Consider the following 124,702-nt stretch of genomic DNA (forward strand, 5'->3'; position numbering starts at 1 on the left):
TATATTTAGAAATAAAAGCAAAATAAAGTAAATATTTATTTTTGAAAAGAAAAAGCTCAACCTTAAAAGATAAAACACACAAACATGATAAATAATCTCCATGAAAGAAATTTATACGCATACGTGGTGTCGAGAAAGATTTAGGAAAACCTTAAAATTTTTAGGAACTCTTCAAATACGACAAAAGAATCTTCCATCTAAATCAGGAAAAAAATGGGAAAAGAAAAAAAATCAACAAAAAAACTGTATAGAAACCGATTTGCAGATGATATGTGATGGATTCAATAAAGAAATAAAAGGATTTGAAGAGAGAAACTTATCGATTAAGAAAAGAGAGAATTAACAACATTCTATTTTAATAAATTTATATTTCAAAAATATAATTTTAATAATTTTAAAATCATTTGCTGACGTGGCATATAAGACAAAATAGTATCATGTCAGTATTTAAATACATTTGGATTGTCATGTTAACAGTTAATGTTAATCGTTAGTCAACTAACAGCCACGTTAGCATTTCCGTTAAAAATAGACCAATTTGACAAAAAAAAGGTTAGGTGTGAAAGTGATAAAAAAATGTTAAGGACCAAAGTGACCAAACAACGAAACGTTAGAGGATATTTTTGATATTATGCCAAAAAAAAGGGTAAGGTCAAAAGAACTTAGTGAGTTCCAGCAAGGAAAACTCAACACTTAAACAAGAATAAATTTTCATTGCAAGTTCATAAACACAAACTAAAACATTGAACTCTACACGCCGAGACATACGGACAAACACTCTTATCTCATTGACAAACACTTAACCTTGGCATATAACCTTAATAGGCGTATACACACATCTGGCGCATGCCATCTTTCATAACTTTGGCGTACACTTAATCCTTTCCAACTAAGAGAACTATAACTTTAACAGAACTGATGCTTTATCATCAGACACAGCCCTTTCTCATACTTACCTTTTGTATCACAAACCTGTCCTCAGGTGAATTCATACATGCTTTCAAAACTTTTTAGGATGGATTCACTCTATCTTAATCATAACCATTTAACTGATACGCTAAATTTTAAACTCATCAACAAGAATCATAACATACTTCTTAATAATTACCTTTTTTTTTTCTATCACCCGATATACAAATCACATAACACATAGAGTATCATATTGGCTTATTTCTTTCGAAACATAACATAACATATAACACATACAGAGTCATACTAACTTACTCTTTTCATGACCTTCCTTGGGTTGAACCTTAGATTTCACATATCAGAACAAAACCTTTCATATAATATAATTTCGAACAGCTACGTGTTCTTGTGAGTTTAGGGCTCTTTGCCATGGTTAACAACTAGCATGTCCTACTGTAACACCCCTTACTCGTATTTGACGCAGGAATAGGGCATGAGGCATTACTAGAACATATACACTTGTAAACGTATTTAACCGAGTTATAAAATTTCATCTAAATTAAAACTTTCAAATTTTTTTAAAATGCTTTTATAATTCTTCACAATATATCCTTAAAATATTATATTCATAATAAATAGGACCTACAAGATCCGATACATACCCATGCAATTCAATGCTTCATTTCCATTTCATTCAGTTTACAATTTCTCATGCTCACAATTCAAATCATATCACTAGCAATTTCCATTTAATTACCATGTATTTCAATTAAAACACAATAATTAATAATAATTAGATTTGAATTACAGTAATACAAACTTACTAGGATAAATTGCAGAAATACCATGATATAGGGGCATTTTGGAAATTTTCCATTTCCCTCGACTTTCCACGCGATCTTGATCTAAATTAATAATTTCATTCAATTTATTAATTTAGACAATAAAACTATTCAATTCTTGAAATTTCGTCATTTTTTCCATTTTTACAAAATTACCCTAAAAATTTTACTTTTATTCAATTTAGTCCTTGAACCTAAAACATGTAAATTAGCTATTTTTAAAATAAAATAAGATTATCAAAATATTCACATATATTTTTCCTCCTCCTCCACTCCATTCCACATCCTTAATGTACTTAACACTCTTAGAAATAACATTTTCTAAAGTTGTCTATCTGAGTCAGTACACTAAATTATGCTTATCTGGAGCTACAGAACTCCAAATTATGCACCGTTAATTTTCCCTGAAACTAGACTCATATATATTTTTACCATAAAATTTTCAGAATTTTTAGTTTATCCAATTGGTACAGTTTATTCTTTAAAGATTCCCCTGTTTCACTGTCTGCCGTTTCTGACCTCTCTTCACTAAAAATCAAATATCTCTTAGTACAAAATTCTGATGGTAGTGTCGTTTATTTCTCTTGAACCTAGAATAATTAAGGAATTTAATCATATAAATTACAAATTAAAATTATTTTTGTACAATTTATTATGATTTATCAAATTTAGAACGGGGGATTCCAAAATTAATCCGACCCTGCCTCACTAAAATTCAAATATCTCAAAATATATAACTCTTTTACTTGCTCTGTTTCTTTTATGTAAAAATAAACTCATTAAAATTTCATTTCATATATTATTTACTCTCTAATTCAATTTCCACAATTTATTGTGATTTTTCAAAGTTAACCTACTACAGGTGTCCAAAACTGTTTTAGTGCAAGATGTTGATAATCAAATTTATAACACCTTCCTTTCCTTTCTCTACAATATTTTCTATCAATTCCTATTGTTTCCCTTCACTAACATATCAAGAACATAGAACCTTATATAATAAATCCCTACATTAACATCAATTCCCTACTTTTTCAATAATATCAAACTCAAAAATATATTGAAATCTTAATGTTCTTACCTTGCTCTATTGATTTCAATCTTTAACTTGATTTTCTCTCTCCTCCAGCCTTTATTTATTGAATCTAACTTGATATTCTAGCTCCCAATTGTCTCCTTATCAATTTTCTCTCTTGGTGGCTGTGGAAATTCTTTTGATTTCTAGATGAAAATGATGAATTTTTGGTGGAAGGACCAAATTGTAAAGAAAGCAAAACTTTCTTTCTTTCTCTCTTTTTCTCACATTGGTGCATGGAAAATGGTGGGTTGCATGCTTCTTCATATTCCTTTTCTTATATATATACTAAATAAAATAATAATAAAATATCATTTAAAAATCAAATTAAAATACTAATAAACTAATATTTATTTAATTAATATAAAATATCTCCAACATCATCATTATCTTCTGGATTTCTCTCTCTTCTAATTGACCATTTTGCCCTTCATGATCTTTTAAAATTCTATCCTTGAGTCATCACTTAATTTGGTAAAATTGTGATTTAGTCCCTCAAAATTCTTCACCTTTTTCAATTTGCTCCTAGTCCATCCAATTTCCTTAGTTTCTAAATCATTCCACATTTAAAATATTTATACCACTAGTCCTTTAACTTTTTCATATTTACACTTTAACTCCTCAATTTTTAGTATTTACTGTTGGGTAACAAAACTTTTCTCACTTTTGCGATTTAATCCTTTCTTGAACTAATATGTTATAATATACTTCCCAATGTTGACATAACTCCAAAATTTCCCATTTTTATCGCTTTATTTCCTTATTTTATTATATTAAAGATAATATTTTACTGTAAAAATTTTTGGGTATTACACCTACCATAGGCAGCACTCATAACGTTAGGCTGGTTAGCAACTCACATGCCTTACCAAAATTTGACACTCATGCCAACTGATTAGCAACTAACATACCCTACCAGTGACCCATCATATATCCTCTTCCGATTAGCAACTAACATGTCCTACCAGTGGTTACACATATTTGTCATTCTGGCTTACATTTAACATGCCCTACCAGTGGCTCAACATATCTGGATACCGAGTTCATATCCCCAAGGAACTCATATATGTTTCATGTCATGATCATGCACACACACATACACAGACACAGATAATTACATATAATAGATTTCCAGAATTCCAAGTTCATTTCCTCACCTGGACTCTATCTATTACAACCATACTTTAATGTTACACACAAAATAGAACACTACATAGAAAAGAATCACATGCCCCGGATACTCACAGATGATCTCAATGAAACTAGCTATTCTATCTATACTACTGCATACACACCTCTTTCTTTCTAATTGATCACTTGTTGCTTCTTCTCAAACGAAATCCTCTTAATAGGATTTTAGAGTATAACAGAGCAAAAGAAAAAAGAATGATAAAACCCCCCACATCAAATATTTTCAATGATATTTATATCTCATGGTTTTCTCACTCAAGGTTAACACGTGGATAATATTCAAAGCCAACGCAATTCCTATCATGGCCAACATAATCATTACAAGTTATTATACATCAAAATAATCATAAAAATTTGGTATATTTCTAACTGGATCCCAGTTAAAGCTTAACTAGAACTGAACAGAAATCACACGTACACCAATAGATAATATTTAGATCCACAATCCTAAAATCATTTACTAGTGTACATAAACAGAAAGTCTTGACACACAGACTTGCCGAAAGAAATTATGATTGGCGGGTTCCTTACCACAACCACACCAGAACATAGAAACTATAACTTAGACTTCGCCTAAAAGCAAATCATACAGTTTGCCACTTCTGGCACACAACTTATACAAATAGCACACTAGAGAATACAACATAAACCATTCTTACCTTGACTTAAATGTTAACTTAACTTTAAGCCCATACAAATTGTCAACAAGACTACATCGGGTGGGGTATTACAATTTTGACCATACTCTGTTAAGAGAGGAATTGAGGGGGTCAAAAAATGACATCAACAAAATCTGACCAGTCTGTTACCAAGAGGTTCAAGAGGGGTAATGATGAGCCTGTTGTTAGCCTTAGTTATCTCTGTTCTCCGACTCATCGAGAGATGAAGAACCTGCTGTTTTGTCGCAGTTTAGTCAACAAGTATCATAAGTAAAAATTTAATATCTCGGAAGGGTTGCATAGTGTTAGCGAAGTATTCAACCTTGACTCTACTGGTGGGAGGCCAAGATTTTTCCTTTCGTTTTTTTCTTCTAGAAGCGGGTTTTATGCTCCCTCTTTAGGATTTCATTCAGGATGTCTTGTATGACTTTAATGTGGAACCGAGGTAGTTGACAGGCCTTTCTTGGTGGCTACTCATTGGATTTATCATCATGTTTCATAAAAGGGGCATATATCCTTCAAATAGAATGTCTTAATATATGTACTTTTTACGAGAGTTGAAAGAAAATAGGCTTCTCGTGTTATTCGACTTTGCTCCTCAAACATATTTTTCTCAGACAAAAAACATGTTTCATGGTGAGGTGGTGACCATAAACGTTGATTACAACAAATATATATTTGTAGAGCTGAAGTTCAGTAGCAGATTTAACTTTCCTACTAAGTGGACATGGCCTTCTATTGGAAAATGTTATTACTTTCCATGTTTATATGGTATTCTTGGAGGTTTTCGCCAATTTAAAATGATAAACCAAAAGAGGATTCTGGTGGTCCCTCTCGAAATTACTTTGAGAGGCGTATTTAAATACTGTCTTGGGACGAGAGGTGATAGCGAGTACATGACTCTAGATATGTTCATGCAACTCTCAGCATTGCGATAAGCTGCTCATTTTGAGTGTTCCTTCAATCAATGATACATTGATGCTCTTGCTATTCTTTGAAGCGGTGCTCTTTTTGGGAAAATTACTCTTCCAGATGTTGTAATTTCTCTTGAGGCTCTAAGTCATGAAGCTAAGGACCTAATGCTTGCTTATGAGAACCTTTGGTCTAATGGGATCGGAGTCATGGTTAGTGGAGAGGGTGCGGTTGTGAGACATGTTATACCTGATTGCAAGCAGTAGGCTAATTATCAAAAGGCCTAGGAGGAGTCGCATCAGACTGTTATTGGGGCGTTGTGGCCATTGGAGAAGTCAAGATAACTGGGAATGCAATTCTTTTTGGTGCATTTAAGATGGAAGGGTTTGAGGTTAGAGGGTCTTTTAGGGCCTTCACTAACTGTTCCAAGGTGGGGAAAAGGATGTTTGTATACTGTAGATGAGCTCTAGTAGGAATAAAGGCAAAAGGAGAGGCCTATATAGAGTTCAAGCTAGTAAAAATACCAGAGATAGGTGGGACGAAGGTGTTGAATGGAGTGAAAGAGTTGATTTGGGCAGCTGGGTTATTAGTATGGTTGGTTTTATCAATTGGGTACCACTTTGGGATTAAGAAGCCATGTTATCCATGCTCATTGCACCAGATGTTGATATAGTGCTCAATAAGAGAAGATAATACATGCACAAATAGGGTGAAATTTATTAAGAACAATTTAACCAAGTTGCCAATTTTTAGGCTGAAAATATTAGTCAAATAGCAACAAATTTTTTTATGGGATCCAAACAGTTATGGGTTGAGATGTCTGAATAACATTTGAAGATTTATCTCTTAACTTCGAAATACACTTTGAATCACTCGATTTAGAGTTTGAGAGCTCAAGTTATGACCATTTTAGTGAAGACTATGCGAGTAGAATTTTTAGACAGGATTATTACGAGAAATTACGAGTTTCGAGCTTTAATTTGAGTTTAAATTATATTGGTTTTGATATTTAAGCCTAATTTTTATTATATATTGGCCCAATATTGTATATATTATGTTTTATTATTTTATTGTTTATTTATTCTGAATTTTAGTATATTTTTAAGTATTTAAAGTTGTTTAGGAGTTTTATATTTCTCAGTCAATAAGAAAGTTTAGTTCCCTAGAACTACTTCTTATTTAGATTAATTAGAGTTTCATATTATACTCAAGAGTATTGTTTTGATGTAATCAGCTAGCCTATATAAAAACCTCTTCATTATTCATTATAGAGAGGCCTTAATTAATAAATTTCAACTCTTTGAGTTATTTCTCTTTGTGAGATTTCTATTTTGTTTATTTTAGAATTAGGTTTTCTTCTTGGTTTTCTCCTTGAAGTCGTGGGAGAACTTTTCACCTTCCAAATTACTAGGGTTTGGCCTTAGAGGGTTGGTTAGAGCCATTTGTGGAGCATGTTAAAGATTATTTTTCAAAGGTTTTCATAGGACATAGACTTTTCATCACCATCAGTTGTTTTTATTGAAGTTTTGTTCTTCAAGAGGGACAATATTTTCATCATCCATCCTATTTTCGTCAAGGATTATTTCTTGGAGAGTTGATTAGAGCTATTAATTGAATTTGTTTGGGTTTCTGTCTCAAAGGGTTCAATTGGACACTTATCAGAAGAGTATAGAGGGGAAGAGAATGGTTGCTGAGGAAGTCGGTTCACCTAGTTGGGGCAGAGAGCCGAAGGTTATAGAGAATGACAATGAAGAGAGTTTGGAGGTTGAGGGCTGAAAGAATGTTGAGAGAGCCTTGAAGGGTTCCCCTCTTCATTGTTCCTAGAGGTATTTATAGGTAAGGATCTCATGCAAGATGGTGTTAACATGTTGGACCTGTAACCTAGCCATCATTATGGAGCTCGTGGGAGGGATGCCTTCGACTGGATGAGGATGTCTGTGACAGGACAGATCCTGTCATTCATTCTGACTCTAAAGGGATAAAGCAGTTGAGTCCACTTGATATTTGGTAACCAAACGACTTCATGTTCCCATTGAAGATTAAACCATCCATTGTCCAGATAGTCAACCCAAGAGGGTGAGCTTACAGGTGGTAGGCTTGTTGTTCAACCTTTATTGTTCAAGCATCTTCTAAGTTTATCATGTGCCTTGTCACAGATGGGGTATAACAAATTTATATCTTATAAAAGCTAAATATATAATACTATAATATAAATATTAAAGAAACATATAAGATTACTAAATATTGAAAAAGAACTAACATTATCATTAAAAAAATACAAATATTAAAAACTAGGGGTTTAAGTTAACTGCTAATATGGGTAAGTTTTGACAAAATTTGAGACTTGTATTTTAGAATTTATAAATACAAATACAATACAGTCACATATATATATTCGAATAACTACAAAGTTGAATCAAACCAATACTAAGCACAAAAGGACTAAGAACGTATCTATATTAAAACTCACACAACCCACACATAATTATCGCACATAATGAGACTCAAACTTGAGTACTCAAAAATCTATGGCTTCAATCTTTACCAACAATACTAAAAAAGCCTTATTGGCTAACTGAGTTGGACTTAAATAATTATATTTGATATTACTATCATACATGAATCAACCACATTGGATTTAAAGTTGTTAATTATAGTTCCAATTAATTTTCAATTGTGGAGATTGAAAAAGAACACAAAAATCTGCAGCTTTGGACATCAGCACCTACCTCCCAACATATCCAAAGAACTCTTTTCTTTTTCTTTGTTTCCTTCAAAAATACATTCACATTAGTTTTTTTTTTTTTTTTCATTTTAAAGGATGACAAGATGTTATAGCCACAAAAGTAGACCTTTTCAAGTTTTGTTTCTGAAATTGAGAGGACCCTTGGGGAAACAGATGGTCCAGTTGCTGCATGCCTATGTTTTATTGGAATTATTGATGGTGCTTAGTGTTACTGTACCTGCTGCTGCTGCTTCCCATATTTCAGACTCTTGTATTGAAAAAAAAAAGTTACCGAGCCTATTGAAATTATTACCATCTCAGTCAAATAAAATTCGAGTATGTTGTATCCATATTAAATCCGAAATTTAGTTTTTGCATTTGCTACAGAGATGAAGGGTAACCGAGATGAAGGGTAACCATATAAACTGCAGAATTTATTTTTCTCCAGACATGTTGGTACGGCTGCTGCTAGTGATTTTAACCCATCAGTAATTTATGATAACTAATTATGTACTTTTCACCCTACTTCTAACGTAGTATAAGTACTTAAAAATTGACTGGGGGATTTACCTCATCCCCTTTTCCTCTCTTTAAGAATTCCCAAATATATAAGTGGACACTCCTGTAACTAATTTGGTGATCAAGACTATTCACTCGTAATATTCATCCACATTCGAGCATTCGAAAAATAAATAATATAAATATGAATTCATTTAACATCATTAATACATCAAATTGGATGGGAGCAAACAAATATGGATATGAAGTAGTAGTTATGAGTTAGATGGTTGATGCAGATGGATCATAAATCTGTCCCTTTAGGAAAAGTGGATAACATGTGCTAGCTTTCAAGAACAGAAATCAAAGCCTTACCTGATTTACCTGCACAGGGACAGTTCTATGTGATCGGGACCAGTACTGATTGCCAAACCAAAACAAAATTGTTAATTAATATTACAAGTACACACACACAAATATATACATATATTTGATGATAATTTTCTTATTTTATGATTATCTTTTTAACTAAAACCTACCCAATTTCTAGCTGGTTTACCCCTTTGAGTGCCTGTTGCATGCTATCATTATAAATTCTAACTATATATGTTTTTTTCGACAAATGCTTAAAACTACTTATAACTCCTCCCCAACTCATAAATAGGAGGATAATGCACTTCAATGCACTCGAACCCACGTCTTCCTGTATTGGTAACAATGTCTATCCCAATATAATATTAGTTTAGAATCTAAGTTTCAGGGCCAAATTAAAGAAAGTTGTCAAGCTAAGAAAAGTTGTCAAGTTCAAATACCAAGGTGCTATTTGATAAACAAAAAAATTAAGTACTGAAAGTGTTGAAAAATTAAGTACCCAATTATACATTAAGTGATAATCTACTCATCATTTTTCATGCTTTTTATTATGGATATCAAACGTGTTTAAAAAAATTAAACTATTGAAAATATTAATATTCAATTGACTTAATTATTTCAATAAGTTATCAAACAAGTTCTAAATGTTGCTTTATCCCTTAATTATATGGTTCGATTAAGTCGGGTCATGGTTCTTTTTTTTTTCTTTTTTTGTATTCTTTTACCTAATAGAATTGGTTTAAATTGATTTACAAATTCGATATACTATTTAAAAATATATTTTGGATCAATTTCACTAGATATCCTAAAATTGCTATTCAAATTCTAAATTAATCGTAAGCTTCAAAACGTACTAATTAAGTCTTTTGAATATTAGTATCGTATTAATCAAATCCTTCCATAAACCTAGCCATTAATTTAGGTTGTTAAATGTCAACTCAAATATGATCTGGAGCATATTTAAAATACATAAATTAAATTATAAACATGCATGTACCAACTATATGAACAACTTGGATCTAACACTTAAAGTGAAAGAAAGAAAGAAAGGATCCCCCTAAATTTTAATAAAATTAATTATTTCTTCTTTTTTACACGTCAAATTTAGGGTGTCCATGCGATTGATACATATGCATTTACAATCTAATTCACTTATTTTAAACATGATCTACTTCATATTCGAACTAGCATTTAAAGCTGAAATTGAAGACTAAACTGATGAAATAACGTATTGATACTTTAATAACTTAATTAGAACATTTTAAAATTCTGAAACCAATTTAAAATCTACACGATAATTTGAATATGTTGGGTAAAATTAACCCAAATACTCCTATATATCTTAAAAGTAATTGAATTTTGATAACTTTTTTTATTGGATGTGTTAGAGTTTATGTGACCCAAATCCTGTAATTTGTTGAAGAAATAAATATGGTGGTAAAATAAGAGGATCTGTGGTGGGTTTTCAACCTTTAAATAGATGTAGTCAAAACTCCTCTGGTATCATTCAATTTTCAACATTAGTGAAATTCTCCTCCTGTGGCCGTGGTTTTTTTTCTCCCGAAATGGTTTCCACACGTAAAATCTGAGTGTTTTATTTTTTTCTTTTCTTATTGCTTTGCGATTTTTCTATTATCATTATCGACATTTATTATAACGGAATAAATAATATATTAAGTAAGAATTACAAAATATGTTATGTTTGAATCCAAAACAAGTATATATAAATCCTTTCTATTAAGAGAGATGCATACACATGTGGTTCACGTTGTACTTTAATGTTTGTCTCGTTCTATCTTTGATTAGAACATTTATTATCTGCATAAATTTCCATCTGCTGCAATACCAAGTCTTTTATAACACCACTTAACAACTCTAACGATTAGTCCAAGTAAAAAATGTCCCACCACTCCATTACCAATTCATATACAAATACATATATAGTATATGATACCCATCTCTTTCTCAATGATTGTATCATCTTTACATTAATTCGTAACAATTATAAGTCATTATATCCATCCAACGTATTAGGTCTCTCATAAATCATCTTTAAACACTCTTTAAAGCCCTACATCAATATAGTGTTAATCGTATACAATCTAATTAGGTTTTTAAACTATCAGTGTTTGATACAAGACTGTGAAAAAAGATAGTATTCAAGTTATTCGACTTGATAAAGAAAGAATACTAGAAACCAAATAAAACAAAAACAACTAAAATAAAGAATTCAAGAACCAAGAATAAATATTCAAAACAATAAAGAAAGAAAGAAACGATGGATTGAAAAATGAAAGATGGATCGAATAAACCGATGGATATGATGAATAGATGGATAAGTGTCTAATTAAATTCAACAAATTCAATTAATGGTTGTAATCAACCCTCCAAGAAATAATCTTCACAAATTGAAGAATGAAAAATGAATTCTCATGACTCTTTGAAGAAAATCGAGAAGAAAATTATTTTTAAAAATCACAATAAAGCAATCTTGCACAAAAGAAATTAACCCCCAAAGTTAAAATTTTCCTTAATGAAAAACAATATATTATCTTTTTAATGAAAAATGATGAGGCATTTATATAAACAAGGTAATTGCATCCAAATAAAACTCTCAAGTACAATAAAACTCTAATTAATCTAAATAAGAAGTAATTTTAAACTAAACTTTCTTGTTGACTACGAAACATAAAACTCCTAAACAACTTAAAATACTTTAAAAAATCATAAAATTTGGAGTAAATAAATAATAAAATAATAAATCTAATAAATACGCCCATATATAATAAAAATTAAGTCTACAAATCGAAACCAATATGATTTAAACTCGATTTAAAGCCCGAAACTCATAATTTTCAATAATAATCCCGTCTAAAAACTCTGCTCGTGCAGCCTTTACTAAAACGGTTATAACTTAAGCTCCCGAACTCGAAATCAAGTGATTCAAAGTGTGTTTCGAAGATAAGTGATAGCTCTTCAAATGCTATGCAGACATATTAGCATAGAAATGCTTGGATCCCATCCAAAAATTTATTACAAGTTGATTGATCTTTCAAACTTGAAAATTGACAGCTTAGTTGAATTGACTTTAATAAGTTTCACCCTATCCGTGTATGTATCAGTATCCTATCAATCATGTCCTTTTATCAGTTTGATCATTAGTTTTGGTGTTGAAATATCAGCTCAAAATTAGCGTAGAACATAATTAAAATGCATAGATCAAATTATAAACATATATGCCTAATATATAGACAACAATGATATAACATGTTAAGAAAAAACAACCCTCACACTTTATGTTTTTTGAACAAGTCAAATTCAAGATGTTCATATGGTATATAAACGAGCGTTTATAATTTGATAGATATGTTATAAATATGCTCCATGTCTTTAACGTTTAGGTTAATGAAAGAACTTGGTTGATACAATATTAATGCTCTAAAAACTCAATTATATTATTTTAAAGTTTATAAACTAATTTAAAATCTATATAATAATTTAGGGATGTTTGATGCAATTAGCCCTTTTTAATTTACTAATTCCAAACATAAAAATTGTTTTTTTATACAATGTTAACTACTACCCTAAATTGGAGGGAAAATGCTTAAGCACAGTTGAACTCACGTCCTTATTGTTGCAATAACAATAGTGTCAATTGAGTTAAAGCTAAATTGGCTGAACTCAAAAATTGTAAAGATTCAATTACTAATTTAATTTAGGTTAAAATATGCCATTAAGTCCTTTAACTGTTTGTAATTTTGAAATTTAGTACCTATACTTTTATTAGTACAAATTTAGTCATTCTACTTTTGATATTTTAAAGTCCAAGTCCAATTGTTAACTATACTAAAATGATTTTGGATCATTTTATAATCCTACTTCAACTATTATTCACTAAGTCAAATTTACCATATATGTTCAAATTATTTCATATAAATGAACAATTTTCCGAGAATTTCAATATGCTTCTAGCATTCTAAATCCTTCAAGGATTTTAATATAAACTTTACTATATAGTAATTTATAGAAGGTTGTAACAATAATCATTAGACGCAAGCTAAATCTTTTATGAATTGTCAAAATAATATATCTAAAGGTTATTATTGTATCCACCACAAAAAAATATTATATCTTTTCATAATCAATGCCAGGGCTTAGCGAAAAACTTCATATTTTTATTCCGCTTTTGCAAAACTACTTTATTTGTACCCTTATTGACTTTATACCTTTAGGTATTTGGACTACTAGTCCAAAAACTCCACGAATTTAATTGAACTTGTGTTGCGTCTTTCTATTTTGATCAATTTATTCCATATCTATATTTCTCAATAGATTTATTCAATATCCTCCTTTTATTTCAATATTTCAATAATAATATTGCATGCAAAATATTTGAATAATATTTGTTTATTTCAATACCAAATAAGATAAATATTTTTCATCTGTAATGATAGAATTCATTACTACATTCTCATATCTTTCCTCAAAGAATATTCACAGAAACAAAATATTTGGGCATACGCCACATATGTAGCCAATAATATTTCATATCACGTTGATAACATAAGTTATATTTAACCATTTGAAGAGTTATCTTGAGAATTCTCATTATTATCTTATTTATTACTATGTTCCTAGGTTCATGATTATATCTTTTATTTTCTTTATGTTTGCATGCAACAAATCTGGTAGGAAAGACTTCTAAACGCCTCCATTGATTTTTTATTTCATAATCACTATCGCAAAACATGCGAGGATTTCAAATCAAAATCTATTTATTCATGTTATCATGATTAGTCTCTAATTATAATAAACACGATATAATAAATAAATCATAGTAAATATATCTGAGATTTTTTAACATCATTGTTATCACCCTGGCTATTATCACGAGCACTATTATAAGTAGTAAAACAACTTTGTTTTCATAATAACATTTATAATCTAATAGTAAAAAAATATCATTTAATAAACAAAATCAAAATTTTGTGTATGGTGCTTGAAAGTTATCCAATACACATTGTACCAAATTTTAGTGCTATATATATGTTATAAAATCTACAATCTTTCAATATTAGCAAGTTAATAAGACTCAATAGATCCTATCAAATTTCCCTTTAATCAACTATGGTAGGTTAAGAACACTTTCCACCTTAATTTTAATCAAATTACAATAATATTTAATAACAAGATTTTAATAATCAAATATTTAAACATCTAAATATTATGCATACTATAATTTAATAAAAAAAATCTTAGTTTAAAAGAAGCCTTAAAGTAATAATATTTTTCATAAAATAATTTTACCAAAAATCAATCAACAAAAGAGAAAAAAAAATACCGCGTAAGAATTATATATATTGCATAAAAAAATTAGAGATTTATGTGCTCCTGAGTGGTTAAATGATTTAATGATTACTCATAGTGCGCAGGCCTCAATTGAAATAGTAGCATCTCTAGGAGGTAATTGACAACAATAAATTTTGGGATATTTTTGTGACTTATGGAAAAAAACAATTAAAAAAGAATCATGCTGATAACTTGTTATAAAATAAAGAGAGATGGAGAGAATAAAGGATAAAGAAAATATGGGAAGCAATAGAGAATGTATTTTATTGATCAATGAGAATATTTACAAAGCTTCTCCAAAATCTCTAATTATAAGCATATGAAGTATAAAATGAAGTAGAGATATACTTCTAATGACTATTAGAATTTAAATTTCATCAAAACTTATCTTGATCTTAATGAATATCTACTTAATAAGATATTCATAAGAATTAAGAATTTTTAAAAATTGTTAACGTCGTTAAAATTTTCTATTAAATCCATGTTCATTATAATGTCATTTTTTTGTTACATGGATACTAAGTAATTTTTTAAATTTCAAAATGTCACGCCAGCAAATTTAATAGAAGAATTATAACAATGTTAACAAACAAATCTAAATTTTTAAATCCGATAAGTAGGAGGATTAAATTCTTGAAATTAAAAGTAGTGAATATTAAATTTTATATATACGAAAGAAAAACTTTAAATATATTGTAACATTTAATTTTTTATTCTATAATTTAACTAATAATTAATTAATTAACCTAAAGCAAAGCATGAATGAAAGCATATTAGCATTTTTTAATTATAATTAATTTTAAAATATTAATATACTGCCAATTTCAAAGATTTTATAAGATTGCAAATCAAAGCTACGGATTTGATTTTTTTTTTTTGTACGTGTACGTAAAAGCGTAATGTTGTAACGGCGTCGTTTGGGTTCCCGGTCACGGTGACAGGAATAGCGGAGTTAGGACCACGTATATCATACACAGTAACAAAAAATGCGAATTCTTTTTAAAAAGATCAAATCTCCACCGTTGGAAAAATCAACGGCTTAGAATTCACCATATTCTCACATGATCGTCTTTTTTAACACTCTCTCCTCCGTTTAAACCTCAGAAATAGCAAGACCGAAAAAAAAAGCACAAGCAAAAATTGAGAAAAAATGGGTGATTGTATGAGGAACTGTAAACGAAGTGCAGAAGCAGCTGAAATGGAAGCTTCAAGCACGAGCTTCTCATTATCAAAGAGAAGAAAAACTGTTGGTTCTCGAGAATTGCAAGAATTAGAGTTAACTTCACCGGACATTGAGCTCGGAACCACTCGCATCCTTTCGAATTCGCTGAACAAGCCTATTTACTTAGCTACTTCCTCGGGTTCTTGTGGAGTGCTTTCCGGAGATATGTGTTCCGGTCTCTTCTCCGGCAATTCATCGGCTTCTCGTTGTTCGAGCAACGAGTCGTGTGATATTCTCAAAGATAGCTTGAGATTCGTAGATCTAGAGGTAAATTTCGAACTTAATATTTCGTTTTTTTTTTTTTTGTTTCCGCGTTTGGTTACATAGAAAAGAAAACGATTGCCGTTTCGAATGAAGCTTACAATCGGTTGTTTTTAATATATATTTTAAGGCATGTTAATTAATTACGTTGATCATAGTTCATGAATTTGCCTTTGCAGGCGAAGAGTTTTGAAACTGAAATCTCAACGTGCACCAACGTCAACAAATTCAGGTTAATTTTCACTAATTCCTTCATTAATTACTACTATCGTTTTTATTCGTTGAAAATTAAGAGAGAAAAAAACGAATTGTTTCCTTTTAACTCTCCTTTTTTTTTTATAATCTCGCCTTCACATTTTCTATTTTTCAGTAGAGAAACACCTCCCTTAAGCGAGCATTGTGGAGACTCGGACGAAATGCAATCGCCTGAGAAAAAACCTCCGCCGTCAACGACGAAACCGCCGAAGATTCCGTCACAAGCTGAGATCGACGAATTCTTCTCCGTCGCGGAAAAGTACGAGCAAAAACGATTTGCAGAGAAGTAAGCGTCTTCCTTAATTCCCCTTCTCCATTTTTAGGTGCGTAGGATAAGGAGTGTCACCAAAACGGTGCATCCTAACATTCGTAGAATCAAGAATCTCAATCTCTAACTAACAATTAACAAACATTTTTTTTTTTTGCAGGTACAATTATGATATCGTCAAGGATGTGCCTCTCGACGGTCGATACCAGTGGCTTCGCCTAAAGCCTTGAAGACAAAGAAAAAGAAATGTTAGACTTACACAAGGCAACACGGAAACCACATTTGACAAAAGAAACGACATGGGGATGACGTTGACGTGGCGATCTCTGGTTTGTTTGTTATTCACTAAATTGTACAGTTTTCCCTTTATTTCGCCATTTTCTAATTTAAGGATGTGACATTCCAAAGAGCTTATTCTGAGAATCTTTTTGGAAGTTCAGACCAATTTGGAAAATAAAATTCACTAATTTCTCTCTCCATGACTATCTTATTTTTCTTTATTTTAATACATTTAAGTCGAGTCAGATCAGATCGTTAATCTAGTCGGTGCCGGGAGAATTTTCTGTTTTCAACTTGGGAGTGGATTTTTGTTTAGAAATGCAGAGCATTGATGAATATTTTGGTTATATATTTGAAAGGTGTTTTTTGTTTGAGCATTCCCTGGCTGTTTTTGATTTGTTCTCTCTATTTCTTTTTCAGCTTTCCCCTTCCCGCAGGTTCTTTTTTTGTTATATTATTATTATTTTTATACAAATATTTATATTAAATATAAATTAAAATTTTATTTAATTTTTTGTAGTAACAAAAACAAATTATCAAATCAAATCCAGGACATGATTCCTCCACACTACCGTGCCTGCCTTGCCGGGACCATTAAGAATTACTTTTTTATGTAGTGTTGAATATTTTTTTTAGATTCGAGATTTATAGATGAAAAAAATTAGATTTAAATTTTGTGGGTTTTTTTTTTTTTTATGTAATCAGTTGTACACAAAAATGAGTAAAACTGATGTGAATGATTGAAAAATTGTTGATGGAAAAAATCACAGAGAAAGCATGATAACTTTCCATATAACTTTATAATACGTTAAAATCTTGAACCTCTTTTGTTTTGAAAGGAAGTGATACTTTTCGCTGCTCATTGGGTGTTAATTCATGACACCAAATGGGTGCAAAAAAATACAATAAAGTAGAAAAAAGTGATTATTCTCTTCATGGGGATAAAAGGATATAAACCGAAGCCTCTCGTGATTGCATCTTTCCTCCACAAATATTCCCTTTTGGCGTATGGCAAAGGTTAATTAATTGCTGGATTAGTTCATAAATATTAATATTTATAAACATTCGAATTTTAATTTATATCAATAAAATTAAATATTTAATTTAGCTCAAACAATTTTTTAATCTATTTTTACTGGTTTAATCGCTTTTGCATTGATTCAACTTTTTTCGATTTCTAGGTCATTGGTTGGATTATCGATTTTTTATTTAACTAATTGGTTCGATTCGATTTAATTTTGACAACCATATCTTAAATTATAATTTATTTTCTGAATCACTTTTCAATCTTTGAATTCATTTTAATTAATTCTTCAAAGTATTAATATCATATCAATATTGTCAAATCTAACTATTAGCTTGGAAGTTAAATGTTCACTCAAATCTTGCTTCGAAATAATTAAAAACACGTGTAATTACAACAACATCAAAGTTAAATTAATAACTACACGTATTTATAATTTCATCCACATATTACAAAATTTGTTCCGTCAAATTTAAAGCTAATTAGAATATATATATGTATCTGTTTTTTTATACAATGTCTAGAACTACTCATAACCTTTAAATAGAAAGATAATGCACTTTAGCACACTCGAACACATGTCCTCCTACAATGACAATAATACTAATAATAATGAAGCTCAATCGGCAATAATCTAATATAATTAACTCTAAATTCATGTGTGTATACATAATATATATTAAAAAGTACAGCTACTGATAACCGTTAAAAAGTGTAGCATAGAAAATATTCGACATGGGGGATGAAATAAGAGATGAGTGAGCAATGAAAGAAAGAAAAAAAAAAAAAAAAAAAAAAAAGAAGCAGCCACCCAGGGGAGCAGGTGATTAAAGGGAAAAAAAAAAGGGGGAGTGGCAGAGAAAAAGGTACTGCCAGAAACTAAAGAAACAGGTACAATGCACACACACATTTGGAGCTTATCTCTCTAATGGGGTTGTCTTCTACATACAGTCGTGTCTAAATACTAGCCTACCCTTTTTTACTATTTTGAATGAAAGGATGAAGATTGAAAAAGATGGTAAAATTTCGTATTATCATGTGTAATATCATGTTAATTTTGTTATTTTCGTATATTATCAAAAAAGAATTAGTTAATAATTGCGTCAAAACTGAAATTATTTGAAAAGCATAAGGATTAAGAATGATAAATCTAACTCTATTATTTAATTAAATGGATTTAATTGTTAAAACTCGAAAAGTGTAAAAAGGACTAAAATTGATTGATTCAAAAAATATAGGGACTAAGAAAAGAAATTAAAGAAAAAAGATATTGGGAAAAGAGAGAAATGCACGTGCAATTGTGGAGTAAAGGAGGTTTTGGCTTTGGATCTGATGCGCCTTAATTTTGGTTGCAGTGGGAGTGATAATGGTAGTGGTCTGGGGATACAAAGAATGTTGCTTATTAATGAAAAAGGGAATTTGTTTCGATTTTCATGTCTTCTTTTCTTTTTATCCACTAATTTATATTTTTTCTTAATTACATCAATTTTCAAAAATAATAATAATAATAAAACTCATATAACATGGGAATTCTGATTTTTTAACATGTGGGTTTCAATGTTAATTTTTTTATTAGGGTTTAGAGTTACTTTAATATTAAATCTCAAAATTCCAGATGAAATTTGATTTAATCGATAATTTGATATATAAATTTTAATTTAGAATCATATATATAAAATTTTAATTATAATTCGAATGTATATATTAATTTTTATTTTTATTTAATTGTATATATTTTTAAAAAAAATACATCAATTTATTTATACATCATATAAGCATAACTACAATATGTAAACGTAAAAATAGTTTCTATATTGATGATTGTGTTGGTGATTTGTGGAAATTGAATCAAATAAAAATTTCATATATAAAATTTAATAAAATCAAAGTTTATGTATAACATTGCACTTTGATCAATATATATGTATAGTTTTGAGATTTATCCTTTAAAAATTTTATATCTTAACGTGAAGTTTTCAGTTAAAATCTTTTAAAGGGAGAAACATCGCCCCTTTCGAATCTTATTTGGTTCAACTCTAAATTTAGTTAGGGCTTAATGTGACTATATAACACCGAAGATTATTTGTATAAAAAAAAAGCATGGTTTTCTTAGCTTTTAATTTGCTAAACCAATATTATTCTACTAATAGAAATCAAAATATGTTATTTGTTGTTTCATAATAAATTTTGGAAGGGATTGTATGAAACTGTGATTCTACGTCATCCTTATCTCTTTCCAATAAGAGAATGACAAATAAGATTTTTCCTCTTGATTTTCAACTTTTTTCTCCTGAAAAAATTCAAATCCAACTAAAAATGCTAAAAATCAAGAAGAAAAACCTAATTTGTCATTCTCTTATTGAAAATAGATAAAAATGACATGAAGTCACAGCTTTATACAATACAATAGAGGCATGATATAAACATAATCTTAGTTTGCTTTAAGTTTCATCATCTCTTGGGTTCAGGCTTCAATGCAAAATATGTTCAATTTTGGATTAATTTATTTTTTCATTGGTCAATTTTGAAAATGGGGATGGTCCCATTTTATAATTACTTTTTTTGGGTTCAACATTGCAATATGAAAATACACAAAAATACAATGAGCCCTTGGCCTGCAAATTAATGCAGCAGGCCATGAGAGGTCAACAAGGCAAGAATGAAAATTTATGTTTAAAAAAACACACTAAATATTAGCATCAAACAAATAATATAATTTGATTAAAAAATCACCTTATTTCCCTTGTGCTTTTCTCACTAGCATGCAAATCTCATAAATCCATATCATCTCAACAATTTCAATTATATATATATATGTTAAATATTAAATATATCAAAATATTAGACACAACAATAATATATATATCATATCATATATATTTATATTATGCATGTCCATTTTACAGTCTATTTTTTAGATTTGTGACTATCCTTCTCAACAATATTGTCTCCAAATTTCGATCATATCATACTATATTGATTCTATTTAAGGGGAAGAAATCCACTTTCATCTGTGTAAAATTAATGCACTTTCATAGTTCTTTGTGTGATTAATGTATGTAGGCATAAAGATTTTTTTTGCCCTTCAATTTTACAAAAAAAAAAGTCATTTTAGCCCTCTATTTAATTTTTCATTTCTTTTAGTCCCTGAACTTGCATTATTTGTCAAAACACTCCAAAATGGATGAAAAAATTAACGTTTGTTAACTTTATTGATGTGGCATACGTAGTGGCGAAACTAGAGGGGCTGGCAAGGGCTCCGCCCCCCTAAAATGAAAAAAAATTCATATGGCCCCTTTAAAATTTTTAAAATTTTAAATTAATAAAGGTAAAATTCCACTTTGCCCCGCTAAATATATAAAAATTTGATTTAATCTTTTAAAAATTATAAATATATAATCTATTAAAATGGTGAAATTGCATTTTTTATATTGTAAAAATTACAATTTAATTTCGCCCCCAAAAAAAAATTTTCTGGTTTTGCCCCTGAGCATACGTGTGGATTGCCATATGTATGCCACATTAGTAATTAACTAATTTTTTAAATAAAAATATTTTTAAAAAAATTATATTTTTAATTTTTAAACAATTTTAATTTTAAATTTTTTATACTTTTTGAAAATTTTAAATTTTAAAAAATTAATTAATTGCTGACGTGGCATCCACATGACAATCTACGTGTATACCACATCAATAAAGTTTACAAACATCAACTTTTTCATCCATTTTAGGGTAATTTGACAAATAATGCAAGTTCAATAGCTAAGAGAGGCAAAAAAAAATTAATGGATGGCTAAAATAATTTTTTTTGTAAAGTTGGAGGGCTAAATAAGTCATTATGTCTTAATATTTTAACAATTCAATTGTTGAATTTATTAATGAAATTATACATTAATGTAAACTTTTGAATCAGTTTGATATTTGTATCATGTTATCTAAAATATTGTCTATATCAATATATATATTTAACAATTAAATTTTTTTTATATAAAAATATTTAAAATTTATTAATTTTACTCTAAACTAGACATGCATAATTTACATGAACGGAACAAGAAATATGAAGGATAAATTGTTAAAATATTAATGATACAAAAGTTATAGAAGTGAGTAAAACTTTGTTATTTTTCCACTCCCAGATTTAGATATAATTAAATTATATATATTACATTAATTTTTTATTTATTTTCATATATAAGGTTAAAAAATGTCTTTTACTCTTAAAAAACCTACTGCTATCAGTAAAATCAAATTGATAGATAAAATTAAAGTTGAAGTACAAAAATCAACAATTTAAAAGTAAAAGTATTACCATAGAATATATTATAAAGTAAATGGACCAAATATATCATTAACCTTATATTTTTTATAAAAAAATTTAATATCAAATAATAATGTTTTTATTAAAAATACTAAAATAAGTATATGAGAAATATATATTTTACATTTATGCATGGGTTTCAAGGTCCTTTCACATTTTGTACCAAAGTTTTTTTGATCTCATTGGATTAGGGAAATAATTAAAGATTGATTAAAACTACTTGGACAAAACCCAACCTAACTAATAATTCTATGTCGATGTTCCATCGATCGATTTGAATGGTGGATAGTAAAGGGATAATTTTAATCATTATAGCCGCTATTAACAAATTTAATATCGCTAATAAAGTGTTACTCTTTAAATGGTTTTTGGTACATCCATCTTCCATACATTAAACACAAACAATTCAATCTTTTTTCTATTTTAAACATTACGAGAATAATCACCGCATTTTACATGAGTTTGTCCTCATTTGGGCCTCATTCCATCACCACATTTGGGCCTTATTCCCCCACGTACGTAAACCACGACAATGGTCCCTTTGGACTGTATACCTTACCCAACTGCACAGCATTAATTAGGGATGTTAATTGGGCAGGGCGGGTGCGGGTTGCTCCCTCCGCACCCATCTCTGTGAAGAATTTTCATCCTCATCCTCGTTTCGCAACCCATTGCGGGTACAAAACTCAAAACTATATTCGCCCCACGACCCGCAACACTAAAATCATCCTCGCCTCACCACCCACGTGGGTCCTCAGACCCACCTAATTCTCACTATTCCCGTCCCGCGACCCACTTCATATAATATATTTATAAGCATTAGTTAAATAAATATAAACCATTTTTTTATGAAAAAGTATGAAATACCTATTCTCCGGACTCCCACAACATATGTGACATTATTTCAACTATCACCATTTTAAAATAAAGTCGTTGCGACTCTTTAATTGCTAAATAAAATATAACTTCAACACGAGTTTAAAATTTAAGAAAATAAAGTATTTACATAATATCCAAGTACAAATAATGTCTCAAATACATGATAAATGTCTTCAGATGCAACACAAGTACAAAAATTAAATACTATTAAATTAATAAAATATAATTAAGATAACTATTAAATTAAATTTTTATAAATTTTTATTTTTTAAATATGCTTATATTATGCGGGGCAGGCGGGGATGAGGCGGGTATAAGGTCATATCCATGCCTGCCCCACCACCCACGACGAGTCTAATTTTTGTCTCCATCCCCGTCCCACTATCCACAAAACCTATACCCATCCCTGCCCAATTGGGTGTGAAGTGGGGCAGGACCCGCGAAACCCGCCCCATGGACATCCCTAGCAGTAATATTAATATTTTGGCCAGGTTGTCAGCATCATCATTATTCTCTCTAGAGATATGCTGTAGACTTCAATGCCCTGCATTTGTAAAAAAAGATGAACTCTCTTGACCAAAGCGGAATTGGAGTCACTAGAGGAACTATCCCGAATGGCCTTAATTGCCTCGGGACTATCAATTTGAATTATCATACTGTCATAATCCCGATCCAGTAAAAATGTAAAATCATCAAAGAGGCCTCATAATTCAGCATCAAGTAGGAAAAAACTCCTCAAATATAGACTATTAGTGAAGCAAGCAATTATATAATATTTATTTTTAAAATATGAAGTTCCAGACGAAGCATTAAAAAAAGGAATAGGATGGATGTGATGGAGGCAAAGAGATGAAAAAGGAAACAGTGCTGAAATCTTGTTAATTCCATTCCAAGCACCAACAACAAAGAATTTTGGATCAAATTTACTTGCATCAATAATATGAAGCAAACAAGGTGTCCTTTAGAATCCATTTGTCTCCATTTTTTCATACAAAATCTAAAATTTGTACTTATTTTGATTGTCTAACCACAAGACTTTGTTGTTGTTGTTTTTTTTTTATCTCCATTTCCTCCACAAATTTAGTATCCTTAACTTTCTAAACTAATGGAGCAGCCAATTGCCTTCTTTTTACAAAGGTTCAAATATGTTATGGGTATCTGTATTCTTCCTAAATTTGAAATTTAGTTTCTGTACTTTTATTTTTAAAAATTTAGTCATTCTATTTTTTAGATTTCAAAAATTTAAGTCCAATTGTTAACATTGTTAATTTTTTTTTTGTTAAATTTATTTGTGTGACATTTTGAAATTAAAAGAAAAACTCACTTGCCAAAAATGTAAATAAAAAAAATGGAATTGTAATAAACTTGATTTAACAAAATACTCTGAACACTTGAATTTTGAATTTTGAAAAGTAAAAGAATTGAATCTATAAAAAATAATAGTATAAGGATTAAATTTTAAATCTTTAAAAAGTACGAGATTTATGACATATTTTAACTTTTTACAAACCAGTTTAAAAAAATTGATTTTTACTTTTATTTTTGGTTTCTTTAGGAAAAATATTTACCAAGATTTTAGATTAAGTGTAGTAAAGGAAATGATAAATCAAACCCTAATCCTAGAAAGATAAAAAATTTATCGACAATAAAATAGAGATCAAACATATTTAGGTCATATAAGAAATCAAAGGTTAAGCTTACATATAAATTACTAATTTGTGAAAATTAAGAAGTTAGTCCGATGTTCGTAAACAAATAAAGTTAAGATGATGGGTTTTACTAATTTATTGTACGTGAATTGTTGAACTATTGATTTTTATTAATTTCTTACGTATAAATTACTAAATTGTTGATTTTCAATCAAGTTTTTATGGGTAAGGTCCAATAATATTACCAATTAGACTACTTTTTTATTCATAAAATACAAAGATAGAATTCTAGAGACTAACATTTTAATTTTTGTAAGGATAAAGCTCATAATCAGATGAAGCATTGTCTTATTACTTCTGCTCAAAAAGAAAAGAAGATAAAGCCTATGAACCCTATGGATCCTTTGTATATATTAATAAAGGAGTACAGCCTCTGTTAGGGTTTTCTATTAATTGCTTTAAAAATGCTTTATGAATTATATTAAATAAATTCTTATTTCTAATTCATTAAAAACCTCTAGATTTGTATTTACGTAAAGGTGTAAATGAAATATCGGTGTTTATAAAGTTACTTGAATTTTATTAAAAAAACACTCAAATTCTATTCAACAATTATCAAGTTGAGTTTGAGCTATCAATTAAATCAAATTCAAGTTATCAGTTGAGCTGAATTTGAATACTGTGATACTTTACTCTAATGACTTGCAAATTTAATCAAATTCGATTAGTTCAATTAAATTTCAAACCGGGTTCGAGTTTAAAAATTATTTCTTGATCAACTTTAGATAAATATTGAACCTTAAATTTCGAGTTCAACCATTGCTAGTTTACATCATACCTAGACTACTGATTGTTTAGCCTCACGAGTGAATTTAGGGGGATTGGCAGGCCCCAACCCCCTTAAAATGGAATTAACCCTTTAAAATTTTTAAAATTTTAAATTAGTAAACGTAAAATTGTACTTTGACCCCTTAAAATAATAAAATTTTAATTTAATCCTTTAAAAATTACATTTTTACTATCATCAAAATCACAATTTAATTTCGACCCCTAAATAAATTTTCTGAGTTCGCCCTTGGCCTACCATTCATTTTTATCCCCCTTGTTAGCTTCCAACTATTATCTGCTTTTTTTACTGGATCTTACACGTTGTTGCCATCTGTTACAGATTCAAGGGTTATGTTCTTGCGAGATATTGTTCTTTGTATAAGCAGTATCTAGAAACAAGTAAGAGAGAGCTAAATTTATTTGGTTGAAACTGTTTGTTAGAGGATGCCATTTGCCAATTTGATGATCAGTTGGGTCGAAGTGAAAGTTTGAGACTTTGGCTTCATGGTACTCTCTTGATCAACAATCTTCGAGTATCCAAAAACACAATAATCCAAATATGTAAATGAAAGTTGTTAATCTATTAACTTAATTTTTAACGAGTAATATGTAAAAATAATAAGTTGAAATGATATTATACATATGATAATATGTTTGTCACATTAGATTTTAGATATAACATAACTTAATGAATTCAACAATATTTATTTAGTGACGAGCAAAATTTTAAAATTTTTAAAAAAATACTATAACTAAATTAAAATATAGGGACTAAATCTATAACAAATGCACAGTATAAAGACTAATAGCAAGATTTAACTAAAAATTATCAAAATCATGTAAACATAAGAGAAAAAAATAGATAATACAATCACTTTCGCCCCGCTCCACCATCATCTCTAGAGGTGAGTAAAATCCGACTCGATTCGAAAAACTCGATAAAAAATTTAAATTTTGAATTAAATAGTTCGAGTTATTTGAGTTAATCAAGTTATTCGGATCAACTTGAATAAAAAATTAAGTTTTTCGGTTTAACTCGAATATAAATTACATAGTTCGAGTTATCCGAAAATCCAAATAAGAAAAGACAAAACTACGTCGTTTTAATAAATGTTTACTTTTTTAAAAGTTAAAATTCAAAATAATTAAGTTAAAAGGCAAAACTACATCGTTTTGATAAACGTTTACCCATTAAGTGAAAAAGCAAAATCATTATATTGTTCATGTAGTTAAATAATCTTGTACTTGATCTACTAATTAAATAATCGGTTCATCTAAACGCAACATTAAGTATAAATAATAGGATTTATTAACTCAACTCGATTTGACTCGAAATTTTTTGACTCGATTCGATTCGATTCGATTCGATTCGAAAAAATTCAAATTGAGTTTAGTAGCTAAAATAGGATTTGTCAACTCGACTAACTCGAAAATTTTTGGCTCGATTCGACTCAACTCGATCGAATACTCACCTCTAATCATCTCTATTTGTCATCAATAATATTTTTTGGATCATCCAAAGAGCAGCAATTCAAGGAGGATTCGGTAGGGGAATTTGAATAAAAATATTATATATTTCTATGTCTATACTATTATTTAAGTTTTTAATTGAATTGGTGTCATGAGTTAATCAGGCACCAACTTAGTTAGGAAAATTATGAAAGGTTCTTTCGTAATTAAAATAAGTTATATTATTCGAGAGTACTTTAATTTTTTTTTAAATCCAAGTCAATAAAAAATTTGCAAGTGATGAGATTTGGACCCGTGCTGTTAACATCAATAAAACATTAACTTTACCAATGAACTTAAGCTTTATTTTAATATAATAATTACATTTAAATTGTATTATGTATATTTTATTTCCTCAATCAATTGTATATGTTGATAATATTATTGATCGAATTGACGTTATAAGTCAACTCAATACTCACTCAAGATTGATAACAACATAATAATAAATAATTGTAGTTCATTTAGTATTCTTAATATGATGTATTTACATGTTTAAATTTCATTTTATTCACACTTTAACTAATTAATTTTAATTTTAATATTTTACATATTTAATATGTTATTATTAATTAATTTCAAATTATATATTTTATTATGTATTGTATATTATTTTTAAAGTAACATTTATGTTTTTGCGTGTGATAAAATTTTTAATGCCCGCAAAATGATTTGCATGGTGTTGCAAAGTGAGGAGGTTTTTGGCTAATGATTTATACAATTAAGGGTAGAGAGATTAATTTATATTTTGTTTCTCTATAAACACAACATTTGCTCATCATGTGGTGAGGAGCCCAAAAGCAGTATGGGTGCCATGAGAGATTACAGTGATTGGAGTAGTATCATTACAGTTGAACCTATACCACATTGCTTTGTATCTAATTCGTTGATTGATGTGAAGGATATAACCTTGATGACATCCCTGGGTGTGCTGCACATTTGGAAGAGTGAGAATAATTTCAATAGTGGTCATCGTGGTGCTCAGGAAATTATGAATTTCAGCTTGTCTCGGGCTAGGTGCTACACTGTAGGAGAAGTAAGCGGTAATGGTGGTCCAACTTTCAGTAAAGAAGAATGCTGGGAACCACCATCCGTTGGGTGGATCGGTGAAGGATGTCAGAAGAAGTGCAAGGATGATGGCAAGTGGATTTTGGGTTACGCTAATATATATCATTTACATCAAATCATACATTACCGAAAATTCATTAAAGAAACAAAAAGGTTGTAGCGACGTAAAAATTTTATTTTAGCTTAGTTTGGTCGCTAATTGTGGCGATTTATTGAAAAAAAGTTTGAAATTTGACGTTTGATTTTTGAAATAAACAGGGAGTCGCCACCGATCCTTTTTCCTAGGTGTGATCGGACACCTATTAGATCTCTTATTAAAACAAATAAAAGGCTAAGTTTAGGTCTACGTTAAAATTCAGAGAAAATTTAGGGTTCGGGAGTCGGTTACGCGCGAGGAAGGTATTAGCACCCTCGCGACGCCCAAAATTGGTATCTTATTAAACACATGTTGTCTTGATTTTCAAAAATACGAATTCAATTTGACATTTAAGTGTGATCCAATTGAAGGAAATGAGAAGTTGCAAGTTTTTTTGTTTTTTAGAAGGACGTCCCGTTTTTAACACGAGCCGATTAATTTCACCCAACATAGCGATAAAATCGATGACTTAATGTTAAAATTGGTACATTGCCTTATTCTTAAAATTAAAATGTAAAAAGTTTTTAAAATGATAGTAAAAAAAATCCAAGAATATTATTGTCAAAAAATGCGAACAATGATGGGAATAATAAAATATATAAAATATAAAATATTAAAATATCAAAATATTAGAATAATAATAATTAATATTGACAAATAAAAAATAAAATAGAAATAAAAAAGATGTACATAATATATATATTAGAAATAATAATGATGTTAAAAAAAATACTATTAATAATACTACATCAATATGTACATATATAAAAAATAAATACATGATAATATTAAAAATATGTACATAATATAGTGTTAAAAATACATACATAATATAGTTAAGATATATACATAAGATAACATGTAGAAAAAATATATATATATATAAATAATATAATATTAAAGATATATAAATAAAATAGTATAAAATATATATATACGTAATATAAAATTTAAAATATACCTAATATATTAAAAGAATATATATAATATAATATTAAGAAATATAATAATAACAAAAAAAGAGAGGGAGAGGGTGGGTGATTTTCGGCCACAAGGCCGGCCATCGTCCGGTCGCCGGACCGGCGCCGGCGCCACCGTACACGGCAGCCGGACCTCAAAAAAACTTTTTCGGTAAAAATGGGTAAGCTTCCTCCTTTTATTTTTTACTTTCGTATAAAAGAAACAAAATAAGATTGAAAGGAAAACAATAAGTAAACAAAGAACTTAAAATGAGAATAGACAAAGAAACCTCTTTTGCTTTGATTTTTGATTAATCTCCAAAAAAACTAGCTTCTCCAAAAACTAGCCTTCACAATAACTCTTCTCCTTGATTACTTTAAAAAGAAACCTCTCCAAAAATCCTTTACAATAACTTTCTCTCCCAAAAACTCTCCAAAAAAATGTTCCCCCCCTTTTATACAAAATATGAGAAGGCTTATATAGCCATTTACAAAATATTTTTTTATTGTTTATATCTTCATTTGTAGGTACAAGTGGTGGTGGAGCAAGTGTGGTTAGTGGAGTAGGTAATGGAGCAAGTGTGGCTAGTGGAGTTGGTGGTGGAAAAAGCTAAGATTTAGTTGAGAAAAGTTTAAGTTGTGGGCTAGGGTTTTTTTTTATTTTGATTTGGGCTTAGGGTTTGGGCCATTGGGGTTTTGATGTAAATTGGGCTTTGGGTAGTTAATATTTTAGGTTTTTGGTTTAATTTTAGTGGGTTAGGTAAGACTAAATTGGGTTTTGATGTAAATGGGCTAAAATTGACCTACAACAAAGGTTTTAAGACTAAATATGTTTTTGAACAATGAATTTTTGCAAATTTTAACAACATATGCTTAACTCGACTCGACTCTCAAAAAGTGTCCCCAGTGGAGTCGCCAGCTGTAGCGACGTAAAAATTTTATTTTAGCTTAGCTTGGTCGCTAATTGTGGCGATTTATTGAAAAAAAGTTTGAAATTTGACGTTTGATTTTTGAAATAAACAGGGAGTCGCCACCGATCCTTTTTCCTAGGTGTGATCGGACACCTGTTAGATCTCTTCTTAAAACAAATAAAAGGCTAAGTTTAGGTCTACGTTAAAATTCAGAGAAAATTTAGGGTTCGGGAGTCGGTTACGCGCAAGGAAGGTATTAGCACCCTCGCGACGCCCAAAATTGGTATCTTATTAAACACATGTTGTCTTGATTTTCAAAAATACGAATTCAATTTGACATTTAAGTGTGATCCGATTGAAGGAAATGAAAAGTTGCAAGTTTTTTTGTTTTTTAGAAGGACGTCCCGTTTTTAACACGAGCCGATTAATTTCACCCAAAATAGCGATAAAATCGATGACTTAATGTTAAAATTGGTACATTGCCTTATTCTTAAAATTAAAATGTAAAAAGTTTTTAAAATGATAGTAAAAAAAATTCAAGAATATTATTGTCAAAAAATGCGAACAATGATGAGAATAATAAAATATATAAAATATAAAATATTAAAATATCAAAATATTAGAATAATAATAATTAATATTGACAAATAAAAAATAAAATAGAAATAAAAAAGATGTACATAATATATATTAGAAATAATAATGATGTTAAAAAAAATACTATTAATAATACTACATCAATATGTACATATATAAAAAATAAATACATGATAATATTAAAAATATGTACATAATATAGTGTTAAAAATACATACATAATATAGTTAAGATATATACATAAGATAACATGTAGAAAAAAAATATATATATATAAATAATATAATATTAAAGATATATAAATAAAATAGTATAAAATATATATATACGTAATATAAAATTTAAAATATACCTAATATATTAAAAGAATATATATAATATAATATTAAGAAATATAATAATAACAAAAAAAGAGAGGGAGAGGGTGGGTGATTTTCGGCCACAAGGCCGGCCATCGTCCGGTCGTCGGACCGCCGCCGGCACCACCGTACACTGCAGCCGGACCTCAAAAAAACTTTTTCGGTAAAAATGGGTAAGCTTCCTCCTTTTATTTTTTACTTTCGTATAAAAGAAACAAAATAAGATTGAAAGGAAAACAATAAGTAAACAAAGAACTTAAAATGAGAATAGACAAAGAAACCTCTTTTGCTTTGATTTTTGATTAATCTCCAAAAAAACTAGCTTCTCCAAAAACTAGCCTTCACAATAACTCTTCTCCTTGATTACTTTAAAAAGAAACCTCTCCAAAAATCCTTTACAATAACTTTCTCTCCCAAAAACTCTCCAAAAAAATCTTCCCCCCCTTTTATACAAAATATGAGAAGGCTTATATAGCCATTTACAAAATATTTTTTATTGTTTATATCTTCATTTGTAGGTACAAGTGGTGGTGGAGCAAGTGTGGTTAGTGGAGTAGGTAATGGAGCAAGTGTGGCTAGTGGATTTGGTGGTGGAAAAGGTGTGGCTAGTGGAGTTGGTGGTGGAAAAGGTGTGGCTAGTGGAGTTGGTGGTGGAAAAAGCTAAGATTTAGTTGAGAAAAATTTAAGTTGTGGGCTAGGGTTTTTTTTATTTTGATTTGGGCTTAGGGTTTGGGCCATTGGGGTTTTGATGTAAATTGGGCTTTGGGTAGTTAATATTTTGGGTTTTGAGTTTAATTTTGGTGGGTTAGGTAAGGCTAAATTGGGTTTTGATGTAAATGGGCTAAAATTGGCCTACAACAGCTGTCCCTCTTTGCTCATTATCATGTAACGAGAATAGAGTAAAGATACAAAGAAAGGCCAATTTTGCCCGGTCTTGCTAAGTATGGACTTCTTTGGTGCTCTTCTCATCCAGATAGTCTCTTTCCAGTCCATCGCATCTTGTAGCTTTGGTTCAATCCACTGCAAATTCGGAGATATGCCTTGTAGCTTCAATCTGTTCCAATGTAACTTCAAGGATATGAGATTTGTGGCTTCGACCCGCTTCACTGTACTTCAGAAAGATAAGATCTACAACTTCAATCTGTTCTTCTGTCGCTTTAGTGGGATAAGGTTTGTGGTGTTTTCTTCTCTGACTTCAGAAAGGTAAGATCTAATATCTTCAATCAGCTCCAACGAAAATTTTGAAGAAACAAAAATCTGGTGTCTTCAATCAGCTCCAATCTTTATTCTTTACTCGGCATGTGATCCTGAGCTCAACTCATTTCTCGCAATATGAATTGGCTTTTTTTGAAAATAGACATTAAAACAGAAATAGCTCAGCACGTGAGCTAAGGCTCAACTCACCTCTCGCCATATGAGTTGGTTTTTTTGAAACTTAATTTGAAAAACAGATTTTGAAAATACCTCGACATGTGAACCCAAGGCTCAACTCACATCTCGCGATATGAGTTGATTTTTGAAAAATATAAATTGGAAAAACTGAAATTGAAAAGCAGAAATTAAAAACAGAATTTGAAAAGACCTCAGCGTGTGGCCCGAGACTCAACTCACCTCTCGCAATATGAGTTGATTTTTTGAAAAACAGAAATTGAAAAACAGAAATGGAAAACACCTCAGCGTCTTGAGGTTCAACTCACCTCTCGCAATATGAGTTTTTTTTTTTTTTGAAAAACAGAAATTAAAAGGCTCAACTCACCTCTCGCAATATGAGTTGAAAATACCTCGACCTGTGAACCCAAGGCTCAACTCACATCTCGCAATATGAGTTGATTTTTGAAAAATATAAATTGAAAAAATAGAAATTGAAAAGCAGAAATTAAAAACAGAATTTGAAAAGACCTCAGTGTGTGGCCCGAGACTCAACTCACCTCTCGCAATATAAGTTGATTTTTGAAAAGCAGAAATTGAAAATGCCTCAGCGTGTGACCCGAGGCTCAACTCACCTCTCGCAATATGAGTTGATTCTTTTGAAAAGCAGAAATTGAAAACGCCTCAGCGTGTGACCCGAGGCTCAACTCACCTCTCGCAATATGAGTTGATTCTTTTGAAAAGTAGAAATTGAAAAGAAGAAATTGAAAATACCTCAGTGTGTCCCGAGGCTCAACTCACCTCTCGCAATGTGAGTTGATTTTTTTGATAAAAATAGAATTTGAAAATACCTCAGCGTGTCCCGAGGCTCAACTCACCTCTCGCAATATGAGTTGATGTTTTTGAAAAACAGAAATTGAAGAACAAAAATGGAAAACACCTCAGCGTCTTGAGGTTCAACTCACCTCTCGCAATATGAGCTGATTTTTTTGAAAGACAGAAATTGAAAATACCTCAATGTGTCTTGAGGCTCAACTTATCTCTCGCAATATGAGTTGATTTTTGACAAACAAAAATTGAAATTACCTCAGCGTCTTGAGGTTCAACTCACCTCTTGCAATATGAGCTGATTTTTTTTAAAAGACAGAAATTGAAATTACCTCAGCGTGTCCTGAGGCTCAACTCACCTCTCGCAATATGAGTTGAATTTTTTTGAAAAATATAAATTTAAAAGCAAAAATTGAAATTACCTCAACGTGCCTTGAGGCTCAACTTACCTCTCGTAGTATGAGTTGATTTTTTGAAAGACAAAAATTGAAAATACCTCAGCATGTCTTGAGGCTCAACTCATTTCTCGCAATATGAGTTGATTTTTTTGACAACAGAAATTGAAATTACCTCAGCGTGTCCTGAGGCTCAACTCACCTCTCGCAATATGAGTTGAATTTTTTTGAAAAATATAAATTGAAAATATCTCAACGTGTCTTGAGTCTCAACTCATTTCTCGCAATATGAGTTGAATTTTGAAAACAGAAATTGAAATTACCTCAGCGTGTCCCGAGGCTCAATTCATTTCTCGCAATATGAGTTGATTTTTTTGAAAACAGAAATTGAAATTACCTCAGCGTGTCTTGAGGCTCAACTCATTTCTCGTAATATGAGTTGATTTTTTTTAACAACAGAAATTGAAATTACCTCAGCGTGTCCTGAGGCTCAACTCACCTCTCGCAGTATGAGTTGATTTTTTGAAAGACAAAAATTGAAAATACCTCAGCATGTCTTGAGGCTCAACTCATTTCTCGCAATATGAGTTTAATTTTTTGACAACAGAAATTGAAATTACCTCAGCGTGTCCTGAGGCTCAACTCACCTCTTGCAATATGAGTTGAATTTTTGACAATAGAAATTGAAATTACCTCAGCTTGTCCTGAGGCTCAACTCACCTCTCGCAATATGAGTTGAAATTAAAACACAAAAATTGAAAATACCTCAGCGTGACCTGAGGTTCGACTCACCTCTAGCAATATGAGTTGATTTTGAAAAACAAAAATAAAAATGCTTAACTCACCTCTCGCAATATGAGTCAATTTAAAACTAAAAATACCTCAGCGTGCCCCGAGGCTCAACTCACTTCTCGCAATATGAGTTGATTTTGAAAAAAAAAATTAAAAATACCTCAACGTGTCTTGAGGCTCAACTCATCTCTCGCAATATTAGTTGATTTTCCTTGGAAAGCATGAATATTAAACATCAAAATACCAAAACCAGTCCTTTGGTAGAACTCGGGTATCTTTTCCTTTGATTCAGTGCGACTCTCATTCAAGATTTCTTGCTTTACTGGATTACCTGTATATGTCATGCATGATGTCATCATGATATGCACATGTTTGTCTTAAATGCCTTTATGCCTACATGATTATGCAGTGCTCCTTAAGCATATTGGTCGTATGTCATTTTCGCCATGATTGTTGAGGATCTGCGTTCATTGCTTTGATTCTCGACCTTCTCTTCAGGCCTCATACCTGTCTTCAAGCTTTACGAGTAATCGACGTTTCTCAGATATCACCCTTTTGCCCTTGGTTAAACTTTGTTCTTGCTTTGATGATCTTGCACTTATCGAATTCTTATCTGGGTAATGCTTGACATTTCTTTTGTTTAGAGTATGTCATTTCACTATTTATCATTAAATAAACACATAATGAGATGCATGAAAATGGTCAGGTAGGGATAAAAAGGATATCTCATATTCCTTTATTTCAAATGTGGCAAACAAAGAAAGTTAACCAATGAGAGTAAAAATGTCAAAAAGAAAGAAAAGGTCGTATTCAACGGATACAAATGCTCTAGATATTCAACACATGAACTCTTCCACGTTCCTCAATCAATAATCTTTTCGAGCATGGCTTCTTGCGTAGAAAATTTCGAGCTTTCAGAAGTGCTTCAAATACTGTAGTCTCACTACTTGACCTATCGTTTGACCGCCAGGTTTGTTTCATTAGGACGCCCTCTCGGGTTTTCATCCTAATCTTTTTGTACTAATCAAGACGCCCTTTTTCGGGTTTTCGCCCTGATCCCCTTTTTTTTTTAAGATGCCCTTTTCGGGTTTTCATCTTAAGCATAATATTTCTTCACCGCATCTGAATTCACCGGATTCGGTAACTCCTTCCCATCCATCTCGGTAAGGATTAAAGCTCCTCCTGAGAATGCCTTTTTTACAACGTATGGTCCTTCCCAATTTGGTGCCCATTTTCCTCGCAGGTCTTTTTGTATTGGGTGAATCTTTCTCAGAACGAGTTCTCCTTCATGGAACTCTCTTGGTCGTACCTTCTTGTCATGGGCTGCGATCATTCTCTTTTGGTACATTTTCCCATGACAAATTGCCCTTAGACGTTTTTCTTCAATGAGGTTCAACTGATCATATCGAGCTCGAACCCATTCTGCTTCTTCTAACTTTGATTCCATCAATACTCGCAGAGAGGGGATCTCAACCTCGATAGGTAGCACAGCTTCCATTCCATAGACTAGAGAGAAAGGAGTTACTCCCGTAGATGTTCGCACAGATGTGCGATATGCAAAAAAAGCAAATGGAAATTTCTCGTGCCAATCTTTATATGTCTCAGTCATTTTCCCAATGATCCTCTTAATGTTCTTGTTAGCTGCTTCAACAGCCCCATTCATCTTTGTACGATAGGGCGAGGAATTATGATGCTTTATTTGGAACTGCTTGCACACTTCTTTCATCATCTTATTGTTCAGATTCGTGGCATTATCTGAGATGATTCTTTCAGGCAAACCATATCGGCAAATGATTTCCTTTTTCAAAAACTTGCACACTGCAGTTTTCGTCACATTGGCAAACGAAGCGGCTTCAATCCATTTTGTGAAGTAATCGATAACCACAAAAATGAATCGATGTCCATTTGAAGCTTTTGGAGAAATTGGCCCTATGACATCCATGCCCCACATAGAAAAAGGCCACGGAGAAGTCATGACATGAAGGGGTGAAGGGGCTACATGAATTTTATCGCCGTAGATTTGACATTTGTGGCATTTTCTGGCAAAATTGATACAGTCACTTTCAATTGTCAGCCAATAATAACCGAGTCTCATGATCTTTCTGGCCATATTGAAACCATTGGCATGTATTCCGCAAATTCCCTCATGGACCTCTTCAAGTATTTTTCTGGCTTCAACATCATCCACACATCTCAAAAGCATCTGATCCTTTCCTCTTTTATACAGGATATCCCCATCAAGAACAAATCCCGCTGCCATTCTTCTAATTGTTCTTTTATCGTTCTCATTCGCTTGTTCGGGATACCTTTGATTCTTGGTATATTCTAAGATATCATGGAACCAAGGCCATCCGTCTACTTCTTTCTCAATGCTACAACAGTGTGCAGGGACCTCGTATATGCTCATTTTGAGGGGCATTATTTCTGCTTCTCTACTTGCTTTGAACATTGAAGCCAAAGTGGCTAGGGCATCAGCCAGTTGGTTCTCTTCTCGTGGGAAGTAATGAAAAGTTATTTCTTTGAATTCCTTGATCAATCCAGCCACTAAATCGCTGTACTTAATCAATTTTGAGTCCCTCACTTCCCATTCTCCACGGATTTGGTAAATCACTAGGGCTGAGTCCCCGTACACCTCCAAGATCTCGATGTTTCGTTCGATAGCTGCACGAAGCCCCATGATACAGGCCTCATATTCTGCGATATTATTGGTACAGAAGAAGTTCAGTCTTGCAGTGAACGAATAATGATTCCCGTCTGGTGATACCAGGATTGCTCCAATTCCATGCCCTAAAGCATTTGACGCACCATCAAAGCACATCTTCCATGACTTCTCTTTTGATGACTCGGATTCTATTTTTGTGATGCACATTAAGTTTTCGTCTGGGAAATCGAATCTTAAAGGCTCATATTCCTCTGTCGTTCGAGTTGCTAAGAAGTCAGCTATTGCGCTCCCTTTTATTGACTTCTGACTTACATAGGCAATGTCATATTCCGAAAAGAGGAGCTGCCATCGTGCCATTCTTCCTGATAGTGCCGGCGATTCCATCATGTATTTTATTGGGTCCAGCTTTGAAATTAGCCATGTCGTGTGATACAACATATATTGTCTGAGTCTCTGAGCTACCCAAACCAGAGCGCAACAATATTTCTCAACGGACGAATATTTTGCCTCATATTCAGTGAACTTTTTGCTGAGGTAGTAGATCGCCTTTTCTTTTCTCCCTGACTCATCATGTTGCCCCAGTACGCAACCCATTGAGTTTTCAAACACGGTCAGGTACAAAATTAAAGGTTTTCCAGGGGTCGGTGGTACTAGCACAGGAGGATTAGACAGATACCGTTTTATCTTATCGAAGGCCACTTGGCACTCCTCGTTCCATTCTCCCAGGTTATGTTTTCGAAGGAGTCGAAAAATTGGGTCGCATTGGTTGGTAAGTTGAGCAATGAATCGAGCAATGTAATTCAACCTCCCTAAAAATCCCTTGACTTCCTTTTGTGTGCGCGGGGGAGGTAATTCTTGGATGGCTTTTATTTTATCTAGATCAACTTCGATACCTCTTTCACTGACAATGAAGCCTAGCAATTTTCCCGAGGTAGCCCCGAATGTACATTTGGCTGGATTAAGCTTTAGCTGAAACTTTCTCAGCCTTTCGAACAACTTCTTGAGGTTCATTACATGTTCTTATTCTTCTCGAGATTTAGCAATCATATCATCGACGTAGACCTCTATTTCCTTATGCATCATGTCATGGAATAATGTCACCATAGCCCTCTGATATGTTGCCCCAGCATTCTTTAACCCGAATGGCATCACCTTGTAGCAGAACGTTCCCCACATTGTTATGAAGGTAGTTTTCTCCATATCCTCAGGGGCCATCTTGATCTGATTATACCCCGAGAATCCATCCATGAAAGAAAACAATGAATGTTTTGCTGTGTTGTCCACCAACGTGTCAATATGTGGCAAGGGAAAATTATCTTTTGGGCTTGCTCGATTCAGGTCACGGTAATCCACGCACATTCGTACTTTTCCATCTTTCTTTGGTACCAGGACTATGTTAGCCACCCATTCTGGATATTTAGAGGCTTGTAGGAAGCCAACGTCAAATTGCTTCTTGACTTCCTCTTTTATTTTCAACAGCATTTCGGGCCTCATCCGTCTTAATTTTTACTGGATGGGCTTGCATTCTGGCTTTAATGGGAGCTTATGGACCACTAAATCTTCATCTAGCCCTGGCATGTCCTGGTATGACCACGCGAAAACATCTTTGTATTCGCGGAGTAAAGTGATCAAACTATGCCTGGTACTTTCTGAAATAGAAGTCCCAATCTTCACTTCTTGTTTCCTCTCTTCAGTGCCCAAATTTATTGTTTCCACAGATTCTTCATGAGGCAGAACCTGTTTATCCTCTTGTTCCACCATTCTTAACAATTCAGGAGACGAGACATAATCTTCAGCATTTTCTTCGGCTTCAAATTCTCCTAAGCAAACAGCCTTCTCAAAATCAATTTCAAGATTCGTAACGGGCTTATTCATGTCGTCAATATCTGAGCACCTGAAAGTTGAATGGAAAAGGAAGCTATCGGGGGACATCCAAGTATTGGAAACAACAAACAAAATGTTATGTCATGGCAATAAGGCAAATGTAAGGATAGGCTATGAAATGAAAAAATGATTATGAAATTAGTGATAATGCGAAAAATCGTGACAAAATGCATCTTCATTGATATTCACTTAAATGATAAAGAGCGAATGCAAGCTCCTACAAAAGAATTCCATTATATCTAAGGACACAATAGAAGGTTGATGTTTAGCATTACTCTGAAGGCTTATAAACTACAAGAAACTCCTCAGCAATCCAATTGTTCAACATGAAACCAGGAGGGCAAGGGCGTATCCTCGAGACATTTTTACTTGCACCAGCTTCTTTGTCAATGACATTTATACTGACATTCTGAAAATCCCTTTTAATTAATCCCAGCATGTTTCATGGATCATCTTGTCCAGGGTACATCATTCCCGCAGATGTAAATGTTTTTGACAAAGGAGGGTACTCTATTGGTTCCCAAACTGGTTCTCAGCCCAAAGTTCTTGCAATTCTTCTCTCTTGATCCTTCTTCCACTGTCTTCTTCTTTGGCGCATGTAAGGCTGGAACCCCAAACCGTATCGGGCCTTATGGTGCACTGGCTTTAAAGCCCTCACTATTCCTTGCAGATGTCTCCCTAAACCTCTTCTTGCACGAGCTCCCCTTCCTACGGTCAACTTGACACCCATTCTGGTATTTCTCGACAGTTTTGGCATCGGAATTCTATTTCCCTCAGCGATGAAAGTGGCATTGATGAATTCAAGGGATCGAAAGGAACATTCCACTGCGTCCTTGCTTACTTCCAAGTATGGCGCATCAGCAGAGATAGATGCGACGATGTCTTCTTCGCCCTCGACTGTGACCAAACAGCCATCCATGATGAATTTCACCTTTTGATGGAGGGATGATGGGACTGCTCCAGCAGAATGAATCCAAGATCTTCCCAAAAGGCAGTTATAAGAGGGTGTAATGTCCATGACTTGGAATTCGACCTCATAGATGTAGGGGCCCACTTCCAAAGGGATTTCGATCTTTCCCATGACTTCGCACTTCGTCCCGTCGAATGCCCTTACCATGGAATGACAGGGCTTTAAGTAGGACAAATCCATTGGTATTCTGGAAAGCGTAGCCAATGGCATAACATTTAACGCTGACCCATTATCGATGAGTACGTTTGGTATTATGTAGTCCTTGCAGCGGGTCGTGATATACAGCGCTTTCACCGAACCTCTACCATTTAGCGGTATCTCATCATCACTAAAAGAGATAAAGTTGTCCGCATTCAGATTGTTTACCCACCTATCAAGCTTTTCGACAGATATGTTGTTGGCCACGTAAGCTTGATTTAACACCTTCAATAAAACGTTCCGGTGTGACTCTGAATTTAACAGTAGAGATAGAACTGAGATTCGTGCTGGCTGCTTGCTCAATTGTTCCACCACACTATTTCGCTGTGCTTAATAAATTTCAAGAATTCTTGAGCTTCTTCCTCATTCACAGGCTTTTTAGTTTCTTGCACGGATGGAATTTCTTGCTCGACTTCGACCTCGTGCATCACTGCTTTCCCTTTTTGCTTCGAGTCGCTACTTTTCTTTACCGGTTCAACTTCTTTAGAATAGCATCATCCACTTCGAGTAAAATGACCTACCTCCCCAACATCTTCAATTATGGCTTTGGACTTTTCAACTTCCGGTGTAACGATATTAACATCATATCTCCACGGTACTGTTTTGTTGTCCTTATACGGGAAAAGAGATGGTACTTCAATTACCATCTGTGGTTTCAATGGCTCTCTCATCGCGTCGTAATAAATTACCAACGGTCGATCAGCACTATAAGGGGGCCCTGATGATTGGCTATCAGAGACGCATACTTCTCTTTCGTTGGCATCTTCACTCTTGTTAAGGACCTTGATCTCCTTATTATCCATCCGGTCTTAAAGTAACCTTTTAAAGTCCTCACATGACTGAATGTCATGTCCAACAATCCCATGAAAATTGCAAAAACTTTGACCTTCTTCTCCAAAAATTCTATCAGAGTGACAGAGCAATCCTTTCTTAACCAATACCTCCTAAATTTTCTGCAGAGGCGTCCTTATTTCTGATACACATCTTCTGACCTTCCATTAATCCTCTTTTCCCACTGTGCTCACATTCCCTTTGGTATGGTTAGGGAACGGGTTCCCCGTGGCATTACTAGCACTATCGAATCGTAGGATACCCGCGTCAATGAGTCCTTGAACTCTCCTTTTGAAAGCGAGACAGTTCTCAGTAGAGTGCCCTTGGTTCCCTGCGTGGTATGCACAACTAGCGTTTGGATCGTACCACTTTGGGTATGGAGGTTTAAGGGGTGCCATGTAATGGGGAGAAATTAGCTATTTTTCTAAAAGTTTTGGGTACAATTCCCCATACGACACAGGGATGGGGTAAATTGCGGTCTCTCGGGATTATGCCTTGATGGTCTTGGTTCGTTTCTGGGTTGGCTTTGGGATGGTACCGTGTTTTGTGGGAAAGTGGTGACGGGTTTTTGGTTGTTCGTGGCGTATACGGGGCAGGACGGATGTGGTGCTTGGTAGTAAGGGGTTTAAGGGGGATAATAGAAATTCGAGGTGGATAATTTTGAGGTCGGGGTTGGTTCGGATATGGATTAGAGGCATAATGGCTTCCCATTCCCACCATGTGGGCTTCTGGTTCTTTCTTCTTCATAGGTGCTGCCATTTTTGAACCTTCTGAGCCTTCCATTCTACCGCTCTTGACGGTATTCTCTATGAGCTCACCAGATATTACAATATCCGCAAACTCTTTCGTGGCACTTCCCACTAATTTGTCATAAAATGGCGCCTTTAAGGTGTTGATAAAGAGAACGGTTATCTCTGTTTTTGTTAGTGGGGGTTCCACTTGGGCCGATACGTCTCTCCATCTCTGCGTATATTGTCTGAAGGTTTCTGATGGCTTTTTCTCCATCATTTGCAAGGTCATCCGGTCTGGCACCATATCCGACACATGCTTGTACTGCTCGCAAAATGCTGACGCCAAGTCCTTCCAGGATCGAATCTTTTCTCTACTGAGTTAGTTGTACCACCGAAGAGCTGACCCTGTTAGACTATCTTGAAAGCAATGTATGAGTAGCTTATCCTCGTTCACATAACCGGTCATTTTTCGACAGAACATAATGAGATGTGCTTTTGGGCACCTTATCCCATCATACTTTTCAAAATCAGGCGCCTTAAATTTCGGATGCAAGATTAGATCAGGTACCAAACTGAGTTCTTTGGCACCTAGTGCGGAGAAGACTTCAGTGCCTTCTATTGCTTTGAGTCTTTCCTCTAGACTTCTATATTTTGCATCATGATTATTCAATTTCAACCTGGCTACCTCTGCTGGGTCGTCCAGATCTGGAACTAGTGGATCAGCAGGGCTTGCCCCTGGGTTCGACGCGAACATTCTTTGCCCCAAATTAGCGGGTGGAGCAGGTGCCATAGGTCGTTGTTCCAAGCCTATGGGTTCCCCTTGAGTATACCCTCGTTGTGTGGTGTGGGCATGCAGTGGAGTGAATCCCGGGGGATAGAGTGGATCCTGAACGTGGTGAATTCTTGACTGAGGTTCCATAGCATCGGGGTTCTGCATGGGTCCTTTTCCTTTGACCAAAGTTGTCATCATCTCCATCATTTTAGCCATCTGATCTCTTTGCTCGAGTGATTCCTCTCGAGATCTCACCATTAGGTCTCTCGTCTCTTGTTGCGATTTGGCCAGTTGCTCTTGTAATTCCTTTTGAGCCCTTTCCATCTTTTCAATTCTCTCATTGAATTCAGCTTCCATTACTCTAGCTTGTCGGCGCGTTTTATACGGATGACGTGGTTCCAGTCTTGTGGTATTACAACTGCGAATTATATATTTTATCTTCAGCGACCGAGTATGGGATATGCAATGTATGAATGAATGCATGAATGAATACATGAATGTCAAATGAATGTCAGTCATGAATGAATATGCAAAAATTTGGTGTTAATTTCAAGATAGGCCATATTTAGGCATTTCCTTAATCAAAGGAGTATAACACAACGTTTCAGTCACTCGTATAATTGACTCCTCTATTAGAAACCCGTTTTTGGCAACCAATCTCTAATCAACACCTTCCTAACAAGATGCTTTCGATGCATGATGAAAAATAGAAATACAGACCAACGACCTTGGTTAGCGCAACACATATAAACAGAGAAAAACTGTGGAAAATCTAACAAATTAAGCTACTTGGTCTAGTGGACTCGATTCCCTTGCTTAGAAAGCACAAATGTAAAAGAAATAGAAGGTAAGATGTGCTTTCCCGTGTACTTATTTCGGTGACTACTAAAGGAGCGGAGGTTCGACATGGCTCTAGTTGGATGGCTCGTATGGTTCACTATATGCGGTTTTGGTTCTAGATGGGTACTCGAATCGTCTGTACTATCATCTACTAAGATTAGTACAGAGCCTCGGTCATGGCCCATCATAGGCTTATGAGATCAATTCGAGGGATTACATTTACTTATGCCTATACGGAGGGACGAGTTAACTCACGAAAGCATAAGTCATATGTAACCCGAAAGTATTCACTAGCCTATGCGGAGGAACGAGTTAACTCACGAAGGCGTAGCGTTTACTTTCACTTAACAGGGACAGAGCCCGGGTATAGAGCTCATGTTATGCAACAAAAATGCATGTGCACGGTGTGTGGGGAGAAACTTGCAAACCTTTTCTCTTTATTTAAAACTAAAAACTAGAATCGTAAAAACTTAGAGCTAAAAAACGGATGATAAACAAGTTAGGAAAATATTTACAACACGATACAAATGATTCTTCGAAATTTAAAATTTTAAGGATCACGACTAAATATGTTTTTGAACAATGAATTTTTGCAAATTTTAACAACATATGCTTAACTCGACTCGACTCTCAAAAAGTGTCCCCAGTGGAGTCGCCAGCTGTAGCGACGTAAAAATTTTATTTTAGCTTAGCTTGGTCGCTAATTGTGGCGATTTATTGAAAAAAAGTTTGAAATTTGACGTTTGATTTTTGAAATAAACAGGGAGTCGCCACCGATCCTTTTTCCTAGGTGTGATCGGACACCTGTTAGATCTCTTATTAAAACAAATAAAAGGCTAAGTTTAGGTCTACGTTAAAATTCAGAGAAAATTTAGGGTTCGGGAGTCGGTTACGCGCGAGGAAGGTATTAGCACCCTCGCGACGCCCAAAATTGGTATCTTATTAAACACATGTTGTCTTGATTTTCAAAAATACGAATTCAATTTGACATTTAAGTGTGATCCGATTGAAGGAAATGAGAAGTTGCAAGTTTTTTTGTTTTTTAGAAGGACGTCCCGTTTTTAACACGAGCCGATTAATTTCACCCAAAATAGCGATAAAATCGATGACTTAATGTTAAAATTGGTACATTGCCTTATTCTTAAAATTAAAATGTAAAAAGTTTTTAAAATGATAGTAAAAAAAATTCAAGAATATTATTGTCAAAAAATGCGAACAATGATGAGAATAATAAAATATATAAAATATAAAATATTAAAATATCAAAATATTAGAATAATAATAATTAATATTGACAAATAAAAAATAAAATAGAAATAAAAAAGATGTACATAATATATATTAGAAATAATAATGATGTTAAAAAAAATACTATTAATAATACTACATCAATATGTACATATATAAAAATAAATACATGATAATATTAAAAATATGTACATAATATAGTGTTAAAAATACATACATAATATAGTTAAGATATATACATAAGATAACATGTAGAAAAAATATATATATATATAAATAATATAATATTAAAGATATATAAATAAAATAGTATAAAATATATATATACGTAATATAAAATTTAAAATATACCTAATATATTAAAAGAATATATATAATATAATATTAAGAAATATAATAATAACAAAAAAAGAGAGGGAGAGGGTGGGTGATTTTCGGCCACAAGGCCGGCCATCGTCCGGTCGTCGGACCGCCGCCGGCACCACCGTACACTGCAGCCGGACCTCAAAAAAACTTTTTCGGTAAAAATGGGTAAGCTTCCTCCTTTTATTTTTTACTTTCGTATAAAAGAAACAAAATAAGATTGAAAGGAAAACAATAAGTAAACAAAGAACTTAAAATGAGAATAGACAAAGAAACCTCTTTTGCTTTGATTTTTGATTAATCTCCAAAAAAACTAGCTTCTCCAAAAACTAGCCTTCACAATAACTCTTCTCCTTGATTACTTTAAAAAGAAACCTCTCCAAAAATCCTTTACAATAACTTTCTCTCCCAAAAACTCTCCAAAAAAATCTTCCCCCCCTTTTATACAAAATATGAGAAGGCTTATATAGCCATTTACAAAATATTTTTTTATTGTTTATATCTTCATTTGTAGGTACAAGTGGTGGTGGAGCAAGTGTGGTTAGTGGAGTAGGTAATGGAGCAAGTGTGGCTAGTGGAGTTGGTGGTGGAAAAAGCTAAGATTTAGTTGAGAAAAGTTTAAGTTGTGGGCTAGGGTTTTTTTTTATTTTGATTTGGGCTTAGGGTTTGGGCCATTGGGGTTTTGATGTAAATTGGGCTTTGGGTAGTTAATATTTTAGGTTTTGGGTTTAATTTTAGTGGGTTAGGTAAGACTAAATTGGGTTTTGATGTAAATGGGCTAAAATTGACCTACAACAAAGGTTTTAGTAAAAATGTAAGTTTAAAAAATAGATTTGGATGGAAAAATAAGTTTCATTTTTTAAACAAGCTGAGCTTCGAGTAAGATTTATTGGCTCGACTTGAATTTGTAAATTGGGCTTTGGGTAGTTAATATTTTAGGTTTTGGGTTTAATTTTGGTGGGTTAGGTAAGACTAAATTGGGTTTTGATGTAAATGGGCTAAAATTGGCCTACAACAAAGGTTTTAGTAAAAATGTAAGTTTAAAAAATAGATTTGGATGGAAAAATAAGTTTCATTTTTTAAACAAGCTGAGCTTCGAGTAAGATTTATTGGCTCGACTTGAATTTGTATAATATCTTTCACTACTGTTTACTACAGTTTTGATGTTGTTTTACTGTCATTTTACTATTGTATTGTTACTATTTTGTTGTTTTACTATTATATTGCTACTATTTTATTGTTACTATTTTGTTGTTTTACTATTATATAACTATTGTTTTATTATTAACTTTGCTCCTATTTTAGAGATATTTGTTTCTTAAGTTGCAACTATCTTAATGTTATTTAAATGTAAAAACTTTTTTAATGTATTTTCAATTTATTAGTAAACATTTATTTTAATATTTTTAGTATATTTGATGTATTGTATTTTTTAATTTTTATATAAAAAATAATATAGAAAAAAATTAATACAAACTGGTCGGGTCAGGCCAAGCCAAGCCCGAGCTTAGTATTTCTTTTATTTGGATCAGACTTGAATAAAATTTTAATTTCATTTTAGGGCCAAACTAAACCCGAACTTAACATTTTTTGTTTAGATCAGATTTAGATAAAATTTTAAATTTATTGTTTGGATCGAATCGAGACGAAACCTAAAAAATAAAATTAAAAGTTTACATAAACCAGCAGTAGTTAGTGAGATTTTGGTTAAGCCACATAGCGACTCCCCCACTGCTTTGTTTTTCGTAATTGATTAAAATCCGTACGAAAATGGGGACAATTTCTGACTTCCAAAATCGCTGTAATATAATTTGAAATTCAAAACTCTTAGACGTAAACGGCTATAATTGTATAGGGACTAAAATCGCGGTAATATAAATGGTAATTGATTTTTGTGCTTATTCATATAATTTTGGAATAATAATAAATGATAAATTTTAAAATAATCGATTAATTGAAATATAAAATAATTTTGTCCTATGTGAAAATACATAATAAATAATAAATTTAATAAAAGTATAAGGACTAAATTCTAAATTTTTGAAAAGTAAAAAAACTTATGACATAATTTAGCCTAAAAAAAATTTTAAATTTATATTTCATGTATCAAAATATTAACAATGAGTTACAATAAATTATTTTTTTTATGTTGTATTATAACTTAATATTTTAATATCATTTAAATGTATATTATTTACAAAAGTCTGTCGATAAGTGGTGTGCCCAAGTTCTTTCGTCTGCCGATAAGTGGCACACCCAAGTCCTATCGTTTGCCCATAAGTGGCACGTTTTGAAGGGTTTTTCTTCTCTTCAATTATTTAGGGTTGTTTTAAGAAAAAAGCGATTTGTCTTATAATGCCGCCAATGGAGGAGGAGTTGGCAAATCTCAATATTGCCGATGATGAAGAAGAACCAGTTCAGGCGTTCGATGATGAGGATTATGCTGAAGAAGATTTTAATTTTTGCCTCATAGGAAGGGTATTGACAGATAATATATTTCACTTTCCATCAATGAGAAACTTGGTTACAGAATTGTGGCATCCAATTGAAGGGATATCTATCACAAAAATTGAAGATAAAAGAATTTTATTCAGATTTTACAACAAGGTAGATCTACATAGAGTATGGGATGCCATGGTTTTTCAATAGATATCTTATCATTTTCCGCTATTTATTAAAAGGGGAAGACCTTGTACAAGTTTCTCTAAATTTTACGACATTCTAGGTGCAAGTCTATAATCTTTCATTGGGACTTATGCCAGAAGGGTTTAGCAAGGTAGTTTGGAAATTTTATCGGGAAATTCATAGAATATGATGTCGCATCAATAGTAAGGGGGTTAGAAAATTCATGCGAATTAAGGTTTGATTAAATGTCTGTTTACCCCTAAAAAGGAATAAGTGTCTTATATTTGGGCAAGATAAAGCTACATATGTGAACTTTCAATATGAGAAACTATCTCCATTCTGTTTTCTCTGCGGTAGGCTAGGGCAGAGAAAGTTTTTGTCCAAGTCGTGTAACTTTGAAGTCATAGGAAGTAGCATTTGGGTGGGATATTTCTTTAAAAGCCCCACCGATGAGGGCAATAACAACTAGTAGCAAATGGTTACGAGAAGAGCCAGTGGAAGTAGGAAATTCGAGAATGGATTGGGAGGAAAATAGGAGAGTGAGATACATGAAAATCTTTACGTTCAAGGCCATTATGAAGAAAAGTCAAATTCAGAGTCGGAGGAAAAGCCGATCAGGTTAGTAGATGGAAAAAAAAAAGGCAGAGAGTACATTAGTCGGGAAATCCAAACCAATGCAACCTCAACTCGGAGAATATGGAGACAAATTATGAATTATCGACGATCGCTAATAAGTAGGTCAACCAGTCACAATGAAAGCCTTCAGTTAGAATATCTGTGGTCTAGGGCAACCACGGGCAATTAGACGTCTTAAGCACAGGCTGAGACAAGTTAAGCCCCAGGTTTTGTTTCTTATTAATACAAAGGTTAATGCAAGGAGTACGGAAAGAATAAAGAAGAGTGGTGGGTTCGGGAACGGAATTGATGTTGGGGCAAATGGGTCGAGAGAAGGTTTGTCTTTAGGATGGAAGGAGGGTATATCTGTTATGTTAAGAAATTTCTCCCATTTACATATAGATGTTGAGGTAAATAAGGAAGATGGGAAGGTTTTATGGCGGCTTACTGGTTTTTATGGATCCCCGATGGAGAATCAAAGGAAGGATTCATGGAATATTTTAAGGCAGCTAAAGAGAATTTGTAACTTACAATGGATGGTAATAGGAGATTTTAATGAAATAATGTTGTCCTTTGAAAAAAGGGGAGGATGTTTGAGTGATAATAGACAAATGGGTGCTTTTAGAGATGTTTTAGAGGAATGTGAGTTGGTTTCACTGGTCAATGGTTTACATGGGAAAGGGGCAAGCTTTCTAACAATAACATAAGAGAAAGATTAGACAAAGGAGTTGAAAATGTAGCCTGGTGGGAATCTTTCCCAGATTACATGGTGAATCATCTACAACACAGTTTTTCGGATTATTGCCCAATTTTAATTTATACAAGAAAAGGAATGAGGGACATGACAGTACGGGGGGAGGTTCCATTCCGATTTAATGCTGATTGGAGTATGGAAGAAGGTTTTGAGGAGCATATTTCAAACGTATAGAAGGAGGATGAAAACATACTACCAAGGAAGCTTGAAAACCTTGGGAAATTATTAAAAGAAAGGGCAATGACAAATATGGGCAATAAAGATAACAGAAAGAATGCACTAAACAATAGACTGAGTGAATTAAATGAGAAAGATCCAGAGGAGGATACATTGGCAAAAATTATGGATGTTAAATTGGCATTAAACTTAGAAACTGACAAAAAGTAATTATTTTGGGAATAAATGGTAAGAATAAATTGGCTTCGAATGGGAGATTGCAACACAACTTTTTTTTATAATTGTACCTCAATCAGAAAGAAAAGAAATAGAGTGACTATTTTAGAGGACGATAATGGAGAATGGGTGCGAAAGGACAAGGCCTTAATTGAAATGGCAACAAAGTATTTCAAGGGACTATTCTCATAAAAGAAGTAAAAGATAGTGATAAGTTAATGGTAGGAGTGCAACCATGTATTTCAGAAAGCATTAATGAGAAGTTGATGGTTGAACTCAAAATTGACGAAATTATTGAAGCAATGAAGTCTATAGCTCCTCTTAAAGCTTCAAGTAAGGATGGATTTCAGGCATTTTTCTATCATAAATATTGGCATATAATATGGGGTGATGTAGTTAGCTATTATCTGGATGTGCTCAATGGTCGTAAGGATATGGAAGAGATTAATAGAACAAACATAGTCCTAATACCCAAAGTTACTACGCCAAAAAATATGGGTCAATTCAGGCCCATAAATCTTTGCAACGTCATTTATAAAATTATATCAAAGGTTGTCGTTAATAGGTTTCGCAAATTTTTGGACCTTTGTGTTTAGGTGTTTGTACCCAAAAGGCAAATTACCGATAATATTCTTGTTGAATATGAAACCCTGCATTCATTCAATAAGAAAAGAATGGGTGTTGTAGGGTCATTTGCTTTAAAACTAGACATGAGTAAAACTTATGATAGAGTTGAATGGATCTTTCTTAAAAGAATGTTGCACAAATTAGGGTTTTATGAAGCATGAATTTATTCGGTCATGAAGTGTGTTAAAAGCGTTTCTTATTCAGTGGTGCTAAACGGAGTGAAAGGAGAAGAATTTTGACCCACAAGGGGACTAAAGAAGAGAGACTCACTGAGCTCATATCTATTTTTAATCTGTGCAGAAGGCTTCTCTACGTTGTTGAATATGGCTAATAGAGAGGACAAAATTAAAGGAGCAAAAGTGGGAAGGAGTGGAATGGCATTAACACATTTATTTTTTACAGATGATAATATTTTATTTAGAGAGGCTACAGATAGATGGGGCAACAACAATGAAAAGTTATAAATAAATATGAAGAAGTCTTGGGGCAAATGGTAAATTTTGAAAATTCACTTACTAATTTCAATAGTAACGTGAACAACAAAATAAGATATCAAGTAGCAAGTGTGTTGGGGGTGAGGATTTTGAATAATCTAGAGAAATATTTGGGCTTCCAACAATGGTGGGATGAAGGAAGAAACATGCGTTTGTGGAACTTAAAGAAAGATTCTTGAAAAAATTAAGTAGTTGGAGCATACGCAATTTATCTTTAGGAGGTAAAGAGGTATTTCTCAAATCCATTTTACAAGCGTTACCAATTTATACGATACAATGTTTCATTTTACCTGTGTCCTTATGTCGTGAATTAGAAAATATTTTATATAAATTCTAGTGGTGTAATTTAAAAACCAAAAAAGGCATTTATTGGTGTAAATGGATTACTTTGTGTGTCCCAAAGGCGCAAGGGGGATGTAATTTAGGGAGCTTTCAAATTTTAATTTAGCCCTGTTGGCAAAACAAGGATGAAAACTAATCTCAGAACCCGATTCTTTACGTGCACGAATATTGAAAGCAAAATATTATCCCCAACGGGATTTTATGAATGCGAACTTGGGGCCTTACCCTTCTTTTACCTGGTGGAGTATTTTGGGAGCACGCAATATTCTAGAACAAGGTACGAAATGGAAAATTGGTAATGGGCAGATGGTCAACATATGGAATGATGCGTGGCTGCCGAGTCCTAGGGAAGGAAGAGTAAAAATTCAGCATATTGATATCATATATACATCAGTAGCAGATTTGATTGACAAAGAAAAGGATTACTTGTAAACAGGACATAATAAAGGCCCTTTTTACAAAGGATACATCAGCAGCGGCTGAACTTTATATTTTAGTCCCTGAACTTTAATTATCCTTAATTCGACTAATTTATTTATCCATAATTCAATTTACCTATATAAATAACCTCGTAGATATTTTTATTTAATAGTTATGGACTCAATTTACAAAAACAGTCTCAAAACCGCATTTTTCAACGCCATTAGAAACTGAGTCGTTACTATTATGAACCTAGGGATGGCAATGGAGCAGGATAGGGATAAATATTGCTAAATCCACCACTGTTCCCTAGTTGGCTCGCTCTATTCCACTACTTACCCCTCTCCACTATGGATTTATAATATTGAAAACCACTATCACCTCCATGGATGTTAGATACATCCATCTCCGTCCCACCCAACCCCGCTTCAATTTAATTTTTGCTACTTATTTTTAACATTTTCAATCTTTTAAAATTAAAACAAATATTTAAACATAATTTTTCAAAAAAATTTTAAATATATAGTATATGAAAATTTTTCTATATTACATTATTCATTTTTTACTTTTTAATAGTTTATATATATAAGAATAAAACGATAATTTCATATAGTGGAACGGGTCAAGGTGGGGCAAGCAAGTACTATAACCGCTCCATTCCCACTATTGAAAAGAAAAAATCCACCATGCCCTGCATCCACCATTCAAAAGAAAAAAAGTTTACTTCATTTGAAGCGGATCGATTTGAAATCCATCGGGCAATTCGAGTTTTGCCATCTATGAACCCAATTAGGTCTATTTGCAAAAATTATACTATTTTGAATATTTTAGAATTACTAATTATTAATATAAGATAATATCAACTTATTTAATGATTTTAATACTGTAATACCCGATTTTGGCCCGGGTAAAAGGCCCAAATTACAAAGAGGCCTATGTGGCCCAAAACCCGAAGTACAATAGGGGCCCAAAGCTCGGTGGCCCAAATCATTTGCAGAAACCCTAGGGTTTCTGAGGAAGCCCTTTGCGCCGCAGCCACAAGCGTCCCCATACCTGCGCATCAAAGAGAAACAAAAAAGGAAACACAATCAAATATTCGAAAATCAAATAATGAAGCAGATTTGTTTCTTCTTTAGATTGGTTTCTGCTATTATGTTTTCATTCGGCTATAAAAAGCCATCAAAAATACTGTAAAATGGGGGGATTGACATATACTGGATACAAAAAAAAAAGCAATAAAATACATCAGTTTTCTTTAAGGTGATTCTCAAAGTTTTTTTATTTTTTATTTTTATTTATTTTTTTATCTGTTCTTGAATAAAAGAAAAAGAAAAGAAAGAAATTCTTACCTTCATACCAGCGTCGTCGAAACCTCGTTTACTCTATCCAAATCGGGGTCTGATGAAGTTTTGGGTTTGAAGGCGGCAGAAGAGTGTGAGAGGATTTAGTTTTTTTTGATGGTTTAATGAGAATGGAAAAGATTCTGATTTTAGGGTTATAGATAGCTTTTATATTGTGCTTTTGGGTAATTTGTGCATTTAATCCCTCTTATTTTGTAGTGTTTTCAAATCAGATTTTATTTATTTTAAATTTCAACTTACATTTTTGTTTTTGTTTCACTTAGATCCTGAGCAATGTGCAGCGTTTTGGGGGCGAGGAAATATTTCCAATCTGCCCCCATGTAATCCGTATATTACACTTAGCCCCTCATCTTATTTATAATGCTATTCTTTTCTTGTTAATTTAGATTCAATTGTGATTTAATCTGTTTTAACATTTGCTTTTTTATTAATTTATTAATTAATTTATTATTATTATTGGTGGTATATTCGGCCATATTTTCATTTTTTATATACATTATCCTATTATACACTATTATTTTGAGTTTTACTTATATTATTATTGTATTTTTTTATTTAACTCAACATAATATATGCCTTTTTTGTGGTTTTATTTTTTTATAATATATTTTTTAAATCCATTTTTATATTTAAGTACTTTATATTTAAGTATTTATACAATAAATATTCTTATAATATTTTTATACGGGTACAATTTATATCAAATTATTTCTTATACATGCATAATAAATCATCGATTACATGTTATTATATTATTTCCATTTATTTCATATATAATTCATTTCTTTTTAAAATACTCCATTATATATTTCATTTATTTCAACCTTTTTTTTATACGTACTATTATATATATACTGTAATATGATTTTTTTTTCAATCCCTATGCATAACTGATTTAAATATATTTATATATATTATTTTATGTATTTTGTATATAATATCTACTTTTAAATTTATTTGGATACTATATTTTTAGATGGTATTTATTTTTAACTATATTTTTTATTTATTTCAAATTTCCATATATGTATATATTTATATATTTTTCTTGTTTTCATAAATGCATTACGTATTTTATATATAAGTTTTATAACCCTAAAATTTTATGTATAAGTTATGTTTACGTTTTCATAATTTCCATGTATATATTTTGTACCTTTTTTTTCTTTTTCTCTTTATATTTTTTTATTTCCTTCATTTGCTTATTGATTTGTGCTTTCATTTATATTTTATTCATTTGATACTTTACATGTTGTTGTTTTTTATATACATTAATTTCGTTTATTTCTATGCCATTGTTGTATTTATTATTGTATTTTACACTTAATGTAGCATTACGTCATTTTTTACTCGATTTTAAAATTTTCAAAATTGAGATAATACTCGAATTTAGGATTCTCAAGAAAATTGAGCCCTAACGTATTGAGTTCCGATTTTCTTTGTTAAATCTAACAATCGATAATTACTCTTTAATCAAACAAAATAAAACTTGTCATCGAGAATTCAATATGTTGTGTCCTAACGTATTGGATGTGACACGTTGATTTCTCGAGATAAAGATTTAAAAAAAGAAGAAGGAAATATTGAATGTTTGGGATTTTAGGAAATTGTGCCCTAACGTATTGGGCTGCGATTTCTTCATAAATTTTAAACAATTAAATATTTTCTTAAGTTTTATTGCACGAATTTTTTGGACCAACTCATCTTGAAAGGAATAAAATATTGTGCCCTAACGCATTGGGTGTGATATTTTCTTTTTTTTTTAAATGAGAAAGTCTTAATAAATAACTTAATTTAATTAAGGATCGTATTTTTCAACTCTCGACATTAAGACATTTATTAATCAGCTTGGCACCAATTTTTGGGCGTTACGAGGGTGCTAATCCTTCCTCGTACGTAACTGACTCCCGAACCCGTTTTTCTAAAACTCGTAGACTAAAGTCGTTTTTAGGTGATCCAATCACACCTTAATAAAAGATTGGTGGCGACTCCAAATTTTCATCGACAACTAATTTTTGTTTTTTTCCAAAAATAAAAATGGTTTCGACAGCTTGGTGACTCCGCTGGGGATATATACGAGAGTCGAGCCACAAAGTAGATTAATTTCTGTCTTATTGTCGAGAAAATAATTTTTTTTAAAAAAATCATGAGATCATTGTGCATTCATTCATTTTCTTGCTTAATTGATCTTTGTATTATTCATTACATGAGTTGAATGATTTTACCCTTCTAAGTGGGAGTGAGAAACTATTCCTTTGTGAGGTTTTCACCTTTGTATAGGATAGTGGGTCGCTTTCGGAATACATCGGTACCTATGCCTTCGTGAGACTATCATCTCCGTATAGTCATAGGGAAAATGTGTTCCCCTGAACCGAACTTGATCTATAAGAGCCTATAATGGGTGAAGATCGAGGAATCTGCTGGTTCGGGTACCCTTACTTTAGAACCGAACCGCATATAATGAGCCTTAGGAGCCTACCCTAGGTAGAATCACACCGAATGCCTAGATGTCACCCGAAAACTTGGTTTAAATTTACGATCATTTTGTTGTATTTTGTCCATTTTTGTTACGACTATAATTACTTCAGTTTGTAATTACTTTATTGGTTTGAATTTTGATGTTTCTGCATATTTCATTACATGACCACTCGATTATATCCTTTTAAGTGGGAGTGAGAAGCTATTTCCTTCGTGAGGTCTTCACCTCCATGCAAGATAGCGGATTGCTTTCGGGATACATCCGTACCTGTGTCTTCGTGAGATTTTCATCTCCGTGCAGCCATAAGGAAATGTATTCCCCTGAACTGAACTTGGTCCATATGAGCCTATAATGGGTGAGGATCGAGGAATCTGCTAGTTCAGGTACCCTTACCTTAGAGCCAAACTACATATAGTGAACCCTAGTAGATATCCGACTAGGTATTTTTATTTCTTGATTATATTCTATGGTTTTATATGATACTGACTTTTTGTGTCTTATTTTGATTGCCTGACATGGCATTTCATTTCATTATAAAAGGTGTCGTTCATATTCAGTTGCTAGATAGAAAGCTTATCATGGAAAAAAGTTTTCTTGATAAAGTGGAAAATAATATGGCTGCCTGAATATATTCTGAGAAACACAATAAGGGTGATAGAAGAGTTTGTGACTTTACTTTGTGGCCCGAGGATTTAAGATGATTGTCTAAGAGCTTTCGACATTCCAATTCCCTTAAAGAAGCTGATGAGCATTACGAGAATAGGAAAACGATGAATCATGACCAGGATCAAGAAAAAGGGAGCTAGCAGTGGCATTTATTGAAAATTTGCGGGATTTATCTTAAGTATGCGGATGAAGAAAAAGATCGATGTTGTCTCTTGGAATATAAGGGCGTGGTCGTACATGTATCTGCTTTATGTAAAGAAATTTGCTTTCTAGTAAAGTTTTCTAAATATAATTGAATCAGAATCAACATCTTTTTGCATTCATTTCATGCATTACATTACTTCATATGCATTTAAAAATATTAAAAGATTCTAATTAATTTAAATCACTCCTAAGTTAATCTGGAAACCAACCAGCCTACTAAACATCACTACGGTACTCGATCAAAAACTAAGGACATGGATCAAAGGATGGAAAGGCTAGAACAGTTCCAAAAGGAAATGCAGGAGCAGTTTCAATAGCAAATGAATGAGCAGCAAAAAATGATAGACAAAATGATAGAATCTCAAGGGAGTATGATGGCCCAGTTAACTCAATGGTTGAACAAGGGAACTGATAAAGGAAAAGGCTCTGTGCTCAATGTTGAAGAAGAAAACAATGAGGGACCTGTCTATCCTCCAGACTTTACCCCCCAGCAAGTTGAGATATACCCGCATAGGTCCTCTGTTACCATTAAATCTCAGCAATTTCAGGACAACGCTGCAACGCTAATGAATCTTCAGGCAAGATCAAACTCTAACCCCGGAGCCAACCTTGTTAATCTTGCTATCCCTGACTTCGATGAGACGGCTGGAAAGGAGAAAATGAATGATGAATTGCCAAAACAGCTAGAGGAAAAGTACAAATGGCTGGAAGAGAAATTTAGAGCGATGGAATGTGCGGAAAGCTACTATGGGATGGATGCTAAAGAATTGAGTCTGGTCCCGGATTTAGTACTCTCTCACAAATTCAAAATGCCAGAGTTTGAGAAGTACAACGAAATCAGTAGCCCCGAAGCTCATATTACTATGTTTTGCAGACGAATGACTGGTTATGTCAATAACGACCAACTACTGATACATTGCTTTTAGGATAGCCTCACAGGGGCAGCATCCAAGTGGTACAATCGATTGAACCATACCCAGATTAATTTATGGAGAGATCTAGCACAGACGTTCATAAAGCAGTACAGCCATGTGACTAACATGGTACCTGATAGGATCACTTTGTAGAACATGGAAAAGAAACTCGGCGAAAGTTTTAGGCAATACACACAGAGATGGAGGGAGGTTGCCGTCCAGGTTCAACCATCTCTTCTAGAAAGAGAGATGACGATGCTTTTCGTTAACACGTTAAATGCCCCATTTATCACACATATGTTAGGGAGTGCCACCAAAAGCTTTCCTGACATAATCATGAATGGTGAAATGATTGAAAGTGCCATAAGGAGCGGAAAGATTGATGCTGGAGGGAATAACAGAAGGCAAGCCTTAAAAGAAATAGAAAATGAGGTGAAAAGCGTGAATACGTACAGCAAATCGATTGCTAATTAGTAGGGTTCATCAAGACAAGAATCATGTGTGAAGCAAGGTACTGAAAAACTCCAGTTCACGCTAATTCTAATGTCGTACAAGGAGCTGTATCAAAGCTTATTCGATGCACATGTTGTTTCTCCTTTACATGTGAAGCCTCCACAACCTCCGTACCCCAAGTGGTATGATGCTAACGCACAATGTGATTACCATGCGGGAATTACGGGGCACTCAATAGAGAATTGCATTACCTTCAAAAAGCTAATTGAAAAATTCATCAACATGGGTATTGTCAAGTTGGATGATTCATCTAATCCGCTACCCAATCATGATTGATAATGGAGTGAATGCAATATATGAAGATGTGTTAGGAAGGGTTCACATCAATGTCATATACGAAGACATAATTGAAAAGAGACCTTATTGGATGTCCGCCCTTATAAATTTAGGAGTGTTCAAAATATTTGGATTGCGGAAGAAATTTTTGTAGTTTCTAGAGCTTATTTAGAGTAATGCTCAGAACATTCTTGTTGTTTTTAGCCTAAAAATGATAGGAATTCCTTTGTGAAATAGACTCATGTATGAACATCATTATTCTAATAAAATACATCTTTGCATTTATTTTTGAGCCAACATTCTTTCATTCTTTTGAATTTTCTTCTACATCATTCTTTCATTCATAATTATATTATACAAATAATTATTCGTAAATTCACACATTCTTTTGTATATTCTTTTGCACTTACTATGGGTCCCCAGATATCAATGACATGAGTGATGCTGCTACTGACTCAGAATCTCCTTCTGAGCGAGACATGTGTTTAGAAGGATCTCATGACTTTGAAGATGACATAGATCGTAGCCTATTTCTGGACCTGTTAAGGATGGTAGAACAAGTCGAGAAACGGATCTTACCCTACAAAGAATCATTGGGATACATGACTTCTCCTTATGTGAGGCATGAAGGTCATTTGGTCGATCTCGCCAAAAAAAGTCTGACGGTCACCGATTCATCTTTGTGGTCGTCAATTACTTTACTAAATGGGTGGAAGCTGCTTCATATACCAATATCACAAACTTGACAATTAGCAAATTCTTGAAGAATCATATGTCAGTTTGCAGTCTGTTCACGATTAATGACATATCGCCTAAACAAAATATGACACAAAAAAAACCTTTGCCGGGGCAATACCTTTCTCTTGGGCCCATTGCGGTTTTGCCTATTGAAGACAAGATTTTTTTTCTCTGAGTTTTTAGATTAATTTCAATTGAAGAGGAATGTTCAAAGTTATTCATCATGGTCAAATGTGCCAAAAGCAAATGATGTGAACTCACAAAAAAGGGTCTACCCTAAAGAATTCCCTGAGAGGGACCTGGTATTGAAAAAGATCTTTCTCATACAGAAAGAACTTCATCCCAAGCTGGGAAGGACCTTATGTTGAAGGCCTTATTTGGAAAAGCGTCGATCAGAATGGATAACAAGGACATGCCTAATCCTATGAGTTCAGATTAAAAAAAAAGGGTCAAAATCAAAATCAAAATGAAAGTGATAAAAAGAAAAAGAAAAGAAAAATGGAGAGGCCAAAGTGAAAACCCGCAAAGGGCACCTTGAGACCAAAGGGGATTTGAGTTGAAAACCCAAAAAGGGCGGCTCAAATATTGATCAGAATGGGGCACGAGGTGATTAGAGTAACTCGAATTCTAACCAGATTAGGGCATATGGTGATATTGTTATACCTAAATTATCAGGAAAGGGTAGGTAACATCTTGGGGCATTGGCAAAGTACTGTGGATCTCCTAAACACATGTCAAACTCAGAAGGATCTTCAAAAAGTTTGTACAGAGAAGTTCAAGCTGCGATATTTGGGGCACCCAATTTTCATACTATTAAATTTGTTATTCTTGGAATACTTCACTCCTTTCAAAGATACACATTCCCAATCAATTTCTTTGTTATCCTTTTTTACTATTTTTGATAATTTATTCCTTTCGAGCTATGCTCAGAACTAATTTTATTCTTATTCATTGTTATGACATTTTTTGCAAGCATGTTGCATTGGAATAATAATCAATGGACTAATATAACTTTCACAAGGGAAGTTTTGCATATTACCCTAGAAGTTTCTAAATAATATGGGAACCTGAAACATGATTATTGTTTAGAACGCACCAAGTTTAAAGGTTGGAAATTTGAGAAGGAAGGGTCTAAATTAGGACTTTCTCTTTGGATTTTGTTGTCAAAAACATTGATTGAACAGATGATATGATGATGACAAAGCTTAAATAAACAAGCAAGTAATGATCACCAGACAATAGGAAGAGGTTTCCTCGGAGAAGAAAGTCTTCATCTATGCATGAGCCTTTGGTACGATACCCTGGGAATGGTGTAAAGGACCAGAGAGATTTAGATCCTGTATCATTGAATTATGATAGGAGAGGATCGAGAAAAAGTCATATATTCCTCCATTTGGGTTACATTGAGAGAATGATGGTACAAATTTTGCGCCCCAATGGATTGAACTTTGAGGTTTACAATTGGGGGCAACCTGACTAAATGTTTCTTCAGAAAAGCCAGCCAAGCAAGAAGGCGTTGTAGCATATTAGTGTTAAAGCCTTAATAAACTTCGAACAATGACAACCTAAGTGGGATCATTCTCGAAAAAAAAAGAAATTAAAAATTACGCATTCGTGCAAACACCATTCACACATGTCTAGTTAGGAGCATTTGATTCATTTTATGTCATCCTAATCATTAGGCATAATTAGGTTCATTATACAGGTCATGTTCCCAGAGAGCAGATCTGTGAAGATAGCAGATTTTGCCTTCCTGCGCCGATAGCAAAGCAGATCGAAGATACCAGCCTTGCTTCTCTGGGTTGCAGCGGAACAGGTTAAAAATAACAGATCTTGCCTTCTTGCGCCGACAGCGAAGCAGATCGAAGACACCAGCCTTGCCTCCCTGGGTTGCAGCGGAGCAGGTTAAAAATAGCAGATCTTGCCTTCTTGCACCGACAGCGAAGCAGATCGAAGACATCAGCCTTGCCTCCCTGGGTTACAGCGGAGCAGGTTAAAAATAGTAAATCTTGCCTTCCTGCTCCGACAGCAAAGCAGATCGAAGACTCCAGCCTTATCTCCCTGAGCAGTAGTGGAGTAGGTTGAAAATTACAGATCTTATCTCCCTAAGCAGTAGCGGAGTAGATCGAAGACACTAACCTTGCCTCCCTCGATGGCAGCAGAACAGGTTAAAGATAGCAGATCTTGCCTTCCTGTACTGACAGTGAAGCAGATCGAAGACACTAGCCTTGCCTCCCTCAGTGGAAGTGGAGCAGGTTAAAGATTACAGATTTTATCTCCCTAAGCAGTAGTGGAGCAGATCGCATCCAGCCTTATCTCCCTGGTCAGCAGTGGAATAGGTTGAAGATTGTGAATCCTATCTCCCTGGTCAATAGGGGAATATGTTAAAAATTGAGAATCTTATCTCCCTGAAGTTGCAATGGAGTAGATTAAAGCCAATAATTCTATCTCCCTGAAGTTGCAGTGGAGCGGATTAAAACCACAGATCTTATCTCTCTGAAGTTGCAGAGAGCAGATCGCATCTAGTCTTATCTCCCTGAAGTTGTAGTGGAGCAGACTTAGTAAGAAAATCTTATCCCCATAAAATTGCAGTGGAGCAGACTGAATGAACAAGTCCTATCTCCCTAAAGTTGTAGTGGAGTGGATTAGGATGATGGGTTTTATCCCGTTGAGATTGTGGCAGAGTAGATCACATTAAATTCACCTTTAAAGTTGCAGCAGATCAAGTTGAAGCTACAAATCTTATCTCCCTGAAGTTGTAGTGGAGTAGATTTTGTTCTCTTGAGAGGCTACAACGTACGAATCCTATCTCCTTGGCATTGCAGTGGAGTAGATTGAAGTGCTAGTTCCTATACCTCTGAAATGCAGTAGGAGAGAATGAGACTACTTGAAGAAGAAGAGTATCAATGTCCAACACGACTGGGCAAAATCGAGTATTTTTTTGAGTCTTTGCTCCATTCTCGTTGCACGAAAATGAGCAAAAAGGGGCAGTTGTAATACCTGATTTTGGCCCGGGTAAAAGGCCCAAATTACAAACAGGTCTATGTGGCCCAAAACCCGAAGTACAACAGGGGCCCAAAGCTCGGTGGCCCAAATCATTTGCAGAATCCCTAGGTTTCTGAGGAAGCCCTTTGCGCAGCAGCCACAAGCGTCCCCATACCTGCGCATCAAAGAGAAACAAAAAAGGAAACACAATCAAATATTCAAAAATCAAGTAATGAAGCAGATTTGTTTCTTCTTTAGATTGGTTTATGCTATTATGTTTTCATTCGGCTATAAAAAGCCATCAAAAATACTGTAAAATGGGGGGATTGACATATACTGGATACAAAAAAAAAGTAATAAAATACATCAGTTTTCTTTAAGGTGATTCTCAAAGTTTTTTTTATTTTTTATTTTTATTTATTTTTTGATCTGTTCTTGAATAAAAGAAAAAGAAAAGAAAGAAATTCTTACCTTCATACTAGTGTCGTCAAAACCTCGTTTACTCCGTCCAAATCGAGGTCTGATGAAGTTTTGGGTTTGAAGGCGGCAGAAGAGTGTGAGAGGATTTAGTTTTTTTTATGGTTTAATGAGAATGGAAAAGATTCTGATTTTAGGGTTATAGATAGCTTTTATATTGTGCTTTTGGGTAATTTGCGCATTTAATCCCTCTTATTTTGTAGTGTTTTCAAATCAGATTTTATTTATTTTAAATTTCAGCTTACATTTTTGTTTTTGTTTCACTTAGATCCTGAGCAATGTGCAGCGTTTTGGGGGCGAGGAAATATTTCCAATCTGCCCCTATGTAATCCGTATATTACACTTAGCCCCTCATCTTATTTGTAATGCTATTCTTTTCTTGTTAATTTAGATTCAATTGTGATTTAATCTGTTTTAACATTTGTTTTTTTATTAATTTATTAATTAATTTATTATTATTATTATTGGTGGTATATTCAGCCATATTTTCATTTTTTTATATACATTATCCTATTATACACTATTATTTTGAGTTTTACTTATATTATATTATTGTATTTTTTTATTTAACTCAACATAATATATGCTTTTTTTGTGGTTTTATTTTTTATAATATATTTTTTAAATCCATTTTTATATTTAAGTACTTTATATTTAAGTATTTATACAATAAATATTCTTATAATATTTTTATACGGGTACAATTTATATCAAATTATTTCTTATACATGCATAATAAATCATCGATTACATGTTATTATATTATTTCCATTTATTTCATATATAATTCATTTCTTTTTAAAATACTCCATTATATATTTCATTTATTTCAACCTTTTTTTATACGTACTATTATATATATACTGTAATATGATTTTTTTTCAATCCCTATGCATAACTGATTTAAATATATTTATATATATTATTTTATGTATTTTGTATATAATATCTACTTTTAAATTTATTTGGATACTATATTTTTAGATGGTATTTATTTTTAACTATATTTTTATTTATTTCAAATTTCCATATATGTATATATTTATATATTTTTCTTGTTTTCATAAATGCATTACGTATTTTATATATAAGTTTTATAACCCTAAAATTTTATGTATAAGTTATGTTTATGTTTTCATAATTTCCATGTATATATTTTGTACTTTTTTTTCTTTTTCTCTTTATATATTTTTTTATTTCCTTCATTTGCTTATTGATTTGTGTTTTCATTTATATTTTATTCATTTGATATTTTATATGTCGTTGTTTTTTATATACATTAATTTCGTTTATTTCTATGCCATTGTTGTATTTATTATTGTATTTTACACTTAATGTAGCATTACGTCATTTTTTACTCGATTTTAAAATTTTCAAAATTGAGATAATACTTGAATTTAGGATTTTCAAGAAAATTGAGCCCTAACGTATTGAGTTCCGATTTTCTTTGTTAAATCTAACAATCGAGAATTACTCTTTGATCAAACAAAATAAGACTTGTCATCGAGAATTCAATATGTTGTGTCCTAACGTATTGGATGTGACATGTTGATTTCTCGAGATAAAGATTTAAAAAAAAAGAAGAAAATATTGAATGTTTGAGATTTTAGGAAATTGTGCCCTAACGTATTGGGCTGCGATTTCTTTATAAATTTTAAACAATTAAATATTTTCTTAAGTTTTATTACACGAATTTTTTGGACCAACTCATCTTGAAAGGAATAAAATATTGTGCCCTAACGCATTGGGTGTGATATTTTCTTTTTTTTTTAAAATGAGGAAGTCTTAATAAATAACTTAATTTAATTAAGGATCGTATTTTTCAACTCTCGACATTAAGACATTTATTAATCAACTTGGTACCAATTTTTGGGTGTTACGAGGGTGCTAATCCTTCCTCGTACGTAACTGACTCCCGAACCCGTTTTTCTAAAGCTCGTAGACCAAAGTCGTTTTTAGGTGATCCAATCACACCTTAATAAAAGATTGGTGGCAACTCCAAATTTTTATCGACAACTAATTTTTATTTTTTTCCAAAAATAAAAATGGTTTCGACAAATACATCACTACTATTTATGTTATCTTATGTTCAAGACTTTATTGAAAAACACTTTTTCCAAAGTTAAAAAATAAAAATTTCAACTTTTAAACTTAGATTAAAATTTTGGTTTAAAATTACAGTTTCATTTGATAAAATGCTTTTCGACCTTACTAATAGAGGTGATTATGGGCCAGGCTGGGCCCAAAAAATTTTAGCCCGCGTCCTGGGCCCGGGCCGACCCGAAATATGGGCCTAAAATTTTATCTAGGCCCGGCCCGAAAAATTCATAAGCCCGAGCCCGGTCCGGCCCGGCCCATTTTTTTAATAAGCACCAAAAATTTATTTTAAAAATAAAAAATAAAAAAATATTTTAAAAATAAAAAATAAAAAATTTATTTATTATATTCGGGCCGGGCTAAGCCCGGGCAAAAAAAGTGTGCCGAGGGCCGGCCCATTTTCTAAACGGGCCTCATTTTTTTGCCTAAACCCATATTTCGGCCTTATATTTTTACCCGAATTATCTCATATTTCGAGCGGGTCATCGAGCCGGGCCGGGCCGCCCCGCCATGATCACCTCTGCTTACTAATAAAGAAAGTTTTCTTTAACGGCGGGGTTCAATCTAAGAGATGATATTTGTTCCTTTCTGTGGAAGTTTAGAGGTCCTAAAAGTCAAAGGGTACAAAACTTCTTGTGAGTAGTTGTCAATGACCGAATTTTGACCGAAGGGGAGCTGAAGCAATGTAGGAGGGGGTTGATTGATAGCCTCGTTTGCTCATCATGTAGTGAGGAGACCGAAAGATTGCAGTGTTGGTAGCAGTATCATTACTGCGTCCATCCCACATATTTTGGGTTTGTTTTTTTAAGAAAATATTGAATTGAAATTTTAAATTTTAGTCATTTAAAGAAATAAAAACCTATTTAAATTTCATAATCATATAAAATTACATAATGCATAATTTAAAATAAATATTATAAATTTGAAAATGAGTTCAACTAGACACAAACTTTGAATAATAAAATTTAAGATACATTTTCGAATTTTTGACAAATAATTTAATTCTTAAATTCGTTTAATAAATAAAATTTATTTATTGTTTATTTTCTGGGTGCAATTTTTTTTTAGTTTTTTAGGGTTTAGGTTTAATTTTTAATATTAGAGACGATATTATTCGAAGGAGTAGTCACAAGTCCCAAATGTAATTATGGAACGGATATGAAAAGTAAATATATATATTTATTAATTTTCAAAATTTTTTATCACACAATATTAAGACCAAAATGAGGACAATTTCTGACTTCCAAAATCGCGGTAATAGAAATGGTAATTTGAAATTCAAAACTCTTAGACGTAAACAGCTATAATAGTGAGTGCGGCGCACTTCTCTTTCACTCTTTGTTTTTTCCTCTTCTGCGACAGTGTGCTGTCTCTCACCTTCTTCTGTATCGTTTCTAGGGCAAAAGTCAAAAACCTCAAGCCACCTCTTTGTTTTTTCCCCAGTTTTTTTTTTTTTTGCAAAACTCAAATAAAAAGACCCTTTGTCTGTCATTTCTGTTTGGTTTCCTAGAAAATGGCGGAATCAGAGTTAAGCTATGAAGAAACGCGTAAAAGGAGATTGGAAGAGAACAAGAAGAGGATGGAAGAACTGAATCTCAAAAGCCTCTCTCAGGCTTTGAAGAGCAAGAGCGTCAAGTCATCTCCGGTGAGTATGTTATATTTTATGCACACTTATTATTTTTATTATTTATCTATAACTTTTTTGAGCTTACAGAAATTCAAATCACGCAGGCAAAGCCCCGAACACCTCGGAAACAGGTGGAGTTGACGGCAGTGAGACGGTCTAGTCGTGTTGCTGACAAACCCAAACCGGACTACAAAGACGTAAGCTCTCTCTCTCTCCGTCTCATGACAACGGTCAACAGGATTGGAATTTTTGGAAGGCCCAGTTTTTACTTCCTTTGATTTTTCATTAACTTTGTAATAACCTCACCCAATCTAATTTGAATATAAAACTAATCTGAACTAAATATGATTTCAACAGCTAACTCGAAATGTTCTAAACCTAAACTCATCACAACTTCAAATATTGTAGCTTCAATCTCAGATATACTAAACTAGAAATAATTCGAACAATTTAAAAGAGTAAGACAACCAAATTTGAAACCGACCCAAAACTCGAAATGATCTAAACTTAAAATGATAGGGCTTGATCATAATTTGAAATGTTATAAATATATAATGACTTAAATAATTTGAACCAAAAAGAGTTCGAACTCAAAATGACCTAATATTGAAACAACTAAATTTGAAATTGACTCGAAATCAAAAGGATGAAATGACAAGAACCTAAATTGAACTGACCAACTTGAAATGTTTTGAATTTGTAATGACCTGATTGAAAAAACCAAGGCCTTAAGCTTAAATTATGTGAACCTTAAATTATTTTGAGTTTAGAAGTGTTCAAACGGTTAACCGTTCCAAATTAATATTAATTGAATTAATCAAAATTTTTAATCCTTTAATCGTCAACCGAACTGAAATTTATATGTTTTTATTTTTTATTTTGGTTAAAACAAGTATAAAACATATAAAATAAATAAATAGATCATGTTCATTTGACCGAATTAACTGAACTAAAACTACGTATAATTTGTATTATTAATTATCAAATTCAGTTAATTCAGTGAATTACCCGATTTCGAACTGAATTAATTGAATTTTTAAAAAACCATTAACCGACCTCCGATCGAATTAGATCAGTTAACCAACCAATTAACCGAATTAGATCAGTTTAAGCGGGTAATTCAATTTTAGCCTAAATTTGAACACCTCTATTTGAACTTGAAACAACTAACCTAAACCAAAATGATATTTTTAATCCAAAATTAACAAAACCTACCCAATACACAGTTCTGTTTACTATATTGGTTGTTAATGTTTCAATGACGACGGCACAACTGGATTTCTGACCCAATTTTCTTGATGGTTGGTATGGCAGGTTCCTCTTGAACCTTTTGAGAGACTCAGAAGGTTAAGCTCCAATCGGATATTCATATATATATTGTGTGTGTGTGTGTGAAGATTCTTGCTTTCTCAGATTGTTCCAGTCTTACATAGTGTACTAGTGCAGGGGGTACAACCGAGGCCACAGCCACAGAGATCTATTTAATCGAGTTTATGCTTCGGCTGAAGAAAGAGCTTATGCAATTGAAAGAGCAGAACACCTTGAATCTACATTAGATTCTGAGTACCCAAGTTTTGTGAAGCCCATGCTTCAATCACATGTAACTGGAGGGTTTTGGCTAGTAAGATATCTTAGCTACTCTTTCATTTTTCTCAGTCTCTTGATTTTTGCCCTCCTTCAAAGTAAAGATAAGCCCATGAACTAGTATCTTGGAATGTGACATATTGAATAGGGTTTACCGAACCAGTTTTGCAAGAAAAACTTGCCTCATCATGACGTGATGGTAACTTTGGTGGATGAGGAAGGAGAGGAGTTTGTAACCAAATACCTTGCAGACAAAACAGGTCTTAGTGGTGGTTGGAGAGGATTTTCAATTGACCATAATCTAGTTGATGGGGATGCTTTAGTATTCCAGCTAGTAGCTCCTACAGAGTTTAAGGTGACTAACAATACTCCCCAAACTTCAATTTCATGCTTTAACATTGATCAGCCACTATAATACTACATATACTACATAATTTCTAGCTATGTCCTCAAACATGCCACTTTTGGCTCAAGATCATACGGCAAAAAGCTGTTTTAATTATGTCAACCACTACTGTTCCATAGGTGTATATTATCAGGGCATACGAGTCAGACGACAATGGAGGTGGAGAGGACCAAAAAGGAGGAGAAGATGAAAGGGAAGAAGAAAATAGAGAAGATGAAAAAGAAGAAAAAAGAGAGGATGATGGCAAAGAGGCAGATGTTGAGCCAGATGTCCAAAACAGAAGATCTAAACGAATCCGTGCAAGTAATTACTTACCACTCCTAAACTTTCAATTTACATAATATATCTGCTACTGATATTTTAATTCTTTTTCATATATTGTATCTCATATCTATGTTCATATATATTCTGATTTGTAACTGGTTTTTACAGGGAAGTAGTAGATCTTCTCCAGTCAAGGCATGAGACAGTACTGATATCTTTTGTTTTCAGTTGAAAAAGAACATGCAGACATTTAGCTGATGATTTTGTATGGTATTTGCTACCTAAGGGTGATAAAAAATATAAGATTATCATCTTACCTTTAGCAATGCTATTGACAGTATTTGTCTAAACCTTTATTCAAACTATGTAACCATTTTCATGGAACTTATTATGTTTGAGGATGATTTCATCATCTTCACATCATAACTTAGCCATTTGCTGTTCAAAGGTTGGATCGATGCAAACCACCACCTGTAATATAAAATGGCATTAGGAGCTTAGTAGTTGATTTGCCTGAATGAGGACCAAGGTTCATAAATGATTTGTGCTCACCTTGCCACTGCTTCTACCCGAATGAAGATGCTCAACAGCATCTGGAACAGAATGCAAGCCTAAAAATCTTTTTGGATCTATTGCAACCTATTGCCATTGAATGCATGTTAGGAACTTGAATCCCATCAATATTAAGCTATAAAATAATATCCAGTGTATTCTAAATTGACAACTTTGTTTACCATTAAGGTTAAAAAGCACTTTTCAATTTATATCATGATTTCAAACTTAAAAAAAATTGGTAAACCTTTGATTTTAGCTTTTACCTTCTGAAAAAGTGTTTTTTAATAACAATATGCTTAAAATAAATGTTTTATTTAAAAAAAAAATACTTCTTGACAACAATGGTAAAAATTGTCAAATTTTTTTAAAGTAATTTTACATAACATTTTTCAACCGCTCAGAAGTATTTCTAGCATAAAACAATTAAAAGTACCTTAAGCTTCCCCGAAGAGTAAAGATCAAATTGTCTAGCCAGGTGTTCTTTCCATAAATAGCTATATTGTGGCAGGAAAAAGCCAGCCTGATTGCAAAACAGTAAAAGCACAAGATTTCCTCAGTCAAGAAGACTAGATAACCTAAAGCAGAACAGCAAGTGTCTTCCGTGAGGATGCCCAAGAAAAATGAAGAGTGAGAACAACAGAATCAAAAGACTGCTGCTAAACAGCTTAAAGTTAATAATTGACAACAACATACCACAGATTGGCTTTTGGTTAAAAGCTTCTCGACAAGACCAGGATAATTTTTTGGCTTCCACCCATGCTCTCCTTGATACTATATATAAAACAAATAGTTTAATCAGAAGCTTTAAATTGCAAATATGAAGATTGACTACATTGGATTGAGGTAACTTAATAATTCATTAGGAACAATATTAATGTTGGGAACATTTAGTTATCTACAACTACTATATCCATAGCATGGAGAACCATAGCAAATAATTCAAGCTCCAAAACTCAAAGAAAATTAATTTAACAAATGATCTATCTTAAAATTGCCGAAAAATAATCATTACTGAGCCAAAAAAAAAACATAATGTGCAAACACAAAATAAAAGGTACAAAAACTAAAAGCTATGTGTCAAAAGCACAAAGAACTATAGCAAGTTAATTTAGAAATTTGTAAGTTCATTCTGAAAGAAACAACCTGAGAGATCATTCCTATCACAATGAGCCGTCCACGGATAGCCAAAGCATTCAAACACAAATCAAACATGTCACCACCAACAGATTCGTAGACAATGTCAACTCCTTTAGGAAACTCGTTTTTCAGAACCTGCCAATCCACAAAGTCTTAGATTTCATCCATTAATTCACGGCAATCAAGAACTTAGTCATGCAAACTGTGATGTGATCAGAAGTTGGGGCATTGATGATGATTAAAGGATGGCAACTAAGATCTACGTCCATGGAAGAGGGGTTGAGAATAATCTCAGCTGGAAAAGATATCAAGTAGACTACAATCCCTCTTAATTAGAGTTCAAAATTCAAATGATTGAAGGATATAATATTAGAGATAAAAGATACAGCATAGCTAATTATTAGAGAATCTTAGAATTAATAGTATTGAGAAAAAAACAGCAGCAATTATCTGATCAAATTTTATGCACAGAAAAATTATTTGTATCAAACCAATGAAGTTAAGAATCCAATTGGTGTCCCAAATAAAGAAAAGGAGGAAAAAGAAGAAGTTCAGAATTTCAGACATACGGTTTTGATGTCTTCAGTTTTGTAGTCTATGACTCGATCAACCCCCAAATCTTTCAAAAGCCTGGCCTTCTCTTTTCCTCCACAAGTGGCAACAACTTTGTTTCCTGCCAGTTTTGCAAGCTGCACATATAGTTATGATTAATATTTTTGTTGACTGCCCAAAAAGGGTGGGGTAGGAGTATACAAAAATGATATATAAATGCTAAAGTCATATAACAAATACAACCACAAAATAGAGCTACTTGCACTGGAGGAAGAAATTATGATGATCATATAAATATAAAGTATATCTCGGAATCTATTTGGATAAATAAATAAATATCAAAAGTCAATATGTATAAGACTAAGATAAGCAATTAAGAAAAAACAGAAGTACAATAAGGTAATGATAGAACTCAAAAAGCTGGACTTTATTCAACAAACAATAGGGAAAACATTAAACATGCATCCATAATTATTCCTCCAGATTAAAGTTGGCCACTATTACATAGAGCTTGTACAAATTCAAGCAATAAATAAATATCGTATTTTAGGACGAACCTGGACTGCAAATTGTCCGGTCCCTCCAGCAGCAGCAGTTACAAGGACAAGTTGCCCAGATTCCATCTGACCGACCTATAAATTTTTTTTTGTTTTAAAAAAGAAGAAGAGGGAAACGGAAACACTTTCAGAGAGAAAAAAAAAATTGAATGGAGGACTACAATGTACACCAAGAAAAACATGAAGAAAGATGAGATATGGCAAGAAAAAATAATATGACATAGGATGATGGGTGAAAAGTTCATGAGAGAGAAGGGGTTGGGGAGAATGGAAAAGTTTACATCTAAATAAGAAAAAATGGAATAATGAACCTTTTCCAACGCGATTGATGCTGTTAATCCTGAAGTAAGCATAGCAACAACTTCTGGATCAGGTCTTCCAATGGGAAGTATGTGCTTTGACGAGACCTAATCATGTTCAACATTCAATATTTATTCACTTATCAATTTAAATATGATTTAAGTAGAAAGGCATGTAAAAAAAATTGAAATAGATAGATAAAACAAGATGTTTATAAACATAATAAATAATTAAAAAAAAGGATATCATACCGTCATGAATTCAGCATAACCTCCATAAACCATGATTGCAGCAGGAGTTCCAACTTCCAAATTACTTACAGAATCTCCAACTGCGGCAATTATTCCCACAGCCTGTAACAGCAAAATAACATGAAGTTAGTTAGACATTTATAAGTCTGGCCAAAAAAATCTAGATATCACATGCAGTGATAATTTGAAAAATAATAAACCATAAGATATCAACATAATTGAATTATAGTACCACATGTTGGCATTTAGTTAATATTCTTCCCGCACCTCAAATCCAGCATCAAAAGGAAGAAGGGAACTCAGGTCTTTCTTGTTTCCTAGGAAATACCTGCCCGAGCTAAAGTTCACCTGTGTGTAGCATGTTATTCAGTAAAATAGATATAATTACACATTAAAGAGCAGTTATTGATATATAAACCTAATGGAAAAAAGGCAGAAAACGGTACAGGGATAAATGATTAATGAATAGATGGTAAGACCAACAAAACAAAAAAGAAGAAATCGTGATACTTGTTTTCTTTCCTATGTCCACACCATTAATATCTAGGGGAAAAGATAGAGAAACCCAAATGCTTTTTTTAATAGGAAAATGATGATGAATATGAACTTGCCGACCATCTCCCTTCTTACTTTCCCAAGCTTTTCCATCCTATAGACGCAAAGAACCCACAGCCAGTAGTTCCAAGCGATCCCTTCTCTCCTAGGCTTGAAGGTGTCCTAAAATTAAAACTTGAAGAAGGAATTCCTTTCTTTCATCCATCTCTTATCTTTCATGTTCTTTCAAAATATCTACAGCCAACCTTTCTTAGTCAATAGATCCTACATCCTTAAGCTCAATTAACCCTTTTTTTGTTCCACACAATCCAACTGTCAAGAACATGTTAAGATGCCAAGATCTCTCCTTATGTCTTCAGTCTATATGATTTTGGTTATCATCCAAGCATCTGCAATCATTTGCACCTCTCTTAAGTAACTTGCTTATCGACTCCCCATCCTTTTTCATGCAAGCCATCTAAGCAAGTCGTACACAATCTTCACACAAAATATTTAATTAATAAAACTCGAAATCAAATTAATCATTAAAGGATACTAGAAAACTTACATCACTTGCATTTACCCCAGCATAAATGATTTTCAGAAGGACGTGCCCTGATTCAATTGGTAGTTTCAATGGTGCACGTACTATGTGGGTAGCATCACGAAAATTGTGAGTCAATTTATGCACAACTCTGGATAGGAAGAGAAAAAAGGCAGTACTCAGCAGCTACAAGAAACCAATAAACATCCTACCTTTTATGTTATTAGCAACTGATACAAAATAAAGTTGACCAGAAAATATTTATATATGCTTGCTTCTGAGTCGAGAGTTTGACATTAATGAGCAGATGCAGAACTAGAAACAAATAAGAAAATTGATGTTAAGAAAGTATTGTATTAGTTAATTGACCAGGGCCTAGGCCATAAATGCTGTAAAAGCAGCAGACGGTACATAGTTAATAAGAGCCCCTCATTGTTTTCCCTGCAGGGGCAAATTTAGCAGTTCACCCTGTCTACATGTTCTGAAATATGCAGAAACTATTTATTGTATGTCACTTGCCCATCTGTTTCTACCCTAGTATTTAATACACTTCACCTATCCAACTATCGTTTTTCTTCTTCTTCTTCTTCTCTCTTTTTTTTTTTTTTGGTGCTCTGCTATTAGATTAGGCAGACTTCTAAAATGAGGAGATATAAGATTTCAGGATTCACTGGAGGAAATGGTTAGAATTTCCGCCTATTGGCATTTGAGGGCAACAGGAAATAACCTTTTAAGTTTTTTTTATTTTATCACAAGAATGTTTCAGAATAAACATCCCATTGAGTGATTTGACTTCACAAGTTTGACAAACAACTTAAAAGTGGAAGGTTTTGGCAGCTGCCTCTATTGAGGCAGATCTTGACACAAACGAGGTAATTGAGTTCAAAAATGTCAGCTGAATAAAAGCTTTTAGATTCACACATGTTGTCCCAAAAATGTAGTTTTCTGAAACCATGCAAGAACTTAATCTACAGTTTATACTGGCCAGCCGAAGAATCGTGCCCGTTCCTCCCCTCAGGTAATTCTCCTTAAAATTCTCAGAACTGAAACAGTATTTTGACATTTTACTTACACTTTCTCAAAACTCTGAGGAAGTTGGGCACCTAAAGGAGCTCGGAATGAGATTTTTCTCCTGGAACTTGAAGAAGAACGCACCAGGTATTTCACTTCTGCTGCTGGACCGGGCCAATACTCCATGCCTCTGCGGTTTGTAATCCATAGGCAAGAACCAGCTCTGCTCTCATCCATGATAAGGTCGAAAGCACCTAGAAATGCATAAGTGCAAAGAAAGTAATAATGAACAGACTTAGAGAAAAAATACTCTATTCTATTTTTCTACTAATTAGTTTACAATTATAAAGAGAGGAATAACACAATCAAGGAAACAATCCCTAACTTCCTAAGAATCAGTGGCTGAGATTAGTTTCTATTTACAAGGGAACTCCTAATAATAAGGTAAGTTTTCTGTCCTTAATCATAGGGATTTCAACACTCCCCCTCAAGCTGAAGGGTAGATGTTTATCAAACCCAACTTGCCAATAAATTCTTTAAACATGTTTCTGTTCAAACTTTTAGTTAACACGTTTGCAACTTGTTGTCTAGTAGGTAGGTAGGTGATGCACACTTCTCTTAGTGTATTTTTTCTTTTATAAAGTGGCGATCTATTTCCACATGTTTGGTCCGATCGTGATGCACAGGATTATGTGCTATGCTGACAGTTGCCTGGTTGTCACAGTACATCTTCATAGGTCTGGTATAAGGCACTTTTAGTTCCCCCATAAGTCTTTGTATCCAAACTCCTTCGCATATACCATGAGATAATGCTCGATACTTTGCCTCTACACTGCTGCGTGCTACCACAAACTGTTTTTTGCTCCTCCAGAGGTTACCCCAAACATAACTACAATAGCCACTTGTAGAGCGTCTATCATTAACAGAACCTGCCCAGTCTGCATCAGTGTAGACTTCCACATTTTGGTTGGCAGTTTTCTTGAAATACAGACCTTTACCAGGAGTTTCTTTTAGATACCTTAATATTCTATATGCAGCTTCCAGATGCTTCTCCCTCGGGGCATGCATGTATTGACTGATAACACTCACACTGAAGGCTATGTCTGGACAGGTGTGAGATAGGTAGATGAGTCTTCCTACTAGTCGTTGATATCTCCCCCTGTCGATTTCTTCTCCATCCTCATCAGTTCCCAATTTAAGGTTAGATTCCATAGGAGTTTCGACTGGTTTGCAGCCCATCAAACCAACTCCTGACAGTAGATCAAGAACATATTTCCTTTGGGAGATGGAAATACCTATTTGGGACCTTGCTACCTCCATACCAAGAAAATATTTAAGATTCTTCAAGTCTTTAAGTTCAAACTCTGTACCAAAGAATTCTTTCAACCTCACAATTTCGCTTGAGTCATCTCCTGTTAATATTATATCGTCCACATAAACGATGAGGATGCAGCATTTTCCCTTTTCCAAGTGCTTGTAGAACATGGTGTGGTCTGCCTGTTCTTGAATGTAATTTCTGCTAGTCATAGCTTTTGCAAATCGGCTGAACCACGCCAGTGAAGATTGTTTCAGCCTATACAAGGACTTCTTCAACTTGCACACTTGGCCCTTGTTTTCTTCAAACTCGAGTGGGAAATCCATGTACACCTCCTCATTTAATTCCCCGTTGAGAAAAACATTTTTTACATCCAATTGAGTCAAGTGCCAATCAAGGTTGGCAGCAAGAGATAGGAGGACTCGAATGGTGTTTAGCTTGGCAACCGGTGCAAACGTCTCGTTGTAGTCAAGACCATAAGTTTGGGTGAATCCCTTAGCCAGAAGTCGAGCCTTGTACCGGTCAATGCGGCCATCGGGTTTAAATTTCGTAGTGAAGATCCATTTGCACCCTACTGTTTTTTCCCTTTAGGTAGATCCGAGACTTCCCATGTTTCATTGTTTTTGAGGGTCTTCATTTCTTCCATCACAGCTTGTCTCCACTCAGCTGATTAAAGAGCCTATTCTATATTTTTTGGAGTTTTTACAGGATCAACATTAGTCACAAAAATTTTGTAAGACTTAGATAAATTTCCATAGGACACAAACCGAGAAATAGGGTGTTGAGTGCAGCTCCTTATGCCTTTTCGAACTGCAATTGGAAGATAGATGGATGGTGACGGAGGTGAGACTTCTGTTTCAGAACAGTCCTCGGTTGGGGATGCAATTGGCACTGCTGTATCAGTTTCAGGAGAACGATTCCGTCGGGAGTAAACTTGTATTTCGGGAACTTGTTTTTGCTGTTTTCCTTGATCAAGGGGCTGTTGCACTTCGATGGAGGTATTGGTATTGGGAAGGACCGTGCTAACTTCTTGCTACACAGGGAAAACAGTATCTAAATCTGGGATTGTGCTAACTTCTTGCTGCATAGGGAAAACAATATCTAAATTTGGGATAGCACCTTGGTTGTTAGGCTTGTTTGTGATAGTAGTGGTAGGATCAGGAGGTATAATGAGGAGAGTATTAAGGGTCTCATCTTCATTGAAAGTCTCCCCCTGAAGATGAGATGATGCAAAGTATGGTTCATTTTCAAAGAAGGTAACATCCCGAGAGACAAATATTCGGCCAAGGTTGGTGAGTAACACTTGTTGCCTTTTTGTGTAGGGGAATATCCAATGAAGATGCAGGTGTGGCCTCGAGGATCAAGTTTGGATTGATTTGGTTGATGGTTATGGACAAAAGCTTTACAGCCGAATATTTTGATTGGAAGATTAGGAACACGAAATAGAGGAAAGGCCCTTTAGAAGGGTATTTAGATGTGTTTGAAAATTGAGGACCTTTGATGGCATTCGGTTTATGAGATAACAGGCAGTGAGGACAGCCTCTCCCCACGTATTTTGGAACATTCATGGTGAATATTATGGCTCGAGCCACATCAAGGAGATGTCGATTTTTTCTCTCGGAGATCTCGTTTTGTTGAAGAGTGTCAGGACAAGAGCTTTGGTGTATAATGCCTTGGTCAGAAAGGTATGAGCTTAGGACAGAGTTAAAGTATTCTCTCCCATTAGTGCGGAGAGTATGTATGGTAGAGTTGAACTGGGTTCGAACCATTGAATGAAAATTTTGGAATACTTTGGATGTTTCAGATTTTTCTTTGAGGAGATAGACCCAATAGACCCTAGTGTGATCATCAATGAATGTTATAAACCACCTAACCCCCATAATATTTTTCACTCGACTAGCTCCCCATAGGTCACTATGGATTAATGAAAATGGTTGGGACTGAATATATGGTTTTAATGGTATGGCACACAGGTATGTTTGAATAATTGGCAAATTTCACACTTCAAGGAATTAATACTTTTATTTCGAAATAACAACGGAAGATGTTTTTCAAATACAAAAAATTTGGATGCCCTAATCTACGGTGCCATAACATAATAGTGTCCTCTTTTGAAGTGGATAGAGCCAATCCCCCTTGTGTACTGTCTTTATTGCAAACATATAGTCCATCATCAACTTTAGGGGTGAGCACTCGATCGAATCGAATCGAATCGAATCGAATCGAAAATTTTCGAGTTAATCGAGTTTTCGAATCTCATTTTATCATCCTAACTTTATTTGAAGTTTTCTCGAATCGAGTCGAGTGCGATGGAATTCGAATCGAATCGAATCGAATATATTTGTTCGAGTTAAATTTTAAAAAATAATTTTGGGTCCTTGTAACCATTGTCACCCATCGTAATAAAATTTGTCCACCTTAATCAAATTTTTTATTAACTTTCATCACTTCATAATTTATTTTTTAATTTTTTATATACTGATTAGCTTCTTTGCTTGCTTAGTTGTTTCAATTATCTTCAGATTCTTGTCACTATGTATTTTAGAATTAAAAAATATATTAAATGTAAAAATATGATTTTTTAATAAAAGTTATTTTAAAAATAAAATGTGAAATTGATACCAATATAAAATTTTAACACGAATATTTTATGGCATAATTAATAATTCAATTTTAATATAAATATTCAATATGACTAAACAATTCAATAATATAAATAATATAAAATGTGAAATTTAATTTAATAATATAAATAGTAGATATAAATAAAATTATTACTATTTATGTTTAGTGAATTTTTTTTTTGATATTTTGATTTTTTATTTGGGAGTAAAGGGTAGGAAGTAAAAGTTTAGGGGAAAAATAAAAAGTTTTGGGGAATAAAAGTTTGAGGGAAAGTAAATAGGGAAAGTAAAATTTTGGAGGGAAAATATTAAAAAAATTGGAGGGGGGAGGGTTTGGGATAGATGGGAGGTGGGATGGGAAGGGAATAAAAGTTTTAAGGAAAAAGTGGGAGGGAGTAAAAATTTTGGGGGAAAATAAAAGGTTTTAAGGGTTTTTGGGAGTAAAATTTTGAGAAAAATAAATGGGAGAGTAAAATTTTGGTGGGAAATGGATTTTGGGTAGATTGGGGGGTTGGGAGGGGAGGGAAGTAAAAGTTTTGGGGGAAAGTGGGAAGGGGTAAAAGTTTTGAGGGAAAAGTAAAAAAGTTTGGGAGTTTGGGGTAAAAATGTAAAATATTATAGTTTGATATTCGAATTATTCGAGTTATTCGAATTCGAAAACTCAACTCGATTCGAACTCGAAATTCGAAAAAAAAATTCGACTTGATTCGAATAACTCGATTAACTCGAATAACTTGATTCGTTTAACTCGAAATTTAAATTTTTTTTCGATTTTTTCGAGTCGAATCGAATTTTGCTCACCCCTCATCAACTTTAGGAGTGCCAATCATCCTCCCCGATTTCTGTTCCTGTATCACACAACCAATTGCAGAAAATTCAACAAGAACTTTTTCATCCTTAGTAAATTTACTGATTGAAAGTAAATTACAGGACAAGTTTGGGACATGTAGGACTTTATCGAGAGAAAAATTCTCTATTATTTGTACTTCTCCTACTCCAGCTACAGGTGAGTAAGAACCGTCAGCTATGCGGATTCGGGACTTGTTATGACAAGGAGTATAGGTGTGAAACAACGTGGAGTCACCTGTCATGTGATAAGAGGCACCCGAATCGAGAATCCAAGGGGATTGATTATTAGATTCAAAGGCAATGTTGAGGGCAGTACCTTGAGTGGTTAGAGATCCATCAGTAGTGGAAGTACCAAGTATCTTATGGAGAGTCTCAAGTTGGGTTTTGGTTAGGCAAACATCGAGAACATCATCCGCAGTAGTGGAGGATAACAGGGCAGTCTTATTATCCTTTTTTTTTTTTAGGATAGCCATGTAGTTTGAAGCACTTTTCCTTTGTATGACCAACACAGTTGCAGTGGCTACACCATGGTTTGGTTGATCCAGAATCATTTCCAGCACGTAGTTTTTGTGGCTGTGGACCTTTGGAGATGAGGACAGAGGTCTCAGTAGGACGGTCGCCAATCGGTGTCATAAGTTTAGGTTCCTTTGAATCTCCCATCATGACAATACGACACTTTTCTTCTCTTCTAACTTCTGCAAATGTTTCACCGATGGTTGGGAGAGGTGATCTGCCCAGAATTCGGCCACGGACCTCATCTAACTCACGGTTCAGTCCTGCTAGAAACTCATAAAGACGTTCATTGTTGAGATGGGTCATAAACTTGTTGTGTTCTAAGCCTTCACCCCAATCTGCCTCATAGTACATATACAATTCCTGCCACAAAATTTTCAGATTGTTGTAGTGAGTTACTTCGAGTATCCCTTGTCGGATATCCTTTAACTTAGGCTTGATCTCAAATACTTGGGAGGCGGTTCCAAGATCCGAGTAGTTTTCTTTGACTGCATCCCACATGTCTTTTGCAGTTTTGAAAAAAAAATAGGTGCGGCTTATATGGCCTTCCATCGAATTAATTAGCCAAGCCATTACAATTGAGTTGTTGAGTTCCCAAGTGGCATAAGTAGGGTCAGTTGTGGTTGGTCGTGGAATTTCTCCATTGATGTACCCTAATTTGCCACGACCACGAATCACCATAAGGACCGATTGAGACCATTGCAAGAAGTTCTTCCCATCTAGCCGATGATTGGTGATTATAAGGGAGGAATTAAGTTCACTTTGAGTGATTCCCTGATTGACATTCTGAGTTATTTGTGATGTCTCAGTTTCAGACAAAGTTTCATTGACATCACCCATGGGAGGACTAAACCGAAGGGATTTTTAGGAAGGGAGATTAGAGACGAATGAGTAGGATCGAATGAATCCTAGAGCTTTGATACCATGAACAGACTTAGAGAAAAAATACTCTATTCTATTTTTCTACTAATTAGTTTACAGTTATAAAGAGAGGAATAACACAATCAAGGAAACAATCCCCAACTTCCTAAGAATCAGTGACTGAGATTAGTTTCTATTTACAAGGGAACTCCTAGTAATAAGGTAAGTTTTCTGTCCTTAATCATAGGGATTCTAACAAATAAATTAAAAAATTTCAAAAGTAGAAAAAGAGAACCTTGAGGCTGAAAAAGAAGTGATTTGACATGCAAAAACTAATTTTAACTTCAGTGCTTATGTAACAGAAAGTTTGTCAATGACAAACCTCTGAAAAAGAAAATGCCAAGCAAGTGTAAATCCAATAGTCTTTTTTTTTCTATATGACGGAGCTCTTTTTTTATTGAGTCTCAAATAGCTCTGATAAATCCAGAGGGGAATGCAGTACGCTGTTTACTCTCCTGTCCAATTAATTAAAGCATATTGCTTTTAGCACAACCTATGTTACCGACTCTTCATCCTCCCTAGACTATTTCTGTATCAATACATGTATCCAACATGTATTTGGATGTGTACAAAGCATGATTCTTGTATATGAAAAAACTTTAAAAGCATCAAATATCTGACACGGGTCCAAATTTGGGAATGTCAAGCACAACAATGTAGACAGGACTTGGAGAAAATATTGCTCTAAATAAGACTTCAATGAGCAGAGACTATTCTATAAAAGATAATATACCTTTCACCACATTTTCCATCTGCACATAGCCACCCAGTAGGGTAATATATTTGGCGCCTACTTTTTCTCCCATCTCTGTTTGAACAAACTACATACAAATTCAAAGGCAAGTTATATAGATAAATAGTTTGCAGACAATATCAGCCCCCAACCAAAAAAACACAGTAAATATTACTAACAAAATGAATACTTTTATGACATATCCAGGAGGCTGTGATGATTGAGAACTTCCAAAATTCTGCAACCTAGAGATTTACCTCAGGGCAAAGAACGTTCACACGTATTCCTTGACGTCTGTAGGGAGCTAGTGATCTAGTAAACATGACAACACCGCCTGAAAATAAGATATTTTAAGCAAATGATCAAATTACATTAATGTCTTACAAGCAAGAATTATATCGATAGATCACTTTTCTCGGATCTTTGTTCCATAAAACCCATTCATAATTTATCCATTTTCCCTTTTCCAGCACTCATCTCAGGAAACAATCAGAGACAACACGAACTGGAGGTAATGCATAAGCAGTCATCCGTTCTTGATAAGCTAACTAAAAAGATCAATGACCAAAGTCACATCAATAAACCCGCAAACCTTTTGTGGCAGAGTAGATGGGATCAATGTACATTGGGTAAAGACCTGCAGAGGACCCCATATTGATTATCACCCCTGGCTTTTGCAGAGCTTGCATACTCTTAATCTGTTCAAAGAATTGAAACAATTATTCATTGCTGTACCTAGAGACTGTCGGAAACCAAAATTGCAGAAAGTACAAAGAGTTGAAGAAATACTGCGAGGCGAGTACAATCAATAACTGCAACGAGATTGACATTAATAGTATGTTTCCATGTCTTAGTGCCATCAGTTTGATCCTTCCAGAAAAGTGCTGTATTAGCGATGCCAGCATTATTGATGCATATATCCAGTCCTCCATATGTTGAGACATGCTTCTCAAATGCTAAATTTAAATCTCCTACCCAAACAAGAAGCAATGTTTTTTAAACATAAATTGTAATTATCTGAAACAACTACATGAAAGAAACCCTACGAAACCTTACTTAAGCTAGTAACGTCGCATTTAACAAAAATAGCAGAAGGAAATCCTAAATTTTGATGGAATTTGGAATTCTCTTTCTCAACTAAAGAAGCAACTTCCTTCCCTTTCTCTTCCGAGAAATCTACAATTGTCACAAATACCCCTTTCGAGGCCAAAGCTAAGCACAAAGCTTTACCTGCACATAATTTCGAGAACAATCTGAATCAATTACATCATCTGCTTCACAATCTTAAGTTCAAGAGATTCATAACAAAACCAAAGCAACCGGTTTATGAATTCTTTGAAGTTTATTTCCAGTAGAGATGCGATAATTAAAACTCCTGATAAATTGAAATAAACAAAGCTTTACCTGCACATAATTCATTAACAATTCAAAGCAATTACATTATCTGTTTAACAATCTTAAAGTTCAACGATTCATAATAAACCAAAGGAATCGGTTTATGAATTCTCAGAAGTTCATTTCAATTGTAGATACGTTAAATAAAACTCCGGACAAATTGAAATGAACAAAGCTTCACCAGCACATAATTCAACAGAAATTCAAATAAATTACAGTATCCATTTCACAATCTTAAAGATCAAGCTGTTCATAATAAATCAAAAGCAATCGGTTCATGATTTCTCGGAATTTCATTTCAATTGTAGATTCCAAATTAAAAAAAAAACCTCCAAAAAATTGCAATCTCCAACAAAATATGAAGAAACAATAAGCTTATGAAAGTTTTTACCAATTCCGGAAGCACCGCCAGTGACCAGAGCTGATAAGCCAGGTTTAAGCTCCATTTTTTTTGTTTTGCTCTCTTTTGTTATTGTTTTTGGAATTAAGTAAAAAAAAAAAGAACGTATCCTTGATTATTAGGAAATTGTTTATTATGGCACCTTGCTGCTACTTTGGAAATATAAATAATATTTAAGAAAAAAGAATATAAATATTTATTTAATGTATTTCATATTTTGTCGCTATTGCTCGAAGGTATCGTTCGTCGGTGATGAAAGCAAAAAACCAGATTCATTGACGCCTAAAAGACGTGGAAACACCAGCCATGTAGTCTTTACCGTCGGTTTTTGATTGAGTGAACCGATTAGCGCGATAGATCATACCGCCTTCAACGGCGCGTGATATTTGCCACCACCTGATAATTTTACATGAGCATTGCGTATTTGGATATTTATTTTTTTTATAAATATAAATATAGTAGATTTCGATAATATTATTATATGAGTTTTTTAATATAGAAATATTTATTATTTGAATTTTTTTTTACAAATAATGAATTTGGATTTTGTTATAATTATAACTAACAAGTTTGCATCACAAACTCATCTTATGATTTGTCAATCTTGCGAATTAATGATATCTATGATATCAAGATTCTGTTGGCCAAGACATTATAATCCTTTTACCTTATGAGCTCACTTGTAAGAGCCACTCTTAACAAGAACAAAGTATCTATCATCCATACATTACATTTATTTATTGTCCTACATGACAAATAATACCTAAAAAGAGGGTCGTCTACAAGACAAGTGAGCTTTAAAGGATAAAGAACTAATAAGGGAACTATACGCGACGCCTCATAGACTCTTTTAGGCCACCTTGCTCCAGTCGACCAAAAAGACAAAGAAGGATATGATTAGTCTCTCGTTGAAGGTTTGGCTCGACTTTGTTCGCTAAGCTTTTCGCATTGCCTTTGTTAGATGCAGATTGGTTACATGGCCTATTCATTCTATTTTGGCTCACTATGGTGAGTCTGCAATTGAGTGAGCAGCCAATTTGTGATATTTTGAGCATTCTAGTAAAAAACTCCACGACTCTTTGCCCATCGTCATTACTTCAGGCCTGTATCAAAATATTTAAATAATGGATATTTGAATTTGTTTTACTTCTACGAATAACAGTTTTGAATCTAAATATTTGAATCCATTATGCATTTCAGTTTTTAAAGTTTTTAGTTTAAATAAAATTGTTATACTTATTAAATGCAGATATTTAATAGATTCAATTTTTTAATGAATACTCTTATCAAATCAAGTTAGGTGATGTCCTAATTTAATACGGATAATAAGAGAAATTAATGGAAATAAACTTATGAGAAATTAGTGAAGGCTTCAAGGTGTATACTAATGGCATTTTCTTTAATATTCTATTCGTCCCCACTTATATTTTGATGTGACAAAGAATTACCGGCAAAAGAACCTTGAGGATACAATGAAGTCTAATGACTATCCACGTTTTACACTGACGGAAATAGTCCACTGAGCATTGGACAGAGCATGGCAAGAATATCAATTTCTATAAAGAACTTTTGCCTTAAATCTTTATAGAACAATTTAGGAATATTAGAAGATTGAGGAGAATAGAAAGAAATTTTTGATGTGTTTTGGTGATCAAACAAATAAAGTTTGACTCCTATAAGAGTTCTCATGTCTCTTCATAAAGATATAACTATCCAAATTGATAGCCACATCTTTTAGCAATAAACACAATTATTCAAAAAATATCTATTTGAATTGTAACACCCCTTGCTTGACTCAATTGTCGGGTCTGAGCGTCAGGATTCTACATTCGTTGTACTACAGTTAATTAGACAACATATAATCACTTATACATGTAACCAAAAGTTTATTACATTCAAAATTATTATAAACAATCAATTCTAAGTCTTAATTGAGCTTATGAAAGCTCTTTTATCAACCCAAGTACGAAACACGACCAAATTGCAACTAGTTACAGGATTGACGTCATGACGTCATAAATTCCACATCGGGATGTCGCCAAAATAGTACGTTAGGTCACGACGGCACGATATCACTTATTGTCAATCGACGTTGCAACAAGAAAAGATGCTTGTTTGGATGTGGACTCTGTTTTTGATAAAAATGAACCATTTAGTACATTTTTCATACTTTTATACCAAACATGTTCACATGATCAACAAATACCAATTTTCTTTAACTCAAAACAATACCAAAAACATGACAAATAGTTCAAGCATCTATATTCAAGTTCTTAACAAGTCAATCACTATAACTTCTAACAATCAAGTCATGCAATCTCCAAACCTTACCTAGGCTAAACCATCTTGAAACATACCTGTAACAACCCAATTTTCAGTGGTACCGAAAACGGTGATTTTGAAACTCCATTCTCCGATGGTCAAGTCTGTAAATATTACAACTTAATATTTACGAGTTAATTATGGTATTATATTGAATTTTGGTTTGACGAATTTGTTAATTGTATAGTTAATTAAGGTACAAGTGCTTTGTTCTTAAAGTCAATGGTACTGGAAAATGAGGTATCGGGATCTCATTTTCGTAAATCAAGCCTGTAAATATTTTTATTAAATATTTGTGGAGTTATTGTATAGGTTAATTGAATTTTGGATAGGTAATTTTGCCAAATTAGTGACTGATTAAGGTATAAGGACTAAATCGTAAAAGTAATAAAAGTCTAATTGATATACACTTTTAATTAGCTAAAGGATCAAAAGAGAAAATTAACCAATTTTAATTGATGGATAGTGGAATTTTCTGTTAGAATCCATTAAGTTTTAACTAATTAAGGTTAAGATTAATTAAGTATAGTTAATTAGATTAATCTTGATTAATTAGTGATTAATTTATGTATATATATGTGCTAAAATTAATGGAAAGAAAGAGAAAGTTTATCTTTCTCATTTATCCTTAGTCAAATCTTCATCAAAAACAGGTGGGAAGTTTCACTTTAAGGTTTCAACATTTGATCCTTCAATTGGTTAATGAATTCAAGTTTGTTTCTTGTAATCTTTTATGTTTTTGAGATCTTGGGTTCTTGGTTTAGCTAGCCTAGGGATCAATTTGTGAAACTATTAAAGTTTAAAAAAGTTTTCATTGTTAAATCTTGAAGCTTTTGGTACTAAATTGATAGATCCTGAGCTTAGATATGAAAAATGACTAATTTATAATGTGAAAGTTGTTAGTTTTGAACATATTGACTAAAGTGTAAATATTTCGAAATTGAGGTTAAATTTGTATAATTTTAGATATAAGAAAGCTTTATAAGGATGAAATTGAGATCGGTTTCAAAATCAAAGCTCAAATTTGAAAATTAATTTCAGTTTTAGGGACTAAATTGAATAAAATAAAAAACTTTAGGAAACATTCAAAAATTAAAATTAAATTTTCATATGCATATATTTAAGTGTTGTAGGATATTTGGAATTGATAAATTAAATTAAATTATCATATAGATCAATATTTGAATTGAGTCGAGGTTAATTAGGGAAAAGATAAAATTGATGACTAGTCTCTACGATTCAACTTGTTTGCTGAGTTTTGTTGGGTAAGTTCATATGGTGTAATTACGTGTATTGGTAATATAAATGTGATTGAAATATGAAATTTCTTGTGAGTAAATAAAGTTTTAAAGTTGCTTGATTTGGTACAAAAAGGTGAGAGATGGATTAAATTGTAAAGAAACGTTCTGTTTTGGGATGATATGTATATGATGACTCTACAGGGATTTAAATAATGCAAATACAATGTTAATTCCCATGTGAACAGAGTAAACAATTATGATACGATTGACATGCCAATAAGCTTTTGTGATTTGTAAAAATGTGACATTGATTCTCGTACAAGTAGTGTTTCCAAATTTTCGAAGCGAAAATCATTGCAACAAGTTCCAGATCATGAGTAGGATAATTCTTCTCGTGCGGTTTAAGCTATTGAGAAGTATAAGCAATCACTTTTCCTTCTTGCATCAGTACACAACCCAAACTATTAACTAACGCGTCGCTGAACACATAAATTTCTTTTCCAGATTCAAGTTGAGTTTAAACCGGAGCTTTATTTAACATTGTTTTCAACTGTTCAAAACCTTGCTGACACTATTTTTTACCAAACAAAGTTGACATTTTTCTATAATAACTTCGTTAACGAAAGAGCTATCATCGAGAATCCTTTTACGAATCGCTGATAGTATCTGGTCAATCCCATAAAGCTTCATACTTCATTGACATTCTTTAAAAGCTTCCAGTTAACAATAATTGAGACTTTACTTGGATCAACTCGAATGCCTTCAGTTGCTATCATGTGGCCCAAAAATCTCACTTATCGTAACCAACAGTCACATTTTCTAAACTTGGCATACACAACTCTCAAATGTTGATCATGACCATTTTCATTCTTCGAGTAAATCAATATGTTATTTATGAACACAACAATGAACCGATCAAAATACAGATAAAAAATTATGTTCATCAAATCCATAAATAAGCCTAAACGAAACTACCAAAAACTCATAATGTCCGTATTGAGTTTAAAAAGAAGTTTTCAACACATCATATTCCTTAACTCTAAGTTGATAATAACCCGATCGAAGATCAATTTTAGAATACACTATTGATCCTTTCAGTTGATCAAACAAATCATCAATTTAGGGTAGCATATACTTATTCTTTATAGTGACCTTATTCAATTGTCGATAATCAATACACAATCTTTTTTTTTTTCTTTATTTTTTACTAACAACACTAGAGCTCCCCAAGGTGTACACTCGGTCGAATAAATCCTCGATCTAAAAGTTCTTGCAACTAAGTTTTCCATTCTTTCAATTCAGTTGGACTCATTTTACACGGTGCAATAGAAATCAGTGCAATACGGGGTGCTACTTCAATAGTAAATTCAACCTCTCTTTTAGGCGATAAACCAAGCAATTCTTCGAGGTATACGTCTGTAAATTCTCGAACTGTTAGAACTTTATCTATTTCAGATTGCGACACTCTAGTATCCAGAATATAAGCTTAAAATGCTTTACACCATTTTCTGATCAATTCGCGAGTTGACATCATTGATATTATATTAGTCAAACATTCAAATCTGTCTACCTTAACATTTATCAGTTCACTATCCACACTCTGTAGTGATATTCCTTTTTTTTACAGTTAACCACAACATCATTAAGAGTTAACTAATCCATACCGAAAATTATAACAAACTCATCAAACAGCAGCAACATTAGATCAACTAAAAAATCTCGGCCTTGGATTTTTAATGGATGGTTTATACAAATTTTAATGACAACAACATTTTGACCTAAAGGGTTGGTTACCTGAATATCAAATTTTTTCAACTTTACCCAAACATCAAATTTCGTCAACTCTACTGGTATATCTCTTCCTATTACTAATGAAGTGAAAATGTATGAATGAGTTGATCTAGAACCAATCAAGGCATGCAAAAATATATCAAATAGGGAGAAATTACCAACAATAATGTTAGGAGTAGTAGCCTCCTCTTTGGCCCTAATAGCATAAGCCCTAGCAGGTGCACGAGCCTCATACCTCACTGACATGTCTCTAGTTTCACCTCGATTGGCACCAATACTACCACTAGTTCCCGGTTTTCTACCATTCGTAGAGCTAAAATCGATTTTAAACTTTATTCATTGCTTTCGTATGACCTTTTCGACCAATCTCTTCTTAAATGTTCTTTGTAGTCGCATAGAAAACAAGCTTCACTTTTCAATCTATACTCACCATTTGATTTCTTCTACAATGTCCATAAATTGGTTAATCTGCATTACAAATACTTTCACACCAATTACCGACATAGTCTGGGGTTGTAAAATTCTCTGTCTTGGTACATTTTCCTAGAAATCCCTGACGGAGTAGAGAAACGACTTTGAAAATCTCTCAACTTTTTAAATAGAAGAGTCGGGAAAGATCTTCCATACTCCACTTATCGGAATATCATTGGATTTGGCTTACTTTTTCTCAATACGCATATCTTTCATTTTTTTAGCCCCCTCAAACAGAACAACGAACTCTTTCAATTCCAGAGCTCCCACTAACATACGAATGTCTTCGTTCAGTCCCTACTCATAGTCAGCCATTAACATGTCCCCCTGTTTCAGTTCTATAAAATTCTCTTTTCTTTTTCTTTAGTTATAACTAGCTGATATATTTCTTTTTAAACTCAATCTGGAAGAATTCCCAATTTACTCAATGTCTCAGAGTTATCGATGTCAAAGTTAGCCACTATTAATAGGCTTCATCTTTAAGAAAAAACACATCACACCTCAAGCAATCTTTCGGAGTACACAATAATTCATCAAGAACTCTCAAGGTATTTTCTAGCCAATATTTAAATTTCGCAGGATCGTCATCTTTCTTGCTTTGAATTCTTCTACCCCTCATTTACAGAGTTTATCAATTAGAGGACGATTTATGGTTATTGAATTCGGACCTTGAGGAGAAAAGGGTGCCATAAGAGGCACTATTGGGAGAGGATGGTGCATTTGAGGTTGTGGAGCTGAAGGGGTAACTTCCATAAATTGAGTGAACTATTGGTTCATCATCTTTAAGAAGACATCTCTTGCCTCACTCTCTAAACCTTGCGAAAATGGCACACTATGAGTAGCTCTCCGTTTGAAAGTAGAAATATTACTTTCTACCTCATTAGATACGACTCGATTAGATTTGTCCGACATAGTTTATCTATATGATAATAAATTCAATTCAGATCAGAAGGCATCACATTATCACAAGCTATTATGGCATGTATTTCTAGACTCAACATGCGCTACGTTTCAGTTTTAGAACTAACTAAACTGTAGCTCTAATACCACTAAATGTAATATCATGATGCTCAAACTCGACGATAGGATCGAGCGAGGTGTGTTACATGAATAATTATGACTCTTTATTTATAATTAAGTAACATAAATTTTGGTAACAAGAGATATAACTCATCACTATGAATAGTTACAACTTTTGGTTAATAACCAAGTAACATTTATTACTTAAAACTTTTCATTTGCAATTATTGGTGTAATAAGCCCAATTTGCCCGGGCCCAAAAGCACAAACACAAATAAACCAAAAATAAAATTATATATATAACAGTCCTTTTTTAAATGTTTAGTATTACAAAGCCCAGATCTAACATAAACCTGATTCTAAACCCAATAGCCCAAACCCGAATTTCTTAATACCCAACCTAATCAAGCCCAATGGCCCAACACCAGAATGCACATCAGAAACCCTAGGGCAGCAACGCAGCATCGAGCGCCGCAACTAACAGTAGCCTCCCACACGCGCGCCTCCACGCTGGACTCCTCCATACCTGCAACAAACAGAGGCATACAAAACAACAACAGAGAATAACAAAGAAAATATAGGGGGTTTTCGATTTTATTTTTATTTTCGCACATAGAGATATAAAAAGAAACAAAACAACCATTGTAAAAAGGGGGGATAGTGATTGGATTTTTGAGTTTTTCTTCTTTCGGCTATAGAGAAAGCCGTTCTAAAATCTGTAAAGGGGGATCCCTTTTTTTTACACAGAGAAGAAAAACAAGAAAGCAAAAAAAAATATTCAAGTGAAAAGAGCAGAGTTTCGTAAGGTGGTTTTTTTTTCTCTTTACTTTTCTTTGTTTTTACTACTCCGTTCATAAATAGCACGAAATAAAAAAGAGAAAAGGAAGAACGCTTACCTGGTGGCCGGACCTTGGCTCACTCCGCAGTCATCGGAGTTGCAGCGAAGTGTGATGGCTCTTGGACGACGATTCGTCGGAACGGCGCGGGGTTGAGAGGGGAAAGCTTAGGTTTTTTTTTAATGGCAGAATGGATTTAGATTAGGTTTTGTATTTTTGTGTTTGTTATAGAAACGGTGCCATTTAAGAAGTGGGATCCAATGATCCGACCCGATTCAGGGAAGAGGATCAGTGCCTCTTTGTTCAATGGTTTATTTGCGCGATGAACCCCTCCACATTCTCTTTCGTTTCAATGCAGTTTTTCTTTGATTTTTTAATTTTTACCTTGTATTTGATTCCAATTTTATTTGGAGCCATGTTCAAACGTTGTCGTTTTCCCATATTTGATTTTGAATATCCAGATTTATGCGTTTAATTGTTGTTTTGACCCCTCAATATTTGAATCAATTATCAAATTAGCTCGTTTTCTTTCTCTTTTAATTCTAATGGCAATTTAGTTTTTTTTATTTAATTCTAAATCTATTTAATTCTTACTTTGACATATTTATTTCTAGAAAATCTAATATTATTTTAATTTTTAAATTTGATATTGTTTTAAAATTTATTATTAGTGTAATTTTAAAATATAATATGCCATTATTTTAATTTGTTAATTAATATTATTTAAGTTTATTATACATTGATGTTTTAAATCCATTAGGTATTTTGTTTTAAATATAATATATTATTTATTTCATTATTAAGTATTTTATGTATTTTATTGGAGCGTATTGTAATTTGAATAAATTGTTGATATTTTATTTTATATTGTTTTTTAATTTTATTTTTTTATATTACTATATGGTATATCTTTACATAATAATATTTGTTATAATGCTATTATTCATATAAGTATATAGTTTATTAAATTTTTAGTAGGTATTAATGTTTTGATTTTATATGATAATTAATTTTAAGTGTTTTTAATATATTTGCATATGTCTTTCGAATCTATTTTTTTTTATATAATTAATTCCTTTTTAGAATTTTGTAACATATTTTGATTACTTTTTATATATTAGTATGTATCATTATTTTTATATTTTATGTCTAAGTAATAAATATATATTGCCTACTTTAAATCTATTCCTAATCTGTTCCAAATACTAATTACTTAATATTTTTGAGCTTATTTTGAAGTCATGTCTATAATTTATTGTAAATTTCTATATAGAATATATTAATTATATTGTTTTTGTCTTAGTGTACCTTTCAAAATAGATGATTGGTTTATTTAGATTTCGAGTTTTGATATTGTTATTTGTATAATGTGATTAAAATCATTGTTGCTATTCTTATTTGCATTTATCTATTGCTCATTTAACTATCTTGTACTTCATATTTCAACATTCAATCATATTACATTTGTTTTAAAATGGTGTTTCATTAAAGCACTAAAATCATTCTATTTTATAATTTTCACAAAAAGCCTGGTTTTCATAGTTCTTGAGATAATTGTGCCCTAACTTACTGGGCTTCAATTTTTTTTCTCGATGAATTTAAATAGCCAAGTGCTTACTTTGTTAAAACCGTGTAATGTCAAAATAAAACTTTATAGATTTCAAGATGTCGGATCCTAACTTACTGGATATGACATTTGGTTATCTTGATTTTAAAATAAAGGCAATATTTGGTGTTTAGGAATTTCAAGAAATTGAACCCTAACTTATTGGATTCTAATTTCTCGATTGACCTAAATAACCAAATATTCTTTTCAAAACATGTGAATTTTTAAAATTTTAAAAGACGAATCTAACTTTAAAGATTGAACTGTTGCACCCTAACTTACTGAGTGCGACAATTTATTTCTTTGAAATGAGTAGGGCCTATTATTCAATTTGATTATTAAGGCTTTTATTTCGTGGGATTGTATTCTAAAATTTTTTCAAAATTTCGACATTAAGACATTAAACAATCAATTTGGTACCAATTTTGGGCGTCACGAGGGTGCTAACCCTTCCTCGTGCGTAACCGACTCCCGAACCTGTTTTCTCGAAATTCGCAGACCTAAAATTATTTTCAAGGTGATCCGATCACACCACGATAAAAGATCGGTGGCGACTCCCATTTTATTTTCCTTTTTTAAGTCGATCCCTGTTTTTCTAATTTAAAAATGGTTTTGACAATTGGAACACTATATATACTTACAGTTGAACCTTCACTTAGCAAAACATGTTAAAAAAGTTAATTGAAATTGTATGGTAGACTATGCTTTGAATCAGTTATTTCATTTGATTAACCAAACAAATCTCACACAATGATTTCAACATCAGTCAATGCATAATATATAGATACACTATTTTGGCCATGTGTTTGTAACCTCTTTTTATGAGTGCTTTTACAGCCAAGCCCTTAAGCTCCTAGAAGTGGCCACACTTCCAACTCACATAGGTAGATCCTATCAAGAGTGTGCCCGTAATTATAACACTCTAACACATTTATGTTATGGGTCTATTAAGGGTATATTACTCATCATTCCTCTTACTATTACAGGTACCTAACACTTTTTTTCCTGGATGATATATTATATATTATTTTATAGTGCTGGCAGTCGCATACTGATGATGTACTTTGTCTCATTGAACTCAAGATTTTACATTATCCCAAGCACTGATTCGAGTTTCTTATTAGAAAATGTGTCCATATGGTAGTAAACATGTAATGATTTTCTATGTATTTGAACGATGAATAAATAAATAAAGTTAATTTTACATTTTACTAATATATCATTTGTGTTTTTGTCTTTTGTGTTTTGCATACATAACAAAATTGTAACAAGCAAATATTAGTTCATTGATTGTTTAAGTTCAAACTGATCATAAGTGGCACTATAAGAACTTTTACATTGCGAGAAAAACAACTTACTTTAGTAGATAATCTAAACGAGTCTGTAATCTCATAAAAGAATCAAAGTGAGCATTTGATTCAAATACTTAGAAAGATTATTATGTCATCTACAATTCCAATGGGGGAGATTACTAGTCTTGGTTATCAAAGCAATTGATTCCACGAGTAGAGACATAGATGTACTCATTAGAAAAATGATACATTAGACCGGACCCAAGTTGAATTAATTCTGAATCTATTTGTGAATCAATTCACTTGTGACTTCATGGTGTGACTTACCTAAATCTTGAGTTAGCCACTGACCATGCGTATGTAACTCATGTGCTTTGATAGAAGTGGAGGCTTATGCTCTAAAGATGATCGAGTCGATAGTCGGTATATTGGGTACATGACTTGTGTATAGTATGTTTTTACTAGCAACAATAGAATTCGTAGCTTGATTAAAGAGTAAATGATATCCTTTCCTTGGAATTGTGTGGATTGATAAATATAGAACGTGGCTACGGGTTGCTTGTTCTTGAACGAGAAATTTATCACAGCCATTAGTTAACAGTGATCATATTAATAATTTAGAATACATAATGGTGACAATGAGATAAAACATGATTGTATTGAGTGAACGGATTTAACTCAAATGAATGGAAGATATCATATGAGGGTAACACACACATGGCGAGGTCATTGGACAAAGCAATTGATGAATTGCTTTCGTAAAGAGTATACAATAATGAATTTTCAATAATGGTACTTCTTGTGCACTGAGTCCATGATTAAGTAAATTGCGAATTATCGGAACGATGCTTCTGAAAAAAATTACAATTAACTCGAGTCTAATTGTATATGTCTGCTTGGTCCCTCTGCTAGCTCAACAAAAACTCGATCGAACTGTATTTGAATAGGAAAAAAATTTACGACTTTGGAAATAATTTAATTGAGTCGATTTATTCGATGTGGAATTAAATTAGATGGTCGTGAGAATTGTTCAACTATAGAATTTAATTAAAGAATTTTCTTGAAAATTTAATTTGGAAAATATCAATGATTTTTAGGAAATTTAATTTTGGTTAAGTAAAATTAAATTAATCAAATTAATTAAAAAATATATGATATTTTTAGAAATCAATTTTCAAGTCAGACAATTAACCTAATGGGTAATTGAACTTGAAAATAGAACCAAGATTGAAGATTGGACCTGAGACCCAAAACTAATTGAACCAAGCTAGGTGCATAAAACTGGACTGATGATCCAATTAGTGGTTGGACCGGACTGGTCAAGCAGTCATTGGCCCAGACTAAATCGGTAGTAGCCAAACCAACAATTGCACCATCGACTAGGCATTTGCATTCCTAGCTAGTGCGACACCATTCGAATGGCCAACACCTGCTGCAACCACGACACCAGTGGCCTCGAGAGGAGGTGTTGACTCGACCAGGTTCATTCCGGCAAAATGATGACAATTCGGAATGTTGGGGGAGTCGCGCCGGTGATGGCACAGTTGGGCACGGAGGCTGCGACGGTAGTGATCTGACAACCAGCGGATGGTCGATGGCGATGGTTCTTCAGGGGTAAAGCAGTGGAAAAATCATACTCCTAATAGGACTCTACCGAGTAATTTGATTTCAAATTAATTTTTCCAAAGATAATATTATTTTAATATTTATCTAAATAGTATTTTATTAATTTAATATTAATATGAGATATTAAATTTAATTTAATATTTATCTAGATAATATTTTATTAATTTAATATTAATATGATATATCAAATTTAACTTAATATTTATCTAGATTATATTTTATTAATTTAATATTAATGTGATTAATTCTAATCCTAGTTAAACTCTTTCTACACTCTCCCTATATAAAGAGAGCATGGGTCATTATTCTTATACACTTGTGTTCAAGAAATATTGTAGAGATAAAATTCTCTGAAGAAATCATTTCAGAAAATTTCTTTAAATATTCTTGTTATGTACAACTTGACCTCAAAAGTTTAGAGAAATTACAAAATTACCTCACTGGAAATTTTGTGAAAAATTTTCTATTTTGAAGTGAGCTTACAGTCAACAAACATAAGCTTGAAGATAGTAGAGAAGACTACTCGATCAAAATGTTCATCCTAGACGAATTATAAAGGTACAATTTTGTTTAAGGGGGTTTTTGGTAAACAGAGTTTTAGGCCTTTTTTCGCTTATTTGGGTACAAATGGAGGATTGGGTAGTCAAACCCTCTAATTGTAGTGTTTGGTGAATGGAGGTTTATAAGAGCTTACTAAGCTAAAACCTCCAAAACAAAAAAAAAACTCTAGGATAGACAACTTTTTTCACAACTGATTGGGAACAAGATATGTGGAATGACATATCTGACTATGCCTACTCAAAAATTACTCCATTTGTCACATGCTCTCAAACCTAATTATCACTAAGAATATAATTTACAATTATATTGATACATTATTAATATTTATCGGTTTTCACAAGGGTAATATTTACAAATAAGGAACTTAAGAAATTTTTTTATTTAAATTTTCAAAAATATTCACTAATTAATTTACATAATGGATGTTTTAATTCCTTGGTAATAAGAGTGTGCAAAATTCGGGTAAAACTGAGAAAAATTGGTTAACCGACCGAATTCGATTAATCGGTCGGTTAACCGAATTTTTTCGGTCGGGGGTCGGTTAATTATTTTTTATTTTTCGGTTAACGGTTAATTCGGTTCGAAACCGGTCGGTTAACCGAATATTTTCGGTTTAACCGAAAAAATTAATAAATAAAATTATAATATATAAATAAGCCCACTATTCACCTAAACCCAATCCAAACCCAAGTATTCAACCTAACCCAATTACCCAACCCAACCCAATCATAAAAATTACAAATAATTTAATAAATAAAAATAAAATTCTAAAACTAAAATTAAAGTCTAAAAAGAATTTAATTATGTAGTGATTCAATTTAGTTAATTCGGGTAATTCGGTTAATTCGGGTAATCCGGTTAATTCGGTTAATTCGGGTAATTCGGTTAATTCGGGTAATTTTTAACCAAAAATAAAAAATATATAATTTTCGGTTAATTCGGTTAACCGACCGAATTAACCGAAAAAATTTTAGTTCGGGTAATTTTTTTTGAAAAAATTTCGGTTCGGTTAACGGTTAAAAATTTTGAAAGGTTGGTTAATTCGGTTAATGTTATTTCGGGTCGGTTAACCGAATGAACACCCTTACTTGGTAATAGGGTTTTATTTCAATAATTTCACCTAATAAAGACTAAATATTATAAACAAATAAATACTTAATAGTAAAATGTGTCATGCCCTTATTTGTCATTTTACACATATGAACTTTCAACTATCAGCTAAGTTTTACGAAACACTTTTAAATAAACAGTTAATAGAATCATTTAGTTAAATCAGTTAATAGAACTAGTTGGTTAAACCAGCCACTGCAATCAGCAATCAACTATTAGTCAATTGCCAAACAAAGCCTAAGTGTTTATTACTTTAGTAACACATCCAAATTCTTGTTTTTGGAAAAAAAAAATTAAAAGGTTTTCCCTTAAACCTATTTTCTGTCGCGTTTTCCAAACTTGATTTTCTAATATTTCCATCATGGGTGACTCAAATATTTTGAGTTTGTTATATTTATTTGTGTCTTGAATGTTCACAAGACCAACACCCTCACCATGTGTAATTATTCATTATTTCTCAAATGAATGCTATCAAGGATATGTCATTTATACAATTACCAAATTATAGTGATCATTTATTTTTCTTAACATGACAGTTTCATATGTGACTACTTTATTTCTTGCTATCCAAGAAATTAATTTCACAATCACCAAATATATAGAATCATATATCATGTCTTTTTCACCAAGTAAGTTGTTATAAAGAGGCCTCATATCCCTTGACGAAACAAGACAACATATTTTCTTTTTTTCATAGCTTCTTTTCATAGTCAATAGATGGCCTTTAAAACTTATAATGTATGCATACTCAAAGAACATTATTTCTCAACAAACCAATGGTGTTTTATATATTTAGTACATAATCATATTAGAGGACCATCAACTGTCCAATCATTCAACTATAACATCACATAGTTATACCCTTTATCATGGACATTATTAGTCAATTGTGGCAATAGTCAAAACCATGTCCACCACTTAAATAGATCAAATAGCATTAATATTGTTATTTCCTTACTCGCGAGATCTTTGATTCATGGCTTCTAAAGTGAATTTCAAAAGTTCACTATAATTTATAAAATTATGAGATTATATATTATTTCCAAGCGATATATACATATATATAATATAAAATACAGTGTGCACCATCATAAGCATGCACAATACGATCTCGATCTTCAAATATATGATTATCACATTCACATTTTCATTAGAAGATTTCAGACCCGAATAATGATTTTGTGATGTGAACTAATGTTTTGCACTACTCTACCTTAACTAAAAAAATTAACCATACATATTATATGTGACGTATTTCATTTCTAGTCAAAACCACTTCTAACCCAACATGTATAACATAGACTAAAGCATGTGCAATCATATATAAATCTCATTTAGCTTATGATTATTTTAAATCAACCAAGATAACTCATATTATATGATCATCTATAAACTTTGGTTCAATGTATCATATAGCAATGAATATACTCAAAATAATGTCTCATGAATAACATACAAATTCTAGTTACTATTAATATCATGATTTGAATAAAATAAATAACTTCATATCTCAAGTTAAATATATATCTTGAAAAACAAATACTTTTGTACTAAAAAGTTTCACTCACAAATTGGATAAAATTAATTAAATTTCAATTCTCCAGAATTTTTTCTATTTATAATGCACCAATAAGTGCCTAAGTGACTCTTGGAAACGACATCACTTTTCAAGTTGCACTTTTTGGTTTCAAGAAATCATTTCGACCCAACCTTTTGAAAGTAACTGTTAGATTCAATAACACAACTTTTTGGTTTGGGAAGGCTCTCCCAAATGGTTTATATTGGATAGAAGTTTGTTCAGCTAAAGTTTGAACAATGTCATTACCGTTCAAAGCAAAAGTATTGTTTCGATCCTTTAATAGATCATTTCTCAACCATGCATTTTCATTCCATCTATCTTCTTTCCTTATTTCTAGCATGATATATAACATATTAACCGCTATCACGCGAGTGCGTAAAACAAACAATTTTAAGGGTGCAGTTTTAACTACAAACATACAATTTCAGTTGTAATATTTATAGTATCTGATGGAACATCGGAGTATTCCAATGGGTTGAACCCAAAAGAGTCAGTGATTAAGAAATTCCTAAACTATGAACATGCAATCAAAGGAATCTAGCTAACTACTCACTAAGTATTATATTACGGTAGGCCATTCACAAGTTTAATTACACTAATTAATTACTTAAAAACAGTGAAAGACGATAACAAACAACGGTTGATAGATGTCCATGTTGTTCATTAACTTTTGAATTAGGGATCTAAATAGCTAACACTCCTAAATTGAATCCATTTTACCTTTCGGTCTCCACTTTACCAAATTAGACAATTTAGTCCAATTTATCTCTTGACCTTGCCCAAATAAACTGGGGCTAATGAATTGGTACCCAATAAGATTACCTCTCGGTCTCACTTATCTTAATTTTCCCTTAGGGGCGTCAATCTTAAGTTTTGAAGTTTATTCAATTTAGTCCAGATTTGCAATTTAGTCCTTAACTCTAAAAATCAATTACCCAAAATTTTCATCAACCAACCGCTTAAGATTTAGTTACTCATGCTAATATCTAAACTCCAAAACAACAAATGAACATGTAAAAGTAGCATTAACTTAAACTTGAAGCAAAATGAGTAAAAATCCAATCTTTCTTGCAAATGCTTGGAGAAGACAACAATGACAGCAAGATAGATGAATAAAAATACTAAAGCAATGATTTTTAACAGGCGTCTAATGTGTCTCTTCTCTATCCAGCCAAAATTTGGCCTTTTTAAGCAAGCATAATACCATATTTTTTTTGACCAAAATGCCTCTCAACTTGTGTTTTTTAGTAGTGTGGAAGTTAGACAAAGACTACCCCTGCAGTCATTTTTTGTCCCCTCACGACAATGATATCCCAATACCCTCGTCAATCTTGAAATGAGGGGTCTTTGGGAGGTAGAGTATCGCGATACCCATGGCTGGTATCGCAATACCCTCCTTCTAGGTGATGTTTTCACTCACATTCGAGTCTCTATTGACTCACTACAACACTTAACCAACTGTTAGGTTCCCTATGGGGCATTTGGCCATTTTGAGTCTCAAAAGTGGTAGAAAACACATTATTTCACTTCTTAAGGTAAAGAATGAAAACTAAGTAAAAACATGACAAAAACATATAAATTGCTCAAAAACAAGCTCTTTAAGCGTACTAGGGAGCCTAATTTGACATATCAAATTACGACAGATCACATATTTATATAATTGTGTACCAATCATAACTATGCATGTAAAATATCATGTATATAATAAACTAGTATTTGACCTTATCAAAAATTAATCCAAGAGACACTTATATTTTTTGCATAATATAATTAATCTTATTAAAACATAACCATAAAATTCAATTCATGTAGCAATAGGAAACCAAACTTTGGCGTACCTCTTATTAATATAAAGATTTTTTCTAAATTAAAATTTAGATCACTAACCTCAATGTTGTCACATTACTTATAGCCAACCTCGTAGTACCATGCTCATAGGGTCATGTGAATGTGTGGTAAATATATGCGCCTTTATTAATTTCTTATTGTAATAACCCAAATTTACCCGGCCCAAATTAAATAATAATAATAATAATTTTAATTACAAATCCAATAGTTCCACTGACCATTTACATCCAGACCCAGTATAGTGGCCCAAATGCTTAAACACTAACCCAAAAGACCCAACTAAAACCCAAACCCGCCAAGCCCAATACCCCTAGCCCAATCATAACGCAGCCCAAAACAAAAAAAAATCAGCAGCAGGGAACCCTAGAAGGTCCGCCGCCGCAGCCGATCTAGGCCTCCTCCTCGAGCGTGTTGCGCCTACGCGCGTGTGCGCCTTCGTCCACCTCCGTACGTGCCACACCCACGCACACTGTGCCACGTCCACCACCTCCGTACGCTAGCTGGCCTCCGTACCTGCAAAGAAGACGAAAACAACACAGCAAAGAAAAGAAAAATGATTGTATTTTTATTTTTCTCTTTTTCTTTTTCTTTTTACTTTCGGCCTATAAAACAAAGGGCAAAGGCATTGTATTTTTTTTTACGCATACAGAATACAAAAATTGAAATACCAAAAGGTGATTTTCTGGTTCTTCTTTGTTCATTTTACTGATTATTCGTGTTCTTTCTTTCGATTATTTGTTTTTTGTTCATAAATCGGGAAGGAAGAGAGGTGATTAAAGAGGAAAACATACCTGGTGATGAGATCTTAACCCTCTTCGTTGCCATCGGAGAACGGGCTAGGTTCGAAAGCCACTTGAATATCCCCTATACCCAGAACGGCGCAGAACCTTTCTTTAGTTTAGGTTTTGTTTATTGTAAATGATAGGTTTTAGGGCTTATTTTAGTTTTAAATGCTGGAATTAAAACGTTGCCGTTCAGAGCCAATACAATGGCACTGAAACGGCACCGTTTCGTAGACCCGATCCGAATGGTGACCCGACCTGGGGAGGATCCGCGCATATGGATCGATTGGTCTATTTATTTGATAGGTCATTCCATGTTTGCTGGAATTGCGATTTAATTTCTTTAATCATTTGTAATTTATATCGCATATTTGATATTGTATTCATTTAGATCCAATTTACAAGGCGTCGTTTCTGTGATGACTTGGATTGTTATGATGTTTGTGTTTAATTGCTAGTTTAGTCCCTCAATGTTGAAACAGATTTCGATTTAGTACAAATTCAGTTTTCTTTTTAAAATTCCACAATATTTTAAATTAATTAAATCCTACTTTCGTATATCATAATATTTAACATTACTTGTAACATTTATTTTATATAGTTTTTAAATTTTTATAGTTCAAAATATAATAAATCATTATTTTTTTATTTTTAATTCATTATATACCAATATTTGGAGTCAATTGTATTTTAATTTTGTCTTACTTTATTATTATTCTATTTTTATTTAAGTCTCGATTTAAAATTTGTTGATTATTGTTCTAAACTTCAAAAAATGTTTTGCATATTTAATCATGATTTCAAAAGGCTTTTAATAAATCAAATTTTACAATAATTCATATTTTTAATATCATTTTAATATTGGCTAATATCATCATAATTGTTGCTATTAATTTTTAAATTTGTTTTCTCATATCTAATCTTGTCTTCGAAAGTTTTCTTTAGATAAATTAATTCATATTTTAATTCATCATTTTTAACCTTATTTTAATATTCAACTTATTATTGTATTTTAAATTTGTTTTTAAATCTTCATATTAATTATTATTTTTATTGTTTTAATTAACGTATCCCTAGGAATTCGATTATTGATTTATCGGATGTTTAGTTATTAATATGGATGAATTATATGTTTGGTTGCTCTTTAATGTAAATTTAGATTACTATTTATCTTTTGCATCATATATTGCTATTCAATTATATTGTTTGTAAGAATTGCATTTCATTAAAACATTATAATCGCTTCATTTCAAAATTCCTAAAAAGGCTTGGTGTTTAATAATTCTCGAGAGAATTGTGCCCTAACTTACTGGGCTTCAATTCTTCTCGATGAATTTATATCATCAAGTATCCATTTTATTTAAGACGTACAATTTTAAAATAAAATTCTTTAGATTTCAAAATGTTGGATCCTAACTTACTGGATACGACATTTTGTTATCTCGATTTTAAAATAAAGGCAATATTTGATGTTCAAGAATTTCGAGAATTTGAACCCTAACTTACTGGATTCTGATTTCTCGATTGACTCAAACAATCAAATATCCTTCTTAAAACATGTTTTAAAAAATTTTTAAAACAGGGACAAACCTAACTTCGAAAATTGAACTGTTGCACTCTAACTCACTGAGTGTGGCGATCTATTTCTTTGAAATGGGCCCGTCCACTTAACCAATTCAATTATTTAAGCTTTCATTTCATGGGATTGTATTTTAAAATCTTTTCAAAATTTTGACATTAAGACATTAAACAATCAATTAGGTATCAATTTTGGGTGTCACGAGGGTGCTAACCCTTCCTCGTGCGTAACCGACTCCCGAACCTGCCTTCTCAAAATTCGCAGACCTAAAATTTCTTTTGGTGAACCGATCACACCTCGATAAAGGGTCGGTGGCGACTACAATTTCCTTTTTTGGTCGACAACTAAATTTTTTTGTTTTAAAAAAAGGTGGTTTCGACACTTATGATTTGCAAAAATAGAACTTTAAAATTGTTGGTGCGTGGGGATAAAAATAAACTTATGGGAAATTAATGAAGGCATTAAGGCATGTACCAATTTCACTTTTTTAAGGTTCTATTCGCTCCACTTATATTTTAGTGTGTAAAAGAGTTACTAGCAAAAGAACATGGAGGATACAATGAAGCCTAATGATTATCTATGTTTTGCACTAACGGAAATAATCCACTGAGCATTGAGCGGAGCAAGCAAAAATATCAATTTCTATAAAGAACTTTTGCATTAATCTTTTATAGAACAATTTAGAAATATTATAAGATGGAGGATAATAGAAAGAAACTTTTGATGTGTTTTTGGTGTGTCAAACAAATAAAATGTAACTCCTATAAGAGTTATCGTGTCTCTTCATAAAGATATAACAACCCAATTTGATAGTCACATCTTTTAGCAATAAACACAATTATTCATAATATCTACTTAAATAATTATGACTCTTTGTTAATAATTAAATAATCTAACTTTTGGCAACAAGACATAACTCGTCACTATTAATAATGACAACTTTTGGTTAATAATTAGGTGATATAACTTTTGATTACCTATAATTTGTCATTTATAATTATTGAAACACTATATATTTTGAAAATATTTATATATAAGACATAAATGCCAGTATGGTGCTCCAATATGATATTATTATCTAAATTCTCTTAATGTAATTTCATTTTTTTTACTTTATTAAACTTTAGTTTTGATTTTTTGAAGATTAATATTGTTTGTATTGAACCGACCAATTAAATTAAAAATTGAACAATAATTAAAATACCGATCTAATTAAAGAAGTTAAATTAGCTGAATTATAACTATAAATTAAATAATTGAACCTGTTTTTTTACTTTTAAAATTTTTTATTTTTTTATTTTTAATAATTTATTTAATTAAATTAAAGCAACTGATAATATGAAAAAAAAATGAGTTTAACTAATTGTATAAAAAAAACACATCCTCCTTGAAAATTGCGAAATCTTATGTGGGATGAGTGGATGATGGATGGGCAAAATAGGTGAGTGGGCAGGCCATCACATCAAGACTTTGTTTTACGAGCCAAGTGATCCATTTTTGCATTGACTATAAATTTTTAAAAATTTTATTAAAAATACCTGAAAAAAAAACATGTTAAACGTTAACAAATATGGGTGGTTAGCAATATCAGATATTTTCAATAAATTTTTTTATTGCGGTTAAGGTTGTTGATCATTTCAAGTGAAATTTAAGTTTAAATTTTATTAGTCGGGTTGATTATTTGAATTTTTTTATTATTATAATTCACTAAAATATATATGAAGAAGCAGTTAAATAAAAAAAATATTTCATGGTTTTGTTTTTGTTTGTCAAATAAAATAATTAAATTATAATTTTGTAATTATTATAGGCTTCTATCGTTATCTCAATTAAAAAAATTCATGTATAATTTTTTGATAATAATAATAATTTTAAATTTAATATTAAATAAAAATTAAATTAAATTATTTAATATTATTTTTCTGCCCCCCAAGTTGTAAGTCATGCTATTTTCATAATTTTTATTATTTTTGTGTTATTTATATAAAAACCTCAAATCCTTAAACTTTTTATGAAATTTTAATTAAAAATGTTTTTAAGTATTTTTGTTTCATAAAAATAACATTTGGATAAAGTTAGATTTTTTTTTCAAAGTTAAAAAGATAGACAATTTTTCTTTGTAAGTAAAAGGTGATATTTAAAAGTAAAATATATGATAGGTTTTTTTAGATAATTTTTCGGCTTAGAGGATCTCTCATCTCATCATATCCTCAAGAGTTTCAAAAGTAAGTACCATATTTTGAATTAAAATGGCATGTACATAGACAGTTCAAATGTGTTCTCATGTATTAGGGACTAAAATGTAAACTCTTGAAATTCTATCTATTTTGAGTTACTTGAAGTATTTTGCTATATATAAAATGAATTAGTGAAACTATAAGTATGTTTGCAAATATGGTTGGTAAGATGTATATATGTTTTGCAAATATGGTTGGTAAGATGTATATATGTTTTAATTAAACAACATCTAGCCATAACCGTTTTGGCACCAAATGTAATAGTCTTATACTGGGTCTGTACGATTGGACCGGGTATAGGGTTGTTACATAAAGTTTACATCGTTTTCTAATTTGGTCCTTTTTTTAATTAAATTTGACTAACAACCTTTTAAAAAGAGCTTAATTACTTTTTTTAACGAAAATATTGACTAAGATGTTAAATTTTTAAACATGGCAGCCCACATGTACTTCATGTAATTTTTTATATTTGTTTTTAAATTTGAGTCTTTTTTTAACATTTTCATAAATTTTAAATTATTAGACAAATAGTTCCATGTCTGAATAAAATATACGTAGACAATCACGCAGACAGAGGCGATTCTAGGGGGGCTGGCATAGGCCTCGACCCCTTAAAATGAAAAATTACCATTTAGGCCCAAATTACCGAATCCGAATCTCAGGTATTACATCACATAACACTTAGCAAAAATCTCAAAACAGTTGGCATGTACTGCTTAATAAAACATATTTCTTTTTAATTTTTTTAACTTCTCAATTAAGGAAACAAAGAAAAATATTCTTTTTTCAATACATCAAACTTATTACAACTTTTTACACGCAAAAGACAAATTCTTTAAGGTAATTCTACTATACGCCCAATCCCTAAGTTGTTCTTAGTTTTTATATTCATAGTATCCCAGCTCGTGGTTCCCATGACATACTCCTGGCTTGTCCCTCTAGGCGCACAAATACATACAGCAACACCTGAAACACGAACAAACACTTATAAGTTCAAGAGAACTTAGTGTTTAATACAGAATACTTTGATGGGTACTGTTCAACTGTCGGATGTATGCCTGTACACCAGTTTCCATACTTAACCTATCATTTATGTTTTGGGCGGACACTCTCATAATATCTGACTTGCATTTATACGCCAACCACCATACTTAACGTACAAACTTTCTTTTCACTACTTGATTGACCTATAAATGGCCTAGTTTAAGACAGGGCCATCATAGAGGGTTCGATTCCTATCAACTTCAGCAAGAAATCGTAGGTGATGTTTGGCTAAAGCGACGAGATCAACACTAATGGCAAGCTTTTGTGCCTCTTCCCATTCTAATTCTTGTCCCCTTTCCATGCTAAACATAAACAAAGATTTTGCTTCAAAATTGACTCCAATAACTATAACCCGAATTAATTATTACAAAGTTACATCTAAAGGCAGACAATCATTAAAGTCTAGGAAGTCTTCCTCGCTCTAAAGTTTTTGAAAATTTTAATTAAATTTAAATTTTTTTAAATTTCTCATTAAACCTTTCAAAAATTTTAAAAATTTCAGTTAGACACCTCAAAATTTTTTTTTGTAGATTTTCATTGAGCCTTTAATTCTTTAAAAATTATAAAGATATAAACTATAAAAATTAAAATTTCATTCGGGGTCCCCTAAAAAATTATTCTGGCTTCACCCCTACACGCAGATTGCCACAGCATATCATTAAAAAATTAATATTTTAGTCAATATTTTCGTAAAAGAATAATTTAACTACTTTTTAAATATTAATAACCAAATTTAGCTCAAAGAATAAGGAAAAAATTAATAAAAACATAAATAATATACCTAAAATAAAATCCAAAATGAAATTTCAAAATGTATGTGGAGCTAAGCTCAACTGTACCGGTGTCCCAAAAAAAAACATTATTTTCAAAATCTTAATTAGATAAATATTCAAATACAATTAAAAAAGTAAATACATAATCTTATCCAATATGAATAAATAGTCATGGTGTTTATCCAATCAGTATCTGTCATTGCAAGAGGTCCAAAATAAAATAAAATAAAATTAAAAATTATACAACTTTGTTAAACAACTAATTGACTTGTGCAATGCATAACAACTTTTTACTTTTGATTAATTTATATAATTTAAAGGATAAATTACTATAGTCACTCAGTTGTAAAAAAATCATTTTAGGCACCTAAAATAAAAAAAAAGTTTATAATTTAAACACTCACGTTATATAGTTCGATTATTTTGATCACTCTTATTAAAATCACAAATAGCAAGTTGATGTGACAGTTAAAAAAATCGATATAATAACAAGTTTGACCCTCAACTTTTACATATTATATCAATTTAATCATAATTTTAAAAAATTAACCCTCAAAATTTACAAATATTCTCAATTTGATGGTACTAATTCTAAAAAAATTCAAAGAAATATATAAAAATACATAAATATTTTTCAAAAAATATAATAATAAATTTAAAATATATATGAATAAAAATAATATTGTTGACAAAAAACATTAATATATAAAAATTTTAAAAATATATAAAAATAAATAAATATTTTCAAAAATATAATAATAAATTTAAATTTTTATATTAATATTAATATTAATATTAAATAAAATAAAAATCCCCCACCTCATTCCTCTACCTCTCCCCCTCAGTTTTCTCCACAAATTAAGATTTATACTCAATTTCAACTATGATAGTATCATCATCTAACAAGAAAGACAACAAGCAAATTTTTAAATTCCCATAAAAGACTTGATTCATCTTAACGACAATAAAAAAATTTGGTCACATTCAACAAATACTTAGCTACAATTTTTTTTTCTTAATTCATAATACTTTATATAAAATTTTGGTTTCTATGAAGTTGTCCTAAAATGATCTTCCAAACAACTTGCTCCGAGGTTGTAGTCTTTTAGGTATAAGATTTTGTTTTTTAGAGGTCAATTTGTTACCGGGGATAACAATGGTTTATTGAATAGGTCTACCACACATGAGTCGCAAATTTATTGAAACAATCAGCAACCAACTTTTACTCTTTGGTAGTCAAATATTGAATAAGTTGGTACATATTGCACTATAAATGCAGTGTTTCAGTTTCTTCAACATGTGTCTCACAGCAACTATATAGTAATCAGTGAACTTAAAAAGAAAAAAGAGATATGGAAAGTTTGTAGGAACAGCAAGGAGGTGATGTTGCAGTAATTACTTGATCAATTGGTAGAGGAAGCAACCCCATAGCTGCTCTCAACGTGGAGCCCGACACCACCCCCCCAGAATCCTCCTCCAATAACAACAGTGACCCCAATCATGATCAGGTTCCATTTCTTTATATATATATATATATATATAGAGAGAGAGAGAGAGAGAGAAAGAGAGGCTGTTTATTTGGTTTGTGATTGATGTTTCTATGGGATTTTTTTTTCAGAAACCTAGATGGAGAAATTTTTTGTCATTGGTTTCCTTGTTTCATTAGCTTATTTTGATCCTGGAAATTGTAAGCCATTGCCACTCTTTCTCCTTTGATTTTAATGTTTTCTTATTTGATCATAATCTGATTGACGTCATGTCACGGTGGAAACTGATTTACAAGCAGGAGCCAGCCATGCATATGAGGTAATACTTAAGTTCAAGATAAAGCCTTTATGTTTATAATATTATTACATGCAACAACATGAAACCTTTGCAATCTTCAGCTGCTGTGGGTAGTTTTGATCGAATTAGTCTTTGCTCTCATAATCTAATCTCTTACTGCAAATCTTGGAGTCAGTACTGGTAATTGATTATATACATATTTTCTACTAATAATTAATAAAATCTCCATTTCTGATTGTCGAAACCATATTTTTGTGAAAGGTCGACTTTTTATTTAAAAAACAAAAAAAAGGAGTCGCCACCGATCATTTTTATGAGGTGTGATCGGGTCACCTCGTAACGATTTAATTTATTAAAACAACAATTTTGGTCTACAAAATTCAGAAAAATGGGTTCGAGAATCGGTTACGTATGAAGAAGGATTAGCACCCTCGTAACGCCCAAAATTGGTACCTAATTGATTAATTAATGTCTTAATGTCAAAAATTAAAAATTCGAAAAGAATTTAAAATATGATCCCTCTTTATTAATGTTATTTTTAGTTAAAATCACTTGGATAAATCAAAACGTGCGTTTAAGACTTCCTCATCCCGAAGTAGCAAAATATCACGTCCCGTAAGTTAGGACACAATACCTTGAACCTTTGAGAATGAGCTTGCCTTTATTTTTTTATTTTTAAATCTTATTATTTTAATTTTAAAAAGATATTTGGTTATTTGAGTTTGACGAGATAATCGAAACCCCGTGAGTTAGGGTACAATTTCTCGAAGCTCTAAACACGGAATATTGCCTTTATTTCTGAAAGTTTTTGAATAAATACACATATAATGTTTAAAACTATACATATTTATTTTATATGGATATTGCCTGTTACACTATTGTTATAATTTAGCTTTATTTAACTTTTCAGGTAAACACTTATTAGAATTGTGTAAGGCTGAGTACCCAAGAATGGTGAAATATTGCTTATGGATACTAGCAGAGATTGTTGTCATAGCTGCTGATAGACCTGAAGGTTTCTTGTTATTTAAGTCATCATTTACATCATGAGTAAATAGTTCAAAAACCAAGTACTGAAAACAAGATATATGATGCATTTATATATATGTGGTAGTGATTGGTAAAAGCCTTTGGATTGAATATATTGTTTAACATCCCAGTATGGGTTGGAGTTTTATTGACGGGTTTAAGCACTCTTCTCCTCCTTGGCCTGCAGAGATATGGGGTAATTAATTTGTGTCTGTATATGTAAATGTAAAATTAGAAAAGGTTAATATTTGCTAATGGTCTTGTTTTGTTGAATATGACGTATATAATGAAAAGGTGAGGAAGCTGGAAATGCAGTGTTTGTAATAGCGGGATGTTTCTTTAGGGAAATGAGTTACGTAAAGCCACCAGCATCAGGTGTGGTTAAATGCATGTTTGTTCCTAAACTTAATGGCCAAGGAGCCACCGACGATGCCATTACCCTCTTGGGTCCCCTTGTTATGCTGTAAGATGAACATTATAACATCAATCACTTTCTACTTTACTTTTAAAATTTTTATAAATATTTTGAATTTTTTTTAATTTTTGTTGAGAGAGATATCAATTTGTTCATTTTCAAAATTGATAGGGACCAAAAGAGTATTTATACCAATTTGTTGTTCGAATTATTCGAATTGTAAAATTCAAGTCGACTTGAACTTGAAACTCGAATTAGTTATTTGAGTTGACTCGAATAACTCGATTCGATTAATTCGAAATTCAATTTTGTTTCCAAATTGAATCGAGTTTTGCTCACCCCTACATATATTGTTATATAATTTCTTTTGAAAATCTTGCCCATAGAAAGGTTCCTTAGAAGATTTTCATGTGCACTTCACATGAGCCACTAATAAACTCTCATAAAATCTTCTAAACCTGACTTTATAAGAGCAGGATCAAATCTCATCAAATCACATTTCAATAAAGCTCTTAATTGATTCTAACTACAAAAAAGTGGTGTGAATTACAGGCACAATATCTTCCTTCACTCAGCTCTGATGCTCAGCAGAAAAGTACCAAACTATGTTCGAGGTGTTAATGTAAGCCAAAGTAAACAATATCATCATTGAAAGTGTAATGATATAGTTCTAGTTTGTTAGCGCATGCTAAGTTATGGTAGCTTTCATTGATTTGGTCAGGATGCCTGTAGATATTTTCTAATAAAGAGTGGCATCGCCTTGTTTGTGGCGTTTTTAATCAACGTGGCGGTTGTCTCGGTGTTCGTCACGATCTGCATAGCTGATAATATTTCTAGTGCTAACTAGAAATGTTGCAACGATCTTATTCTCAACTCAGCTTCTTTTCTTCTCCAGGTCCGAAATTACTAATTAAACATACTAAAGCTTTTCATTAGCAAACCAAAATTGAAGGTAAGAAACTGTGTTTTGGCCAATATTGCAGAATGTGTTGGGGAAATCTAGCAAAGCCCTTTATGTCGTTGCCCTTTTAGCATCAGGGCACAGCTCTACCATTACAGGGACTTATGGAGGACAATTTATCATCCAGGTTTTGCAAATTAAACCTTTTTTTTAAATGTTGTGTTAATTAATCATTAATCTAATGAAAAATAATTTACTTTATCATATGATGTTTGTTTCTTTTCAGGGTTTCTTGAATCTTCATATGAAGAAATGGGTGAGGAATATAATGACTAGGTGCATTGCCATTACACCTAGTCTCATTGTGTCCATCATTGGTGGATCTCAAGGGGCCATTTGACTAATCATCATTGCATCGGTTAGAATATATCTAAGATCGATTTTTTTTACAAAGCATATCGCTAACCCCAGAATAACAAAAGGATTATAAATAACGGATTCGAATCCAAACTTGTTAAATTCATGGTAAACCTGCTCATGGGCTGGGTCACCTGCTTAGGTCCGAAGGCCTGCCTGAAAAATATGAGGGTTTTGACAAAATACGAGGCCTAAAAAATGGACTTGGTTAAAATTTAAGGCCCATTTTCTATATAGGTCGAGCCTTGGACAAGCATTTTTAGCCCGAGCTTGGCCTGGTCCGAATATTATGTTATAAAATGATATTATTTTAATTATATATGATAAATAATAATTATATATATTTATATTAAATAATTAATCTGATAACAATTAAACCTATTGCCCATGACCTAAAAGAAACTTACTCACCTAAATAATTCAACCCAAAATATAAAATTATTATATTTATTTGTCTTTTTTAATATAATAAAACATTCATTATATTTATGATAATATTTTTTAATATACATACTTTTTAATGTGTTAGAAAATTTTTATTTTAGCATTTTTTAGTGCATTTGGTGTATTATATTTTTCAAATATTTTAATTTTAAATAAAAATTAATCTAAAAAATCAAATATGGATTGGCTGATCGGACCCGAGTTTACTTTTCTTAAATCAGGTTGGACTTAGGCAAAAAAAATCTATTTTTCGGACCGAACTCAAAAAAATAGTCTAAATGCCTTGCATAAGCCCAACGCATGAGCACTTTTACTTTTTGAGTTCATCAACGAATTATTTTATCAATATATATATTTTAAGCTAAAACTACTTGTAAATATAATAATGGATTTTGTAGATGATTCTTTCATTTGAGCTACCATTTGCTCTAATCCCACTCCTTAAATTTAGTAGCAGCTCAACCAAGATGGGACCCTACAAGAACACCGTAATTGTGAGTTATTTTTCGGTAAAAGTACAATAGAGGTCTCTATATTAAGAGTCAGATTGTATTTTCCTTATCTACTAAAAAATCAGTGAATTAGTTTCTATACACTAGATCAAAGAGCAAAATTTTATTTTGTTAAAATTTTCATCCATTTCTACTGTTAAAAACTGGTCCATATATGTCAGTATGAGTTACACATGACCAGCCACGTGTCATTATCAGGTTATTTCGTTAGCCATGCCAATTTTTAATAGTAAAAATGGATTAAATTTTTAACAAAAAGGGACCAACTCTTTGATGAGGCAAAATACAATCTGACTCCTAATATAGAAGTCTCTATGGTACTTTTACGATTATTTCTCTCAATTACTTTCTTTTATTTCTTGCCTATTTATGTTCTTAGTTGATAATTATATCTTTATCGCATCACAGGTAATTGTGATTTCATGGATTTTAAGCATTGGAATCATTAGCATCAACGTGTATTATTTAATAACATCGTTTGTAGACTGGTTGGTTCACAATGATGTACCAAAATTAGGGAATGTATTCATTAGAATCATTGTGCTTCCTTTAATGGCGATTTACATTATTGCAATCATCTTTCTAACATGCAGAAAAGACATTGTTGTTACATATGTGGAGCCCCAAACAAATGAAGCAGCAGATACCCAAGTTGTTTGATTTGAATGCAACGATATTGTCATATTAGGTAGTTTCGATCTCTCAATTCAAGCTTTAAAAAAATACTATTATGTTCTTTGAAGTTAAAATATGAATCTTGGGTTGGATTCCCTTCTTTTGTTTTTTTTTTCCGGTTTTGAAACTACCTTCAATTGTAACCTTTACGAGCTAAGATTTTAGGCTTGTCCAAAAACATGTCATAATGCTTTGTTGTGTTCTTGTTGTTCGTAGTTTAAGTTAATGAATAAAGATAAACTCTTCATCACTTGTCCAAAAACCATAACGATTCATTTATTAATTTATAGTTTCTGAAACTATAAATTAATAAATGAATCGTTATGGTTTTTGGACAAGTGATGAAGAGTTTATCTTTATTCATTAACTTAAACTACGAACAACAAGAACAGAACAAAGCATTATGACATGTTTTTGGACAAGCCTAAAATCTTAGCTCGTAAAGGTTACAATTGAAGGTAGTTTCAAAACCGGAAAAAAAAAACAAAAGAAGGGAATCCAACCCAAGATTCATATTTTAACTTAAAAGAACATAATAGTATTTTTTTAAGCTTGAATTGAGATATCGAAACTACCTAATATGATAATATCATTGCATTCAAATCAAACAACTTGGGTATCTGCTGCTTCATATGTTTACGGCTCCACATATGTAACAACAATGTCTTTTCTGCATGTTAAATAAATGACTACAATAATGTAAATCGCCATTAAAGGAAGCACAATGGTTCTAATGAATACATTCCCTAATTTTGGTACATCATTGTGAACCAACCAGTCTACAAACGATGTTATTAAATAATACACGTTAATGCCAATGATTCCAAAGCCTAAAATCCATGAAATCACAATTACCTACGATGCGATAAAAGATATAATTATCAGCTAAGAACATAAATAGGCAAAAAATAAAAGAAAGTAATTGAGAAAAATAGTCGTAAAAGTACCATAGAGACTTCTATATTAGGAGTCAGATTGTATTTTGCCTCATCAAAGAGCTGGTCCCTTTTTGTTAAAAATTTAATCCATTTTTACTATTAAAAATTGGCATGGCTAACGAAATAACCTGATAATGACACGTGGCTGGTCATGTGTAACTCATACTGACATATATGGACCAGTTTTTAACAGTAGAAATGGATGAAAATTTTAACAAAATAAAATTTTGCTCTTTGATCTAATATATAGAGACTAATTCACTGATTTTTTAGTAGATAAGGAAAATACAATCTGACTCTTAATATAGAGACCTCTATTGTACTTTTACCGAAAAATTAACTCACAATTACGGAGTTCTTGTGGGGTCCCATCTTGGTTGAGCTGCTACTAAATTTAAGGAGTGGGATTAGAGCAAATGGTAGCTCAAATGAAAGAATCATCTGCAAAATCCATTATTAAATTTACAAGTAGTTTTAGCTTAATATATATATATATTGATAAAATAATTCATTGATGAACTCAAAAATTAAAAGTGTTCATGCATTGGGCCTAAGCAAGGCATTTAGACTATTTTTTTGAGTTCTGTCCGAAAAATGGATTTTTTTTTTGCCTAAGTCCAACCTGATTTAAGAAGAGTAAACTTGGGCCCGATCAGCAAGTCCATATTTGATTTTTTAGATTAATTTTATTTAAAATTAAAATATTTGAAAATTATAATATACCAAATGCACTAAAAAAATGCTAAAATAAAAATTTTCTAACACATTAAAAAGTATTTATATTAAAAAATATTATCATAAATATAATGAATGTTTTATTATATTAAAAAACACAAATAAATTTTATATTTTGGGTTGAATTATTTAGGTAAGTTTCTTTTAGGTCATGGGCAATAGGTTTAATTGTTATCGGATTAATTATTTAATATAAATATATAATTATTATTTATCATATATAATTAATATAATATTATTTTATAACATAATATTTGGACCGGGCCAAGCTCGGGCCAAAAAATCTTGTCCAAGGCTCGACCTATATAGAAAATAGGCCTTAAATTTTAACAAAGTCCATTTTTTGGGCCTCGTATTTTGTCCAAACCCTCCTATTTTTAAGGCAAGCCTTCGGACCTAAGCAGGTGACCCAACCCATTAGCAGGTTTACCATGAATTTAACAAGTTTGGATTCAAATTCGTTATTTATAATCCCTTTGTTATCCTGGGGTTAGCGATATGCTTTGTAAAAAAAATCGATCTTAGATATATTCTAACCGATGCAATGATGATTAGTCGACCGGCCCCTTGAGATCCACCAATGATGGACACAATGAGACTAGGTGTAATGGCAATGCACCTAGTCATTATATTCCTCACCCATTTCGTCATATGAAGATTCAAGAAACCCTGAAAAGAAACAAACATCATATGATAAAGTAAATTATTTGCCATTAGATTAATGATTAATTAACACAACATTTAAAAAAGGGTTTAATTTGCAAAACCTGCATGATAAATTGTCCTGCATAAGTCCATGTAATGGTAGAGCTTTGCCCTGATGCTAAAAGGGCAATGGCATAAAGGGCTTTGCTAGATTTCCCCAACACATTCTGCAATATTGGCCAAAACACAATTTCTTACCTTCAATTTTGGTTTGCTAATGAAAAGTTTTAGTATGTTTAATTAGTAATTTCAGACTTGGAAAAGGAAAGAAGCTGAGTTGAGATTAAGATCGTTGAGACACGAAGGAGTTGTTTCCGTAGCTAACTCCTTCCATGGTTGTGCAATTTTTAGATTTTTGAACTCAAAATAATATTTTTTTAATGAAGAATAGTTAAAATATTCACAATTTTCTTTCTAGGTTTAACCTATTCTTAACCAAAATTAAATTCAGTAGCAAGCAATATCTTGATGTCTATGGTTTTAGTTTAACTACAAACCAACGATCTCATACATGTAAAATTCATGACAACTTATCTACGTGTTTATTTTATTACGTAGAACTGATTATGTGTCGGATTATTCGTCTAAATCTAAAGGTTCACTTGAAAAATGGAAATATTTAAATAAAAATATAAACCCGAAAAATCAGCTTGGATAAAAATAAGTCATGTTTCCTAAACGGGTTGGGACTCAAGTAGGATTTTTTTACCTAGTCCCGGCTTAAATTAGTTGTTTTGTTACCATTTTGCAATTACATCGCTATTATTTTGTTGTTATTATTTGGATATTGTATAACTCTTATTTAATTGTTAATTTTGCTACTATTTTAGAGTCATGCTTGCTAAGTTATAATTATCTTAGCATTATTTAAGTATAATGATTTTTTTAATGTATTTTCAATTTGTTGGGAAATATTTATTTTAATATTTTTAGTGTATTTGGTATATTATATTTTTTAAATTTATTTTTATATAATAAAAAATAATCTAAAAAATTAAAACAAGTGGGCCGAGTCAAATTTGGGTTTAACATTTTTAATCTAAGTAGAGTTTGAGTAAAATTTTAAGTCTATTTTTCAAGCTGAATCAAATCCAGACTTCAAAAACAAGCCTAAAATTTTGTATCGGCCCATAATTAGATCTATTATGTTATTGTAAAGAATTTCGATTATATTAAAAATATTAAAGTAAATTACAATTACTTTATTCAACATATTGCCTTATTTAAAAGAATTTCTATTATATTAAAAATGTAAAAGTAAATTTCTATTTTAGTACATGAAATAATATAGAAGAATTTCTATTTTATTACATCAAATAATATCAAATTATTCAAAATTTTTGAACAAATATATTAAAATAAAAATCAATCTTCGTGCCCGCCGGATTCAGTGCCACATGGCGGCCGTCGATGGTTACGCGTTGGATTCCTCCTTTGTCCAGCTTTCAGCGGGGGTTGTGGTTGCTTCGGCCGGGATTCTGGTTCCTCCGGTAGGGTATTTGGTTGTCGGTGTTGGGACGATGAGCCACCTTGATAGAATAGTGACTGTGGAGGTGTTTGCATCACCAACGGCGAAGCTGTTTGAAACCCATACGGTGACGGCGATTGGTAAAAAGAAGAGCTCCCCGACGGCCCCTCTTGCGATCCGTCGTGCGACGCTGGACTATACATCGACGGTCCACTCGGTGTAACGAAAAATGGAGATAAACTGGGCCATGGACTCCAACCTACCATAGGACTCGAAAAAGGAAACATATAAAGGTTACAATACATAAAAGGGCAAGGATACGCACCTGGCATCATCTGAAAAGGTTGTACCGTGGGTATCGTCGGTTGAACTACCGGGTCGGGTGACTGTGTCAGTGCTCTCGCTGGGCCTAGTGATTGAATGGTCACTGATGATGGGCCGGGTGAATGTTTGGGCCTCGTTGATGGGCCTGCGTCGTCGTCTCTTCGTCTTGGATTTAAAGGGCCACGTCGTTCCCTTTGGACACTTAATTGCTGCTGTCTTTCCTCTGCCGACAGTAAATACGGCTTGCCATGGATCCTAAACCATGGCATGTATTCCGGCACGCATGCTAACTCAGGAACGATAATCGATTCCCGAGTAGGTATATAATCATATCGATCTTCCCACATTTAGATGTAGTGTGACTAGAATCTCAGCCAATCCGTATGCAATTGCCGTAGGTCGATTTTGTGATGATCATTCAACACCTTAGGTGCCACAGGGATCAGTTGTCGAAATCTAAATTACCGTAATACTCTGTCTGACTGGTGCATCTCCACGGTCACATAGTTGACTAACGTAACTTTCACGTGCCAAGCGTTTGGATTTTGGAAGTACTCATCCGGAATTACTGCCCGAATTGTCGGATCCTCGTATGATGTCCATTCAAACTATATGAACATGATGGAAATCTTAGTTATATACATAATACATAATACTAAATACTAATCGACTAGCTTATGATGAAAATATCAATTTTATTTAATACTTACTTGTGCTTCCGACTTTTGGTCTAATAGAAGTCGTATATCTTCAAGACAGGTAGGTAATCCAGCATAACTTACTGGATGGTTCCACCTAATTAAATAAATTTTTATCATACTATTATATTTTAAATCTACGTAATAATTGTAAAATCTAATATAAAATTTACCTCGTTATGAGTGGGAATATATATGGGTGGTCCACTCGAGGACGTAAAAATGGAAAGCGAAACCGTGCCCATAACTGCAGTAGTGACAGGCAACCTCCAATTTTCGCTTTATTCGATCACGTATCCCCGCACATCTCCCGGTACAGTATTGCCAACACGGCCGACCCCCAACTCAATTCACCAGCTGCTCTAAAATCAACGAGTTTCAGCAGCCATCTTAGATGTACGAGGTTCCGTGACAAGTCTGGCATCAGATAACCTCCAATTATCTGAAGAATGTATGCCCGAGCATATCGGATTATTTCTAGTTTGGTTGAATCATCATCCGGATCCGGGAATGTGTCTCGTAACCAGCCCATCTCGATCCGACCTCCGTTAATATTCTCCGGAATAGCGCCCAAAAGCTCGTAGCATACCGCTCCCCAATCGCCAGATTGAACAGACCCGGTGATTGGGTACCCGTCCACCGGCAATCTCAATTGCAGATTCACATCTTCCAAAGTGATAGTGCACTCTCCACATGGAAGATGGAATGTGTGCGTCTCGAGTCTCCACCTCTCAATCAACGCACTGATAAGTTTCGGGTCCAACTTGCATCCCCGGCCTACCGTCGCCACGTGCCAAAAACCCGCTTCCCGTAGGTAATTCTCTACCAACGGTGATGGAGCACCATGCATATTACGGATATAGCATTGTAATATCCAATCTACAGACTTTTATAACAAATAATAAATTAATAATTATTTAAAATTGCATAAATAAAAAAATCTTAAATAATATTTAAAAATTAAATTTAACACTTACCATTTTCATTTGTGCGACGGATATGTGCTTGTCATCAAGACAAATCAATTCTCCAGCCATTACTAAATTCGTACAAATTTTTACGATTTAAAAAAAATTCAAAAAAATAAAATTTAATTTTTTAAAAAATAATTAAAAAAAATTAAAGCTCTTTTAAATAGGGATCTTAGAGGAAATTGAGAGGAAATTAGAGAAAGGATTTATTTGTGAAAAAAAAATGAAAGGGTGGGGGGTTTTATAGTTTTTTTTTTTGAACGTTGGGGGGTCACCAACGGTCAAAAAACTAGTCATTGCTACTATTCACGCGCAGCCAAAACGCGTCCCCAGGGGAGCGCTACGTGGCAGGAAAACGTGTCCTTGAGGGCGCGCTTTGTTGTCACTTAGGCAAAGCGCTTCCTTGAGGAAGCATTTTCCTGCCACGTCCCCTAACATCACGCTGACGTGGACGCGCTTTCGGGGAATTGGATCAATCCGATAATTAATTTATTACCGGGCCTATTTTGATAAATTTTTTAAAATTAGACTTTTTTTAGTGTTTTGCCCAGACGGTGAAGATGAAAAATTATATTAAATAAAACTTAAATTTAAATTATTATTTAATACTAAATTGAATTTTTTTATTACCAAACAAAAGTTATTATGTGTCAACTTTTGATTGGTCGAAAAATTTATTTAAAAGAAATAACCATAAGGGTCATAATTGTTACAAATTAATAATTTAGTTATCTAATTCCATAAAAAAGTATAATTTATATTATTTTTTTTGTATTCTCTCATGATTTTTTATACTTTTTCAAAATTTATGATATTCTCTTTATAATTTTTGGTCTCTCATATTTTTTGGTACTCCTTTATTATTATTTTTTATATGCTTTAAAAAATGAGAAATCAATTTATGGAATAAAAATGTTATTTGTTCATACTAAGAAAGTTTGTTGAGATGAGCCAAAATTTGATGTTATTTATACACATAATTTTTTTTTTATTTTTAAGGATAAATTAAGTTATTAATAAATAAATAAAAATTAAAAAAAAACCAATATTTGGTACTTCCTCTGACTTTTTTTACAGTCCCTCGTAATGTATACGAATAAATTTACAAATATTTAAAATTAAATAAAGAAAGAAACAATATTTGACACTCACTCATATTTTTTAATATTCACTCATAATTTTAAATATTTCTTTGTAATTTATATATTTCATACTTTTGGTAGTATTTTGTATCGGATTATCTCGTATTTTACTTTTGGACTTGTTACAGTTTGGGTCCTTCGATTCATAATATCTGAACAGATATAATTGTTAGCAAAAGAGATATTTATTAAATACGATGGGGCCATTTCCCACGCCGAACAAAATTTTTTTCATTTAATTATACTACTTGCTAGGTGGATGGTAACATCTATAACTATAGTTATAGTCTCCGCATTTATGGATCCACATCCGTGTTTCATCTTGTTCCAATCATTTTCATTTTCTCCTCTTGCAGTAATCAAACACTGTCTGCCTTGATTTCAGTTTGAACCAACAATGGCCGAAGCAATTGCTTTTGACATCGCCGCAGAGCTCATTATTAAGTTGAGCTCTCGTGCTCGCTCTCTCTAAAATTGGACTGCGGCGGAATCTCAAAAATGACCTCGACCTCAAACGCACTCCTAATCAAATAGATGTAATTAAAATATCGAGAGAAGTAATCAAAATTTCCAACAATAAATAATTTTAGGGTAAACTACACCCATGGTCACTTTTATTTACCTTAGGTTACATTTCAGTCACTTATGTTTGAAATGTTACATTTTAGTCACTTATGTTATCGTGTTGTAACATTTTAGTCACTGAGCCGTTAATTGTCGTTAATGGTGTAATGGTAAGCTGACGTGGCACGTTAAATCATACAATTGGTCCCCATAATTTTTCGTTTTGAGCAATTTAATTCTTTTATGTTCTTTTAACTTTCTTTCTTTTTTTTTTCTTTTTTTTTCCATTCTCTTCTGCTTCTCCCTCTGTTTTTCTACCTTCTTTATTTCTTTTAACATACCAGGAAGTCGAATTGGTAGTGAAGAAAGAAGCATGGTATGAGTTTATGGGTTTTGGTTTATAGGGTTTTGGTTATAGGCAAATGATGACAGTCGACTTCCTACTTCTTTTTTCATTGCCAATTCGACTTCCTAATATGTTAAAAGAAATGGGAAAGGTATGAAAACAGAGGGAGAAACAAAAGAGAATGGAAAAAAAGAGGAAAGTTTAAAGAATATAAAAGAAAAAAAATTAAATTACTTAAAACGAAAAAAATATGGGGATCAATTGTATAATTTAACCTAAAATTTTGTTTGAAATGATGATTTAACGTGCCACGTCAGCTTACCGTTACACCATTAACGACGATTAATGGCTTAGTGACTAAAATGTTACAACATGATAACGTAAATGACTAAAACGTAACATTTCAAACATAAGTAACTAAAACGTAACCTAAGGTAAACAAAAGTGACCATAGGTATAATTTACCTATAATTTTATGTATATTAAAGTAATTAAAATGCACTCTAATCAGTAGATGTAAGCAGTATTGATGATGACATAAGTAATGATTTTCCATTCAACTCCACAATAGCCTAATGACAACACATCCCTATGACCACATGTTCTTTGCAAAATTAAAGCCAAAAAATAAGTGATTATGTAACTCCTCAATAGCTCTCTGTGCCACATTTGTAGTCACCCTTGATATTAAGTCCAAAAGAAATCAACTTCTTTTATAACATTCCATTACAGCTTTATTCCAACCCAACGAATTAAATATACCGCAAAAAAAAGTTTATTGAAAACTAGCCGTAGAAACATTCCTTAAAATTTACTTGTTCCTAAGTTAAGATAGTTTTATTTGTTTAAAATTATATAAAAGAAATAAATTTTATAAACCTTAAAATGTACGTAAAAGATGCTTTAATTATAAAATAACATATTCAAATAATGCTTGGCACTTAGGAAATTGTTTTATTATTTAAGTTTCTTTTTGAATGTTCGCAAATTATATTGATTTAACTATTCATAAAATTATCTAATTTGATTATTCAAAAATATTTAATTCATGTTTAAGTGTTAATTAGCTCAAATTATTATCTTTTATAATTATCAATTAGCTTAAAATTTTCAAGAATTATTTATGTTTAAATTGTTTTATATAAAAAAGATAAAAACACTTTCACATTAATATTTTTTATTTTGTAAAAATAAAAAAAATAAATTATTTTCAACTGAATTGATGTCTGGTTGGCTTATGATACTAACTCAAATAAAAACTTAAATATAATATATAGATTTTATTTGGATGAAACCTTAAAAATACTTGTACTCGTTCAATTTATATAAGTTTAATCAACTAAACATCTTCTATGACTTAATTTTTAAAACATTGTAATTGAGTTCGCAAAGTATAATGTATCAATCAAGTCTTTTTGTCAATTTAGTCATCAGCTTAGGTATTAAAAATTGTTTTGAATATCACGTAGAGTATATTTAAAATATGTTGGTCAAATTTTAAAAACTATCAACCTATTGCATGCATAGTTTGGATCTATCGAATTAAAGAAAACATATAACATATCCTATTCAAGTTGGAGTACGGTAGGTCCAAAGTAACTCGTAAAGCTCAAGATAAAGCTTATACTAATAGATGGACTTGATTTACGCAATACACGTAGTTTGAAAAATCAATTATAATCTTTTTTAAAGTTGTGAAAGCAATCAATAATTCAAATAATGTGGCCTACAAGATCATTTTAAAGACTATTATCAATCGCCTTAAGCGTGTTCTCCCCTCTCTTATCACTCCCTTTCAAAATGCTTTTATTCTTAGATGTCTCATTTCTGATAATATTATTTTAGCCACAGAAATTCTTCACTTCATCAAAAGAAAAACCAAGGGCAAAGGTTCTCTAGCCATTTTTAATATTGATAGGAGCAAGGCTTTTGACAAGATCAATTGGGACTTTCTCCTATCTGCTCGACTCTTTAGGTTTCAATCAATATTGGATCAACCTTATTAGACAATGTATCCCTATGTCTCTTATCAAGTGTTGATCAATGACTCACCATCGAAAGGTTTTGCCCCCAATAGAGGCCTACAGCGGAGAGACCCTCTTTCTCTTCACCTTTTTTGTCATCTGCATGAATGTGCTTTCTCATATGCTTTAAGATGCTGAAAACAATGGTTCTATTCAAGGAACTTTTTGCTGATGATTGCTATATCTTCTTTAATGCTTCGATTCAAGCATGCAGGTCACTTAAAGCTCTTCTTCTTAATTTTTGGTCTCTCGGGTCTCCAAATTAATTTTGAGAAGTCTGAGTTTTTTCTCAGCCCCTCCCTTAAGGTTCAAGCAAGAAGATGGTATAGTAATGCAAAAAAAGTTGATATCCTAGGAAAGTATCTTAGCCTTGAACTAGGTAAAATTCGGAGAAAAGAGAATTCTTTCACAATTTGCTAGACAAGATAAGAGCAAAATTGACTTCTTGAAAATCGAAATGCCTTTTAATGGGAGGAAGACTTGCTCCTCAATTCCTCTTTACCCACTTTCTGTCTCTAAAGCCCTCTTAATATTTGTGAGGAAATTGGTAAGAGAATTAGATCCTTTTGCTAGGGCCATGACCCAAGCACTAGAAAATTGCACACTTGTAACTGGGACACTCTTTGTGCTCCCACATCTTAGCGTGGCCTTGGCATTCGTAAAATGAGTATCTTTAACGATGCCTTGCTTTCGAAAACTGCTCGGCGTATTCTTACTGATAAACATTGCTTGCTCATCAGAGTTCTTAATGGAAAGTACTGTAAACAACTGCCTTTTGAATTGGTAAGCCTAAACCTTCTGACTCATGGGCATGGAAAAATATCCTTATTGGTAGAGATATCTACAATAGCGGTAAAGATGTACAACTCTGGAGTGGGGACAAGAGTTGGATTTCCACAGGCCTGCTACGCCCGCTTATTGACACAGTGACACATCAAGATTAGGCCTTCAAACAAATTCTTTTGTCCAACCTTTCAGTTTTACTTTCAATCAAACAAAATTCATAGGCCTGCTTGACCCGGATAGAGCCTCTGATCTTCTCAACAGAACGATCTCCAACGGAGGCAGATCTAATAGGATTGTATGAAAATCAAACTTTAATGGCCTCTTCTCGGTTAAAAATGCTTATACACACCTCTATCAAAGTAACCTCGGTGCTTTTACGCAGGATCCTCAGCAAGCTGTGTGGAAAAGTCTTTGGCACCTTAAGATCCCCTTTAAGATCATCATTTTCTTGTGGAGAATTTGCAAAAATGATTTTCCCACTAAAGATTTTCTATCAAGAGGCTCTCAACCAACGATTCCTTTTGTCCCCAATGTAAAAAAAAATAGAGAAATTATTGATCATCTCTTTCTAAATTGCACCTTTACAATAGCAGTCTGGTTCGGTTCCCCCCTTGTTCTCCGCACGGTTTCTTTGAATGGCACTTCTGTTTGAAACTAGATTCTTCAGTGGTTTCAAGATAATGATATCTCAATTGCGTTCTCAAGAATTTTCTACATGGCGAAGTCCTGCACTCTTTGGATTATCTGAAAGTCAAAAAACAACCTCATCTTCCAAGGTACATGTCCTTGCCCCCTAGCTGCGACCAAGAATAATAGAATATCTCAGATATGACTCAACATTCCTCAACTCCTTTCCACACAATGTCGAACTCCCTCAACAACAAAGACTTTAATTGACCCAATCTGTGGATGCCATTAATATTCAATGGTTGTTTTCCTCATCATTATCCACAGCAGACAAAATAGTTTAATTGGAGGATATGCTATTGCCTAGAATAAATATGGATCTCAACTCATATATGTTCTTAGTTTCAGATTTGCCAGCAAGCTTCGTGTCTGTATCCTTATCCTCCATGTTATACTCCTGCTTTTTAGAATTCATAACCTTAAATGTTGCAGGTTATTGAGTGCTGACAAGAAATGGAGTAACATCATCACAAGACGTCTAAAGAGGGATGGAAACTTCAACTAGCCTTTGAAGATATTAAATCTCTCCTCCAAGACATTAACATAGTTCTGCAACCAGCAAACAATCGCTATCTAAAGAGCAAGGCTTTTCATTGAGCTAAGACCGCTTCTAAATATTTCATTAGCTTTACTTGGCCTTAATTGTTATTTTTCTTGTATAAAAAATAAACCATTATTTAAATATAGTTTTTTAATCTTGTTTTAAAATGTAGTTTTTTATTTAAATAGTTATTAAATATATATATCATATCGAATCCAACAAGTGTTCTATTATCATTTTTTTAAGTTAAAAGTGATTATTGTGGCAAAAATATATATATATAATTATAAGGTTTTTTACCCAAATAATATAAAAAAATAAAATATAGACTAAAATAGGATAAGGGTCTTAATATTTATTGATCTAGGTAAATTAAACAGTGTAAAACCGGTGTCACTTGACTAATCGGCAGCACCTCTCTCCCCTACCACTGATGATATCATATTGTAAATAATAATATTTTTTTTGGATGTCGCTTGACACATTAACGGCACCAGTATCTGACAACTCAAAATACTCGTATTTTTTATACGTATAGACCGAAAAAAATTTATATATAAAGTGGGTCCGGGTTCCAAGGGTGAGTGTTTCACAAAAAAAATTATTTAAAATACTTGGGTGCTGCCTAATACATCGGTGGCATTAATAAAAAATATATATTTTTTCGGCCTATATGTATAAAAAATACAAATATTTTGAGTTGTCAAATATTGGTGTCGTTGATGTGTAAGGCGACACCCAAAAAAAATTATTTTTTTATACAAAGTGATATCAGAGGTGTCACCGATTAGTCAAGTACACCAATTTTACACTATTCAATTTGCCTACATCAATAAATATTAAGACCATTATCCTATTTTAGTATATATTTTAGTTTTTTATATTATTT

At 32.5% G+C, this 124,702-nt stretch overlaps 3 protein-coding genes, 2 long non-coding RNA genes and 1 pseudogene across 8 annotated transcripts; 3 read left to right on the forward strand and 3 right to left on the reverse strand.

The window, feature by feature from the left end:
- The first annotated feature begins 15,623 nt into the window (after positions 1 to 15,623).
- Positions 15,624 to 17,012, forward strand: LOC107943201 (cyclin-dependent kinase inhibitor 7). 4 transcript variants are annotated; one of them, XM_041110031.1, is made up of 4 exons: positions 15,624 to 16,018; positions 16,171 to 16,244; positions 16,386 to 16,553; positions 16,696 to 17,012. In XM_041110031.1, the coding sequence occupies exons 1-4, from the start codon at positions 15,680 to 15,682 to the stop codon at positions 16,763 to 16,765; spliced, it is 651 nt and encodes a 216-aa protein (XP_040965965.1). In that variant the 5' UTR covers positions 15,624 to 15,679; the 3' UTR covers positions 16,766 to 17,012. The 4 variants fall into 4 exon arrangements, with proteins under 4 accessions (XP_040965965.1, XP_040965964.1, XP_016732433.1 ...); XM_041110030.1 differs by having other exon boundaries at positions 15,625 to 16,018; positions 16,383 to 16,553; XM_016876944.2 differs by having other exon boundaries at positions 15,625 to 16,018; positions 16,192 to 16,244; positions 16,383 to 16,553.
- Positions 17,013 to 52,055: 35,043 nt separating this feature from the next.
- Positions 52,056 to 52,877, reverse strand: LOC121225637 (uncharacterized). Its single transcript, XR_005923494.1, has 2 exons — positions 52,556 to 52,877; positions 52,056 to 52,259 (listed from the first exon to the last, which is right to left on the reverse strand). It is a non-coding gene; the product is annotated as an uncharacterized lncRNA (long non-coding RNA).
- Positions 52,878 to 65,159: 12,282 nt separating this feature from the next.
- Positions 65,160 to 68,300, forward strand: LOC107943459 (B3 domain-containing protein At3g19184). The gene is made up of 7 exons (XM_041110034.1): positions 65,160 to 65,561; positions 65,648 to 65,740; positions 66,858 to 66,889; positions 66,990 to 67,164; positions 67,276 to 67,482; positions 67,653 to 67,836; positions 67,966 to 68,300. Exons 1-7 carry the CDS (start codon positions 65,430 to 65,432, stop codon positions 67,971 to 67,973), a joined length of 831 nt encoding a protein of 276 aa, XP_040965968.1. The 5' UTR covers positions 65,160 to 65,429; the 3' UTR covers positions 67,974 to 68,300.
- Positions 67,910 to 82,242, reverse strand: LOC107943458 (prostaglandin reductase-3). Its single transcript, XM_041110033.1, has 18 exons — positions 81,980 to 82,242; positions 81,250 to 81,423; positions 80,983 to 81,164; positions 80,786 to 80,891; positions 80,451 to 80,527; positions 80,194 to 80,281; positions 73,300 to 73,492; positions 72,252 to 72,378; positions 71,417 to 71,497; positions 71,150 to 71,251; positions 70,910 to 71,005; positions 70,599 to 70,673; positions 70,059 to 70,178; positions 69,496 to 69,624; positions 69,046 to 69,123; positions 68,786 to 68,872; positions 68,350 to 68,436; positions 67,910 to 68,268 (listed from the first exon to the last, which is right to left on the reverse strand). Exons 1-18 carry the CDS (start codon positions 82,032 to 82,034, stop codon positions 68,218 to 68,220), a joined length of 1,908 nt encoding a protein of 635 aa, XP_040965967.1. The 5' UTR covers positions 82,035 to 82,242; the 3' UTR covers positions 67,910 to 68,217.
- Positions 82,243 to 89,108: 6,866 nt separating this feature from the next.
- LOC121225638 (uncharacterized) lies at positions 89,109 to 90,183 on the reverse strand. Its single transcript, XR_005923496.1, has 2 exons — positions 89,730 to 90,183; positions 89,109 to 89,359 (listed from the first exon to the last, which is right to left on the reverse strand). It is a non-coding gene; the product is annotated as an uncharacterized lncRNA (long non-coding RNA).
- A 16,856-nt stretch (positions 90,184 to 107,039) lies between these two features.
- Positions 107,040 to 112,063, forward strand: LOC121225639 (metal transporter Nramp5-like; annotated as a pseudogene).
- Positions 112,064 to 124,702: the final 12,639 nt, after the last annotated feature.

Source organism: Gossypium hirsutum, chromosome D13, assembly GCF_007990345.1.
Source record: "Gossypium hirsutum isolate 1008001.06 chromosome D13, Gossypium_hirsutum_v2.1, whole genome shotgun sequence".
In the NCBI taxonomy this organism is placed as follows: domain Eukaryota; kingdom Viridiplantae; phylum Streptophyta; class Magnoliopsida; order Malvales; family Malvaceae; genus Gossypium; species Gossypium hirsutum.

Excerpts from the sequence above, each read along its gene's own strand:
- LOC107943459 (XM_041110034.1), top strand. The coding sequence starts at position 65,430 with ATGGCGGAATCAGAGTTAAGCTATGAAGAAACGCGTAAAAGGAGATTG. Across the intron at positions 65,741-66,857 it reads CCAAACCGGACTACAAAGAC|GTTCCTCTTGAACCTTTTGA; the intron begins GTAAGCTCTCTC and ends TTGGTATGGCAG. Across the intron at positions 66,890-66,989 it reads CCTTTTGAGAGACTCAGAAG|GGGGTACAACCGAGGCCACA; the intron begins GTTAAGCTCCAA and ends GTACTAGTGCAG.
- LOC107943201 (XM_041110030.1), top strand. The coding sequence starts at position 15,680 with ATGGGTGATTGTATGAGGAACTGTAAACGAAGTGCAGAAGCAGCTGAA. Across the intron at positions 16,245-16,382 it reads ACCAACGTCAACAAATTCAG|TAGAGAAACACCTCCCTTAA; the intron begins GTTAATTTTCAC and ends TCTATTTTTCAG. Across the intron at positions 16,554-16,695 it reads CAAAAACGATTTGCAGAGAA|GTACAATTATGATATCGTCA; the intron begins GTAAGCGTCTTC and ends TTTTTTTTGCAG.
- LOC107943458 (XM_041110033.1), bottom strand. The coding sequence starts at position 82,034 with ATGGAGCTTAAACCTGGCTTATCAGCTCTGGTCACTGGCGGTGCTTCC. Across the intron at positions 71,498-72,251 it reads CTGGGGTAAATGCAAGTGAT|GTGAACTTTAGCTCGGGCAG; the intron begins GTAAGTTTTCTA and ends TGCTACACACAG. Across the intron at positions 69,625-70,058 it reads AAACTGAAGACATCAAAACC|GTTCTGAAAAACGAGTTTCC; the intron begins GTATGTCTGAAA and ends GTGGATTGGCAG.